At 50.3% G+C, this 144,179-nt stretch overlaps 1 protein-coding gene across 1 annotated transcript; it reads left to right on the forward strand.

The window, feature by feature from the left end:
* Nucleotides 1-56,360: 56,360 nt before the first annotated feature.
* On the forward strand, nucleotides 56,361-119,554 carry FGF16 (fibroblast growth factor 16). Its single transcript, XM_089665118.1, has 3 exons — nucleotides 56,361-57,145; nucleotides 99,558-99,661; nucleotides 114,032-119,554. Exons 1-3 carry the CDS (start codon nucleotides 56,872-56,874, stop codon nucleotides 114,275-114,277), a joined length of 624 nt encoding a protein of 207 aa, XP_089521244.1. The 5' UTR covers nucleotides 56,361-56,871; the 3' UTR covers nucleotides 114,278-119,554.
* Nucleotides 119,555-144,179: the final 24,625 nt, after the last annotated feature.

Raw genomic sequence — 144,179 nt, forward strand, 5'->3', positions numbered from 1 at the left:
ATGGGGTGATACCTGTGATGACGGTATGGGGGTGACACCTGTGATGACGGTATGGGGGTGATACGTGTGATGACGGTATGGGGGTGATACCTGTGATGACGGTATGGGGTGATACCTGTGATGACGGTATGGGGGTGATGCCTGTGATGATAGTATGGGGGTGATACCTGTGATGGTAGTATGGGGGTGATACCTGTGATGACAGTAAGGGGGTGATACCTGTGATGACAGTATGGGGGTGATACCTGTGATGGTAGTACGGGGGTGATACCTGTGATGACAGTATGGGGGTGATACCTGTGATGACAGTATGGGGGTGATACCTGTGATGACAGTATGGGGGTGATACCTGTGATGACGGTATGGGGGTGATACCTGTGATGACGGTATGGGGGTGATACCTGTTATGACGGTATGGGGGTGATACCTGTGATGATAGTATGGGGGTGATACCTGTGATGGTAGTATGGGGGTGATACCTGTGATGACGGTATGGGGGTGATACCTGTGATGACGGTATGGGAGTGATACCTGTGATGGTAGTACGGGGGTGATACCTGTGATGACGGTATGGGGGTGATGCTTGTGATGATAGTACGGGGGTGATACCTGTGATGACAGTATGGGGGTGATACCTGTGATGGTAGTACGGGGGTGATACCTGTGATGACGGTATGGGGGTGATACCTGTGATGGTAGTACGGGGGTGATACCTGTGATGACGGTATGGGGGTGATACCTGTGATGATAGTATGGGGTGATACCTGTGATGATAGTATGGGGTGACACCTGTGATGACGGTATGGGGGTGATACCTGTGATGATAGTACGGGGATGATAGCTGGATGGATTGTTCAGCGTCTGGTATATCGGAGAATGAGACCCAATGGATGGAATGTTCAGTGTCTGGTATATCGGAGAATGAGGCCCAATGGATGGAATGTTCAGCGTCTGGTATATCGGAGAATGAGACCCAATGGATGGATTGTTCAGCGTCTGGTATATCGGAGAATGAGGCCCAATGGATGGAATGTTCAGCGTCTGGTATATCGGAGAATGAGACCCAATGGATGGATTGTTCAGCGTCTGGTATATCGGAGAATGAGTCCCAATAAATGGAATGTTCAGCGTCTGGTATATTTGAGAATGAGGCCCAATGGCTGGAATGTTCAGCGTCTGGTATATCGGAGAATGAGACCCAATGGATGGAATGTTCAGCGTCTGGTATATCGGAGAATGAGTCCCAATGGATGGAATGTTCAGCGTCTGGTATATCGGAGAATGAGGCCCAATGGATGGAATGTTCAGCGTCTGGTATATCGGAGAATGAGACCCAATGGATGGAATGTTCAGCGTCTGGTATATCGGAGAATGAGGCCCAATAAATGGAATGTTCAGCGTCTGGTATATTTGAGAATGAGGCCCAATGGATGGAATGTTCAGTGTCTGGTATATCGGAGAATGAGGCCCAATGGATGGAATGTTCAGCGTCTGGTATATTTGAGAATGAGGCCCAATGGATGGAATGTTCAGCGTCTGGTATATTTGAGAATGAGGCCCAATGGATGGAATGTTCAGTGTCTGGTATATCGGAGAATGAGGCCCAATAAATGGAATGTTCAGCGTCTGGTATATCGGAGAATGAGTCCCAATGGATGAAATGTTCAGCGTCTCATATATTGGAGAATGAGGCCCAATGGATGGAGTGTTCAGCGTCTGGTATATTGGAGAATGAGGCCCAATGGATGGAATGTTCAGCGTCTGGTATATTTGAGAATGAGGCCCAATGGATGGAATGTTCAGTGTCTGGTATATCGGAGAATGAGGCCCAATGGATGGAGTGTTCAGCGTCTGGTATATTGGAGAATGAGGCCCAATGGATGGAATGTTCAGCGTCTGGTATATTTGAGAATGAGGCCCAATGGATGGAATGTTCAGTGTCTGGTATATCGGAGAATGAGGCCCAATGGATGGAATGTTCAGTGTCTGGTATATTGGAGAATGAGGCCCAATAAATGGAATGTTCAGCGTCTGGTATATCGGAGAATGAGGCCCAATGGATGGAATGTTCAGTGTCTGGTATATTGGAGAATGAGGCCCAATAAATGGAATGTTCAGCGTCTGGTATATCGGAGAATGAGGCCCAATGGATGGAGTGTTCAGCGTCTGGTATATCGGAGAATGAGGCCCAATGGATGGAATGTTCAGTGTCTGGTATATCGGAGAATGAGGCCCAATGGATGGAATGTTCAGCGTCTGGTATATCGGAGAATGAGGCCCAATGGATGGAATGTTCAGCGTCTGGTATATCGGAGAATGAGGCCCAATGGATGGAATGTTCAGCGTCTGGTATATCGGAGAATGAGGCCCAGTGGATGGAATGTTCAGTGTCTGGTATATCGGAGAATGAGGCCCAATGGATGGAATGTTCAGCGTCTGGTATATTGGAGAACAAGGCCCAATGGATGGAATGTTCAGTAGCAAACAAAAGCAGATGGATCAGAGCTTCCACCTTCTCAATCATGTGCCTCTTCAGAATCTCGGCACTCTGGCTGAAAAGGTCTCTGCAATCCTCCAAACATCAGCAGTCACAGTGAAAAGCCGATGCCAAGGTATATCTTTATTCCATATTGGGGATAACAGCCATATAGAAAACTAATGCATTTCAGGCGACTTTCTTCTCTCATCGACTTTATTTTATGTGGACTCTTGTGTGGCCATAACCCAACTTGAATACTCTAGAAATGAGGAACTAGAACCGAAATCCAGTATACGTTTGATAAATACATATTTTCTGTCTTGGAGAAGCATAACTTATACCGTCAAGGTTTGGCTCTAGGTTTGGGGTTAGGGTTTGACAGTGGCCGACTCCCCAGAAACCCCTCCCCCGGAGACTCCCACCATCCTCTAGCAATTGATATTTAAGGATTTGCATTATGTCACCTTTTATACCAGGGGTCTCCTGGTCAGGACAAATACAGTATGTCCACTTCTTCTGTCCTCCATCAGTGGATGGCCCTATATGTTCCAGAGAGGTTGTGACATCAGCACTGTTCTCTTCAGCATTGTACTGTGAGCCAAGGCTACAATGATGACACACCCCCAGGGGGTGTGTCCATAACAACCTGGGCTCACAGGATGTACCTTCAAGGACAATGGACATCCTTCAACCTGGAAGATGGCTGATACTACAGAACAGAAGAAGAAGACGACATGAAGAGGGTAGTACTTGGAAACAGGGCTGGAGGGAGGGAGGTAATTGATTTGAATACATTGGAAAAGGTGGAGATGTGTTTTAAATGCTTGGAAAGTTGCACAAAGACATTCTGAGATGATCCCCTGATGAAGTTCTGCATGTGCTCTGCAGGAACATGTGGTGATACAAAGCTTTCTCTGATTTCCCTTCCCTGGAGAACTCTACACGCCGCGTACACCTGGCTCACATCACACGCCGTTGTCCATGACTCTACACACTACTGAGGTCTTCCATGCATCCGATCCACCACAGCCTGAAGGAAACCCGTGAGGAGGAAGCATGGAGGCTGCCATTGTGGACTTCTTCATTTATGTTGTTATGAAACGTATGGGAATAGGAAGATCTCACCCTTTTCTTTCTGTAACTAGTGATTGGCAGATCTGCCCGGGTCCCAGTCGCTGGCAAGGTTGGCAAACGCCAAAAATCCACAAATTGTGAACTTTGCCGTGAACCCCATTAAAGTCAATGGGAGGCTTGAACATAATTTCTCTCCATTTTCAAGGCATGGGGGGGGGGGCACTGTCCTAGGGTGGGGGGGCACTGTCCTAGGGGACATATATTAAGGTAAAGGTAAAGTAATTGGGAGCAGAAGAACTACTGCAACCAGCATATAACATGAACCTGAAGCATACAAACTAGACTGAGCAATGAAAGACTGCTGATCACATGACCGCTGATCGCTCAGTTCATAGTCTTGTGTGAGCAGAGATCTCTCCAGGGCCTGAACCGGCTCAGTGACGTCAACCAACAGCAGGCTTTATCCCGCTGCCGGCTGAATCTGGGTCACAGAAGTGCATTCCCTGGATCCATAGAGAAGTAAAGTGTTGGCCCATCCATCCATCCATCCATCCACCCAATGTACAAACAGGTGTTATCAGCAAAGCGCCCAATAGGAGTCCTAGTGCAATTGTGCACATATACCCGGGTATATATAGTTTTTATTAGACATACCCCAGGTGGATGTTATATATTTGGGTACATATAGTTATTAATAGACATACCCCAGATGGATGTTATATACCCGGGTATGTATAGTTATTAATAGACATACCCCAGGTGGATGTTATATACCCGGGTATATATAGTTATTATTAGACATACCCCAGGTGGATGTTATATACCCGGGTATGTATAGTTATTAATAGACATACCCCAGGTGGATGTTATATACCCGGGTATATATAGTTATTATTAGACATACCCCAGGTGGATGTTATATACCCGGGTATATATAGTCATTAATAGAGATCCCTATGATGAATGCTGGAGCAAGGTCCCATTGCAGGGGCCCCTGAGGATGATGCGTTGTCTCTCTTTGGTTCGGTGACCCGCAGACAGGTTCCATCTGAAGCGGCCGATTTTCGGCTATACCCTGAGACATTCGTGAGGATGATAAAATGTATCACATGACAGGTCCACTTTATATAATCCAAATCTATATTTCACAAAGTGCTTAGTAATCAGAGCCGTGTAACTGAAGATTTGGTGGGGTGCAGGAAAAGGCAGCCCCTCCCCCCACAATATTATGGCTAATTTCAGGATCACCCCACCCTTCGCTGCTCGTTATGGGCCTCTCATCTCCATGAAATAAAGACTTCTCTGGGACTAAAAAGACTTCAGTTTCAAGAATAACTCAGCTGGAGAAATCCAATTCTTGTAAATGGCCTGAGATGGGTGAGAACTGTGGGCAGCGATCCAAGACGTCTTCTGGAGGAACATCTGCTCCGGGGTGGACTCCTCCATCTTCAGGAATACGTCTCGTTTTCAGGCCGGCTTCGTTTTCCTGCTTTCTTTTACTCCTGAGTCATGAGATAGTCCAGCGTAGGAATCTGATGTCTATAGTGTACGTAGTTTACGCTGGGCGGGGGTTGGGGGACATTGACCCCAGGACCAGGACAAATATTACATGTTGGGCTGGTAACAAATTCTGCCCATGACATATGTACCCACAAGGACAGCGCCTGGCACAGGGAAGGCCGTGATGTCATGTGACTGAATGCCGTATTACTGGTGATGATGGCATGGGATTTCTTTGAGTTTCCCTCATGTTGTCATCTTTTTGAGGTTATGGAGTCCCTTTCTATTCACCAATCATCCCTTCCTTCAGATATATAGTATATGTGAACAAGCGTCTTACCAACAACAATGTTGTCACTGGCCCTACCATGACCACCAATCACTGGTGCACTCTTAGCCCACAGGAAGCCATCCCAACCAGGAAAGACCAATTGGGAGTTGGTTGGTTCCCCAGTCCTCCCCTGTAAATCTTTGTTCCTCACAAGGTGCTGTCATTGTTTGGGCTCATCTGCTCACACAACGGTTCAGATTTGGCAACGGCAGAGAAAAGTAGAAATGTTGATCCTCATTACAAATTAGAGTCCAAGTCTCATTTTTCCTGGTTAGAGACTGAAGCCAAGACCTGACTGTTACCTGCAGGCAGCATATTTGTATGCAGAGCCTCCAAAAAGGAAGACCTTAACCTCTCTATAATACCTAGAAAAAGTCGGATGACTACCACACACATATAAAGAGTGCAACCCTGGCGACCTTCTGGGGAACAATCTCTTTAATTACATTGTTCCAATTTCATTATCTGGACCATTACAGATCCCCAACCCATCCTCCCTTCCTCCTGAGTCCCAACTCATATAATTTGGGACAGTTGGAAGGTATGATTATTGTCTATGACATGGACACCCATTATATACCAGATGAAGGTCCAGGCATGGACACTCACAATATACCCGGATGAAGGTCCAGGCATGGACACTCACAATATACCCGGATGAAGGTCCAGGCATGGACACTCACAATATACCCGGATGAAGGTCCAGGCATGGACACTCACAATATACGCGGATGAAGGTCCAGGCATGGACACTCACAATATACCCGGATGCATGACCATAGCATGGACACCCACTATATACTCAGATGAAGGCCAAGGCATGGACACCCACTATATACCCAGATGGATGTTCTTGGCATGGACACTCACTATATACTCGGTTGGATGACCATGACATGGACACTCATTATATACCCAGATGGATGTTCTTGGCGTAGACAACCACTATATACTAGGAATGATGTTCTTGGCATGGACATTCACTATATACTTGGACAGATGTCCTTGGCATGGACACTCAGTATACTGTATACTTGGATGTATGTCCTTGGCATGGACACCTACTATATACTCAGACGGATGACCTTGGCATGGACACCTACTATATACTTGGATGGATGACCGTGGCATGTACACCTACTATATACTCAGACGGATGACCTTGGCATGGACACCCACTATATACTCAGACGGATGACCTTGGCATGGACACCTACTATATACTTGGATGGATGACCGTGGCATGGACACCTACTATATACTCAGACGGATGACCTTGGCATGGACACCCACTATATACTCAGACGGAGGACCTTGGCATGGACACCCACTATATACTCAGACGGATGACCTTGGCATGGACACCCACTATATACTCAGACGGAGGACCTTGGCATGGACACCCACTATATACTCAGACGGATGACCTTGGCATGGACACCTACTATATACTCAGACGGATGACCTTGGCATGGACACCCACTATATACTTGGATGGATGACCGTGGCATGGACACCTACTACATACTCAGACGGAGGACCTTGGCATGGACACCTACTACATACTCAGACGGATGACCTTGGCATGGACACCCACTATATACTCAGACGGATGACCTTGGCGTGGACACCCGTTATATACTCAGACGGATGACCTTGGCATGGACACCCACTATATACTCAGACGGAGGACCTTGGCATGGACACCTACTACATACTCAGACGGATGACCTTGGCATGGACACCCACTATATACTCAGACGGATGACCTTGGCATGGATGCTCACTATATTCTTGGACGGATGACCTTGGCATGGACACCTACTATATACTCAGACGGATGACCTTGGCATGGACACCCACTATATACTCAGACGGATGACCTTGGCATGGACACCCACTATATACTCAGACGGATGACCTTGGCATGGACACCCACTATATACTCAGACGGATGACCTTGGCATGGATGCTCACTATATTCTTGGACGGATGACCTTGGCATGGACACCCACTATATACTCAGACGGATGACCTTGGCATGGACACCTACTATATACTCAGACGGATGACCTTGGCATGGACACCCACTATGTTCTTGGATGGATGACCTTGGCATGGACACCCACTATATACTCAGACGGATGACCTTGGCATGGACACCCACTATGTTCTTGGATGGATGACCTTGGCATGGACACCCACTATATACTCAGATGGATGACCTTGGCATGGACACCCACTATATACTCAGACGGATGACCTTGGCATGGACACCCACTATGTTCTTGGATGGATGACCTTGGCATGGACACCCACTATATACTCAGACGGATGACCTTGGCATGGACACCCACTATGTTCTTGGATGGATGACCTTGGCATGGACACCCACTATACTTGGATGGATGATGACATGGCTGCTGTACTGCAGTGCTGGTTTGTAAATTCAGGCGAAATGTGTGTCATTCTCTTCGTTTCATCACTGGAATCCCCATGTGAAGTGTGAGAGTTAATTGCTCTACATACCTTCTGACTTCTCCAGTTACACAAGGAGGACAAACAGCAGACTAAGACTTGGCTCCATTTCAAGATATTTGGGTGCAGATTGTGGCTTTGAGCGGCTGCTCACTGGAACATCCTTTCCTTGGATGAAGGATTCTTCCACCCACTGAAAATATCTTGCTGACTCAGAAGAAGTAATATGGGCTTTTCCCAGGCCACATACGCAGACAAGGCCTTGCCACAGATGACAGCCATGCTGGTTCTTGTCCAATTTATCGTTACTATGCTTCGCCGGGGTAAAAAACTCATCAAAATATTTCTTCTTTTTACTCATAACGCCAATATTCACATAAAAATGATCTCTTTTGGTTTGCTGACAAAGAAAACAAGTGTCATTTCTAGAGAATAACTGATTCTGAAGGTTTATATCAGGAATTCTCTACTTCAGTCCCTATTCATTACAGCAAAATACAGAATATATTGCACATTCTGGACACTGATTGGTCGGAGTTTACCTCAAGGGACTCAATGGAAGAACGCTGAGAGCCTGAACAGTGTTCATTCAAGGGATAGAAGGAAAGCCCACACAATACCCCACCTGATTGTCCCTGCATACGTCCTCTAATAAATCTCCATGTAGACACCTTTTTGAAGCTTCTCTTTGGGACCATAGCCTGCATGTAGGCAGGTGTAGGCTGCAGTATCCCCTCCAGCCTGAAGGTGGCACTGGAGCAGTTCTTCAGGCTGGCGGGAGCCCATAAACCTGAAGGTGGCACTGGAGCATTTCTTCAGGCTGGCGGGAGCCCATAAACCTGAAGGTGGTACTGGAGCATTTCTTCAGGAGCCCATAAACCTGAAGGTGGCACTGGAGCATTTCTTCAGGCCGGCAGGAGCCCATAAACCTGAAGGAGGCACTGGAGCATTTCTTCAGGAGCCCATAAACCTGAAGGTGGCACTGGAGCATTTCTTCAGGCCGGCGGGAGCCCATAAACCTGAAGGTGGCACTGGAGCAGTTCTTCAGTCTGGCGGGAGCCCATAAACCTGAAGGTGGCACTGGAGCATTTCTTCAGGCCGGCGGGAGCCCATAAACCTGAAGGTGGCACTGGAGCAGTTCTTCAGTCTGGCGGGAGCCCATAAACCTGAAGGTGGCACTGGAGCATTTCTTCAGGCCGGCGGGAGCCCATAAACCTGAAGGTGGCACTGGAGCAATTCTTCAGGAGCCCATAAACCTGAAGGTGGCACTGGAGCATTTCTTCAGGCCGGCAGGAGCCCATAAACCTGAAGGTGGCACTGGAGCAGTTCTTCAGGCCGGCGGGATCCCATAAACCTGAAGGTGGCACTGGAGCATTTCTTCAGGCCGGCAGGAGCCCATAAACCTGAAGGTGGCACTGGAGCAGTTCTTCAGGCTGGCAGGAGCCCATAAACCTGAAGGTGGCACTGGAGCATTTCCTCAGGCCGGCGGGAGCCCATTGAGGAATAACTGTCATCTTCAGTCATCATGAGGAGGACGGCAGTCCTATTGGATACTAAAGTCCCGTGAGATTTGGACAGCCATCTTGACAGAAGTTCCTATAAATAGTGGAATACTACTTCATCTGGTGTGCCCCCACTGTGGGGATAGGATAAGGGCGGAGGCCCCCGCTGTGGGGATAGGATAAGGGCGGAGGCCCCCACTGTGGGGATAGGATAAGGGCGGAGGCCCCCACTGTGGGGATAGGATAAGGGCGGAGGCCCCCACTGTGGGGATAGGATAAGGGCGGAGGCCCCCACTGTGGGGATAGGATAAGGGCGGAGGCCCCCACTGTGGGGATAGGATAAGGGCGGAGGCCCCCACTGTGGGGATAGGATAAGGGCGGAGGCCCCCACTGTGGGAATAAGATAGGGGCGGAGGCCCCCACTGTGGGAATAAGATAGGGGCGGAGCCCCTACTGTGGGAATAAGATAGGGGCGGAGGCGCCACTGTGGGAATAAGATAGGGGCGGAGGCCCCCACTGTGGGAATAAGATAGGGGCGGAGGCCCCCACTGTGGGAATAACATAGGGGCGGAGCCCCCACTGTGGGAATTAGATAGGGGCGGAGACCCCCACTGTGGGAATAACATAGGGGCGGAGCCCCCACTGTAGGAATTAGATAGGGGCGGAGGCCCCCACTGTGGGAATTAGATAGGGGCGGAGGCCCCCACTGTGGGAATTAGATAGGGGCGGAGCCCCCACTGTGGGAATTAGATAGGGGCGGAGACCCCACTGTGGGAATAACATAGGGGCGGAGCCCCCACTGTGGGAATAAGATAGGGGCGGAGGCCCCCACTGTGGGAATTAGATAGGGGCGGAGGCCCCACTGTGGGAATAACATAGAGGCGGAGACCCCCACTGTGGGAATTAGATAGGGGCGGAGACCACCACTGTGGGAATTAGATAGGGGCGGAGGCCCCACTGTGGGAATAACATAGGGGCGGAGCCCCCACTGTGGGAATTAGATAGGGGCGGAGACCACCACTGTGGGAATTAGATAGGGGCGGAGGCCCCACTGTGGGAATAAAATAGGGGCGGAGCCCCCACTGTGGGAATTAGATAGGGGCGGAGGCCCCCACTGTGGGAATTAGATAGGTGCGGAGCCCCCACTGTGGGAATTAGATAGGGGCGGAGACCCCACTGTGGGAATAACATAGGGGCGGGGCCCCCACTGTGGGAATTAGGGGCGGAGCCCCCACTGTGGGAATTAGATAGGGGCGGGGGCCCCCACTGTGGGAATTAGATAGGGGCGGAGGCCCCCACTGTGGGAATTAGATAGGGGCGGAGCCCCCACTGTGGGAATTAGATAGGGGCGGAGGCCCCACTGTGGGAATAACATAGGGGCGGAGCCCCCACTGTGGGAATTAGATAGCGGCGGAGCCCCCACTGTGGGAATTAGATAGGGGCGGAGGCCCCCACTGTGGGAATTAGATAGGGGCGGAGCCCCCACTGTGGGAATTAGATAGGGGCGGAGGCCCCACTGTGGGAATTAGATAGGGGTTAGATAGGGGCGGAGGCCCCCACTGTGGGAATTAGATAGGGGCGGAGCCCCCACTTTGGGAATTAGATAGGGGCGGAGGCCCCACTGTGGGAATTAGATAGGAGTTAGATAGGGGCGGAGGCCCCCACTGTGGGAATTAGATAGGAGTTAGATAGGGGCGGAGGCCCCCACATGACACTAGTACTCACCCTAATGATAACCCCGACCCTATCCCTTTCCCTCTTCACCAACCAGCCTGCAACCAATCGAATTGCCCTGTCTAGCAGTTCACGGTGAATATATGGTAAGCTGCGGAGCCTAAAACCTCCTATTAACCCCTTATGGGAACCCTAAACTTAGGATTCATGTACCCTGCAGCTGATAAACTCAAATTCAGGAGATGTTCTGCGTTTTTTCCAGAAGTCCCTGAACTCTCCTTAATGTTCTCCTGTCCATGTGCACATCGTCCTTTACAGGCAGTTGAGTTTATAGTCGTTTTTTTTAATGCACCAAACTTGCGTTCAGGAGTAGATTTTATCAGCATTTCAAGCGCTTGTAAACGTATGTAAACGCTTGTAAACGTATGTAAACGTATGTAAACGCTTGTAAACGTATGTAAACGTATGTAAACGCTTGTAAACGTATGTAAACGTATGTAAACGTATGTAAACGCTTGTAAACGCATGTAAACGCTTGTAAACGTATGTAAACGTATGTAAACGTATGTAAACGCTTGTAAACGTATGTAAACGCTTGTAAATGTATGTAAACGTATGTAAACGCAAGTGTGTTTATAAGCGTTTGTGTTTAGAAGCATTTTTTAACTGTTCCATATCCAGATGCTGTCCGGAGCCTTTTTTCATCATCAGAAATGCATGCACAGCATTCTCCATGTATTCATATGGACCCGGTACACCAGCGCAGTCAGTTCCAGGTGTTGCGTGAAAGAAACAATGGTAGAACGTGCCGCATTATGTTCATGATGGGATCCATAGTGAATACAACCAGAAAAGACAGGGAGTCTCCACACATTCTGCTCCCCCCACTTCTGCTCTCTCCGCTTCTGCTCCCTCCGCTTCTGCTCTCCCTGCTTCTGCTCTCTCCGCTTCTGCTCTCTCCGCTTCTGCTCTCTCTGCTTCTGCTCTCCCCGCTTCTGCTCTCCCTGCTTTGCTCTCCCCGCTTCTGCTCTCTCTGCTTCTGCTCCCTCCGCTTCTGCTCTCCCTGCTTCTGCTCTCTCCGCTTCTGCTCTCTCCGCTTCTGCTCTCTCTGCTTCTGCTCTCCCCGCTTCTGCTCTCCCTGCTTCTGCTCTCCCCGCTTCTGCTCTCTCTGCTTCTGCTCCCTCCGCTTCTGCTCTCTCTGCTTCTGCTCTCTCCGCTTCTGCTCTCCCCGCTTCTGCTCTCTCTGCTCCTGCTCTTCCTACTTCCGCTCTCCCCGCTTCTGCTCCCTCTGCTCCTGCTCTTCCTACTTCTGCTCTCTCTGCTTCTGCTCTCTCTGCTTCTGCTCTCTCTGCTCCTGCTCTTCCTACTTCCGCTCTCTCTGCTTCTGCTCTCTCTGCTTCTGCTCTCTCTGCTCCTGCTCTTCCTACTTCTGCTCTCTCTGCTTCTGCTCTCTCTGCTCCTGCTCTTCCTACTTCTGCTCTCTCTGCTTCTGCTCTCTCTGCTCCTGCTCTTCCTACTTCTGCTCTCTCTATTTCTCTCAATATGTCTGAAATAGTTAATTATTTACTATTTTTCAGTGCATTCTGGGCATTTGGGAGGGTCTCCTGAGGTTATAATGCTTCTGAACGCAAATGCGCATAAACACGGCTAAACGCGGTATGCAAACGCAGCTAAACTGACGTTTTTTAACCTCCGTATTCCAGCAGTCAGTTTCCATCATTCAGAAGAGTTTTCCAAACGCCCCGCCATGTACATGAGCCCTTCGTTGTACCCCGTCTAATATCCTATTGATCCCCCAACACTAATCTCTGTGCTATTGTTAATGATGGAGACTTACATCTTAGCAATGGCAAAATTGATCATTTATCAGCAAAATCCTTGACCCCCCCAATGTGTGTCATTCCATCCCCAGACCCCCCACCCCCTCCACAGTGACTCCTCCAGGTTATATAAGCCATTGTAGGTCCTGCAGAGACTCGTGATTGGTTCTGAGCTGGTTTGGTGCCTCTAGTTCCTGCGTATGGCACTTCTTGGTGAAATTGGCTGCTAACATTCTCTTTAGTGGCCCAAACTGTCACGCCCCCTGAGCTGTGCCACGTGGCCTTGGTCAAGTGATCCACAATGGATTATCATTACTGCAGAGCCAAATGTGAAGGCATTTCATTGGCTAATACATCATGTAACATAGACTTCTGCCATACTTTTTATATAAAGTCCTTGTTGTGTCTCAGTGCTGCTAATCTCCTGCAGCCTCTTTCATCCATTTCCAGTCTACATTCACTCACGTCAGTGTTGCCTTCCTGGGGAACAATGTCCGCATAGTGTATGTCAGCACAACTGCTTTTAGTTTCTGGTTGCATGTGACAGGTGACAACCCTGGAGCACAACTGGGAGATGGGGCAGAGCGTTGTCACCCTATAACAGGAAGTGTCCAAATAAAGACTTCCACGGCAGGATCTCTTGGAAGGCATTGTTTATTAAGATTTAGAGGGATTGAAAACAACTTTTGAAGTGAGATTGGTGATCCTGCCTAGACTGGAAATTAGTTGTTATACCTAAACTGGGATTTCTCTTCAGTCCCTGTCCTTGCTGATGGTTGTACATCAGCAGGGGCGGACTGACCATTTGGGAACAAGGGCCCGGGGTCAGTAGGGGGCCCCATGAGATGTCCCTGGTACCTTTCATAGGCTTTTTTGGGTGTGTTTTGAGTGTGGGCGAGGACACAGGGGCCCCATGATCCCCTATTGCCCAGGGGGCCCCATGAGTTGCCAGTCCACCCCTGGTCACTAGTACTGTTAGTATACAGCGTTTATGTATTTTGTGCGACAATTACATCAGCATTCAGTAGACATATATTCCTCAACCAGTAGATGGCAGTGTTTATAAGTTGGTAGCTGCATCTATGGTAAACTCTATTGTCTTTTCTCTGAATAAAGTTTCCTGTTTCCTGGTTGTGGTGAAGCAGAAAGACACATGTGGACTGCGCACCGTCCCTTCTGTAGTTCTATATGCAGATTTTCTAATAATTACTTTATATAATATATACATATAAGGACTGTGATAGTTCCATGACACTATACAGTACGGTCCATGGAGCTATGAACATTTGGAACCAATGATTCTGCATATTGAGTGATCTGAGCATGTGTGTCCTCAGAGGATAGCAACCCAATAGACGGGAAGAACTGGGCCTCATTTACACCGGCCTAGACATTTCTAGGCATGTAATGATTGTAAATGGTAGAATTCATGCTCTGCGATCTTCCGTACATCTAAATGAACAGAAACACTCAGAGATGCAGGAGAACCTGATCTGGGAAGCCATGAAGTTCTACATCCAGGATGTCAATATGGCCTTCGGATTGGTTAATGAAAGGATCCCTGTGCCATCTCTGCACATCCCATGCTATATATACTGTTCATAGAGGGACTCAGATCCTACAACATCTTCTCCCGGAGTCCTCCTGACCTCACACAGAAGGAAAGGATCCCTGTCCAATCTCTGGGCATCCAAAGCTATATATAACATTCATAGAGGGACTCAGATCCTACAACATCGTCTCCCGGAGTCCTCCTGACCTCACACAGAAGGAAAGGATCCCTGTCCAATCTCTGGGCATCCAAAGCTATATATAAAGTTCATAGAGGGACTCAGATCCTACATCTTCTCCCACAGTCCTCCTGACCTCACACAGAAGGAAAGGATCCCTGTGCCATCTCTGGGCATCCATTGCTATATATACTGTTCATAGAGGGACTCAGATCCTACAATGTCTTCTAGGGGAGAGACTCAGATCCTACAACGTCTTCTAGGGGAGAGACTCAGATCCTACAACGTCTTCTAGGGGAGAGACTCAGATCCTACAACGTCTTCTAGGGGAGAGACTCATATCCTACAACGTCTTCTAGGGCAGAGACTCAGATCCTACAATGTCTTCTAGGGGAGAGACTCAGATCCTACAACGTCTTCTAGGGGAGAGACTCATATCCTACAACGTCTTCTAGGGCAGAGACTCAGATCCTACAACGTCTTCTAGGGGAGAGACTCAGATCCTACAATGTCTTCTAGGGGAGAGACTCAGATCCTACAATGTCTTCTAGGGGAGAGACTCAGATCCTACAACGTCTTCTAGGGGAGAGACTCAGATCCTACAACGTCTTCTAGGGGAGAGACTCAGATCCTACAACGTCTTCTAGGGGAGAGACTCAGATCCTACAACGTCTTCTAGGGGAGAGACTCAGATCCTACAACGTTTTCTAGGGGAGAGACTCAGATCCTACAACGTCTTCTAGGGGAGAGACTCAGATCCTACGTCTTCTCCTGACTTCACACAGAAGGAATCTGAAACATAGAGTCATTGTTCTAGATATTCATTCAGAGAAATATTCAGATCGCTGATGGCTTTTAGGAGGATTTCATATTGAATATTCGGTGACCTTGGTATGTAGTCAGCTTTCTGAATCTTCCAGGAACCTTCCTGGAGATGATCTGTTCCAGGGAGAAAGTGATGTAAATGAGGGAAATTGTTACCTACAGTATCAGGGACAATCCTACAGCCTACAGGACCTCCATCTAATGAGATTCCTGTGAAAAACCAATTACGGAAGGAATCGAACATTGATGGAAATGGGTAATTGTGCGGGAATGTCTGCCTTCTCATCGGAATTCCAGTTCAGCTTTTATTTTCTCTTTGGTGAAGACTTGCAGGAAATGAGCCATTGTTCATCTCACTACCTTGTTGTAGAATAAAATGAGGAGCTTGACCTGGGTCAGGTTGGATATTTCCATCTCTCATCCCTCTTTCTAATTTCTTTTGTCTTAGTAATTCCCAATTTTATCCACCTGGTCTTCCAATTCCCTAATTGCTATGTGCAGCCGGCACCTTAATCTCCTTTGTGTGTCTCGCTCTTCCTATAGGGCCACCTGGGGGATGTGTGAAGGGGATTTGGGTGTAGCCAGGTGTGTGGTCTATGGACATAATGTGACTTCCAGAGGTAATTCATCATGAAGAGCTCACAATGGAGGGAAGCAGAGCTCTGGGAGATCAAACGACGGCTCCAGGTCTTCATTTTTCTTCTGGCCAGTGAAGCCAAACAAAAGGGAGTTTCTTTATCATAATGACTTGTCCTAAGTCTACTAATGACCCCCCACATTCTGAAGGACTTGACAAGGTTCCCCCGGTGTCTGTAATGGGAAATTGTCCTAAGTCTACTAATGACCCCCCACATTCTGAAGGACTTGACAAGGTTCCCCCGGTGTCTGTAATGGGAAATTGTCCTAAGTCTACTAATGACCCCCCACATTCTGAAGGACTTGACAAGGTTCCCCCGGTGTCCGTAATGGGAAATTGTCCTAAGTCTACTAATGACCCCCCACATTCTGAAGGACTTGACAAGGTTCCCCTGGTGTCCGTAACGGGAAATTGTCCTAAGTCTACTAATGACCCCCCACATTCTGAAGGTTCCCCTGGTGTCCGTACCTGGAAATTACTTTTGTTCATTAATTAAGATCTTCAAAAAGCTTTATTGTTTATTATAGCTGAACAGACAGATGTAAAGGACACAAATGAATGGGAGTTTATATCCATTAAGTGCACGTGGGGTCATCCACCTGGTTGTGCTGTGGGGTAAGGCTGTGCAATTCTCAGAACTGGATGGACAGAGATACACCTCCTGCATTTCGTCTGTGTGGTTAGCTGTTTGCCTGTAGATTGGCTTTAATGTATTTTCTATATTTCTATGACCCTGACATACATACGTACCCAGGGGCGGACTGACAACTCATGGGGCCCCCGGGCAATAGGGGATCATTGGGCCCCTATGTCCTCACCCACACTCAAACCACACCCAAAAAAGCCTATGAAAGGTACCATGGACATCTCATGGGGCCCCCTACTGACCCCAGGCCCTCGGGCACTGCCTTAGTTCCCCAATGGTCAGTCCGCCCCTGTACATACCTTTGTCCCAGACCCACCGCTTGCCCTATCCAGGAGGCCTGCCCTTACACCTCTTTCCCTGTTTCCCCTGGGGATGATGATGGGGTATACGAGGGCACAGAGTGCCTGTAGGCAGGGGCGGACTGACAACTCTTGGGGCCCCAGGCAATAGGGGATCATGGGGCCCCTATGTCCTCGCCCACACTCAAATCACACCCAAAAAAGCCTATGAAAGGTTCCAGGAACATCTCATGGGGCCCCCTACTGACCCCAGGCCCTCGGGCAGTGCCTGAGTTCCCCAATGGTCAGTCCACCCCTGAACATACCTTTGTCCCAGACCCACCGCTTGCCCTATCCAGGAGGCCTGCCCTTACACCTCTTTCCCTGTTTCCCCTGGGGATGATGACGGGGTATACGAGGGCACAGAGTGCCTGTAGGCAGGGGCGGAGTGACAACTCTTGGGGCCCCCGGGCAATAGGGGATCATGGGGCCCCTGTGTCCTTGCCCAAACTCAAAAAAGCCTATGAAAAAGGTACCAGGGGCATCTCATGGGGCCCCCTACTGACCCCGGGCCCTCGGGCAGTGCCCGAGTTCCCCAATGGTCAGTCCGCCCCTGTACATACCTTTGTCCCAGACCCACCGCTTGCCCTATCCAGGAGGCCTGCTCTTACACCTCTTTCCCTGTTTCCCCTGGGGATGATGACGGGGTATACGAGGGCACAGCATGCCTGTAGGAGATCTGGTTCGGAATATCTTGGAAGCAGATGCAGAGCTGGAGCAGGCCAACCGGCAGTAAGAAGATCCTGGATGTCGGATGCGTGGTTAGAGGGGCAGAGGTCGGCAACACCCGGGCAGCAGGAGTGCAAAGTCGGGAACCAGGAGCAGGGTCAGAGCCAGGCCAAGGTCAGTCTCGGGAAAGCAGGAGGAGTACCGGAACAGCAAGCAGGAAGCAAGGTCGGGTCACAAGCCGGAGTCAGCAACAGAGGTTCAGGAACAAGCAGGATGAACATGCCGGGTCGGGATACAGATGAGTTTCAGGTCACAAGCAGGAGGAGATGATGACCACTCGGCAGTTCACCTGATTCCTGTAAAATAGACCATTAGGCACCAAAGTCCATCAAACGAGCACGCTCACATACGTGACCAAGTGCACGACCCTAATGCCTGCACGCACGCGCATGTATATGCACACGTGCCCATATAGGTGCGCATAGGGTCCTAATGCTGCGCACAGTTCCATGGACTGTTCTGACCGTCACCCTGAGCATGACTTTCCTGACAGCCTGCATACCATAATAATAATCGTAATGATCTGTGATAAACTGTGATGGATTACAAGAGGACTACTGCTTGCCTACCATAATAATAATAATAATAATATTCTCCTAATATAATAATAATAATAATAATAATATTCTCCTAATATAATAATAATATTCTCCTAATATAATAATAATAATAATAATATTCTCCTAATATAATAATAATAATATTCTCCTAATATAATAATAATAATAATAATAATATTCTCCTAATATAATAATAATAATAATAATAATAATAATATTCTCCTAATATAATAATAATAATAATAATAATATTAATATTCTCCTAATATAATAATAATAATAGTATTCTCCTAATATAATAATAATAATATTCTCCTAATATATTAATAATAATATTCTCCTAATATAATAATAATAATATTCTCCTAATATAATAATAGTAATAATATTCTCCTAATATAATAATAATAATAATAATAATATTCCCCTAATATAATAATAATAATATTCCCCTAATATAATAATAATAATATTCCCCTAATATAATAATAATAATAATATTCTCCTAATATAATAATAATAATAATATTCTCCTAATATAATAATAATAATATTCTCCTAATATAATAATAATAATATTCTCCTAATATAATAATAATAATAATATTTATTCTCCTAATATAATAATAATATTCTCCTAATATAATAATAATAATAATAATATTCTCCTAATATAATAATAATAATATTCTCCTAATATAATAATAATAATAATAATATTTATTCTCCTAATATAATAATAATATTCTCCTAATATAATAATAATAATAATAATATTTATTCTCCTAATATAATAATAATATTCTCCTAATATAATAATAATAATAATAATATTCTCCTAATATAATAATAATAATATTCTCCTAATATAATAATAATAATAATAATAATATTTATTCTCCTAATATAATAATAATAATAATAATAATATTCTCCTAATATAATAATAATAATAATAATAATAATATTCTCCTAATATAATAATATTAATAATATTTATTCTCCTAATATAATAATAGTAATAATATTCTCCTAATATAATAATAATAATATTCTCCTAATATAATATTAATAATAATAATATTCTCCTAATATAATAATAATAATATTCTCTTAATATAATAATAATAATAATAATAATATTCTCCTAATATAATAATAATAATAATATTCTCTTAATATAATAATAATAATATTCTCCTAATATAATAATAATAATAATATTCTCCTAATATAATAATAATAATAATAATATTTATTCTCCTAATATAATAATAATAATAATAATATTTATTCTCCTAATATAATAATAATAATAATATTTATTCTCCTAATATAATATTAATAATAATAATATTCTCCTAATATAATAATAATAATATTAATAATAATATTGGCAATATTAATATTCTCCTAATATATTATAATAATAATAATCTCATAATAATATTACTCTCATAATAATATAATAATATTCTCCTAAAAATATAATAATAATATTATCTTAATATAATAATATTAATAATAATAATAATAATAATAATTTCATAATAATTATAATATTGACAATAATAATATTATCCTAATATATAATAATAATAATCTCATAATAATATTACTCTCATAATAATAATAATCTCATAATAATATAATAATATTCTCATAATAATAATATCTCCTAATATAATAATAATAATATTAATCTCCTAATAATAATAATAATAATAATAATAATAATCATATTCTCCTAATATATTAATAATAATCTTTGATAAACTACAATGGATTACAGGATAACCACCGATTGCCTACCATTGTAATAATATTAAGTGAGAATAATAATAAATATTTACAAAAATAAAAGTCGATAAAAAAATAACAGCCAAATATGTTAAACATCTGCAGCCTAAAACAGTGAAGATAGTATGGCCCAAATCTGTGTCAGTAGAATCCGCATGCAAAGAGATTGGTGCAAGATAGACAGGATCAGCTTGTCAGACTCCAGTAGACTTCAACAAAATGGCGGCCGTCTGCACACTGACACCGACGGCCTGTTGCATAAATGTGAATGAAATGAGTAAAAGATGCTTCAGCTCCTATTCTCCACCCGTAAGGAACTCCTCAGACACGTTTCTCCCATTTTGGGGGTTAATCGTTCATTCACATTTATGTAACAGGGTTGAGTATTTGCAGATGGCCCCCATTGGCCACCATTGTGTTGAATGTCTGTCCCATCCTGGAAATGACCACTTTTCCAAGGCCGAGATTCTGACCATTTACACACCGGCCTTTTCCAGGGCCGAGATTCTGACCACTCACACACCGGCCTTTTCCAAGGCCAAGATTCTGACCACTCACACACCGGCCAGTTCCAAGGCCGAGATTCTGACCATTTTCACACCGGCCTTTTCCAAAGCCGAGATTCTGACCACTCACACACCGGCCTTTTCCAAGTCGAGATTCTGACCATTTACACACCAGCCTTTTCCAAGGCCGAGATTCTGACCACTCACGCACCGGCCTTTTCCAAGGCTGAGATTCTGACCACTCACACACTGGCCTTTTCCAAGGCTGAGATTCTGACCACTCACGCACCGGACTTTTCCAAGGCAGAGATTTTGACCAAGGCCGAGATTCTGACCACTCACACACCGGCCTTTTCCAAGGCCTAGATTCTGACCACTCACACACTGGCCAGTTCCAAGGCCTAGATTCTGACCACTCACACACCAGCCTTTTCCAAGGCTGAGATTCTGACCACTCACACACCGGCCTTTTCCAAGGCCGAGATTCTGACCACTCACACACCGGCCAGTTCCAAGGCCAAGATTCTGACCACTCACGCACCGGCCTTTTCCGAGGCCGAGATTCTGACCACTCACGCACCGGCCTTTTCCAAGGCCGAGATTCTGACCACTCACGCACTGGCCTTTTCCGAGGCCGAGATTCTGACCACGCACGCACCGGCCATTTCCGAGGCCGAGATTCTGACCACTCATGCACCGGCCATTTCCGAGGCTGAGATTCTGACCACTCACGCACCGGCCTTTTCCGAGGCCGAGATTCTGACCACTCACGCACCGGCCTTTTCCGAGGCCGAGATTCTGACCACGCACCGGCCATTTCCGAGGCTGAGATTCTGACCACTCACGCACCGGCCATTTCCGAGGCTGAGATTCTGACCACGCACACACTGGCCGTTTCCAAGGCCGAGATTCTGACCAAGGCCGAGATTCTGACCACTCACGCACCGGCCTTTTCCGAGGCCGAGATTCTGACCACTCACGCACCGGCCATTTCCGAGGCTGAGATTCTGACCACGCACACACTGGCCGTTTCCAAGGCCGAGATTCTGACCAAGGCCGAGATTCTGACCACTCACGCACCGGCCTTTTCCGAGGCCGAGATTCTGACCACTCACGCACCGGCCTTTTCCGAGGCTGAGATTCTGACCACGCACGCACCGGCCATTTCCGAGGCCTAGATTCTGACCACTCACGCACCGGCCATTTCCGAGGCTGAGATTCTGACCACTCACGCACTGGCCTTTTCCGAGGCCGAGATTCTGACCACTCACGCACCGGCCTTTTCCGAGGCTGAGATTCTGACCACGCACGCACCGGCCATTTCCGAGGCCGAGATTCTGACCACTCATGCACCGGCCATTTCCGAGGCTGAGATTCTGACCACGCACACACTGGCCGTTTCCAAGGCCGAGATTCTGACCAAGGCTGAGATTCTGACCACTCACGCACCGGCCTTTTCCGAGGTTGAGATTCTGACCACTCACGCACCGGCCTTTTCCGAGGCTGAGATTCTGACCACGCACGCACCGGCCATTTCCGAGGCTGAGATTCTGACCACTCACGCACCGGCCATTTCCGAGGCTGAGATTCTGACCACTCACGCACCGGCCTTTTCCGAGGCCGAGATTCTGACCACTCACGCACCGGCCTTTTCCGAGGCTGAGATTCTGACCACGCACGCACCGGCCATTTCCGAGGCTGAGATTCTGACCACTCACGCACCGGCCATTTCCGAGGCTGAGATTCTGACCACTCACGCACCGGCCTTTTCCGAGGCCGAGATTCTGACCACTCACGCACCGGCCTTTTCCGAGGCTGAGATTCTGACCACGCACCGGCCATTTCCGAGGCTGAGATTCTGACCACTCACGCACCGGCCATTTCCGAGGCTGAGATTCTGACCACGCACACACTGGCCGTTTCCAAGGCCGAGATTCTGACCAAGGCCGAGATTCTGACCACTCACGCACCGGCCTTTTCCGAGGTCGAGATTCTGACCACTCATGCACCGGCCTTTTCCGAGGCTGAGATTCTGACCACGCACGCACCGGCCATTTCCGAGGCCTAGATTCTGACCACTCACGCACCGGCCATTTCCGAGGCTGAGATTCTGACCACTCACGCACCGGCCTTTTCCGAGGCCGAGATTCTGACCACTCACGCACCGGCCTTTTCCGAGGCTGAGATTCTGACCACGCACGCACCGGCCATTTCCGAGGCCGAGATTCTGACCACTCACACACCGGCCATTTCCGAGGCTGAGATTCTGACCACGCACACACTGGCCATTTCCAAGGCCGAGATTCTGACCAAGGCTGAGATTCTGACCACTCACGCACCGGCCTTTTCCGAGGCTGAGATTCTGACCACGCACGCACCGGCCATTTCCGAGGCTGAGATTCTGACCACTCACGCACCGGCCATTTCGGAGGCTGAGATTCTGACCACTCACGCACCGGCCTTTTCCGAGGCCGAGATTCTGACCACTCACGCACCGGCCTTTTCCGAGGTTGAGATTCTGACCATGCACGCACCGGCCATTTCCGAGGCTGAGATTCTGACCACTCACGCACCGGCCATTTCCGAGGCTGAGATTCTGACCACGCACACACTGGCCGTTTCCAAGGCCGAGATTCTGACCACTCACGCACCGGCCAGTTCCGAGGCCGAGATTCTGACCACTCACGCACCGGCCATTTCCAAGGCTGAGATTCTGACCAATCACACACTGGCCGTTTCCAAGGCTTTGGCTTTGTTGATCACGAACGGATGACATCTCCGATCTGCAGATTTTCAGATATTGAAGATGACATTGGAAGTGAGGTCAGGATGTTAAAGCTCCTCTGAGAATGGAGTGTTTACTTTAAGATGGAGTAAAGAGGGGGAGGGGATGAATGGCCGCCGTTGGCTCCGTGCGGATGAGTTGGATGGATGTAATTGGCGTGTTATGCGGCCGCTCCGAATCTCACATGTGCTGCTACTGGGATTTCATTGAGTGTAGTTTCACTCAGCGTTGTTTTTGGCGGCGTTCTCAGAAGAGTTTTTTCACACCTTTTGGTATCCGAGATGCCCGGTGTAGGAGGACGCGATTATGTCGACGGAGTGCTTTTAGTTGGGTTTTTGGATGCAGTACAGATGGTCCTTAATCTTTATGAAGGAGAGAAGATTTGGCAGTCTGGGCATCCATGGAAAGTGACGTTGTAAGGCCTCAGAAATCCTGCCAGTCATCCGGTGAAATCTGGAAAGGAGGACAAGCCGCAGAAATGCCGGCGTATTTTACAAGTGCTGTGCTCGGGGAAATCGGTGTGGTCACAGCAATGACGGGACAGATGTGAGAAGCAGATGGTAACAATCAAGCAGAAAGAATACAAATGGACGCACTGCCCCAAATACAAGGCTTTGTCATGGAGGATGGCGCTTTACCACGGCAAGTCCAACCAAACCCAACGTGACGCCCAATCCTCACCATGGACTTGTCTTGTACTAAATCTTCGTGTCTCGTAAATATGCAACAAATGGGAATCTATTTACACAGGAAGAGATTATTGAGCATCACCACACACTGCGCACGGTATTGAGTGGTGGCAGAAGTATTGTAGAGTATTGACTGGTGGCTTCTTATGGGGTGATTACAGAAGTATTGTAGAGTATTGACTGATGGCTGTCTATAGAGTGAGTACAGAAGTATTGTAGAGTATTGACTGATGGCTTCTTATGGGGTGAGTACAGAAGTATTGTAGAGTATTGACTGGTGGCCGTCTGTGGGGTGAGTACAGAAGTATTGTAGAGTATTGACTGATGGATGTCTATGAGGTGAGTACAGAAGTATTGTAGAGTATTGATTGATGGCTTCTTATGGGGTGAGTACAGAAGTATTGTAGAGTATTGATTGATGGCTTCTTATGGGGTGAGTACAGAAGTATTGTAGAGTATTGACTGGTGGCCGTCTATAGAGTGAGTACAGAAGTATTGTAGAGTATTGACTGATGGCTTCTTATGGGGTGAGTACAGAAGTATTGTAGAGTATTGACTGGTGGCCGTCTATGGGGTGAGTACAGAAGTATTGTAGAGTATTGACTGGTGGCCGTCTATGGGGTGAGTACAGAAGTATTGTAGAGTATTGACTGATGGCTTCTTATGGGGTGAGTACAGAAGTATTGTAGAGTATTGACTGATGGATGTCTATGGGGTGAGTACAGAAGTATTGTAGAGTATTGACTGATGGCCGTCTATGGGGTGAGTACAGAAGTATTGTAGAGTATTGACTGATGGATGTCTATGGGGTGAGTACAGAAGTATTGTAGAGTATTGACTGATGGCCGTCTATGGGGTGAGTACAGAAGTATTGTAGAGTATTGACTAGTGTCCGTCTATGGGGTGAGTACAGAAGTATTGTAGAGTATTGACTAGTGTCCGTCTATGGGGTGAGTACAGAAGTATTGTAGAGTATTGACTGGGGCCGTCTATGGGGTGAGTACAGAAGTATTGTAGAGTATTGACTGGTGGCCGTCTATGGGGTGAGTACAGAAGTATTGTAGAGTATTGACTGGTGGCCGTCTATGGGGTGAGTACAGAAGTATTGTAGAGTATTGACTGGTGGCCGTCTATGGGGTGAGTACAGAAGTATTGTAGAGTATTGACTGGTGGCCGTCTGTGGGGTGAGTACAGAAGTATTGTAGAGTATTGACTGGTGGCCGTCTGTGGGGTGAGTACAGAAGTATTGTAGAGTAACGATTGCCAAAACGCCCCAGACGTGTAGAAGGAATTGCTCCAACCAGCCCCCACATGTGTTCTGGTCTGTATTTACGTACAATAATGGCGTCCTGGAGACGCTCATTCACACAACGATGGGGGATGGGATTGCTGGCCATGGTTCTGGTCTGTATTTACGTATAATAATGGCGTCCTGGAGACGCTCATTCACACAACGATGGGGGATGGGATTGCTGGCCATGGTTCTGGTCTGTATTTACGTATAATAATGGCGTCCTGGAGACGCTCATTCACACAACGATGGGGGATGGGATTGCTGGCCATGGTTCTGCTCTGTAATGGTCACCAACACCATGAGGCTGACTTTGTCGGGTGTTCGGCCTTCTTCTGGATCGACCACTAAACATGGCGGATCTTGTTAGGATCACTATAAGCTGGCTGCAGTTTTCGCATTTTTTACCTCCGCTCGGTGAAGGACGGAATGTTTGTATCCCGCGTTCTGTGATCCTCTCACTGCTAACCCGTCCTTACATGTGGTGGCTGCATTCGTTTTCTTTCTTCTGAGTGGTGAACCTGCCAGTAAAATACTTCCTGTCCTGGGGTCGCTACACTCACTCCTCCACAGTAACTATGGAAGGAGCCATGTTGTTACCCAGAGTGGACTTCAAATATGTCTTCCTCTCTTCGCCTCCCTTACATGGGGGGGGGGATGGGAATAGTAGATTACAGAAGATAGATGCCATCATTTGTGCATCCAGTTCATCTCACAGGAAGTGAGGAGGACACTGTGTTTGAGGCAGGATCAACACATATCTTCTTGCTGAAAATGTTTTTAGCCCAAAAACAAGACTAATGTTGCCACCACATCTGAGGACTGGCAGACTGCAGTATATTATATCTCCGTTCTTGGATTTAGTTATCATAGTTCCATAGTTAGTCTGGCTGAAAAAAGACAAAAGTCCAGCCAGTTCAACCATTAAAGAGAAGTTATAATCCTACACCCACAGTGGATCCAGAGGAAGGCAAAAAACCCAGCAAAGCACGATCCAATTTGCTCCTGCTGGGAAAACTTCCTTCCTGACCCCCCGAGAGGCAATCGGATATTCCCTGGATCACCTCTCCCTATAAATGTTCTATCCAGTTATATTCTGTGTATCCAAGAAAGAATCCAGGACTTTCCTACAGCAATCCACTGAGCTGGCCACAACCAACTCTGGAGGGAGTCTATTCCACATTCTCACAGCTCTTACTGTGAAGAAACCTTTCATCTCAACCTGGAGGAAAGTCAAGGCTTGGTGCACAGACTGGCCAAGGATCCTCCTCAGAACCTCATAGGAAGATGAGCACTGGTCCCCACCACAAGGATCCTCCTCAGAGCCTCATATGAAGACGAGCAGTGGCCCCCACCACAAGGATCCTCCTCAGAGCCTCATATGAAGACGAGCAGTGGCCCCCACCACAGGGATCCTCTTCAGAGCCTCATATGAAGGCGAGCAGTGGCCCCCACCACAGGGATCCTCCTCTGAGCCTCATATGAAGGCGAGCACTGGCCCCCACCACAGGGATCCTCCTCAGAGCCTCATATGAAGACGAGCACTGGTCCCCTCCACAGGGATCCTCCTCAGAGCCTCATATGAAGACGAGCACTGGTCCCCACCACAGGGATCCTGCTCAGAACCTCATATGAAGACGAGCACTGGCCCCCACCACAGGGATCCTCCTCAGAGCGTCATATGAAGACGAGCACTGGCCCCCACCACAGGGATCCTCCTCAGAACCTCATATGAAGACGAGCACTGGCCCCCACCACAGGGATCCTGCTCAGAACCTCATAGGAAGACGAGCACTGGCTCCCACCACAGGGATCCTGCTCAGAACCTCATAGGAAGACGAGCACTGGCCCCCACCACAGGGATCCTCCTCAGAGCGTCATATGAAGACGAGCACTGGCCCCCACCACAGGGATCCTCCTCAGAACCTCATATGAAGACGAGCACTGGCCCCCACCACAGGGATCCTCCTCAGAACCTCATATGAAGACGAGCACTGGCCCCCACCACAGGGATCCTCCTCAGAACCTCATATGAAGACGAGCACTGGTCCCCACCCCAGGGATCCTCCTCAGAACCTCATATGAAGACGAGCACTGGTCCCCACCACAGGGATCCTCCTCAGAACCTCATATGAAGACAAGCACTGGCCCCCACCACAGGGATCCTCCTCAGAACCTCATATGAAGACAAGCACTGGTCCCCACCACAAGGAGCCTACACTTCACCAGTAAAGTCACTACATGGACTTTTGGTGGGCCTGCCATGTTCTTCTAGGTAAGTTTGTATGGGGGTAATAGAATCCAGGGATGTGGAGCGTAACAATGTAATCCATGTATGGTGATATTGAGTGTCAATGTGAGCAAGTCCTGGTCCTTGACTCCTCGAATCGGAAGGCCTTAGGGTTGCAGGAACCACACATCAGCCTCATGAGGGGTTCAGTGCGCCTTCAACTCATGAACCGATAGTAATCTCCCTGCCTGGTGCTTTAGGTGAGATATTTACCCTCCCGTGGGGCACATTTACCCCACAACCAAGGGGAATGCGCTAACATGTGCCATAAATGGCATCTGCAACCAATCAGACACATCCAGTCTGATGAAAGCTGATCTGTGATTGGTCAGTGTCGGATTCTGTACAATTACTCTGCAGAACAAGCTGGGAATTCCCTGCATTGTGACTAGTCGAATGTTCATAAAGCGATGACGTCTGCGGTACAAAGCTGTGTCCCCGTGGATCGGCGGATCTTTATCGGCACAGATGCCTTACGAGGTCCACGCCCTCCATTAGAAGTCCCGCTTTGCGCCACGTTCAGCACTCGTCGCGTCACGCGCATGCTTTATTTTTTATGATTGAAATTAGGTTTAGGACTCCATTAACTGCTCGCTGGGCAGATGTTCGGAGCTCCAGAGGGTCTCGTATCACCACTTTTTACATCGTTTTTGGGACTTCTTAGGTAACACTTGTTGGGCTTTGTAATGTTGGCTGAGCGTTCTACATTTAACCCCTTCACAGTTCTCCGGACAATGAGAGGAGAAAATCAAGAGAAATATATGACCCTGGCCTGCAGAAGTGCTGCTAATATGTGCCAAAGACCCCCTGACACCGTGATATTAAAGCCCCCCGACAAAGAGAAGGGACCCGTTCTCCCTCACAGCATACAGTGCATTCCTAAAGTATTCAGACCCCTTCACTTGTCCCGATGTTATTATGTTGCAGCCTGATACTACAGTTGTGTAAATACAGGTTTTTTTCATCAGTCTACACTCAGTACCCCATAATGACAAAGTGACAACAGAATTTTAGAAATGTCACATTGAAATCTCACAATGAAATCGCACATTGGCATAAGTATTCAGACCCTTTACTCAGTACTTGCTTGAAGCCCCTTTGGCAGCAATTCCAGCCTCGAGTCTTTTTTGGGGGATGATGCCAGAAGCTTTGCACCCCTGGATTGGGGTATTTTCTGCCATTCTTCTTTGCTCAGTCAGGTTGGACGGGGGCCGTTGGTGGACAGCCATTTTCAGGTCTCTCCATAGATGTTCAGTAGGGTTTAAGTCGGGGCTCTGGCTGGGCCACTCTAGGACATTCACACTCCTGTGTTGTCTTGGCTGGATGCCTAGCTGCTTAGGATGGTTGTCATGTTGGAAGGTGAACCTTCAGCCCAGTCTGAGGTCCTGAACGCGGTTTTATTCAGGATATCTCTGTATTATGCTCCATTCAGCTTTCCCTCAACCCTGAGCAGTCTTCCAGTCCCCTCCCCCACAGCATGATGCTGCCACCACCATGCTTCACTGTTAGGATGGTATTGGGCAGGTGATGAGTGATGCCTGATCTCTTCCAAACATAACATTTAGAAATGAGGCCAAACAGTTCATTCTTGGTTTCAGTAGACCAGAGAATCTTCTTCCTCACAGTCTGAGAGACCTTCAGGTCAGGGGCGGACTGACAACTCATGAGGCCCCTGGGCAATAGGGGATCATGGGGCCCCTGTGTCCTTGCCCAAACTCAAAAAAGCCTACGAAAAAGGTACCAGGGGCATCTCATGGGGCCCTCTACTGACCCCGGGCCCTCGGGCAGTGCCCGAGTTTCCAAATGGTCAGTCCGCCCCTGCTTCAGGTGCTTTTTTGCACTGAGGAGAGGCTTCCATCCAGCCCCTCACCATAAAGCCCAGATGGGTGGAGGGCTGCAGTGATGGCTGTCCTTCTCGAACTTTGTCCCGTCTCCATACAGGATCTCTCGAGCTCAGTCAGAGTGACCATTGGGTTCTTGGCCACCCCTCTTACTAAGGCCCTTCTCTCCTGATTGCTCAGTTTGGCCGGGTGAGCAGCTCTTGGGATAATCCTGGTTGTGCCAAAACTTCTTCCATTTGAGAATTATGGAGGCCACTGTGCACCTGGAAACCTTCAGTGCAGCAGGATTTTTTTGTAGCCTTCCCGAGATCTGTGCCTTGCCTGTCTCTGAGCTCTGCAGGAAGTTTTGCTCTGATACAGTATGCATTGTCAGCTATGAGGCCTTTATAGAGAGTTTGTCTTTTTGAATCATATTCAGTCAAAGTAATTTACCACAGGTGGCCTCCAATCAACGTGTAGAAACATCTCAGCTACCAACAAGAGAAACTGGAGGCATCTGAGCTAAATGTCACGTGTTGTTGCAAAGGGTCTGAATACTTATGACAATGTGAGGTTTCAGTTTTTTCTTTTTAATAAATTCACAGACATTTCTAAAACTCTGTTTTTATTATTGGGCACTGAGTGTAGATTAATGAGAAAAATGTATGGAGTATCAGTATAACAACACTGAAAAAGTGAAGGGGGTCTGAATACTTTCCGAATGCACGGTATCTTCGTATCTTTACCTCCAGCATTTCCGGAAGGGTCAGGTGAGGAGAAAGCTACTTTATATCTTTTTCATCAGATCCTCAGATGTCAGTGTGTCCCCAGATCCTCACATGTCAGCACTCGGGCCCCATGAAATGCCCCTGGTACCTTTTTTATTGGCTTTTTTGAGTGTGGGCAAGGACACAGGGGCCCCATGATCCCCTATTGCCCGGGGGCCCCATGAGTTGTCAGTCCGCCCCTGGTCCCCAGATCCTCAGATGTCAGTGTGTCCCCAGATCCTCAGATGTCAATGTGTCCCCAGATCCTCAGATGTTGGTGTGTCCCCAGATCCTCAGATGTCATTGTGTCCCCAGATCCTCAGATGTCGGTGTGTCCCCAGATCCTCAGATGTCGGTGTGTCCCCAGATCCTCAGACCTCAGTGTGTCCACAGATCCTCAGATGTCAATGTGTCCCCAGATCCTCAGATGTCGGTGTGTCCCCAGATCCTCAGATGTCAGTGTGTCCCCAGATCCTCAGATGTCGGTGTGTCCCCAGATCCTCAGATGTCGGTGTGTCCCCAGATCCTCAGATGTCAGTGTGTCCCCAGATCCTTGGACCTCAGTGTGTCCACAGATCCTCAGATGTCAATGTGTCCCCAGATCCTCAGATGTTGGTGTGTCCCCAGATCCTCAGATGTCAGTATGTCCCCAGATCCTTGGATGTTGATGTGTCCTCAGATCTTTGAATGTTGGTGTCTCCCCAGATCCTCAGATGTTGATATGTCCTCATATCTTTGAATGTTGATGTGTCCACAGATCCTCAGATGTCAGTGTGTCCCCAGATCCTCGGATGTCGGTGTGTCCCCAGATCCTCGGATGTCGGTGTGTCCCCAGATCCTCGGATGTCGGTGTGTCCCCAGATCCTCGGATGTCGGTGTGTCCCCAGATCCTCAGATGTCGGTGTGTCCCCAGATTCTTGGATGTTGGTGTGTCCCCAGATCCTCGGATGTCGGTGTAACCCCAGATCCTTGTATATCGTTGTGTCCCCAGATCCTTAGATATCGTTGTGTCCCCAGATCCTTGGATATCATTGTGTCCCCAGATCCTCGGATGTCGGTGTAACCCCAGATCCTTAGATATCGTTGTGTGCCCAGATCCTCGGATGTCGGTGTGTCCCCAGATCCTCGGATGTCGGTGTGTCTCCAGATCCTTGGATATCGTTGTGTCCCCAGATCCTCGGATGTCGGTGTGTCTCCAGATCCTTGGATATCGTTGTGTCCCCAGATCCTTGGATGTCGGTGTAACCCCAGATCCTCGGATGTCAGTGTGTCCCCAGATCCTCGGATGTCGGTGTAACCCCAGGTCCTTAGATATCTTTGTGTCCCCAGATCCTCGGATGTCGGTGTAACCCCAGATCCTCAGATGTCCCCAGATCCTCCATGGTACTGGTTAGATTTGATGGCCTCCTGTTTTAGATCTTCTATTATTGTTGGTGACATTATGGTACATTTTGTATTCTTTCACATTATGTATTTGTGATAATACAGTGGGAACCATTTCTTTCTTCTAGTTATATTATTGGGTATCAGCCCTTCCCAAGCTTTATCTCTGATGCCTCCACACACTTGCCATAATGTCGGCCCTTCTTGTACCGAGAAGACGGAAGAGGTCAGCCCAGGTCGGTCATGTCCGTGAAAGTAATTCTAGACAATTGGAATCATTGCCATATCTGAACCAATAGCCGATGAAATACATTGGATCACGTGGGAAGAAAGCTGACTCGGATTCACCTTAACTGGGAAGAATTTATGAAGGATGAGGCCTTTTCTAAGTCTGTATCGGCACTGACTATCACATTGATGTTCCTTTGTTGCAGGTCCTTCTCCTTTCATGCGAATAAATAATTACAGATTCTCTCTGCAGCGTATTGAGCGGTCCTGAGGGCCGAATGGTCAGCTGGATTAGAACCTGTTATCTAGCAAAGTTTATATTCATATAGGAACTGTTCATCTTTGGTGAGGATATTTTCATTGCCTCCATCCCCCATCATCTGCACCATAAAAGGATTGTCCTGGTGAAATATAATCTACCAATAAAATATGTTTCTGTCTGACCAGAGAAGCCGGGTATCACCAGCAGGTGGTGCTGCAAGAAAGAAGAGTGATTGCCCCTCCTTGTGGCAGTTTGGATGGGTGACACCACATAGGGATCTCCATTAATGATGGTAATGTGCAGATCCATTGTGACCAGCTCTGGGAATATAGAAAGCCTCAACACCTCACCCAACATGCCTCCCTCTGGAAACCCATATCATTTCCTAGGTGGAGATCACAACCTCCAGCCTCCCAATTATCTTCTCTCCATTTTCACACGAAGGGTACATTCACTGTTCAGCCATTTGAGTCAATGATATGCCAGATGTTGCCTTCATTACATTCCCTGTTTGATAAGCAGAGAGAGAACCTGTCCATAGGTGACATGAGGCCCCCTTGTCCTCACCTGTTGGGTTCTCAGCACGTTTACTGGGGTGGGGGCAGTAAAGCCAATATGGTGTTGATGGGTTTCCATTCTTTGCTTGATTAGGCCAATAATTCCCATTGACAAGCTAATGTGCTGCTCATTCTTCTCAGCCTTGAAGTGAGATATCCAATAAAAGTCCCTATCAGGGCCCATTCAATGGTGAGCAGCCATTTATAGCCAAGCTTTTCAGAAGACACAATGTAATGGGTGGTCCTATTTCCTGTAGAGTATGTTAATGTGCCTGGCTGCCACCTTTCTGGCCTTTTGAAGTCCCAGCTGTTGGTGTTTATTGCCTTCAATGTCAGCTCCAGGATTTCCTGATCCCCATTGTATTCTCAGAGGGGGATGGCTGACACCCTGCTATTGACTTTCAGGACCTTCATGGAGGACATTGCTCTCATACATATGGTGGTGAACACTCGATTCTTCACCCATCGATGAGAACATAATTCAGACGGTCCCTCAGACTGATGTTCTGTGCTAGAAGAACACATTTTACCAGCAGAGAAAGTCCACTGTACACATTGACACCCCCCCCCCCCCACACCTGAGCGCGCTACAACCCGTGCAGGGACTTTTCTAGTCCTTCGCCATGTATTGACACTCCATTGTAAATGAACGACTTTCCTTAACATGACGCACATCAACACGCCAAATACTGCATGCCAACACGCCAAATACTGCATGCCAACGCTCCAAACACCGCATGCCAACGCTCCAAACACCGCATGCCAACGCTCCAAATACCGCATTCCAACGCTCCAAACACCGCATGCCAACGCTCCAAACACCGCATGCCAATACGCCAAATACCACATGCCAACGCTCCAAACACCGCATGCCAACACGCCAAATACCACATGCCAACACGCCAAATACCACATGCCAACACGCCAAATACCACATGCCAACGCTCCAAACACCGCATGCCAATACGCCAAATACTGCATGCCAACGCTCCAAACACCGCATGCCAACGCTCCAAATACCGCATGCCAACGCTACAGTTACTGCAGGCCAGTCAGGAGGGTCTAATACACTCCCCACGGCTTGGACCATCAATAATCCTGATCACAGATATAGATCATAGATAATCCTGATCATAGATATAGATCATAGATAATCCTGATCATATATATAGATAATCCTGATCATAGATATAGATAATCCCGATCATAGATATAGGTCATAGATATTCCTGATCATAGATATAGATCATAGATAATCCTGATCATAGATCATAGATAATCCTGATCATAGATATAGATAATCCTGATCATAGATATAGATCATAGATAATCCTGATCATAGATATAGATAATCCTGATCATAGATATAGATAATCCTGATCATAGATATAGATCATAGATAATCCTGATCATAGATATAGGTCATAGATAATCCTGATCATAGATATAGGTCATAGATAATCCTGATCATAGATATAGATAATCCTGATCATAGATATAGATCATAGATAATCCTGATAATAGATATAGATCATAGATAATCCTGATCATAGATATAGGTCATAGATAATCCTGATCATAGATATAGATCATAGATAATCCTGATCATAGATATAGGTCATAGATAATCCTGATCATAGATATAGATCATAGATAATCCTGATCATAGATATAGATAATCCTGATCATAGATATAGGTCATAGATAATCCTGATCATAGATATAGATCATAGATAATCCTGATCATAGATCATAGATAATCCTGATCATAGATATAGATAATCCTGATCATAGATATAGATCATAGATAATCCTGATCATAGATATAGATAATCCTGATCATAGATATAGATAATCCTGATCATAGATATAGATCATAGATAATCCTGATCATAGATATAGGTCATAGATAATCCTGATCATAGATATAGGTCATAGATAATCCTGATCATAGATATAGATATTCCTGATCATAGATATAGATCATAGATAATCCTGATCATAGATATAGATAATCCTGATCATAGATATAGATCATAGATAATCCTGATAATAGATATAGATCATAGTTTATCCTGATCATAGATATAGGTCATAGATAATCCTGATCATAGATATAGATCATAGATAATCCTGATCATAGATATAGATAATCCTGATCATAGATATAGGTCATAGATAATCCTGATCATAGATATAGATCATAGATAATCCTGATCATAGATATAGATAATCCTGATCGTAGATATAGATAATCCTGATCATAGATATAGATCATAGATAATCCTGATCATAGATATAGATAATCCTGATCATAGATATAGGTCATAGATAATCCTGATAATAGGTATAGATATAGATAATCCTGATCATAGATATAGATAATCCTGATCATAGATATAGATAATCCTGATCATAGGTATAGATCATAGATAATCCTGATCATAGATATAGATCATAGATAATCCTGATCATAGATATAGATAATCCTGATCGTAGATATAGATAATCCTGATCATAGATATAGATCATAGATAATCCTGATCATAGATATAGATAATCCTGATCATAGATATAGATAATCCTGATCATAGATATAGATAATCCTGATCATAGATATAGATCATAGATAATCCTGATCATAGATATAGATCATAGATAATCCTGATCATAGATATAGATAATCCTGATCATAGATATAGATAATCCTGATCATAGATATAGATCATAGATAATCCTGATCATAGATATAGATCATAGATAATCCTGATCATAGATATAGATAATCCTGATCATAGATATAGATCATAGATAATCCTGATCATAGATATAGATCATAGATAATCCTGATCATAGGTATAGATCATAGATAATCCTGATCATAGATATAGATAATCCTGATCATAGATATAGATCATAGATAATCCTGATCATAGATATAGATAATCCTGATCATAGGTATAGATCATAGATAATCCTGATCATAGATATAGATAATCCTGATCATAGATATAGATCATAGATAATCCTGATCATAGATATAGATAATCCTGATCATAGGTATAGATCATAGATAATCCTGATCATAGATATAGATAATCCTGATCATAGATATAGATCATAGATAATCCTGATCATAGATATAGATAATCCTGATCATAGGTATAGATCATAGATAATCCTGATCATAGGTATAGATAATCCTGATCATAGGTATAGATCATAGATAATCCTGATCATAGATATAGATAATCCTGATCATAGGTATAGATCATAGATAATCCTGATCATAGGTATAGATCATAGATAATCCTGATCATAGATATAGATAATCCTGATCATAGGTATAGATCATAGATAATCCTGATCATAGATATAGATAATCCTGATCATAGATATAGATCATAGATAATCCTGATCATAGATATAGGTCATAGATAATCCTGATCATAGATATAGATAATCCTGATCATAGATATAGATAATCCTGATCATAGATATAGATAATCCTGATCATAGATATAGATAATCCTGATCATAGATATAGATAATCCTGATCATAGATATAGATAATCCTGATCATAGGTATAGATCACAGATAATCCTGATCATAGATATAGATAATCCTGATCATAGGTATAGATCATAGATAATCCTGATCATAGATATAGATAATCCTGATCATAGATATAGATAATCCTGATCATAGATATAGATCATAGATAATCCTGATCATAGATATAGGTCATAGATAATCCTGATCATAGATATAGATATTCCTGATCATAGATATAGATCATAGATAATCCTGATCATAGATATAGATAATCCTGATCATAGATATAGATCATAGATAATCCTGATAATAGATATAGATCATAGATAATCCTGATCATAGATATAGGTCATAGATAATCCTGATCATAGATATAGATCATAGATAATCCTGATCATAGATATAGATAATCCTGATCATAGATATAGGTCATAGATAATCCTGATCATAGATATAGATCATAGATAATCCTGATCGTAGATATAGATAATCCTGATAATAGATATAGATAATCCTGATCATAGGTATAGATCATAGATAATCCTGATCATAGATATAGATAATCCTGATCGTAGATATAGATAATCCTGATCATAGATATAGATCATAGATAATCCTGATCATAGATATAGATCATAGATAATCCTGATCATAGATATAGATAATCCTGATCATAGATATAGATAATCCTGATCATAGATATAGATCATAGATAATCCTGATCATAGATATAGATAATCCTGATCATAGATATAGATAATCCTGATCATAGATATAGATAATCCTGATCATAGATATAGATCATAGATAATCCTGATCATAGATATAGATCATAGATAATCCTGATCATAGATATAGATAATCCTGATCATAGATATAGATAATCCTGATCATAGATATAGATCATAGATAATCCTGATCATAGATATAGATCATAGATAATCCTGATCATAGATATAGATAATCCTGATCATAGATATAGATCATAGATAATCCTGATCATAGATATAGATCATAGATAATCCTGATCATAGGTATAGATCATAGATAATCCTGATCATAGATATAGATAATCCTGATCATAGATATAGATCATAGATAATCCTGATCATAGATATAGATAATCCTGATCATAGGTATAGATCATAGATAATCCTGATCATAGATATAGATAATCCTGATCATAGATATAGATCATAGATAATCCTGATCATAGATATAGATAATCCTGATCATAGGTATAGATCATAGATAATCCTGATCATAGATATAGATAATCCTGATCATAGATATAGATCATAGATAATCCTGATCATAGATATAGATAATCCTGATCATAGGTATAGATCATAGATAATCCTGATCATAGGTATAGATAATCCTGATCATAGGTATAGATCATAGATAATCCTGATCATAGATATAGATAATCCTGATCATAGGTATAGATCATAGATAATCCTGATCATAGATATAGATAATCCTGATCATAGATATAGATCATAGATAATCCTGATCATAGATATAGGTCATAGATAATCCTGATCATAGGTATAGATCATAGATAATCCTGATCATAGATATAGATAATCCTGATCATAGATATAGATAATCCTGATCATAGATAATCCTGATCATAGATATAGATAATCCTGATCATAGATATAGATAATCCTGATCATAGATATAGATAATCCTGATCATAGATATAGATCATAGATAATCCTGATCATAGATATAGATAATCCTGATCATAGGTATAGATCATAGATAATCCTGATCATAGATATAGATAATCCTGATCATAGGTATAGATCATAGATAATCCTGATCATAGGTATAGATCATAGATAATCCTGATCATAGATATACTGTTATTATCCCGCAGTGTAGAAGATGTATATCACACACACATACAGGAGAGATGTATCACCATCTGGGATTTCTATTATTCATCTAGAACAGAGAAGGCCGCGTTGGATTTATTTTGGGCTCCTGATAGAAGATAATGGTGGAAATGAGGAGCGGTGTGTGTTCCATTCCGGAATGTTCTCTAATATTATCCGCTGATTATCTCCGCTCCTCTCTCACGCTCTGATGTCAGTGGGATTATGGGATCTGAGGGTGGGAAGCCGCTCTCTACCAATTAGGTGATTTTCTTTGGTGAATGAAATCAGATTATATTATCTTGTTCAATCGGATCTGATGTAACACGGTGAAACGACGTCACTCACACTGCAATCGGCCAGAAGCCCAAATTTACATCACAGCAGGGGCGGACTGACCATTTGGAAACTCGGCCACTGCCCAAGGGCCCGGGGTCAGTAGGGGGCCCCATGAGATGCCCCTGGTACCTTTTTCATAGGCTTTTTTGATTTTGGGCAAGGACACAGGGGCCCTATGATTCCCTATTGGCCGGGGGCCCCATGAGTTGTCAGTCCGCCCCTGCATCACAGACTCCAGGGGAGTAAATCATTTGTAGTAACCGGTGTGCAGGATCCTTCACCGATCGCCGGATTTCATTGTCCGAGTTCCACATCCATGAATAGTGTGTATGGCCTCGTCCACACAGGAGTACTACAGCGTACACCCGCGTGAGGGCCGTGCTGACCCGCATGGGGGGTGTTCTGTACCGGCTGGCCCATTCATGGCTGCACAGACACAGACTCCGCTCCCAATGTGCCATCCAAGCAGCTGAGGGTCAATTCAGGGACCAGCATCCCACACAGCAGATATGATGGGACGGCCCGCACAGGGAGGTAGGTATTATGTAGTAGAGGGTAGTGAGAAGTAGGAGTAACAGAGTAATAATAGTAAGTAGTATTTGTACTAATAACTATTCAATTATAAAGGGCAGTTAGAAGTGATCGGTGGAACTGCCACTCCCTGTTGTATTTGGCATTATTTTATGTTTTGGAGGATGCAATGAGCAATTCACACAGCCGGAGAACAGCATGGCCTGGCTCCACGTCATCTCTTCAGGAAATATCCTGGTAAATGTTGAGGTTCAAAGCCCCCAAATATTTCACCAGCCCCATCACTGCCCTCCAATGGACCCTTCATGGAGGCATCCACCTGGTTCTGAAGGATGATGGCCCCAGATTACCAAAGGGGAACCCTGCCCGTGAGCCCCGTGTGATCATTGTGATGGCCTGGCTCCAAGTCTCCACTTCAGGAATTAACTCTGTTAAATGTTGATGTTCAAAGCCCCCCCGACATCTCACCAGCCCCATCACGGCCCCCCAATGAACCTGGGGCAGACACCTGCTTCTAATGGTGAAGGCCCCACACCACCAAACGGGAACCCCCTCAAGGACCCTTTATGGGGGCAATCACCTGGTTCTGAAAATTGAAGGCCCCACACCACCAAAGGGGAACCCCCCCCCCAATGGACCATTTATAGAGGCAATCACCTGGGTAAAGGCCCTATACCTCCTACTCCTCCACTCTTCCTTTAGGAAGGTGACTGAGGACGGATGGTAAATTGGAGCTCAGCAAAGATACGGACACAAGAAGCTGGTCATTGACTTCTTCCTTGTAAAGGAATCTTTGGTGATCCTCCAGTCACTGGATGGGATATGGTGATGCCTCCTCTATAAGAAGGAAATGGCAGCTTTCCTCATGAACAAACAATCTAGAAAATGGGATTTTCCAAATCACTTCACAGGACTCATCTACTACACAAAGGTGCGATATCCAAGCCTGGACTTGATGGTCCCCCCACCCCCACCTTGGAGGAAGGTCATTATTATGGGTGAGAAGTCACACCTCTGCCATTGTCTCATTAATTAACAAGTCTCTTAGCAGCTCTTTTCTATGAAACAAACCAATCCACATCCAGAGGAGAGAAGATCCAAAGGTAACTTTGGCATTCCAAACAGAGCACAGCAATGGTGCCGAGCGATTCCTTACCTGACCATGATCAGGATTTGTATTGCCTATAATTCCATTTACAGAGGAGGTAAGTGATCCCCATACAAAGGAGATCAATAATCACCCAACAACCTCCTGGGATCAATAATCCCCAGTGATGGGCCGGACACCCCCTCGTTTGGTTGATGGTTGAACATTCACCCCCTCCAGCTTGGATTCACCACGCGGTGGACTAGTACGGGGTGCGTCACCATGAGGTCAGGCCGTATTCCCTCCGGGTGAATGTAATGAGAACTGTCCGCATTGCCCGGCAGCCCTTCGGGTCTGGTGTGGATATTGAGAGGCACCCCCACACCAACATGTAAAAAAAAATGGCATGGGGCCCCCCCAAAATCCATACCAGACCCTTATCCTAGCATGCAGCCAGCAGGTCGGGAAGCGGGGGGATGGGTGAGCGCAATCCCCCCCCCCCGGAACCACACCAGACCACATGCCTTAAACATAGGAGGGGGTGCCTTGGGTTAGGGGGGCTCCTCCAAGCACCATGTTTCTCTATTGATGGGGACAACAGCCTCATCCCCACAACCCTGGCTGGTGCTTATGGGGGTCTGCGGGCGGGGGTCTTATTGGAATCTGGAAGCCCCTGTTAACAATGGGGCACCCAGATCCCACCCCCCCCAGATCTCGCCCCCCCATGTGAATGAGTATGAGGTATGTGGTGTGAAAGAACCGGAAACCGTCCCCAACACGTCCTCAATGGAGACCAAAGTCACCATGTTGTCCCCCGAAGCCAATCCGACGTCACGCCTGATGCCCCGCCTGAGATTGTCCCCCCCCCAGCATCTGTCTCAGATTGCCCCCCTCCCCCATTATCTGTCTCAGATTGCCCCCCCCCATTATCTGTCTCAGATTGCCCCCCCCATTATCTGTCTCAGATTGCCCCCCCCCCTATTATCTGTCTCAGATTGCCCCCCTCCCCCATTATATGTCTCAGATTGCCCCCTCCCCCATTATCTGTCTCAGATTGCCCCCCCCCAGTATCTGTCTCAGATTGCCCCCTCCCCTATTATCAGTCTCAGATTGACCCCCTCCCCCATTATATGTCTCACATTTCCCCCTCCCCCATTATCTGTCTCAGATTGCCCCCCTCCCCCATTATCTGTCTCAGATTCCCCCCCCCCATTATCTGTCTCAGATTCCCCCCCCCCATTATCTGTCTCAGATTCCCCCCCCCAGTATCTGTCTCAGATTGCTACCTCCCCCAGTATCTGTCTCAGATTGCCCCCCTCCCCCAGTATCTGTCTAAGATTGCCCCCCCCAGTATCTGTCTCAGATTGCCCCCTCCCTCATTATCTGTCTCAGATTGCCCCCCTCCCCCAGTATCTAAGATTGCCCCCCCCATTATCTGTCTCAGATTGCCCCCCTCCCCCATTATCTGTCTCAGATTTCCCCCTCCCCCATTATCTGTCTAAGATTCCCCCCCCCATTATCTGTCTAAGATTGCCCCCTCCCAGTATCTGTCTCAGATTGCCCCCCTCCCCCATTATCTGTCTCAGATTGCCCCCCTCCCCCATTATCTGTCTCAGATTTCCCCCCCCATTATCTGTCTCAGATTCCCCCCCCCCCCCATTATCTGTCTCATATTGCCCTCCCCCATTATCTGCCTCAGATTGCCCCCCCCCCCCATTATCTGTCTCAGATTCCCCCCTCCCCCATTATCTGTCTCAGATTGCCCCCCTCCCCCATTATCTGTCACAGATTGCCCCCCCCATATCTGTCTCAGATTGCCCCCCCCCATTATATGTTTCAGATTGTCCCCCTCCCCTATTACCTGTCTCAGATTGCCCCCCTCCCCCATTAACTGTCTAAGATTGCCCCCCCCCATATCTGTCTCAGATTGCCCCCCCCATTATATGTTTCAGATTGTCCCCCTCCCCCATTATCTGTCACAGATTGCCCCCCCCATATCTGTCTCAGATTGCCCCCCCCATTATATGTTTCAGATTGTCCCCCTCCCCTATTACCTGTCTCAGATTGCCCCCCTCCCCCATTAACTGTCTAAGATTGCCCCCCTCCCCCATTATATGTCTCAGATTTCCCCCCTCCCAATTATCTGTCTCAGATTGCCCCCCTCCCAATTATCTGTCTCAGATTGCCCCCCTCCCCCATTAACTGTCTCAGATTGCCCCCCCTCCCCCATTATCTGACTAAGATTGCCCCCCTCCCCCAGTACCTGTCTCAGATTGCCCTCCTCTCCAGTATCTGTCACAGAATGCCCCCCCTTCCTCAGTATCTGTCTCAGATTGCCCCCCCCATTATCTGTCTCATTTTGCCCCGCCCCAAGTATCTGTCTCAGATTGCCCCCCTCCCTCAAAATCTGTCTCAGATTACCCCCCTCCCCCAGTACCTGTCTCAGATTGCCCCCCTCCCCCATTATCTGTCTTGGATTGCCCCCCTTCCCCATTATCTGTCTCGGATTGCCCCCCTCCCCCAGGATCTATCTCAGATTGTCCCCCTCCCCCATTATCTGTCTCAGATAACTCCCCTCCCCCATTTTCTGTCTCAGATTGCCCCCCTCCCCCATTATCTGTCTCAGATTGCCTCCCATCCCCATTATCTGCCTCGGAATGCCCCCTCCCCCAGTATCTGTCTCGGATTGCCCTCCTCACCCAGTATCTGTCTCGGATTACCCCCCTCCCCCATTATCTGTCTCGGACTGCCCCCCTCCCCCAGTGTTATGATCCGCCGGTGGTGCCTCAGGCTGCCAACTGGCGGACCTACTCAGAGCGTGGGGTCTAAGCCCGGGCTGTGCTTTCACCAGGGCCCCTGATGGTGGGGATGGACTTAAAACAGTCCCGGGCCAGGTCACGACCTCCGAGCAGGCCCCCCAGCGGCCGAGGAGACCTTTGGGGACAGGTACCGGGAGAGCCAGATGTGAAGTGGCTAATGGCCCTAGCAGGGTAACAACTGATCGTGAGCCCGTGAGGCAAGCGGGGTACAGGATCGGTAGGCCAAGAGTAGTCGGGTCACACGCAGGGTCAGCAGGGGGTATCAATCCGTAGAATGGTCAGGGCAATCCGGGTCAAACGCAGGAGCAGGCAGAATAGTCAGGGTCAATCCGGGTCAATCACAGGGGCAGGCAGCGTAGTCAGGGTCAATCAGGGTCTCAGGCAGGTACAGGAACTTCAGGATCACAGGAAGACCTTGCGGCAACTTGTGACAGTGCAGGGCATCTTTAAATAGTGCGCCCTGCACTGTCATTGGCCGGCTAGGACGCGCCCCCGGCTGTCATTGGACGCCTGAGGCGCGCCCGCGGCTCCTACTGCGCATGCGCGGCGTCCTGTCAGCCGCGGCTCGCCGGGCCCTGGTGCCTGTGTCCCGGCGCGATCTGCCGCCACCGCGCATGCGCGAGGGACGGAGCCGCGATCGCGGCTCCATGGGCCGTGATCCCTGACACCCAGTATCTGTCTCAAATTGCCCCCTCCCCCAGTATCTTTCTCGGATTGCCCCCTCCCCCAGTATCTGTCTCAGATAGCTCCCCTCCCCCAGTACCTGTCTTGGATTGCCCCCCTCCCCCAGTATCTGTCTCGGATTGCCCCCTCCCCCAGTATCTGTCTCGGATTTCCCCCCTCCCCCATTATCTGTCTCGGATTGCCCCCGCCGGTATCTGTCTCGGATTGCCCCCCTCCCCCATTCTCTGTCTCGGATTGCCCCCCTCCTCCAGTATCTGTCTCAGTTTGCCCCCCCATTAACTGTCTCAGATTGCCCCCTCCCCAATTTTCTGTCTCAGATTGCCCCCTCCCCCAGTATCTGTCTCAGATTGCCCCCCTCCCCCAGTATCTGTCTCGGATTGCCCCCCTCCCCAATTATCTATCTCGAATTGACCTCCTCCTCCATTATCTGTCTCAGATTGCCCCCCTCCCCCAGTATCTGTCTCGGATTGCCCCCCTCCCCAATTATCTATCTCGAATTGACCTCCTCCCCCAGTATCTGTCTCGGATTGCCCCCCTCCCCCAGTATCTGTCTTAGTTTGCCCCCCTCCCCCAGTATCTGTCTCGGATTGCCCCCCTCCCCCAGTATCTGTCTCGGATTGCCCCCCTCCCCCAGTATCTGTCTCGGATTGCCCCCCTCCCCCAGTATCTGTCTCAGATTGCCCCCCTCCCCCAGTATCTGTCTCAGAATGCCCCCTCCCCCATTGTCTGTCTCAGATTGCCCCCCTCTCCCAGTATCTGTCTCGGATTGCCCCCCTCCCCATTACCTGTCTCAGATTGCCCCCCTCCCCCAGTATCTGTCTCAGATTGCCCCCCTCCCCCAGTATCTGTCTCAGATTGCCCCCCTCCCCCCTACCTGTCTCAAATTGCCCCCCTCCCCCATTATCTATCTCAGATTGCCCCCCTCCCCCTGTATCTGTCTCAGAATGCCCCCCTCCCCCATTATCTGTCTCAGATTGCCCCCCTCCTCCATTATCTGTCTGATTGCCCCCCTTCCCCCATTATCTGTCTCAGATTGCCCCCCTCCCCCCGTATCTGTCTCAGATTGCCCCCCTCCCCCAGTATCTGTCTCAGATTGCCCCCCTCCCCCATTGTCTGTCTCAGATTGCCCCCCTCCCCCAGTATCTGTCTCAGATTGCCCCCCTCCCCCATTGTCTGTCTCAGATTGCCCCCATCCCCCTGTATCTGTCTCAGAATGCCCCCCTCCCCCATTGTATGTCTCAGATTGCCCCCATCCCCCAGTATCTGTCTCAGATTGCCCCCCTCCCCCCGTATCTGTCTCAGATTGCCCCCCTCCCCCATTATCTGTCTCAGATTGACCCCCTCCCCAATTATGTCTCAGATTGCCCCCCTCCCCCAGTATCTGTCTCGGATTGCCAACTCCCCCATTATCTGTCTTGGATTGCCCCCCTCCCCCAGTGTCAGTCTCCGATTGTCCCCCCCCTCCCCCAGTATCTGTCTCAGATTGCCCCCCTCCCCCATTATCTGTCTCAAATTGCCCCCCTACCCCAATATCTGTCTCAGATTGCCCCCCTCCCCCAGATACTGTCTCAGATTGCCCCCTCCCTCATTATCTGTGTCAGATTGCCCCCCTCCCCCAGTATCTGTCTCAGATTGCCCCCTCCCCCATTATCTGTTTCAGATTGCCCCCCTCCCCCAGTATCTGTCTTAGATTGCCCCCCTGCCCAGTATCTGTCTCGGATTGCCCCCTCCCCCGGTATCTGTCTCGGATTGCCCCCCTCCCCCGGTATCTATCTCGGATTGCCCCCCTCCCCATTGTCTGTCTCGGATTGCCCCCTCCCCCAGCATCTGTCTCAGATTGCCCCCTCCCCCATTATCTGTCTCAGATTGCCCCCCTCCCCCATTACCTGTCTCAGATTGCCCCCCTCCCCCATTATCTGTCTCAGCTTGCCCCCCTCCCCCAGTATCTGTCTCGGATTGCCCCCCTCCCCCAGTATCTGTCTCAGATTGCCCCCCTCCCCCATTGTCTGTCTCAGATTGCCCCCCTCTCCCATTATCTGTCTCAGATTGCCCCCTTCCCCCCCTACCTGTCTCAGATTGCCCCCCTCCCCCAGCATCTGTCTCAGATTGCCCCCTCCCCCATTACCTGTCTCAGATTGCCCCCCTCCCCCAGTTTGTCTCGGATTGCCCCCTCCCTCATTATCTATCTCGGATTGCCCCCCTCCCTCAGTATCTGTCTCAGATTGCCCCCTCCCCCAGTTTCTGTCTCGGATTGCCCCCCAGTATCTGTCTCAGATTGCCCCCCTCCCCCGGTATCTGTCTCGGATTGCCCCCCTCCCTCATTATCTTTCTCGGATTGCCCCCCTCCCCCGGTATCTGTCTCGGATTGCCCCCTTCCCCCGGTATCTGTCTCGTATTGCCCCCCTCCCCCGGTATCTGTCTCGGATTACCCCCCTCCCCCATTATCTGTCTCGGATTGCCCCCTTCCCCCCGGTATCTGTCTCGGATTGCCCCCCTCCCCTGTTATCTGTCTCGGATTGGCCCCCTCCCCCGGTATCTGTCTCGGATTGCCCCCCTCCCTCATTATGTCTCTCGGATTGCCCCCCTACCCCGGTATCTGTCTCGGATTGCCCCCTTCCCCCGGTATCTGTCTCGGATTGCCCCCCTCCCCCGGTATCTGTCTTGGATTGCCCCCCTCCCCCATTGTCTGTCTCGGATTGCCCCCCTTCCCCAGTATCTGTCTCGGATTGCTCCCCCCTCTCATTATCTTTTTTGGATTGCCCCCCTCCCCCATTATCTGTCTCGGATTGCCACCCTCCCCAAATTTGTCTCGGATTGCCCCCCTCCCTCATTATCTGTCTCGGATTGCCCCCCTCCCCCAGTATCTGGCTCGGATTGCCCCCCAGTATCTGTCTCGGATTGCCCCCCTCCCCCGGTATCTGTCTCGGATTGCTCCCCTCCCCCGGTATCTGTCTCGGATTGCCCCCCTCCCCCCGTATCTGTCTCGGATTGCCCCCCTCCCTCGGTATCTGTCTCGGATTGCTCCCCTCCCCCGGTATCTGTCTCGAATTGCCCCCTCCCCCAGTATCTGTCTCGGATTGCCCCCCTCCTCAAGTATCTGTCTCGGATTGCCCCCCTCCCCCGGTATCTGTCTCGTATTGCCCCCCTCCCCCGGTATCTGTCTCGGATTACCCCCCTCCCCCATTATCTGTCTCGGATTGCCCCCTTCCCCCCGGTATCTGTCTCGGATTGCCCCCCTCCCCTGTTATCTGTCTCGGATTGGCCCCCTCCCCCGGTATCTGTCTCGGATTGCCCCCCTCCCTCATTATCTCTCTCGGATTGCCCCCCTACCCCGGTATCTGTCTCGGATTGCCCCCTTCCCCCGGTATCTGTCTCGGATTGCCCCCCTCCCCCGGTATCTGTCTTGGATTGCCCCCCTCCCCCATTGTCTGTCTCGGATTGCCCCCCTTCCCCAGTATCTGTCTCGGATTGCTCCCCCCTCTCATTATCTTTTTTGGATTGCCCCCCTCCCCCATTATCTGTCTCGGATTGCCACCCTCCCCAAATTTGTCTCGGATTGCCCCCCTCCCTCATTATCTGTCTCGGATTGCCCCCCTCCCCCAGTATCTGGCTCGGATTGCCCCCCAGTATCTGTCTCGGATTGCCCCCCTCCCCCGGTATCTGTCTCGGATTGCTCCCCTCCCCCGGTATCTGTCTCGGATTGCCCCCCTCCCCCCGTATCTGTCTCGGATTGCCCCCCTCCCTCGGTATCTGTCTCGGATTGCTCCCCTCCCCCGGTATCTGTCTCGAATTGCCCCCTCCCCCAGTATCTGTCTCGGATTGCCCCCCTCCTCAAGTATCTGTCTCGGATTGCCCCCCTCCCCCAGTATCTGTCTCGGATTGCCCCCCTCCCCCCGGTGTCTGTCTCGGATTGACCCCCTCCCCCAGTATCTGTCTCGGTTTGCCCCCCTCCCCCGGTATCTGTCTCGGATTGCCCCCCTCCCCCCGTATCTGTCTCGGATTGCCCCCCTCCCCCCGTATCTGTCTCGGATTGCCCCCCCTCCCCCCGTATCTGTCTCGGATTGCCCCCCTCCCCCGGTATCTGTCTCGGATTGCCCCCCTCCCCCGGTATCTGTCTCAGATTGCCCCCCTCCCCCGGTATCTGTCTCGGATTGCCCCCCTCCCCCGGTATCTGTCTCGGATTGCCCCCCTACCCCGTTATCTGTCTCGGATTGCCCCCCTCCCCCGTTATCTGTCTCGGATTGCCCCCCCCAGTATCTGTCTCGGATTGCCCCCCTCCCCCAGTATGTGTTTCGAATTGCCCCCCTCCCTTAGTACCTGTCTCGGATTGCCCCCCTCCCCCAGTACCTGTCTCGGATTGCCCCCCTCCCCCAGTATCTGTTTCGGATTGCCCCCCTCCCCCATTATCTGTCTCGGATTGCCCCCCTCCCCCAGTATCTGTCTCGGATTGCCCCCCTCCCCCAGTATCTGTCTCGGATTGCCCCCCTCCCCCAGTTTGTCTCGGATTGCCCCCCTCCTTCAGTATCTGTCTCAGATTGCCCCCCTCCCCCAGTTTGTCTCGGATTGCCCCCCTCCTTCAGTATCTGTCTCAGATTGCCCCCTCCCCCAGTATCTGTCTCGGATTGACCCCCAGTATCTGTCTCAGATTGCCCCCCTCCCCCAGTATCTGTCTCGGATTGCCCCCCTCCCTTATTATCTGTCTCGGATTGCCCCCCTCCCCTGGTATCTGTCTCGGATTTCCCCCCTCCCCCGGTATCTGTCTCGGATTGCCCCCTTCCCCCGGTATCTGTCTCGCATTGCCCCCCTCCCCCGGTATCTGTCTCGGATTGCCCCCCTCCCCCGGTATCTGTCTCGGATTGCCCCCTTCCCCCGGTTTCTGTCTCGGATTGCCCCCCAGTATCTGTCTCAGATTGCCCCCCTCCCCCGGTATCTGTCTCGGATTGCCCTCCTCCCTCATTATCTCTCTCGGATTGCCCCCCTCTCCCGGTATCTGTCTCGGATTGCCCCCTTCCCCCGGTATCTGTCTCGTATTGCCCCCCTCCCCCGGTATCTGTCTCGGATTACCCCCCTCCCCCATTATCTGTCTCGGATTGCCCCCTTCCCCCCCGGTATCTGTCTCGGATTGCCCACCTCCCCTGTTATCTGTCTCGGATTGGCCCCCTCCCCCGGTATCTGTCTCGGATTGCCCCCCTCCCTCATTATCTCTCTCGGATTGCCCCCCTACCCCGGTATCTGTCTCGGATTGCCCCCTTCCCCCGGTATCTGTCTCGGATTGCCCCCCTCCCCCGGTATCTGTCTTGGATTGCCCCCCTCCCCCATTGTCTGTCTCGGATTGCCCCCCTTCCCCAGTATCTGTCTCGGATTGCTCCCCCCTCTCATTATCTTTTTTGGATTGCCCCCCTCCCCCATTATCTGTCTCGGATTGCCACCCTCCCCAAATTTGTCTCGGATTGCCCCCCTCCCTCATTATCTGTCTCGGATTGCCCCCCTCCCCCAGTATCTGGCTCGGATTGCCCCCCAGTATCTGTCTCGGATTGCCCCCCCTCCCCCCGTATCTGTCTCGGATTGCCCCCCTCCCCCGGTATCTGTCTCGGATTGCCCCCCTCCCCCGGTATCTGTCTCAGATTGCCCCCCTCCCCCGGTATCTGTCTCGGATTGCCCCCCTCCCCCGGTATCTGTCTCGGATTGCCCCCCTACCCCGTTATCTGTCTCGGATTGCCCCCCTCCCCCGTTATCTGTCTCGGATTGCCCCCCCCAGTATCTGTCTCGGATTGCCCCCCTCCCCCAGTATGTGTTTCGAATTGCCCCCCTCCCTTAGTACCTGTCTCGGATTGCCCCCCTCCCCCAGTACCTGTCTCGGATTGCCCCCCTCCCCCAGTATCTGTTTCGGATTGCCCCCCTCCCCCAGTATCTGTCTCGGATTGCCCCCCTCCCCCAGTATCTGGCTCGGATTGCCCCCCAGTATCTGTCTCGGATTGCCCCCCTCCCCCGGTATCTGTCTCGGATTGCTCCCCTCCCCCGGTATCTGTCTCGGATTGCCCCCCTCCCCCCGTATCTGTCTCGGATTGCCCCCCTCCCTCGGTATCTGTCTCGGATTGCTCCCCTCCCCCGGTATCTGTCTCGAATTGCCCCCTCCCCCAGTATCTGTCTCGGATTGCCCCCCTCCTCAAATATCTGTCTCGGATTGCCCCCCTCCCCCAGTATCTGTCTCGGATTGCCCCCCTCCCCCCGGTGTCTGTCTCGGATTGCCCCCCTCCCCCAGTATCTGTCTCGGTTTGCCCCCCTCCCCCGGTATCTGTCTCGGATTGCCCCCCTCCCCCCGTATCTGTCTCGGATTGCACCCCTCCCCCCGTATCTGTCTCGGATTGCCCCCCCTCCCCCCGTATCTGTCTCGGATTGCCCCCCTCCCCCGGTATCTGTCTCGGATTGCCCCCCTCCCCCGGTATCTATCTCGGATTGCCCCCCTCCCCCGGTATCTGTCTCGGATTGCCCCCTCCCCCGGTATCTGTCTCGGATTGCCCCCCTACCCCGTTATCTGTCTCGGATTGCCCCCCTCCCCCGTTATCTGTCTCGGATTGCCCCCCCCAGTATCTGTCTCGGATTGCCCCCCTCCCCCAGTATGTGTTTCGAATTGCCCCCCTCCCTTAGTACCTGTCTCGGATTGCCCCCCTCCCCCAGTACCTGTCTCGGATTGCCCCCCTCCCCCAGTATCTGTTTCGGATTGCCCCCCTCCCCCAGTATCTGTCTCGGATTGCCACCCTCCCCCAGTATCTGTCTCGGATTGCCCCCCTCCCCCAGTATCTGTCTCGGATTGCCCCCCTCCCCCAGTTTGTCTCGGATTGCCCCCCTCCTTCAGTATCTGTCTCAGATTGCCCCCCTCCCCCAGTTTGTCTCGGATTGCCCCCCTCCTTCAGTATCTGTCTCAGATTGCCCCCTCCCCCAGTATCTGTCTCCGATTGACCCCCAGTATCTGTCTCAGATTGCCCCCCTCCCCCAGTATCTGTCTCGGATTGCCCCCCTCCCTCATTATCTGTCTCGGATTGCCCCCCTCCCCTGGTATCTGTCTCGGATTTCCCCCCTCCCCCGGTATCTGTCTCGGATTGCCCCCTTCCCCCGGTATCTGTCTCGCATTGCCCCCCTCCCCCCGTATCTGTCTCGGATTGCCCCCCTCCCCCGGTATCTGTCTCGGATTGCCCCCCTCCCGTTATCTGTCTCGGATTGGCCCCCTCCTCATTATCTGTCTCGGATTGCCCCCCTCCCCCGGTATCTGTCTCGGATATCCCCCCTCCCCCATTATCTGTCTCGGATTGCCCCCCTTCCCCAGTATCTGTCTCGGATTGCTCCCCTCCCTCATTATCTTTTTTGGATTGCCCCCCTCCCCCATTATCTATCTCGGATTGCCCCCCTCCCTCAGTATCTGTCTCGGATTGCCCCCCTCCCTCATTATCTGTCTCGGATTGCCCCCCTCCCCCAGTATCTGTCTCGGAATGCCCCCCAGTATCTGTCTCGGATTGCCCCCCTCCCCCGGTATCTGTCTCGGATTGCTCCCCTCCCCCGGTATCTGCCTCGGATTGCCCCCTCCCCCGGTATCTGTCTCGGATTGCCCCTCTCCCCCGGTATCTGTCTCGGATTGCCCCCCTCCTCCGGTATCTGTCTCGGATTGCCCCCCTCCCCCAGTATCTGTCTCGGATTGCCCCCCTCCCCCGGTATCTGTCTCGGATTGCCCCCCGGTGTCTGTCTCGGATTGCCCCCCTCCCCCGGTATCTGTCTCGGATTGCCCCCCTCCCCCGGTATCTGTCTCGGATTGCCCCCCTCCCCCCGTATCTGTCTCGGATTGCCCCCCTCCCCCAGTATCTGTCTCAGATTGCCCCCCTCCCCCAGTATCTGTCTCGGATTGCCCCCTCCTCCATTATCTGTCTCGGATTGCACCTCCCCCAGTATCTGTCTCGGATTGCCCCCCTCCCCCGGTATCTGTCTCGGATTGCCCCCCTCCTCCGGTATCTGTCTCGGATTGCCCCCCTCCCCCGGTATCTGTCTCGGATTGCCCCCCTCCCCCGGTATCTGTCTCGGATTGCCCCCCTCCCCCCGGTGTCTGTCTCGGATTGCCCCCCTCCCCCGGTATCTGTCTCGGATTGCCCCCCTCCCCCGGTATCTGTCTCGGATTGCCCCCCTCCCCCCGTATCTGTCTCGGATTGCCCCCTCCCCCCGGTATCTGTCTCGGATTGCCCCCCTCCCCCCGTATCTGTCTCGGATTGCCCCCCTCCCCCGTATCTGTCTCGGATTGCCCCCCTCCCCCGGTAACTGTCTCGGATTGCCACCCTCCCCCGGTATCTGTCTCGGATTGCCCCCCTCCCCCGGTATCTGTCTCGGATTGCCCCCTCCCCCGGTATCTGTCTCGGATTGCCCCCCTCCCCCCGTATCTGTCTCGGATTGCCCCCTCCCCCGGTATCTGTCTCGGATTGCCCCCCTCCCCCGGTATCTGTCTCGGATTGCCCCCCTCCCTCATTATCTGTCTCGGATTGCCCCCCTCCCTCATTATCTGTCTAGGATTGCCCCCCTCCCCCGGTATCTGTCTCGGATTGCCACCCTCCCCCGGTATCTGTCTCGGATTGCCCCCCTCCCCCGGTATCTGTCTCGGATTGCCCCCTCCCCCGGTATCTGTCTCGGATTGCCCCCCTCCCCCCGTATCTGTCTCGGATTGCCCCCCTCCCCCCGTATCTGTCTCGGATTGTCCCCTCCCCTGGTATCTGTCTCGGATTGCCCCCCTCCCCCGGTATCTGTCTCGGATTGCCCCCCTCCCTCATTATCTGTCTCGGATTGCCCCCCTCCCTCATTATCTGTCTCGGATTGCCCCCCTCCCCCGGTATCTGTCTCGGATTGCCCCCCTCCCCCGGTATCTGTCTCGGATTGCCCCCCTCCCCCGGTATCTGTCTCGGATTGCCCCCCTCCCCCGTATCTGTCTCGGATTGCCCCCCTCCCCGGTATCTGTCTCGGATTGCCCCCCTCCCCCGGTATCTGTCTCGGATTGCCCCCCTCCCCCGGTATCTGTCTCGGATTGCCCCCCTCCCCCGTATCTGTCTCGGATTGCCCCCCTCCTCCCGTATCTGTCTCGGATTGCCCCCCTCCCCCGGTATCTGTCTCGGATTGCCCCCCTCCCCCCGTATCTGTCTCGGATTGCCCCCCTCCCCCGGTATCTGTCTCGGATTGCCCCCCTCCCCGGTATCTGTCTCGGATTGCCCCCTCCCCCGGTATCTGTCTCGGATTGCCCCCCTCCCCCCGTATCTGTCTCGGATTGCCCCCCTCCCCCCGGTATCTGTCTCGGATTGCCCCCCTCCCCCCGTATCTGTCTCGGATTGCCCCCCTCCCCCCGTATCTGTCTCGGATTGCCCCCCTCCCCCGGTATCTGTCTCGGATTGCCACCCTCCCCCGGTATCTGTCTCGGATTGCCCCCCTCCCCCGGTATCTGTCTCGGATTGCCCCCTCCCCCGGTATCTGTCTCGGATTGCCCCCCTCCCCCCGTATCTGTCTCGGATTGCCCCCTCCCCCGGTATCTGTCTCGGATTGCCCCCCTCCCCCGGTATCTGTCTCGGATTGCCCCCCTCCCCCGGTATCTGTCTCGGATTGCCCCCCTCCCTCATTATCTGTCTCGGATTGCCCCCCTCCCTCATTATCTGTCTCGGATTGCCCCCCTGCCCCCTCCCCCGGTATCTGTCTCGGATTGCCCCCCTCCCCCCGTATCTGTCTCGGATTGCCCCCCTCCCCCCGTATCTGTCTCGGATTGCCCCCCTCCCCCGGTATCTGTCTCGGATTGCCCCCCTCCCCCCGTATCTGTCTCGGATTGCCCCCCTCCCCCCGTATCTGTCTCGGATTGCCCCCCCTCCCCCCGTATCTGTCTCGGATTGCCCCCCTCCCCCGTATCTGTCTCGGATTGCCCCCCTCCCCCGGTATCTGTCTCGGATTGCCCCCCTCCCCCGGTATCTGTCTCGGATTGCCCCCCTCCCCCGGTATCTGTCTCGGATTGCCCCCCTCCCCCCGTATCTGTCACGGATTGCCCCCTCCCCCGGTATCTGTCTCGGATTGCACCCCTCCCCTGGTATCTGTCTCGGATTGCCCCCCTCCCTCATTATCTGTCTCGGATTGCCCCCCTCCCTCATTATTTGTCTCGGATTGCCCCCCTCCCCCAGTATCTGTCTCGGATTGCCCCCCTCCCCCCGTATCTGTCTCGGATTGCCCCCCTCCCCCGGTATCTGTCTCGGATTGCACCCCTCCCCCGGTATCTGTCTCGGATTGCACCCCTCCCCCGGTATCTGTCTCGGATTGCCCCCCTCCCTCATTATCTGTCTCGGATTGCCCCACTCCCTCATTATCTGTCTCGGATTGCCCCCCTCCCCCCGTATCTGTCTCGGATTGCCCCCCTCCCCCCGTATCTGTCTCGGATTGCCCCCCTCCCCCCGTATCTGTCTCGGATTGCCCCCCTCCCCCGGTATCTGTCTCGGATTGCCCCCCTCCCCCGGTATCTGTCTCGGATTGCCCCCCTCTCCGGGTATCTGTCTCGGATTGCCCCCACCTCGGGTATCTGTCTCGGATTGCCCCCCTCCTCCGGTATCTGTCTCGGATTGCCCCCCCCCTCCGGTATCTGTCTCGGATTGCCCCCTCCCCCTGTATCTGTCTCGGATTGCCCCCCTCCCCCGGTATCTGTCTCGGATTGCCCCCCTCCCCCCCGGTATCTGTCTCGGATTGCCCCCCCTCCTATCTGTCTCGGATTGCCCCCCCCCTATCTGTCTCGGATTGCCCCCCCCCCTATCTGTCTCGGATTGCCCCCCCCCCTATCTGTCTCGGATTGCCCCCCCCATCTGTCTCGGATTGCCCCCCCCATCTGTCTCGGATTGCCCCCCTCCCCCCGTATCTGTCTCGGATTGCCCCCCTCCCCCCGTATCTGTCTCGGATTGCCCCCCTCCCCCCGTATCTGTCTCGGATTGCCCCCCCCTCATTATCTGTCTCGGATTGCCCCCCTCCCCCGGTATCTGTCTCGGATTGCCCCCCTCCCCCGGTATCTGTCTCGGATTGCCCCCCTCCCCCCGTATCTGTCTCGGATTGCCCCCCTCCCTCCGTATCTGTCTCGGATTGCCCCCCTCCCCCGGTATCTGTCTCGGATTGCCCCACTCCCCCCGTATCTGTCTCGGATTGCCCCCCTTTCCCCGTATCTGTCTCGGATTGCCCCCCCTCCCCCCGTATCTGTCTCGGATTGCCCCCCTCCCCCCGTATCTGTCTCGGATTGCCCCCCTCCCCCGTATCATGTCTCGGATTGCCCCCCTCCCCCGGTATCTGTCTCGGATTGCCCCCCTCCCCCGGTATCTGTCTCGGATTGCCCCCCTCCCCCCGTATCTGTCACGGATTGCCCCCTCCCCCGGTATCTGTCTCGGATTGCACCTCTCCCCCGGTATCTGTCTCGGATTGCCCCCCTCCCTCATTATCTGTCTCGGATTGCCCCCCTCCCCCGGTATCTGTCTCGGATTGCCCCCCTCCCCCCGTATCTGTCTCGGATTGCCCCCTCCCCCGGTATCTGTCTCGGATTGCACCCCTCCCCCGGTATCTGTCTCGGATTGCCCCCCTTCCTCATTATCTGTCTCGGATTGCCCCCCTCCCCCCGTATCTGTCTCGGATTGCCCCCCTCCCCCGGATCTGTCTTGGATTGCCCCCCTCCCCCGGTATCTGTCTCGGATTGCCCCCCTCCCCCGGTATCTGTCTCGGATTGCCCCACTCCCTCATTATCTGTCTCGGATTTCCCCCCTCCCCCCGTATCTGTCTCGGATTGCCCCCCTCCCCCCGTATCTGTCTCGGATTGCCCCCCTCCCCCCGTATCTGTCTCGGATTGCCCCCCTCCCCCCGTATCTGTCTCGGATTGCCCCCCTCCCCCGGTATCTGTCTCGGATTGCCCCCCTCCCCGGGTATCTGTCTCGGATTGCCCCCCCCTCCGGTATCTGTCTCGGATTGCCCTCCTCCTCCGGTATCTGTCTCGGATTGCCCCCCCCCCTCCGGTATCTGTCTCGGATTGCCCCCTCCCCCTGTATCTGTCTTGGATTGCCCCCCTCCCCCGGTATCTGTCTCGGATTGCCCCCCTCCCCCCCGGTATCTGTCTCGGATTGCCCCCCCCCATCTGTCTCGGATTTCCCCCCCCCTATCTGTCTCGGATTGCCCCCCCCCCTATCTGTCTCGGATTGCCCCCCCATCTGTCTCGGATTGCCCCCCCATCTGTCTCGGATTGCCCCCCCCCATCTGTCTCGGATTGCCCCCCTCCCCCTGTATCTGTCTCGGATTGCCCCCCTCCCCCCGTATCTGTCGCGGATTGCCCCCCTCCCCCCGTATCTGTCTCGGATTGCCCCCCCCCCCTATCTGTCTCGGATTGCCCCCCCCATCTGTCTCGGATTGCCCCCCCCCTATCTGTCTCGGATTGCCCCCCCCCCTATCTGTCTCGGATTGCCCCCCCCTATCTGTCTCGGATTGCCCCCCCCCCCTATCTGTCTCGGATTGCCCCCCCCCCCCTATCTGTCTCGGATTACCCCCCTCCCCCAGTATCTGTCTCGGATTGCCCCCCCCCTATCTGTCTCGGATTGCCCCCCCCCCCCCCTATCTGTCTCGGATTGCCCCCCCCATCTGTCTCGGATTGCCCCCCAGGACCTCCTGCACATCCAGGAACAGCTGCAGTCCCGGTGTCGGTGTGGGGGGGGGAGCACCTGTTGTGAACATGGGAAGGTGGTCGGAGCTCCGGCGGGTCTCATATATCTCCTCATAAACCCGGACGGATCAGTTTTCTCCCTGACAGCACCGGCACTCAGCTCCCAGTCCCCCCGGCCCGCAGGGTCATGACGTCACGACTGCCACTGACACGCTCCGCGCCAGGATCCGCTGGGCTCCGCTGCCATCGGCACATTCTTCAGCGCAGCGGGTCGGAGAGGAGCGCGCCGCCGCCAAGGGGGTCATCATGAGGTGTGGCTTGTATTTAAATGTGCAGAATGTGGAGGGAGTGTTATGTATATAAAGTGCCGATTCCATCGCTTCCCCAGACAGACCCAGCTATGAACAGCAGGAGGAGACCCATGAAGAGGCCCCAGCTCGTACTCCTCCATGAGAACAAGGTCACTGGTGGACAGGACTGCACACAGGGACTGCTGGAGCCCATTGGACCTCACTTGTTGATGGACATCCAACTTCTTCTCTAATTGTTCCAAGTCTTCCCCAAGTCCTGGTCACCTTGGCAGACGGCTGCTATGGCTGAAGTTGGTGGCTTCTTGGCATCTCTGGATCTAGACTTGCATGGCTTCTCTTCATCGTATGGGAATGTGGCTTTAGCTGACTCACCTGGATTTCTGAATGAGAGGCTGGGGCAGATAGAAGGGAGGCTGCAGAGAGGATCCCCCACCGACTTCGCCCACCTGAAAGGTATCCTGCGGAGGAGGCAGCTCTACTGTAGGACGGGCTTCCACCTGGAGATCTTCCCCAATGGGACTGTGCATGGCACCAGGCAGGACCACAGTAGATTCGGTAAGGCTGCATGACTTGCCTTTCTCAAATCTGGTTCCTCACATACCTTCCCTTTAGGTGGCTCCTCGCTTTCGTCCCCATACCTAGTTCTTTAAATCCCTTCCCCATACCTGGATCCTCGCATCCCTTCCCCGTACCTGGATCTTCTCATCCCTTCCACGTACCTGGCTCCTCGCATCCCTTCCCCATACCTGGATCTTCTCATCCCTTCCACGTACCTGGCTCCTCGCATCCCTTCCACGTACCTGGCTCCTCGCATCCCTTCCCTGTACCGGGCTCCTCGCATCCCTTCCCCATACCTGGATCTTCTCATCCCTTCCCCATACCTGGATCTTCTCATCCCTTCCCTGTACCTGGATCTTCTCATCCTTTCCCCGTACCTGGATCTTCTCATCCCTTCCCCATACCTGGATCTTCTCATCCCTTCCCCATACCTGGATCTTCTCATCCCTTCCCCGTACCGGGCTCCTCACACCCCTTCCCCATACCTGGATCTTCACATCCCTTCCCTGTACCTGGATCTTCTCATCCTTTACCCGTACCTGGCTCCTGGCATCCCTTCTCCATACCTGGATCTTCTCATCCCTTCCCCGTATCTGGATCTTCTCATCCCTTCCCCGTATCTGGATCTTCTCATCCCTTCCCCGTACCTGGCTCCTCACATCCCTTCCCGTACCTGGCTCCTCACACCCCTTCCCCATACTGGACTCGCTACATCCCTTCCCCATACCTGGCTCCTCACATCCCTTCCCCATACCTGGCTCCTCACACCCCTTCCCCGTACCTGGCTCCTCACCTCCCTTCCCCGTACCTGGCTCCTCACATCCCTTCCCCATACTGGACTCACTGCATCCCTTTCCCATACCTGGCTCCTCTCACCCCTTCCCCATACCTGGCTCCTCACACCCCTTCCCCATACTGGACTCACTGCATCCCTTCCATATACCTGGCTCCTCGCATTCCTTCCCCGTACCTGGCTCCTCTCATCCCTTCCATATACCTGGCTCATTGCATCCCTTCCCCATACCATGCTTGTTACATCCCTTCCCCCTACTTGGTACCTCACATTCCTGCTTTGCACTTGTCTTCTAAAATTCCCTCCCCAAATCTGGCTCCTCACATCCCTTCCGCATACCTGGTTCCTCACATCCCTTCCCTGTGCCTGGCTCCTCGCATCCCTTCGCCATACCTGGCTCCTCTTGTCCTTTCCCCGACTCCTCTCGTCCCTTCCCCGTACCTTGCTCCTCACATCCCTTTCCCATACCTGGATCTTCTCATCCCTTCTTTATACCTGACTCCTCGCATCCCTTCCCCGTACTGGACTCACTGCATCCCTTCCATATACCTGGCTCCTCTCACCCTTTCCCCGTACCTGGCTCCTCTCGTCCCTTCCCCATACCTGGCTCCTCTCACCCTTTCCCCATACCTGGCTCCTCTCACCCTTTCCCCATACCTGGCTCCTCTCACCCTTTCCCGTACCTGGCTCCTCTCGTCCCTTCCCCGTACCTGGCACCTCTCGCCCTTTCCCCGTACCTTACTCCTCACGCCCTTTCCCCGTACCTTGCTCCTCTCGCCCTTTCCCTGTACCTGGCTCCTTTCAGCCTTTCCCCGTACCTGGCTCCTTTCAGCCTTTCCCCGTACCTGGCTCCTCACAGCCCTTCCCCGTACGTGGCTCCTCTCAGCCCTTCCCCATACCTGGCTCCTCTCAGCCCTTCCCCGTACCTGGCTCCTCTCAGCCCTTCCCCGTACCTGGCTCCTCACACCCCTTCCCCGTACCTGGCTCCTCACACCCCTTCCCCATTGCTGGCTCCTCTCACCCCTTCCCCATACCTTGCTCCTCACACCCCTTCCCCATACCTGGCTCCTCTCACCCCTTCCCCATACCTGGCTCCTCTCACCCCTTCCCCATACCTGGCTCCTCACACCCCTTTCCCCATACCTGGCTCCTCACACCCCTTCCCCATACCTGGCTCCTCACACCCCTTCCCCATACCTGGCTCCTCACACCCCTTCCCCATACCTGGCTCCTCTCGCCCCTTCCCCGTACCTGGCTCCTCACACCCCTTCCCCGTACCTGGCTCCTCACACCCCTTCCCCGTACCTGGCTCCTCACATCCCTTCCCCGTACCTGGCTCCTCACATCCCTTCCCCGTACCTGGCTCCTCACACCCCTTCCCCGTACCTGGCTCCTCACACCCCTTCCCCGTACCTGGCTCCTCACACCCCTTCCCCGTACCTGGCTCCTCACACCCCTTCCCCGTACCTGGCTCCTCACACCCCTTCCCCATACCTGGCTCCTCACACCCCTTCCCCATACCTGGCTCCTCACACCCCTTCCCCATACCTGGCTCCTCTCGCCCCTTCCCCATACCTGGCTCCTCACACCCCTTCCCCATACCTGGCTCCTCTCGCCCCTTCCCCATACCTGGCTCCTCACACCCCTTCCCCATACCTGGCTCCTCACACCCCGTACCTGGCTCCTCACATCCCTTCCCCATACCTGGCTCCTCACACCCCTTCCCCATACCTGGCTCCTCACACCCCTTCCCCATACCTGGCTCCTCACACCCCTTCCCCATACCTGGCTCCTCTCGCCCCTTCCCCATACCTGGCTCCTCACACCCCTTCCCCATACCTGGCTCCTCACACCCCTTCCCCGTACCTGGCTCCTCACACCCCATACCTGGCTCCTCACACCCCTTCCCCGTACCTGGCTCCTCACATCCCTTCCCCGTACCTGGCTCCTCACACTCCTTCCCCATACCTGGCTCCTCACACCCCTTCCCCATACCTGGCTCCTCACACCCCTTCCCCATACCTGGCTCCTCACACCCCTTCCCCATACCTGGCTCCTCACACCCCTTCCCCATACCTGGCTCCTCACATCCCTTCCCCATACCTGGCTCCTCACACCCCTTCCCCATACCTGGCTCCTCACACCCCTTCCCCATACCTGGCTCCTCACACCCCTTCCCCATACCTGGCTCCTCACATCCCTTCCCCATACCTGGCTCCTCACACCCCTTCCCCATACCTGGCTCCTCACACCCCTTCCCCATACCTGGCTCCTCACACCCATGAATTGATGCTTGTCACAATCTGGTAGTTAGTTGGTAATTTGATGCCGGTGATTACACATCCAATTTCCTGCAGTGTGTTTGTTCTTTGGATGACAGCTTTTGGTTCCCAGAATCAGTGGCGGCTCTTAAATGTCAGGCAACGTACTTACATTGTTCTGGGATTTCCAGATTTTCTATAGAGCTGACATAAAATGGGAGATTAGCTGGAGGTTGGGTAAAGTCGTCTTGCTATAATGATGGGTCTTCTCAGTAATTAGAGCGAGGCTGCTATATAATGGTGACATTGTGCTTCTACCCAAGGAGCTGAAGGTGGCCACACACCAGCCAATGTGGTCATTCCATCGACCAAGGTGCAAAATCCCCCTGAACCAAAGGGTGATTCGCTTGCTTCCAATTGCTCATACCTAGATCAGTCACAAATCACGGCATGTATGGTCACCTCAACAACTACCAAGTTGGAGACACTTGGAGAATGGGCCAATCATACATTCTGAATCATTTTACTTTACGCCGTCCATATCTTTACCGGTCATGAATTTCAGTGTTGTTCCAGTTTATGGGCCTTATGGAGGTTCCCCTAATATTTGTGTCTTATGGAGGTTCTCCTAATATTTATGTGCCTTATGGAGGTTCCCCTAATATTTGTGCCTTATGGAGGTTTTCCTAATATTTGTGTCTTATGGAGGTTCTCCTAATATTTGTGTCTTATGGAGGTTCCCCTAATATTTGTGTCTTATGGAGGTTCCCCTAATATTTGTGTCTTATGGAGGTTCCCCTAATATTTGTGTCTTATGGAGGTTCCCCTAATATTTATGTGCCTTATGGAGGTTCTCCTAATATTTATGTGCCTTATGGAGGTTTTCCTAATATTTGTGTCTTATGGAGGTTCTCCTAATATTTGTGTCTTATGGAGGTTCCCCTAATATTTGTGTCTTATGGAGGTTCCCCTAATATTTGTGTCTTATGGAGGTTCCCCTAATATTTGTGTCTTATGGAGGTTCCCCTAATATTTATGTGCCTTATGGAGGTTCTCCTAATATTTATGTGCCTTGTGGAGGTTTTCCTAATATTTGTGTCTTATGGAGGTTCCCCTAATATTTATGTGCCTTATGGAGGTCCTTTTCTTAACTATGTGCTTCATGGAGGTCTTCTTATTACGTATGTGTCTTATGGAGGTTCCCCTAATATGTATGTACCTTGTGGAGGTTCTCCTAATATTTGTGTCTTATGGAGGTTCCTCTAATATTTGTGTGCTTTATAGAGGTTCTCCTAATATTTGTGTCTTATGGAGGTTCCCCTAATATTTATGTGCCTTATGGAGGTTCCCCTAATATTTATGTGCCTTGTGGAGGTTCTCCTAAAATTTGTGTCTTATGGAGGTTCCCCTAATATTTATGTGCCTTATGGAGGTCCTTTTCTTAACCATGTGCTTCATGGAGGTTCTCCTAATGTATGTGCTTTATGGGGGTTCCCCTAATATTTATGTGCCTTGTGGAGGTTCTCCTAATATTTGTGTCTTATGGAGGTTCCCCTAATATTTATGTGCTTCATGGAGTTTCCCCTAATATGTATGTGCCTTATGGAGGTTCCCCTAATATGTATGTGCCTTGTGGAGGTTCTCCTAATATTTGTGCCTTATGGAGGTTCCCCTAATATTTATGTGCCTTGTGGAGGTTCTCCTAATATTTGTGTCTTATGGAGGTTCCCCTAATATTTATGTGCCTTGTGGAGGTTCTTCTAATATTTGTGTCTTATGGAGGTTCCCCTAATATTTATGTGCCTTGTGGAGATTCTCCTAATATTTGTGCCTTATGGAGGTTCCCCTAATATTTATGTGCCTTATGGAGGTTCCCCTAATATTTATGTGCCTTGTGGAGGTTCTCCTAATATTTATGTGCTTCATGGCGATTCCACTAATATTTATGTGCCTTGCGGAGGTTCTCCTAATATTTATGTGCCTTGTGGAGGCTCTCCTAATATTTATGAGCCTTATGGAGGCTCTCCTAATATCTGTGTCTTATGAAGGTTCTCCTAATATTTGTGCGTTATGGAGGTTCTCCTAATAATTGTGCGTTATGGAGGTTCTCCTAATATTTGTGTTTTATGGAGGTTCTCCTAATATTTGTGTTTTATGGAGGTTCCCCTAATATTTATGTGCCTTGTGGAGGTTCTCCTAATATTTGTGTCTTATGGAGGTTCCCCTAATATTTATGTGCCTTGTGGAGGTTCTTCTAATATTTGTGTCTTATGGAGGTTCCCCTAATATTTATGTGCCTTGTGGAGATTCTCCTAATATTTGTGCCTTATGGAGGTTCCCCTAATATTTATGTGCCTTGTGGAGGTTCTCCTAATATTTATGTGCTTCATGGCGATTCCACTAATATTTATGTGCCTTGCGGAGGTTCTCCTAATATTTATGTGCCTTGTGGAGGCTCTCCTAATATTTATGAGCCTTATGGAGGCTCTCCTAATATCTGTGTCTTATGAAGGTTCTCCTAATATTTGTGCGTTATGGAGGTTCTCCTAATAATTGTGCGTTATGGAGGTTCTCCTAATAATTGTGCCTTATGGAGGTTCTCCTAATATTTGTGTTTTATGGAGGTTCCCCTAATATTTATGTGCCCTATATTCTCTTCTCCTTGTCTGTGTCCTATGGAGGTTCTCTTCTCCTTGTCTGTGTCCTATGGAGGTTCTCCTATCCTTGTCTGTGTCCTATGGAGGTTCTCCTCTCCTTGTCTGTGTCCTATGGAGGTTCTCCTCTCCTTGTCTGTGTCCTATGGAGGTTCTCTTCTCCTTGTCTGTGTCCTATGGAGGTTCTCTTCTCCTTGTCTGTGTCCTATGGAGGTTCTCTTCTCCTTGTCTGTGTCCTATGGAGGTTCTCTTCTCCTTGTCTGTGTCCTATGGAGGTTCTCTTCTCCTTTTCTGTGTCCTATGGAGGTTCTCCTATCCTTGTCTGTGTCCTATGGAGGTTCTCTTCTCCTTGTCTGTGTCCTATGGAGGTTCTTATCTCCTTGTCTGTGTCCTATGGAGGTTCTCTTCTCCTTGTCTGTGTCCTATGGAGGTTCTCTTCTCCTTGTCTGTGTCCTATGGAGGTTCTCTTCTCCTTGCCTGTGTCCTATGGAGGTTCTCTTCTCCTTGCCTGTGTCCTATGGAGGTTTTCTTCTCCTTGCCTGTGTCCTATGGAGGTTCTCTTCTCCTTTTTTGTGTCCTATGGAGGTTCTCTTCTCCTTGTCTGTGTCCTATGGAGGTTCTCTTCTCCTTTTCTGTGTCCTATGGAGGTTCTCCTATCCTTGTCTGTGTCCTATGGAGGTTCTCTCCTTGTCTGTGTCCTATGGAGGTTCTCTTCTCCTTGTCTGTGTCCTATGGAGGTTCTCTTCTCCTTGCCTGTGTCCTATGGAGGTTTTCTTCTCCTTGCCTGTGTCCTATGGAGGTTCTCTTCTCCTTTTCTGTGTCCTATGGAGGTTCTCCTATCCTTGTCTGTGTCGTATGGAGGTTCTCTTCTCCTTGTCTGTGTCCTATGGAGGTTCTCTTCTCCTTGTCTGTGTCCTATGGAGGTTCTCTTCTCCTTGTCTGTGTCCTATGGAGGTTCTCTTCTCCTTTTCTGTGTCCTATGGAGGTTCTCTTCTCCTTTTCTGTGTCCTATGGAGGTTATCTTCTCCTTGTCTGTGTCCTATGGAGGTTCTCTTCTTGCCTGTGTCCTATGGAGGTTCTCTTCTCCTTGTCTGTGTCCTATGGAGGTTCTCTTCTCCTTGTCTGTGTCCTATGGAGGTTCTCTTCTCCTTGTCTGTGTCCTATGGAGGTTCTCTTCTCCTTGTCTGTGTCCTATGGAGGTTCTCTTCTCCTTGTCTGTGTCCTATGGAGGTTGTGTGAATGACCCTGATTGTGTCTGATATGATGACCTGACGATATGCAAAGTGCGAGCTCCTGCAGCAGCCAATCTTATGTTTTATGACTTTCCAGAGGTCGGAAGAGTGACCCCGGGGTGATTGCGAGGCGTTCCTCGCCTGCACATTCATGGATGGGGTATTGCCACGGCAGGAGAAGAGTAGTGATATTGCGGGGGTTGGGTTACAATGGTTTTCATCTCATTTCTGGCATTCTCCTGGAAATTTGTGATTCTTTCCTTTTTATGTTTTGTAGTCACCTGATATCGGTCAGTTGGAATAAATGAGCACCAGGAGGCTTAGAGGGAAAATGGCCCTCCATGGGGGCCATATAATCGGGGTGATGATAGAAGGAGGGTCTTCACACCTGGGAAATCACAAGAGATCATCGGCTTGCTGTGTCTCCGGTGGGGAGATCCATCTTCTATTTGTCCTGGTCACCATTGTCACCAGGAAATCCTACATTTCACCAGAACAGGAATAGAGGGGGGATCTTCCACTGGGGACACCTGATGAGAACTGTTTAAGGGTTGGTTAACTCTTGCAGTCAGGAGGCAGTAAAAGCAGGCGGTTGAGTGTCCCCCTCCCCTCACTTAGGCAGCCAGATGGAGTTGTACAGGTGCTGTGGCAAATATTGCCCCCCACCTACACCCTTGTGTTCTGTGGGAAGTACCACCCCTGAATGCAACCCATTCAGGTGAATGGGGCCACACCACAAATGCCCTTCAACCACATGCAATGAGCAAGGCTGGGGCACGGTGGTTCAACATTTACCAAAGTAAAAAAAGGCAACAGGTTTTCTCTTCACCGCCTGACATCTCCTCACCCCCTGACCTGAAGTCTCCTCACCCCCTGACGTCTCCTCACCGCCTGACGTCTCTTCACCACCTGACGTCTCCTCACCCCCTGACGTCTCCTCACCGCCTGACATCTCCTTACCGCCTGACGTCTCCTCACCGTCTGACGTCTCTTCACCCCCTGACGTCTCCTCGCCGCCTGACGTCTCCTCACCCCCTGACGTCTCCTCACCGCCTGACGTCTCCTCACCGCCTGACATCTGCTCACCCCCTGACGTCTCCTCACCGCCTGACGTCTCCTCACTCCCTGACGTCTCCTCACCCCCTGACCTGAAGTCTCCTCACCCCCTGACGTCTCCTCACCGCCTGACGTCTCTTCACCACCTGACGTCTCCTCACCCCCTGACGTCTCCTCACTGCCTGACGTCTCCTCACCGTCTGACGTCTCTTCACCCCCTGACGTCTCTTCACCCCCTGACGTCTCCTCGCCGCCTGACGTCTCCTCACCCCCTGACGTCTCCTCACCACCTGACGTCTCCTCACTGCCTGACATCTGCTCACCCCCTGACGTCTCCTCACTCCCTGACGTCTCCTCACCCCCTGACCTGACGTCTCCTCACCCCCTGACGTCTCCTCACCGCCTGACGTCTCTTCACCACCTGACGTCTCCTCACCCCCTGATGTCTCCTCATCCCCTGACGTCTCCTCACCCCCTGACGTCTCCTCACCCCCTGACGTCTCCTCACCCCCTGATGTCTCCTCACCCCCTGACCTGAAGTCTCCTCACCCCCTGACCTGAAGTCTCCTCACCCCCTGACGTCTCCTCACTTCTCCTGACGTCTCCTGACATCTCCTCACTGCCTCACGTCGCCTCACCCCCCAACGTCTTCTGACGTCTCCTCACCCTCCGACGTCTTCTGACGTCTCCTCACCCTCCTGACGTCTTCTGACGTCTCCTCACCCCCTGACATCTCCTCACTTCTCCTGACGTCTCCTGACATCTCCTCACCCCCTGACGTCTCCTCACCCCCTGATGTCTTCTGATGTCTCCTCACCCCCTGACGTCTCCTCACTTCTCCTGACGTCTCCTGACATCTCCTTACCGCCTCACGTCTCCTCACCATCCTGACGTCTTCTGACGTCTCCTCACCCCCTGACGTCTTCTGACGTCTCCTCACCCCCCTGACGTCTTCTGACGTCTCCTCACCCCCTGACGTCTTCTGACATCTCCTCACCCCCCTGACGTCTTCTGATGTCTCCTCACCCCCTGACGTCTCCTGACATCTCCTCACCCCCCTGACGTCTTCTGACATCTCCTCACCCCCCTGACGTCTTCTGATGTCTCCTCACCCCCTGACGTCTCCTGACATCTCCTCACCCCCCTGACGTCTTCTGACATCTCCTCACCCCCCTGACGTCTTCTGATGTCTCCTCACCCCCTGACGTCTCCTGACATCTCCTCACCCCCCTGACGTCTTCTGACATCTCCTCACCCCCCTGACGTCTTCTGATGTCTCCTCACCCCCTGACGTCTCCTGACATCTCCTCACCCCCCTGACGTCTCCTCACCCCCCTGACGTCTTCTGACGTCTCCTCACCCCCTGACGTCTCCTGACATCTCCTCACCCCCCTGACGTCTTCTGACATCTCCTCACCCCCCTGACGTCTTCTGATGTCTCCTCACCCCCTGACGTCTCCTGACATCTCCTCACCCCCCTGACGTCTCCTCACCGCCTGTCCAACATCTCTAGAAAGAGGTCGACTGCCAGACACAGATGATGCAATACACCTGATGGGATCACCAACCCTTTCCTATTCGTCCATCACTAGAAAATCGATTCATATGGAATGCACGGATCAAGGAGTGACAGGAGAGATAGATATGGAAAGGATAATATTCTAGACTCTGGAATCAACTTGGCGTTGGTCATGCTGGGGTCAGTGGGCGGGGTGACCTCTCTCATGCCCCCGCAGTGGGAGTCCCACCCAGGAGGAAACAGGTGTCCTTCCCGTGGGGTTCTGGTTCTGGAGGGGTTAACCCCTTCCCTGCCATCCTGCATACCAGCACTCCATGCCACATCCAGAACTCGTTGGTATAAATCATCGCTCCTCTCCACTTCCCGCTCGGGTAGAACTGAAATCCTAAACAAATGCGCTCATTTTCAAGAAATGTCAACTTTTTTTTCCGACTTCCTTTTTTTTTTTTCCTGCAGGTGCACAAAAAAACATTTTTGAGGAATGTCTGGGATTAGTCAATGTATCCCAAGTCCTGCCCTCCCCGAATTCCTGTTCCAGGATCTCCGTCCAGCATATGTGCCCTGTGCATGTATCTAGAAGGATCCAGACATCCATGCAGTGGATGACATGTGAGCTCCAATATGTTGGAGGCCCCAAATGGATGACATTTTGTTTCCATAAAATCCTGTTTTCACCTTTTTGTTATCCTTTGTCCCATCTCAGAGCTGCTGATCTCCTGCATCCTCTTTGCAGACACTTCCTGTCTCCATACACTCCAGTGATGGCTGTTGTCACAGTGACAACACAGGAGAACAATTGGGAGACAGGGACTGAGAGTTGTCACACTATAAGAGGAAGTGCCTGAACAAGGACCCCCATGGCAGGATCACTTAATGAAAGCTGCAGATTTCTAACGACTGAAAATGACTTTGGAATGACACCAACCTGTGGGAGCTTCTATGATGGTCTGAGGTGGGGGTCTCCAAACATTCTAGACAAGGGGCCAGTTTACTGTTCTTCAAACTTTAGGGGGGCCAGACTGTGGCCAGTGGGAGAAGAAAATGTCCCATCATTGGTATCAGTGGGAGAAGAAAATGTCCCATCATTGGTATCAGTGGGAGGAATAGTCCCCCATCATTGGTGTCAGTGGGAGGAATAGTGTCCCATCATTGGTGTCAGTGGGAGGAATAGTGCCCCATCATTGGTGTCAGTGGGAGGAATAGTGTCCCATTATTGGTGTCAGTGGGAGGAATAGTGCCCCATCATTGGTGTCAGTGGGAGGAATAGTGCCCCATCATTGGTGTCAGTGGGAGGAATAGTGTCCCATCATTGGTGTCAGTGGGAGGAATAGTGCCCCATCATTGGTGTCAGTGGGAGGAATAGTGTCCCATTATTGGTGTCAGTGGGAGGAATAGTGCCCCATCATTGGTGTCAGTGGAAGGAATAGTGCCCCATCATTGGTGTCAGTGGGAGGAATAGTGTCCCATCATTGGTGTCAGTGGGAGGAATAGTGCCCCATCATTGGTGTCAGTGGGAGGAATAGTGCCCCATCATTGGTGTCAGTGGGAGGAATAGTGCACCATCATTGGTGTCAGTGGGAGGAATAGTGCCCCATCATTGGTGTCAGTGGGAGGAATAGTGCCCCATCATTGGTATCAGTGGGAGGAATAGTGCTCCATCGTTGGTGTCAGTGGGAGGAATAGTGCCCCATCATTGGTGTCAGTGGGAGGAATAGCGCCCCATCATTGGTGTCAGTGGGAGAAATAGTGCCCCATCATTGGTGTCAGTGGGAGGAATAGTGCCCCATCATTGGTATCAGTGGGAGGAATAGTGTCCCATCATTGGTGTCAGTGGGAGGAATAGTGTACCATCATTGGTGTCAGTGGGAGGAATAGTGCCCCATCATTGGTGTCAGTGGGAGGAATAGTGTCCCATCATTGGTGTCAGTGGGAGGAATAGTGCCCCATCATTGGTGTCAGTGGGGGGAATAGTGCCCCATCATTGGTGTCAGTGGGGGGAATAGTGCCCCATCATTGGTATCAGTGGGAGGAATAGTGCCCCATCATTGGTGTCAGTGGGAGGAATAGTGCCCCATCATTGGTGTCAGTGGGAGGAATAGTGCCCCATCATTGGTGTCAGTGGGAGGAATAGTGCCCCATCATTGGTGTCAGTGGGGGGAATAGTGCCCCATCATTGGTATCAGTGGGAGGAATAGTGCCCCATCATTGGTGTCAGTGGGAGGAATAGTGCCCCATCATTGGTGTCAGTGGGAGGAATAGCGCCCCATCATTGGTATCAGGGGGAGGAATAGTGCCCCATCATTGGTGTCAATGGGAGGAATAGTGCCCCATCATTGGTGTCAGTGGGAGGACTAGTGCCCCGTCATTGGTGTCAGAGGGAGGAATAGTGCCCCATCATTGGTATCAGTGGGAGGAATAGTGTCCCGTCATTGGTGTCAGTGGGGTAATAGTGCCCCATCATTGGTGTCAGTGGGAGGAATAGTGCCCCATCATTGGTATCAGTGGGAGGAATAGTGCCCCATCATTGGTGTCAGTGGGAGGAATAGTGCCCCATCATTGGTGTCAGTGGGGGGAATAGTGCCCCATCATTGGTGTCAGTGGGGGGAATAGTGCCCCATCATTGGTATCAGTGGGAGGAATAGTGCCCCATCATTGGTGTCAGTGGGAGGAATAGTGCCCCATCATTGGTGTCAGTGGGAGGAATAGTGCCCCATCATTGGTATCAGTGGGAGGAATAGAGCCCCATCATTGGTGTCAATGGGAGGAATAGTGCCCCATCATTGGTGTCAGTGGGAGGACTAGTGCCCCATCATTGGTGTCAGTGGGAGGAATAGTGTCCCGTCATTGGTGTCAGAGGGAGGAATAGTGTCCCGTCATTGGTGTCAGTGGGGTAATAGTGCCCCATCATTGGTGTCAGTGGGAGGAATAGTGCCCCATCATTGGTATCAGTGGGAGGAATAGTGCCCCATCATTGGTGTCAGTGGGAGGAATAGTGTCCCGTCATTGGTGTCAGTGGGGTAATAGTGCCCCATCATTGGTGTCAGTGGGGTAATAGTGCCCCATCATTGGTGTCAGTGGGAGGAATAGTGCCCCATCATTGGTGTCAATGGGAGGAATAGTGCCCCATCATTGGTGTCAGTGGGAGGACTAGTGCCCCATCATTGGTGTCAGAGGGAGGAATAGTGCCCCGTCATTGGTATCAGTGGGAGGAATAGTGTCCTGTCATTGGTGTCAGTGGGGGAATAGTGCCTCATCATTGGTGTCAGTGGGAGGAATAGTGCCCCATCATTGGTGTCAGTGGGAGGAATAGTGCCCCATCATTGGTGTCAGTGGGAGGAATAGTGCCCCATCATTGGTGTCAGTGGGAGGAATAGTGTCCCATCATTGGTATCAGTGGGAGGAATAGTGCCCCATAATTGGTATCAGTGGGAGGAATAGTGCCCCATCATTGGTGTCAGTGGGAGGAATAGTGCCCCATCATTGGTGTCAGTGGGAGGAATAGTGTCCCATCATTGGTGTCAGTGGGAGGAATAGTGCCCCATCATTGGTGTCAGTAGGAGGAATAGTGCCCATCATTGGTGTCAGTGGGAGGAATAGTGTCCCATCATTGGTATCAGTGGGAGGAATAGTGCCCCATCATTGGTGTCAGTGGGAGGAATAGTGCCCCATCATTGGTGTCAGTGGGAGGAATAGTGTCCCATCATTGGTGTCAGTGGGAGGAATAGTGCCCCATCATTGGTGTCAGTAGGAGGAATAGTGCCCATCATTGGTGTCAGTGGGGGGAATATTGTCCTATAGGTGGTGTCAGCTAGAGGACTAGTGCCCTATTGTTGGTGTCAGTGGGAGGAATAGTGTCCCATCATTGGTGTCAGTAGGAGGAATAGTGTCCCATCATTGGTGTCAGTAGGAGGACTAGTGCCCTATTGTTGGTGTCAGTGGCAGAAACTTTTCTCCAGTGTTGCTGACAGTAGGGGAAATAATGCCCTTAGGACTGTACAACAGCAAGCAAAGGACCACATCCGGCCGCCAGGCCACAGTTTGGAGACCACTGATCTAAGGGATCGGGTTGGATCTTCTTTGTAATATGACATGGTGCGGGTGTCATGTCAGTGGTGTCACTAGGTGCTGTATTCTATGGAATTATCACTTCGTTCCCCCATGGAAGTCCTTGGCATCCTCTGTGCTGTATGAATACACGAGTGTGACTGCCATCGTCTCCCTGCGCTCTACAAAGAGACATCCAACGCTGATTTACAAAGAGAACATTAGACCAGGAACTTGGGACCTTAGACTATGAATTATGGGACTATGAGGCTGTGAGTCTACGGGATGGTGGGACTATGGGATCATGGACTATGGGTGATGGAATTACGAGATGGTGGGACTATGGGATCATGGACTATGGGTGATGGAATTACGAGATGGTGGGACTATGGGATCATGGACTATGGGGGATGGAACTACGAGACGGTGGGACTATGGGTGGGACTATGGGTGGGACTAGGGGTAATGGAACTATGAGACGGTGGGACTATGGGTGATGGAACTACGAGACGGTGGGACTATGGGATCATGGACTATGGGTGATGGAACTACGAGATGGTGGGACTATGGGTGGGACTATGGGGGATGGAACTACGAGACGGTGGGACTATGGGATCATGGACTATGGGTGATGGAACTACGAGATGGTGGGACTATGGGATCATGGACTATGGGTGATGGAATTACGAGATGGTGGGACTATGGGATCATGGACTATGGGTGATGGAATTACGAGATGGTGGGACTATGGGATCATGGACTATGGGGGATGGAACTACGAGACGGTGGGACTATGGGTGGGACTATGGGTGGGACTAGGGGTAATGGAACTATGAGACGGTGGGACTATGGGTGATGGAACTACGAGACGGTGGGACTATGGGATCATGGACTATGGGTGATGGAACTACGAGATGGTGGGACTATGGGTGGGACTATGGGGGATGGAACTACGAGACGGTGGGACTATGGGATCATGGACTATGGGTGATGGAACTACGAGATGGTGGGACTATGGGATCATGGACTATGGGTGATGGAACTACGAGATGGTGGGACTATGGGATCATGGACTATGGGTGATGGAACTACGAGATGGTGGGACTATGGGATCATGGACTATGAGTGATGGAACTACGAGATGGTGGGACTATGGGATCATGGACTGTGGGTGATGGAACTACGAGATTGTGGGACTATGGGATCATGGACTATGGGTGATGGAACTAGGAGACGGTGGGACTATGGGTGGGACTAGGGGTAATGGAACTATGAGATGGTGGGACTATGGGTGGGACTAGGGGTAATGGAACTATGAGACGGTGGGACTATGGGATCATGGACTGTGGGTGATGGAACTACGAGATGGTGGGACTATGGGATCATGGACTATGGGTGATGGAACTAGGAGACGGTGGGACTATGGGTGGGACTAGGGGTAATGGAACTATGAGACGGTGGGACTATGGGTGATGGAACTACGAGACGGTGGGACTATGGGTGATGGAACTACGAGACGGTGGGACTATGGGTGGTAGTATGGGTGGGACTATGGGTGATGGAACTAGGAGACGGTGGGACTATGGGTGGGACTATGGGAAGAAGGGACTGTGGTGTGTGGGATGTGTGGGGCGTGTGGTATGGTGGGTGTACCTCGCTCAGTGACACCAATGGACAGAGGTGACACCGGGAATGTTTGGTGACCTGCGGGATTCATTGTTTCCATCTCCTAATACTGTGACTGGGAATCCTCATTACTGGTTATTGGAAACATTCATTTATATGAGATCCCCCCATAATAATCAGGTCTGTACCCCCGCTGTGCCCATTATGAGGGGTTCCCACCATCCCTGTGCCCATTATGAGGGATTCCCACCATCCCTGTGCCCATTATGAGGGGTTCCCACCATCCCTGTGCTGTGCCCATTATGAGGGGCTCCCACCATCCCTGTGCCCATTATGAGGGGTTCCCACCATCCCTGTGCCCATTATGAGGGGCTCCCACCATCCCTGTGCCCATTATGAGGGGTTCCCACCATCCCTGTGCCCATTATGAGGGGTTCCCACCATCCCTGTGCCCATTATGGGGGGCTCCCACCATCCCTGTGTCCATTATGAGGGGTTCCCACCATCCCTGTGCTGTGCCCATTATGAGGGGTTCCCACCATCCCTGTGCTGTGCCCATTATGAGGGGCTCCCACCATCCCTGTGCCCATTATGAGGGGTTCCCACCATCCCTGTGCTGTGCCCATTATGAGGGGCTCCCACCATCCCTGTGCCCATTATGGGGGGCTCCCACCATCCCTGTGCCCATTATGGGGGGCTCCCACCATCCCTGTGCCCATTATGAGGGGCTCCCACCATCCCTGTGCCCATTATGAGGGGCTCCCACCATCCCTGTGCCCATTATGAGGGGTTCCCACCATCCCTGTGCCCATTATGAGGGGTTCCCACCATCCCTGTGCTGTGCCTATTATGAGGGGTTCCCACCATCCCTGTGCCCATTATGAGGGGCTCCCACCATCCCTGTGCCCATTATGAGGGGTTCCCACCATCAATGTGCCCATTATGAGGGGTTCCCACCATCCCTGTGCCCATTATGAGGGGTTCCCACCATCCCTGTGCTGTGCCCATTATGAGGGGTTCCCACCATCCCTGTGCTGTGCCCATTATGAGGGGTTCCCACCATCCCTGTGCCCATTATGAGGGGCTCCCATCATCCCTGTGCCCATTATGAAGGGTTCCCACCATCCCTGTGCCCATTATGAGGGGTTCCCACCATCCCCGTGCCCATTATGAGGGGTTCCCACCATCCCTGTGCTGTGCCCATTATGAGGGGCTCCCACCATCCCTGTGCCCATTATGAGGGCCTCCCACCATCCCTGTGCCCATTATGAGGGGTTCCCACCATCCCTATGCCCAATATGAGGGGTTCCCACCATCCCTGTGCCCATTATGAGGGGTTCCCACCATCCCTGTGCTGTGCCCATTATGAGGGGTTCCCACCATCCCTGTGCCCATTATGAGGGGCTCCCACCATCCCTGTGCCCATTATGAGGGGCTCCCACCATCCCTGTGCCCATTATGAGGGGTTCCCACCATCCCTGTGCTGTGCCCATTATGAGGGGTTCCCACCATCCCTGTGCTGTGCCCATTATGAGGGGCTCCCACCATCCCTGTGCTGTGCCCATTATGAGGGGCTCCCACCATCCCTGTGCCCATTATGAGGGGCTCCCACCATCCCTGTGCCCATTATGAGGGGTTCCCACCATCGCTGTGCCCATTATGAGGGGTTCCCACCATCCCTGTGCTGTGCCTATTATGAGGGGTTCCCACCATCCCTGTGCCCATAATGAGGGGTTCCCACCATCCCTGTGTCCATTATGAGGGGTTCCCACCATCCCTGTGCTGTGCCCATTATGAGGGGTTCCCACCATCCCTGTGCTGTGCCCATTATGAGGGGTTCCCACCATCCCTGTGCTGTGCCCATTATGAGGGGTTCCCACCATCCCTGTGCCCATTATGAGGGGCTCCCATCATCCCTGTGCCCATTATGAAGGGTTCCCACCATCCCTGTGCCCATTATGAGGGGTTCCCACCATCCCCGTGCCCATTATGAGGGGTTCCCACCATCCCTGTGCTGTGCCCATTATGAGGGGCTCCCACCATCCCTGTGCCCATTATGAGGGCCTCCCACCATCCCTGTGCCCATTATGAGGGGTTCCCACCATCCCTATGCCCAATATGAGGGGTTCCCACCATCCCTGTGCCCATTATGAGGGGTTCCCACCATCCCTGTGCTGTGCCCATTATGAGGGGTTCCCACCATCCCTGTGCCCATTATGAGGGGCTCCCACCATCCCTGTGCCCATTATGAGGGGCTCCCACCATCCCTGTGCCCATTATGAGGGGTTCCCACCATCCCTGTGCTGTGCCCATTATGAGGGGTTCCCACCATCCCTGTGCTGTGCCCATTATGAGGGGCTCCCACCATCCCTGTGCTGTGCCCATTATGAGGGGCTCCCACCATCCCTGTGCCCATTATGAGGGGCTCCCACCATCCCTGTGCCCATTATGAGGGGTTCCCACCATCGCTGTGCCCATTATGAGGGGTTCCCACCATCCCTGTGCTGTGCCTATTATGAGGGGTTCCCACCATCCCTGTGCCCATAATGAGGGGTTCCCACCATCCCTGTGTCCATTATGAGGGGTTCCCACCATCCCTGTGCTGTGCCCATTATGAGGGGTTCCCACCATCCCTGGGCCCATAATGAGGGGCTCCCACCATCCCTGTGCCCATTATGAGGGGTTCCCACCATCCCTGTGCTGTGCCCATTATGAGGGGTTCCCACCATCGCTGTGCCCATTATGAGGGGTTCCCACCATCCCTGTGCTGTGCCCATTATGAGGGGTTCCCACCATCCCTGTGCCCATTATGAGGGGTTCCCACCATCCCTGTGCTGTGCCCATTATGAGGGGTTCCCACCATCCCTGTGTCCATTATGAGGGGTTCCCACCATCCCTGTGCCCATTATGAAGCACACTGCAGAGCTGGGAGGATTGTTCTGCCCGGAGTCCAGCAATGGATTTAGTCATTGTGGGGGGAGAGGTGAGAAATCATTTACTTTAATCTGTGTGCTTCACCCGGGGGGCACCTATTCCTGTGGGGGGGCCTGTTCTCGGGGGGTACTTATTGCTGTTAGGGGGCCTGTTCCCGGGGGGCTCTTATTGCTGTGGGGGTCTGTTCCCAGGGGGTACTTATTGCTGTGGGGGTCTGTTCCCGGGGGGTACTTATTGCTGTGGGGGTCTGTTCCCGGGGGGTACTTATTGCAGTTGGGGGGCCTGTTCCCGGGGGGTACTTATTGCAGTTGGGGGGCCTGTTCCCGGGGGGTACTTATTGCAGTTGGGGGGCCTGTTCCCGGGGGGTACTTATTGCTGTTAGGGGGCCTGTTCCCGGGGGGTACTTACTGCTGTGGGGGTCTGTTCCCGGGGGGTACTTATTGCAGTTGGGGGGCCTGTTCCCGGGGGGTACTTATTGCTGTTGGGGGGCCTGTTCCCGGGGGGTACTTATTGCTGTTGGGGGGCCTGTTCCCGGGGGGTACTTATTGCTGTGGGGGTCTGTTCCCGGGGGGTACTTATTGCTGTGGGGGTCTGTTCCCGGGGGGTACTTATTGCAGTTGGGGGGCCTGTTCCCGGGGGGTACTTATTGCTGTTGGGGGGCCTGTTCCCGGGGGGTACTTATTGCTGTGGGGGGGTCTGTTCCTGGGGGGTACTTATTGCTGTGGGGGGGCCTGTTCCCAGGGGTACTTATTGCTGTGGGGGGGCCTGTTTCCGGGGGGTACTTATTGCTGTGGGGGGGCCTGTTCCCGGGGGGTACTTATTGCTGTGACTGGGGGCTGTACGTAGGAGTGGCTGGTTGTCTCCCTGAACTCCCTGACACCGAGGACCTACCCCTAAAGAGTGCATTCTGCAGTTCCTCGCTCTCCGGAAGAGATGCCCACCAGCCTGACTACACAGACCATTCATGGAGATGGTGGAGATGGTGGTGGAGATGATGATGGTGGAGATTATGGTGGTGGAGATGGAGATTATGGTGGTGGAGATGATGGTGGTGGAGATTATGGTGGTGGTGGAGATGATGATGGTTGTGGGGATGGTGGTGGTGGAGATGGTGGTGGCAGAGATGGTGGTGGTGGAGATGATGGTGGTGGAGATTATGGTGGTGGTGGTGGAGATTATGGTGGTGGTGGTGGAGATTATGGTGGTGGTGGTGGTGGTGGTGGAGATGATGATGGTGGTGGGGATGGTGGTGGTGGAGATGGTGGTGGCAGAGATGGTGGTGGTGGAGATGGTGGTGGTGGAGATTATGGTGGTGGTGGAGATGGTGATGGTGGAGATGATGATGGTGGTGGAGATGGTGGTGGAGATGATGATGGTGGAGATTATGGTGATGGTGGTGGAGATTATGGTGGTGGAGATGATGGTGGTGGAGATTATGGTGGTGGTGGTGGTGGAGATGATGATGGTTGTGGGGATGGTGGTGGTGGAGATGGTGGTGGCAGAGACGGTGGTGGTGGAGATGATGGTGGTGGAGATTATGGTGATGGTGGAGATGGTGATGGTGGAGATGATGATGGTGGTGGAGATGGTGGTGGAGATGATGATGGTGGAGATTATGGTGATGGTGGTGGAGATTATGGTGGTGGAGATGATGGTGGTGGAGATTATGGTGGTGATGGTGGTGGAGATTATGGTGGTGGTGGTGGTGGAGATGATGATGGTTGTGGGGATGGTGGTGGTGGAGATGGTGGTGGCAGAGATGGTGGTGGTGGAGATGATGGTGGTGGAGATTATGGTGATGGTGGTGGAGATTATGGTGGTGGTGGTGGAGATTATGGTGGTGGTGGTGGTGGAGATGATGATGGTGGTGGGGATGGTGGTGGCGGAGATGGTGGTGGCAGAGATGGTGGTGGTGGAGATGGTGGTGGTGGAGATTATGGTGGTGGTGGAGATGGTGATGGTGGAGATGATGATGGTGGTGGAGATTATGGTGGTGGTGGAGATTATGGTGGTGGTGGAGATTATGGTGGTGGTGGAGATTATGGTGGTGGTGGAGATTATGGTGGTGGCGGAGATGGTGGTGGTGGCGGAGATGGTGGTGGAGATGATGGTGGTGGAGATAGTAGTGGTGGTGGAGATGGTAGTGGTGGTGGAGGAGATGGTGGTGGAGATGATGATGGTGGTGGTGGTGGAGGAGATGGTGGTGGTGGAGATGATGATGGTGGTGGTGGTGGCGGAGATAGTGGTGGAGATGGTAGTGGTGGTGACGGAGATGGTGATGATGGTGGAGATGTGGCGGAGATGGTGGTGGTGGAGATAGTAGTGGTGGCGGAGATGGTGGTGGAGATGATGGTGGTGGAGATAGTAGTGATTGCGGAGATGGTAGTGGTGGAGATGATGATGGTGGTGGTGGAGATAGTGGTGGAGATGGTAGTGCTTGTGACGGAGATGGTGGTGATGGAGATGGTGGTGGAGATGGTGATGGTGGTGGAGATGGTAGTGGTAATGGAGATGGTGGTGGAGATGGTAGTGGAGGTGGAGATGGTAGTGGAGATGGTGGTGGAGATGGTGATGGAGCTGATGATGGTAGTGGAGATGGAGATGGTGGTGGAGATGGTGATGAAGATGGTGGTGGTGGTGGAGATGGTAATGGAGATGGTGGTGGAGATGATGGTGGTGATAGAGATGATGGTGGTGGTGGTGGAGATGGTAGTGCTGGTGACGGAGATGGTGGTGGAGATGGTGGTGGAGATAAAGATGGTGATGGTGGTGGAGATGGTAGTGGTGGTGGAGATGGTGATGGAGATGGTGATGGTGGTGGAGATGGTGATGGAGCTGATGATGGTAGTGGAGATGGAGATGGTGGTGGAGATGGTGATGAAGATGGAGATGGTGGTGGTGGTGGAGATGGTAGTGGAGATAATGGTGGTGGTAGAGATGATGGTGGTGGTGGTGGAGATGGTGGTGGAGATGGTGATGGAGATGGTGGTGGAGATGGTGATGGAGATGGTAGTGGAGGTGGTGATGGAGATGGTGATGGAGATGATGATGGTAGTGGAGATGGTGGTGGAGATGGTGATGAACATGGAGATGATGGTGGTGGTGGAGATGGTGATGGTGATGGTGGTGGAGATGGTGATGGAGATGGTAGTGGTGGTGACGGAGATGGTGGTGGAGATGATGGTGGTGGTAGAGATGATGATGGTGATGGTGGTGGAGGTGGTGATGGTGGTAGAGATGATGGTGATGGTGGTGGAGATGGTGGTAGTGGTGGAGATGGTGATGGAGATGGTGGAGGTGGTGATGGTGGTGGAGATGGTGGTAGTGGTGGAGATGGTGATGGAGATGGTGGAGGTGGTGATGGTGGTGGAGATGATGGTGGTGGTAGAGATGATGGTGGAGATGGTGATGGAGATGGTGGAGGTGGTGATGGTGGTGGAGATGATGGTGGTGGTAGAGATGATGGTGGAGATGGTGATGGAGATGGTGATGGTGGTGGAGGAGTCATGGCGGAGGAGACAAGAAATCGATCCTCTGATCACCGGCTTACTGTTGGACTTTTTATGACCCTCGGGGACTGTTGTGGTGTATTGATCTCCGTTGTGTTGTCATGTGATCACTGTGGTATAGTCAGCTGATCATGTTGGGAATGTTCCTTCATGCGCCTCTATTGACCTGAATGGTGAAGTATCATTGGTCAGCCGGGTGTTTACTATATCATTTATAAAGGCGTCATTCGGGGTTTATATTTTATTGTTTTTACCTTTGGTATGTATTTTACACCCGAGGGGGGAGGGGGGGGAGCTTTGATACTCCTTACACTGATACTGTGTTGATAGCCCTGGAGGGCGGCTCTGTCGGGTGTTTGTTCGGTTTGGGGTATATGCCGGGTTAGAGCGCAGCACTTCCCTGGTTATGGAGGAATGTCTCCGTCTGTCTATGCAGCCCGTCAGTCCAGATACAGATCCAACATCACATTCTGACCACTGACCCCCTCCCGATATATATACAGACCCCTCCCCCTATATATATATGTATATACTGTACACCCCTCCCCCTCTATATATATATATACAGACCCCTCCCCCTATATATATATACAGACCCCTCCCCCTATATATATATATATATATATATATATATACAGACCCCTCCCCCTATATATATTTGTATACAGACCCCTCCCCCTATATACAATGTATATACTGTACACCCCTCCCCCTCTATATATATATACAGACCCCTCCCCCTATATACAATGTATATACTGTACACCCCTCCCCCTCTATACGCACCGATCAGCCGGAACATTCCAACCACTGACAGGTGAAGAACATTGATTACCTCCTTACAAGGACATCTGGAAGTGGGCGGGATATAATAGGTCAGTGAAGTGGGCGGGATATAATAGGTCAGGGAAGTGGGCGGGATATATTAGGTCAGGGAAGTGGGCGGGATATATTAGGTCAGTGAAGTGGGCGGGATATAATAGGTCAGGGAAGTGGGCGGGATATATTAGGTCAGGGAAGTGGGCGGGATATATTAGGTCAGTGAAGTGGGCGGGGTATATTAGGTCAGGGAAGTGGGCGGGGTATATTAGGTCAGGGAAGTGGGCGGGGTATATTAGGTCAGGGAAGTGGGCGGGATATATTAGGCCAGGGAAGTGGGCGGGATATATTAGGTCAGTGAAGTGGGCGGGATATAATAGGTCAGTGAAGTGGGCGGGATATAATAGGTCAGGGAAGTGGGCGGGATATATTAGGTCAGTGAAGTGGGCGGGGTATATCAGGTCAGTGAAATGGGCGGGATATATGAGGCAGGAAGTGAACATGTTTTCCCTGAAGTTGCTGGCAGTTGGCTGTGTATGGGGCGGTGTAGCTGCAGAGCGGTCAGGGTGTCCATGCTGACTCGTGTCCTCAGCCAGAACCGCCTACAATGGGCACGTGAGATCAGAACTGGGGATGGGGGGGATGGGAGGGGGGCAGGGTCAAAGTCCTCACATGACAGGTCCACAGTAATGGCAGTTAGTAATGAGGTTCCGGTCACACCGCAGAGGTGTCCGGGTGAGTGCCCGTTCTGTGGTGCGTTTCATGCATTGTGATTGGAGGAGCCCAATCAGTCCAATGGGCTGCAGCGGCGTCAGTCTACAAATCACACGGAAACACGCTTGCAGCACATGGGGGCGCCGTTATGAATGAGGTGTCACGTGACTGCACTGGTGTGAAGGAAGCCTGCGATTGGATACACTGACAGGCAGGAGAATCGCCAGAGTCTTCACATCCCTTCACACCGGTGACAACGCACAGGAAATGGTGAGCCATTGACTGGCACTGGACCATGGGTAGTGAATAGGGACAGGCTAGGTGAATGAATACATGGACATAGGGGAATAGGGACAGGCTAGGTGAATGAATACATGGACATAGGGGAATAGGGACAGGCTAGGTGAATGAATACATGGACATAGGGGAATAGGGACAGGCTAGGTGAATGAATACATGGACATAGGGGAATAGGGACAGGCTAGGTGAATGAATACATGGACGTAGGGGAATAGGGACAGGCTAGGTGAATGAATACATGGACGTAGGGGAATAGGGACAGGCTAGGTGAATGAATACATGGACGTAGGGGAATAGGGACAAGCTAGGTGAATGAATACATGGACGTAGGGGAATAGGGACAGGCTAGGTGAATGAATACATGGACGTAGGGGAACAGGGACAGGCTAGGTGAATGAATACATGGACATAGGGGAATAGGGACAAGCTAGGTGAATGAATACATGGACGTAGGGGAACAGGGACAGGCTAGGTGAATGAATACATGGACATAGGGGAATAGGGACAAGCTAGGTGAATAAATACATGGACATAGGGGAATAGGGACAAGCTAGGTGAATGAATACATGGACATAGGGGAATAGGGACAAGCTAGGTGAATGAATACATGGACATAGGGGAATAGGGACAGGCTAGGTGAATGAATACATGGACATAGGGGAATAGGGACAGGCTAGGTGAATGAATACATGGACATAGGGGAATAGGGACAGGCTAGGTGAATGAATACATGGACATAGGGGAATAGGGACAGGCTAGGTGAATGAATACATGGACATAGGGGAATAGGGACAGGCTAGGTGAATGAATACATGGACATAGGGGAATAGGACAAGCTAGGTGAATGAATACATGGACATAGGGGAATAGGGACAAGCTAGGTGAATGAATACATGGACATAGGAGAATAGGGACAAGCTAAGTGAATGAATACATGGACATAGGGGAATAGGGACAAGCTAGTGGAATGAATACGTGGACATAGGGGAATAAGGACAGGCTAGGTGAATGAATAGATGGACATAGGGGAATAGGGACAGGCTAGGTGAATTAATACATGGACGTAGGGGAATAGGGACAAACTAGATGAATGAATACATGGACGTAGGGGAAAAGGGACAGGCTAGGTGAATGAATACATGGACATAGGGGATAAGGACAAGCTAGGTGAATGAATACATGGACATAGGAGAATAGGGACAAGCTAGGTGAATGAATACATGGACATAGGGGAATAGGGACAAGCTAGGTGAATTAATACATGGACATAGGGGAATAGGGACAAGCTAGTGGAATGAATACATGGACATAGGGGAATAAGGACAGGCTAGGTGAATGAATAGATGGACATAGGGGAATAGGGACAGGCTAGGTGAATGAATACATGGACGTAGGGGAATAGGGACAAGCTAGGTGAATGAATACATGGACGTAGGGAAATAGGGACAAACTAGATGAATGAATACATGGACATAGGGGAATAGGGACAAGCTAGGTGAATGAATACATGGACATAGGGAAATAGGGACAAACTAGATGAATGAATACATGGACATAGGGGAATAGGGACAAGCTAGGTGAATGAATACATGGACGTAGGGGAATAGGGACAGGCTAGGTGAATGAATACATGGACGTAGGGGAACAGGGACAGGCTAGGTGAATGAATACATGGACATAGGGGAATAGGGACAAGCTAGGTGAATAAATACATGGACATAGGGGAATAGGGACAAGCTAGGTGAATGAATACATGGACATAGGGGAATAGGGACAAGCTAGGTGAATGAATACATGGACATAGGGGAATAGGGACAGGCTAGGTGAATGAATACATGGACATAGGGGAATAGGGACAGGCTAGGTGAATGAATACATGGACATAGGGGAATAGGGACAGGCTAGGTGAATGAATACATGGACATAGGGGAATAGGGACAGGCTAGGTGAATGAATACATGGACATAGGGGAATAGGGACAGGCTAGGTGAATGAATACATGGACATAGGGGAATAGGACAAGCTAGGTGAATGAATACATGGACATAGGGGAATAGGGACAAGCTAGGTGAATGAATACATGGACATAGGAGAATAGGGACAAGCTAAGTGAATGAATACATGGACATAGGGGAATAGGGACAAGCTAGTGGAATGAATACGTGGACATAGGGGAATAAGGACAGGCTAGGTGAATGAATAGATGGACATAGGGGAATAGGGACAGGCTAGGTGAATTAATACATGGACGTAGGGGAATAGGGACAAACTAGATGAATGAATACATGGACGTAGGGGAATAGGGACAGGCTAGGTGAATGAATACATGGACATAGGGGATAAGGACAAGCTAGGTGAATGAATACATGGACATAGGAGAATAGGGACAAGCTAGGTGAATGAATACATGGACATAGGGGAATAGGGACAAGCTAGGTGAATTAATACATGGACATAGGGGAATAGGGACAAGCTAGTGGAATGAATACATGGACATAGGGGAATAAGGACAGGCTACGTGAATGAATAGATGGACATAGGGGAATAGGGACAGGCTAGGTGAATGAATACATGGACGTAGGGGAATAGGGACAAGCTAGGTGAATGAATACATGGACGTAGGGAAATAGGGACAAACTAGATGAATGAATACATGGACATAGGGGAATAGGGACAAGCTAGGTGAATGAATACATGGACATAGGGAAATAGGGACATGTTTGGTGAATGAATACATGGACATAGGGGAATAAGGACAGGCTAGGTGAATGAATACATGGACATAGGAGAATAGGGACATGCTAGGTGAATGAATACATGGACATAGGGGAATAGGGACACATAGGGGTTATTTACTAAAGTGGGAGAGGGCAAACTTTGGTTCCGCTCTGCAGAGAAACCAATCAGCTTCCAAGTTTTAATGCTAAAGCTTCACTGAACAAGCTGAAGTTGGAAGCTGATTGGCTGCCATGCACAGCTGCCCCAGGTTTTGCACACTCTAGCTTTACTAAGTCATACAGAAAGGCTAGGTGAATGAATACATGGACATAGGGGAATAGGGACAGGCTAGGTGAATGAATACATGGACATAGGGGAATAGGGACATTCTAGGTGAATGAATACAGCAATGGGGGTCTCCTAGAGAATAAAGTGACAATGGCTCCGCAATGGGGGTCTCCTAGAGGATAAAGTGACAATGGCTCTGCAATGGGGGTCTCCTAGAGGATAAAGTGACAATGGCTCCGCAATGGGGGTCTCCTAGAGGATAAAGTGACAATGGCTCTGCAATGGGGGTCTCCTAGAGGATAAAGTGACAATGGCTCTGCAATGGGGGTCTCCTAGAGGATAAAGTGACAGTGGCTCTGCAATGGGGGTCTCCTGGAGGATAAAGTGACAGTGGTTCTGCAATGGGGGTCTCCTGGAGGATAAAGTGACAGTGGCTCTGCAATGGGAGTCTCCTGGAGGATAACGTGACAGTGGCTCTGCAATGGGGGTCTCCTAGAGGATAAAGTGACAGTGGCTCTGCAATGGGGGTCTCCTGGAGGATAAAGTGACAGTGGCTCTGCAATGGGGGTCTCCTAGAGGATAAAGTGACAGTGGCTCTGCAATGGGGGTCTCCTGGAGGATAAAGTGACAGTGGCTCTGCAATGGGGGTCTCCTAGAGGATAAAGTGACAGTGGCTCTGCAATGGGGGTCTCCTGGAGGATAAAGTGACAGTGGCTCTGCAATGGGGGTCTCCTGGAGGATAAAGTGACAATGGCTCTGCAATGGGGGTCTCCTGGAGGATAACGTGACAATGGTTCTGCAATGGGGGTCTCCTAGAGGATAAAGTGACAGTGGCTCTGCAATGGGGGTCTCCTAGAGGATAACGTGACAATGGTTCTGCAATGGGGGTCTCCTGGAGGATAAAGTGACAATGGCTCTGCAATGGGGGTCTCCTAGAGGATAAAGTGACAGTGGCTCTGCAATGGGGGTCTCCTGGAGGATAAAGTGACAATGGCTCTGCAATGGGGGTCTCCTAGAGGATAAAGTGACAGTGGCTCGGCAATGGGGGTCTCCTAGAGGATAAAGTGACAGTGGCTCTGCAATGGGGGTCTCCTGGAGGATAAAGTGACAATGGCTCTGCAATGGGGGTCTCCTGGAGGATAAAGTGACAATGGCTCTGCAATGGGGGTCTCCTGGAGGATAAAGTGACAATGGCTCTGCAATGGGGGTCTCCTGGAGGATAAAGTGACAATGGCTCTGCAATGGGGGTCTCCTGGAGGATAAAGTGACAGTGGCTCCGCAATGGGGGTCTCCTAGAGGATAAAGTGACAATGGCTTTGCAATGGGGGTCTCCTAGAGGATAAAGTGACAGTGGCTCTGCAATGGGGGTCTCCTAGTGGATAAAGTGACAGTGGCTCTGCAATGGGGGTCTCCTAGAGGATAAAGTGACAATGGCTCTGCAATGGGGGTCTCCTAGAGGATAAAGTGACAGTGGCTCCGCAATGGGGGTCTCCTAGAGGATAAAGTGACAGTGGCTCTGCAATGGGGGTCTCCTGGAGGATAAAGTGACAATGGCTCTGCAATGGGGGTCTCCTAGAGGATAAAGTGACAGTGGCTCTGCAATGGGGGGTCTCCTAGAGGATAAAGTGACAATGGCTCTGCAATGGGGGTCTCCTGGAGGATAAAGTGACAATGGCTCTGCAGTGGTGGTTTCCTAGAGGATAAAGTGACAGTGGCTCTGCAATGGGGGTCTCCTAGAGGATAAAGTGACAATGGCTCTGCAATGGGGGTCTCCTAGAGGATAAAGTGACAGTGGCTCTGCAATGGGGGTCTCCTAGAGGATAAAGTGACAGTGGCTCTGCAATGGGGGTCTCCTAGAGGATAAAGTGACAATGGCTCTGCAATGGGGGTCTCCTAGAGGATAAAGTGACAATGGTTCTGCAATGGGGGTCTCCTAGAGGATAAAGTGACAATGGCTCTGCAATGGGGGTCTCCTAGAGGATAAAGTGACAGTGGCTCTGCAATGGGGGTCTCCTAGAGGATAAAGTGACAATGGCTCTGCAATGGGGGTCTCCTGGAGGATAAAGTGACAATGGCTCTGCAATGGGGGTCTCCTAGAGGATAAAGTGACAGTGGCTCTGTAATGGGGGTCTCCTAGAGGATAAAGTGACAGTGGCTCTGCAATGGTGGTTTCCTAGAGGATAAAGTGACAATGGCTCTGCAATGGGGGTCTCCTAGAGGATAAAGTGACAGTGGCTCTGTAATGGGGGTCTCCTAGAGGATAAAGTGACAATGGCTCTGCAATGGGGGTCTCCTAGAGGATAAAGTGACAGTGGCTCTGCAATGGGGGTCTCCTAGAGGATAAAGTGACAATGCCTCTGCAATGGGGGTCTCCTGGAGGATAAAGTGACAATGGCTCTGCAATGGGGGTCTCCTGGAGGATAAAGTGACAATGGCTCTGCAGTGGGGGTCTCCTAGAGGATAAAGTGACAATGGCTCTGCAGTGGGGGTCTCCTAGAGGATAGAGTGACAATGGCTCTGCAATGGGGGTCTCCTAGAGGATAGAGTGACAATGGCTCTGCAATGGGGGTCTCCTACAGGATAAAGTGACAATAGCTCTGCAATGGGGGTCTCCTAGAGGATAGAGTGACAATGGCTCCGCAATGGGGGTCTCCTAGAGGATAGAGTGACAGTGGCTCCGCAATGGGGGTCTCCTGGAGGATAAAGTGACAGTGGCTCCGCAGTGGGGGTCTCCTAGAGGATAAAGTGACAGTGGCTCCGCAGTGGGGGTCTCCTAGAGGATAAAGTGACAGTGGCTCCGCAGTGGGGGTCTCCTAGAGGATAAAGTGACAGTGGCTCTGCAGTGGGGGTCTCCTAGAGGATAAAGTGACAGTGGCTCTGCAATGGGGGTCTCCTAGAGGATAAAGTGACAGTGGCTCTGCAGTGGGGGTCTCCTAGAGGATAAAGTGACAGTGGTTCTGCGATGGGGGTCTCCTAGAGGATAAGGTGACAGTGGCTCTGCAATGGGGGTCTCCTAGAGGATAAGGTGACAGTGGCTCTGCGATGGGGGTCTCCTAGAGGATAAGGTGACAGTGGCTCTGCAGTGGGGGTCTCCTAGAGGATAAGGTGACAGTGGCTCTGCAATGGGGGTCTCCTAGAGGATAAGGTGACAGTGGCTCTGCGATGGGGGTCTCCTAGAGGATAAAGTGACAGTGGCTCTGCAATGGGGGTCTCCTTGAGGATAACGTGACAATGGCTCTGCAATGGGGGTCTCCTAGAGGATAAAGTGACAGTGGCTCTGCAGTGGGGGTCTCCTAGAGGATAAAGTGACAGTGGCTCTGCAATGGGGGTCTCCTAGAGGATAAAGTGACAGTGGCTCTGCAGTGGGGGTCTCCTAGAGGATAAAGTGACAGTGGCTCTGCAATGGGGGTCTCCTAGAGGATAGAGTGACAGTGGCTCTGCAATGGGGGTCTCCTAGAGGATATAGTGACAGTGGCTCTGCAATGGGGGTCTCCTAGAGGATAAAGTGACAGTGGCTCTGCAATGGGGGTTTCCTAGAGGATAAAGTGACAATGGCTCTGCAATGGGGGTCTCCTAGAGGATAAAGTGACAGTGGCTCTGCAGTGGGGGTCTCCTAGAGGATAAAGTGACAGTGGCTCTGCAGTGGGGGTCTCCTAGAGGATAAAGTGACAGTGGCTCTGCAGTGGGGGTCTCCTAGAGGATAAAGTGACAGTGGCTCTGCAGTGGGGGTCTCCTAGAGGATAAAGTGACAGTGGCTCTGCAGTGGGGGTCTCCTAGAGGATAAAGTGACAGTGGCTCTGCAATGGGGGTCTCCTAGAGGATAGAGTGACAATGGCTCTGCAATGGGGGTCTCCTGGAGAATAAAATGACAGTGGCTCTGCAATGGGGGTCTCCTTGAGGATAAAGTGACAATGGCTCTGCAATGGGGGTCTCCTGGAGAATAAAGTGACAGTGGCTCTGCAATGGGGGTCTCCTTGAGGATAAAGTGACAATGGCTCTGCAATGGGGGTCTCCTGGAGAATAAAGTGACAGTGGCTCTGCAATGGGGGTCTCCTAGAGGATAACGTGACAATGGCTCTGCAGTGGGGGTCTCCTAGAGGATAAAGTGACAATGGCTCTGCAGTGGGGGTCTCCTAGAGGATAAAGTGACAGTGGCTCTGCAGTGGGGGTCTCCTTGAGGATAACGTGACAATGGCTCTGCAATGGGGGTCTCCTAGAGGATAAAGTGACAGTGGCTCTGCGATGGGGGTCTCCTAGAGGATAAGGTGACAGTGGCTCTGCGATGGGGGTCTCCTAGAGGATAAAGTGACAGTGGCTCTGCAATGGGGGTCTCCTTGAGGATAGAGTGACAATGGCTCCGCAATGGGGGTCTCCTGGAGGATAAAGTGACAGTGGCTCTGCAATGGGGGTCTCCTTGAGGATAAAGTGACAATGGCTCTGCAGTGGGGGTCTCCTAGAGGATAAAGTGACAATGGCTCTGCAATGGGGGTCTCCTGGAGAATAAAGTGACAGTGGCTCTGCAATGGGGGTCTCCTTGAGGATAAAGTGACAATGGCTCTGCAGTGGGGGTCTCCTGGAGCATAAAGTGACAGTGGCTCTGCAATGGGGGTCTCCTAGAGGATAAAGTGACAGTGGCTCTGCAATGGGGGTCTCCTAGAGGATAACGTGACAATGGCTCTGCAATGGGGGTCTCCTAGAGGATAAAGTGACAGTGGCTCTGCAATGGGGGTCTCCTGGAGAATAAAGTGACAGTGGCTCTGCAATGGGGGTCTCCTGGAGGATAAAGTGACCTCTGCTCTTGGTTGACAGTCCCGCAGATATCACGGGGAACTACTGCCCAGGAAGTATGTATCTGCAGAGGGGTCAGGGAGGTGGAGGAGGTTGTAAAAGGATAGAAGTTCATTTATCCTATAAAAGTTTCCATCTGGAATCCACACATTGCAGTAAGTTGGATGGAAACTTCAGAATAGGATGGAACAATCTAGAAAGGTGTGAAGGTGAAGCAGAGCAAAGTGGAAGCACCCCATGGAGGGCGGAGCCTGGCCACATGATGAATTGACTAGTAAGTTCTGTGAGATTGGACTAGACAGTTCACCTCGGGGGGCCATGTCACCTCAGGGGCCAGTTTGCCTGGAGGGCCAGTTGTCTGAGCTCCACCTGTTCTTTGTCTGGATCTCTCCAGCTTGGAACATGGACTGTTCCCCGAGTGTTTCATTGCCCATTATCCATGTGACTGAACATGTCTAGACGGCCAATATGAGACTTTCTGGGATTGTGCGTTACTCTGTTCCCCAAGGCAGCGTAAATGATTGTTTGTAACAGCATTGTACGTATTAGAAATGTGAAATGTGTGTCTGTACATCGTGCGCAGCACCAGCCTGGAGTACTATGGGCACACTGCGCTCATTTATTGTTAACTCTTCACACAGCTGAAGAATGTCAATCTGCTTGTTCAACTGGCTGAGACAATGTGCTAAGCTGGGGCACTGACTGCTAGACCCTGGCACCTAGGGCATGTGCCCCAGGTCTCCTACTGAGTGCCCTAGGTCCTAACCCTAACCCCAGGTCTCCTATTGAGTGCCCTAAGTCCTAACCCTAACCCCAGGTCTCCTACTGAGTGCCCTAGGTCCTAACCCAAACCCCAGGTCTCCTACTGAGTGCCCCAGGTCCTAACTCCAGGTCTCCTACTGAGCTCCCCAGGTCCTAACTTCAGGTCTCCTACTGAGTGCCCCAGGTCCTAACCCTAACCCTAGGTCTCCTACTGAGTGCCCCAGGTCCTAACCCTAACCCCAGGTCTCCTACTGAGTGCCCTAGGTCCTAACCCTAACCCCAGGTCTCCTACTGAGTGCCCCAGGTCCTAACCCTAGGTCTCCTACTGAGTGCCCCAGGTCCTAACCCTAACCCCAGGTCTCCTACTGAGTGCCCCAGGTCCTAACCCTAACCCTAGGTCTCCTACTGAGTGCCCCTGGTCCTAACCCTAACCCCAGGTCTCCTACTGAGTGCCCTAGCTCCTAACCCTAACCCCAGGTCTCCTACTGAGCTCCCCAGGTCCTAACCCCAGGTCTCCTACCTTAGTGCCCTAGGTCCTAACCCTAACCCCAGGTCTCCTACTGAGTGCCCCAGGTCCTAACCCTAACCCCAGATCTCCTACTGAGTGCCCTAGGTCCTAACCCTAACCCCAGGTCTCCTACTGAGTGCCCTAGGTCCTAACCCTAACCCCAGGTCTCCTACTGAGTGCCCCATGTCCTAACCCTAACCCTAGGTCTCCTACTGAGTGCCCCAGGTCCTAACCCTAACCCCAGGTCTCCTACTGAGTGCCCTAGGTCCTAACCCCAGATCTCCTACTGAGTGCCCCAGGTCCTAACCCAAACCCCAGGTCTCCTACTGAGTGCCCCAGGTCCTAACCCTAACGCCAGGTCTCCTACTGAATGCCCCAGGTCCTAACCCTAACCCCAGGTCTCCTACTGAGTGCCCCAGGTCCTAACCCTAACCCCAGGTCTCCTACTGAGTGCCCTAGGTCCTAACCCTAACCCCAGGTCTCCTACTGAGTGCCTCAGGTCCTAACCCAAACCCCAGGTCTCCTACTGTGTGCCCCAGGTCCTAACCCTAACCCCAGGTCTCCTACTGAGTGCCCCAGGTCCTAAACCTAATCCTAGGTCTCCTACTGAGTGCCCCAGGGCCTAACCCAAACCCCAGGTCTCCTACTGAGTGCCCCAGGTCCTAACCCCAAGACTCCTACTTGAGCGCCCCAGGTCCTAACCCTAATCCTAAGTCTCCTACTGAATGCTGCAGGTCTTAACCCTAACACCAGGTCTCTTACTGAGTGCCTCAGGTCCTAACCCTAACCCCAGGTCTCCTACTGAGTGCCCCAGGTCCTAACCCTAATCCTAGGTCTCCTACTGAGTGCCCCAGGTCCTAACATCAAGACTCCTACTGAGTGCCCCAGGTCCTAACCCTAATCCTAGGTCTCCTACTGAGTGCCCCAGGTCCTAACCCTAGGTCTCCTGCTGAGTGCCTTAAGTCCTAACCCTAATCTCAAGTCTCCTACTGAATGCCTCCTAAACCCTAACCCCAGGTCTCCTACTGAGTGCCACAGGTCCTAACCCTAACCCCAGGTCTCCTACTGAGTGCCCTAGGTCCTAACCCTAACCCCAGGTCTCCTACTGAGTGCCCCAGGTCCTAAACCTAATCCTAAGTCTCCTACTGAATGCTGCAGGTCTTAACCCTAACACCAGGTCTCCTACTGCATGCCCAAGGTCCTAAACCCAACACCAGGTCTCTTACTGAGTGCCTCAGGTCCTAACCCTAACCCCAGGTCTCCTACTGAGTGCCCCAGGTCCTAACCCTAATCCTAGGTCTCCTACTGAGTGCCCCAGGTCCTAACCCCAAGACTCCTACTGAGTGCCCCAGGTCCTAACCCTAATCCTAGGTCTCCTACTGAGTGCCCCAGGTCCTAACCCTAGGTCTCCTGCTGAGTGCCTTAAGTCCTAACCCTAATCTCAAGTCTCCTACTGAATGCCTCCTAAACCCTAACCCCAGGTCTCCTACTGAGTGCCACAGGTCCTAACCCTAACCCCAGGTCTCCTACTGAGTGCCCTAGGTCCTAACCCTAACCCCAGGTCTCCTACTGAGTGCCTCAGGTCCTATCCCTAACCCTAGGTCTCCTACTGAGTGCCCTAGGTCCTAACCTTAACCCCAGGTCTCTTACTGAGTGCCCCAGGTCATAACCACAAGACTCCTCCTACTGAGTGCCCTAGGTCCTAACCCTAACCCTAGGTCTCCTACTGAGTGCCCTAGGTCCTAACCTTAACCCCAGGTCTCTAACTGAGTGCCCCAGGTCCTAACCCTAATCCTAAGTCTCCTACTGAGTGCCCCAGGTTCTAACCCTAACCCCAGGTCTCCTACTGAGTGCCCCAGGTCCTAACCCTAACCCCAGGTCTCCTACTGAGTGCCCCAGGTCCTAACCCTAACCCCAGGTCTCCTACTCAGTGCTCCAGGTCCTAACCCTAACACCAGGTCTCCTACTGAGTGCCCCAGGTCCTAACCCTAACCCCAGGTCTCCTACTCAGTGCTCCAGGTCCTAACCCTAACCTCAGGTCTCCTACGGAGTGCCCCAGGTCCTAACCCTAACCCTAGGTCTCCTACTGAGTGCCCTAGGTCATAACCCCAGGTCTCCTACTGAGTGCCCTAGGTCCTAACCTTAACCCTAGGTCTCCTACTGAGTGCCCTAGGTCCTAACCTTAACCCCAGGTCTCTTACTGAGTGCCCCAGGTCATAACCACAAGACTCCTCCTACTGAGTGCCCCAGGTCCTAACCCTAACCCTAGGTCTCCTACTGAGTGCCCCAGGTCCTAACCCTAATCCTAAGTCTCCTACTGAGTGCCCCAGGTCATAACCACAAGACTCCTCCTACTGAGTGCCCCAGGTCCTAACCCTAACCCTAGGTCTCCTACTGAGTGCCCTAGGTCCTAACCCCAGGTCTCCTACTGAGTGCCCTAGGTCCTAACCCCAGGTCTCCTACTGAGTGCCCCAGGTTCTAACCCTAACCCCAGGTCTCCTACTGAGTGCCCCAGGTCCTAACCCTAACCCCAGGTCTCCTACTGAGTGCCCCAGGTCCTAACCCTAACCCCAGGTCTCCTACTGAGTGCCCCAGGTCCTAACCCTAACCCCAGGTCTCCTACTGAGTGCCCCAGGTCCTAACCCTAACCCCAGGTCTCCTACTGAGTGCCCCAGGTCCTAACCCTAACCCCAGGTCTCCTACTGAGTGCCCCAGGTCCTAACCCTAACCCCAGGTCTCCTACTGAGTTCTGGCAGAGTGGTTTGAAACTGTCAAAAGGAAGGGGTAAGCTGTGGTGGTTGGGGGGGGGGGAGTCAGAGTGTCTTGTAATTTTCATTCCACAAAAACATTTATTATAAATACACTGTAATAACTCCAGTTGCCCTTTTGATGGTTTGGTGGCCTATTATCAGCTCTGTTTCGGAATGATTGAAAGTGTGAAATGAGGTGAAAACTGGACAGAAATAATGAAATCTTCTTCTGTTGGGTTCAGATTTACAAGGGAGAGTCTTCCAGGTGAGGATTAGATGGCAGGGAAAGTCCAAAGTTTTAATGACAGCAGATTTGTGTGGTTATTCCTGTTCAGTACCAAGGGCCACAATCAGGACTTCACATGATGTCTGCCAGGGACCAACCTCCAGGGCTTCTCGGTGCACCAATGTAGTGACCTCTGTCCATGTGGCTTCTTATCAGCCATTTCCAATGTAGTCCATGGATAAGATTGTCACCCATGGAGTTCAATGTATGATCACTCCACGTGATCCATGGAGTTCAATGTACGACCCCCCCACGTGATCCATGGAGTTCAATGTACAACCCCTCCTCGTGATCCATGGAGTTCAATGTACAATCCCTCCTCGTGATCCATGGAGTTCAATGTACAATCCCTCCTTGTGATCCAGGGAGTTCAATGTACAATCCCTCCTTGTGATCCAGGGAGTTCAATGCACGATCCTTCGTTGTGATCCAGGGAGTTCAATGTACGACCCCTCCACGAGATCCATGGAGTTCAATGTACGACCCCTCCATGTGATCCATGGAGTTCAATGTACGATCCCTCCACGTGATCCATGGAGTTCAATGTACTATCCCTCCTCGTGATCTATGGAGTTCAATGTACAATCCCTCCTCGTGATCCATGGAGTTCAATGTACAATCCCTCCTTGTGATCCATGAAGTTCAATGTACAATCCCTCCTCGTGATCCATGGAGTTCAATGTACAACCCCTCCACGTGATCCATGGAGTTCAATGTACAATCCCTCCATGTGATCCATGGAGTTCAATGTATAATCCCTCCTTGTGATCCATGAAGTTCGGTGTATGATCCCTCCACGTGCTCCGTGGAATCCAATGTATGACCCCTCCATGTGATCCAGGAAATTCAATGCGCTATCCCTACATGTAATCCATGGAGTTCAGTCTACGATCCCTCTACGTGATCCCCTCATTGTGATCCATGGAGTTCAATGCATGATCCCTCCATGTGATCGATGGAGTTCAATGCACGATCCTTCGTTGTGATCCAGAGAGTTCAATGCATGATCCCTCCATGTGATCCATGGAGTTCAATGCACGATCCTTCGTTGTGATCCAGGGAGTTCAATGCATGATCCCTCCATGTGATCCCTGGAGTTCAATGCACGATCCTTCGTTGTGATCCAGGGAGTTCAATGCATGATCCCTCCATGTGATCCATGGAGTTCAATGCACGATCCTTCGTTGTAATCCAGAGAGTTCAATGCACGATCCCTCCATGTGATCCATGGAGTTCAATGCACGATCCTTCGTTGTGATCCAGGGAGTTCAATGCATGATCCCTCCATGTGATCCATGGAGTTCAATGCACGATCCTTCGTTGTAATCCAGAGAGTTCAATGCACGATCCCTCCATGTGATCCAGGGAGTTCAATGCACGATCCTTCGTTGTGATCCAGGGAGTTCAATGCACGATCCCTCCATGTGATCCATGGAGTTCAATGCACGATCCTTCGTTGTGATCCAGGGAGTTCAATGCATGATCCCTCCATATGATCCAGGGAGTTCAATGCACAATCCTTCGTTCTGATCCATGGAGTTCAATGCATGATCCTTCGTTGTGATTCAGGGAGTTCAATGCACAATCCTTCGTTGTGATCCAGAGAGTTCAATGAACGATCCTTCGTTGTGATCCAGGGAGTTCAATGCACGATCCTTCGTTGTGATCCAGAGAGTTCAATGCACGATCCTTCGTTGTGATCCAGGGAGTTCAATGCACGATCCTTCGTTGTGATCCAGGGAGTTCAATGCACGATCCCTCCATGTGATCCAGGGAGTTCAATGCACGATCCTTCGTTGTGATCCAGGGAGTTCAATGCACGATCCCTCCATGTGTTCCAGGGAGTTCAATGCACGATCCTTCGTTGTGATTCAGGGAGTTCAATGCACGATCCTTCGTTGTGATACAGGGAGTTCAATGCACGATCCTTCGTTGTGATCCAGGGAGTTCAATGCATGATCCTTTGTTGTGATCCAGGGAGTTCAATGCACGATCCTTCATTGTGATCCAGGGAGTTCAATGCACGTCCCCTCCATGTGATCCAGGGAGTTCAATGCACGACCCCTCCATGTGATCCAGGGAGTTCAATGCACGATCCCTCCATGTGATCCAGGGAGTTCAATGCACGACCCCTCCATGTGATCCAGGGAGTTCAATGCACGATCCCTCCATGTGATCCAGGGAGTTCAATGCACGATCCTTCGTTGTGATCCAGGGAGTTCAATGCATGATCCCTCCATGTGATCCATGGAGTTCAATGCACGATCCTTCGTTGTAATCCAGAGAGTTCAATGCACGATCCCTCCATGTGATCCAGGGAGTTCAATGCACGATCCTTCGTTGTGATCCAGGGAGTTCAATGCACGATCCCTCCATGTGATCCATGGAGTTCAATGCACGATCCTTTGTTGTGATCCAGGGAGTTCAATGCATGATCCCTCCATATGATCCAGGGAGTTCAATGCACAATCCTTCGTTCTGATCCATGGAGTTCAATGCATGATCCTTCGTTGTGATTCAGGGAGTTCAATGCACAATCCTTTGTTGTGATCCATTGAGTTCAATGCACAATCCTTCGTTGTGATCCAGAGAGTTCAATGAACGATCCTTCGTTGTGATCCAGGGAGTTCAATGCACGATCCTTCGTTGTGATCCAGGGAGTTCAATGCACGATCCTTCGTTGTGATCCAGGGAGTTCAATGCATGATCCTTCGTTGTGATCCAGGGAGTTCAATGCACGATCCTTTGTTGTGATCCAGGGAGTTCAATGCACGATCCTTCGTTGTGATCCAGGGAGTTCAATGCACGATCCTTCGTTGTGATCCAGGGAGTTCAATGCTCGATCCTTCGTTGTGATCCAGGGAGTTCAATGCATGATCCTTCGTTGTGATCCAGGGAGTTCAATGCTCAATCCCTCCATGTGATCCAGGGAGTTCAATGCACGATCCTTCGTTGTGATTCAGGGAGTTCAATGCATGATCCTTCGTTGTGATCCAGGGAGTTCAATGCACGACCCCTCCATGTGATCCAGGGAGTTCAATGCACGATCCTTCGTTGTGATCCAGGGAGTTCAATGCACGACCCCTCCATGTGATCCAGGGAGTTCAATGCACGACCCCTCAATGTGATCCAGGGAGTTCAATGCATGATCCTTTGTTGTGATCCAGGGAGTTCAATGCATGATCCTTTGTTGTGATCCAGGGAGTTCAATGCTCGATCCTTCCATGTTTTTCCAGGTCATGAATTCAGATTGGGTACAAAGGGACTGCCTGTGAAAAGCATCTGGCATCATATTTTTGGGCCTGGAAGTGGGAAGATCCGAAATGAAGAGCAGACTTGTCCCCTTTGATGAATGTCTGGTACATCCTGGATGAAATGAGGCCCCACAGACAGTAACCTTCCCTCCAGACTACAGAACAGAAGTCAGTGACCAGTTGGGGAAGTCATGATGGCGGCTTCTATTTAGTGGGAACGGTGGGAGCAGGAATTGGAGGAGGAGGAATTGGAGGAGGAGGAATTGGAGGAGCAGGAATTGTAGGAGGAGGAATTGTAGGAGCAGGAATTGGAGGAGCAGGAATTGTAGGAGGAGGAATTGGAGGAGCAGGAATTGGAGGAGCAGGAATTGGAGGAGGAGGAATTGTAGGAGCAGGAATTGTAGGAGGAGGAATTGGAGGAGCAGGAATTGGAGGAGGAGGAATTGGAGGAGGAGGAATTGGAGGAGGAGGAATTGGAGGAGCAGGAATTGTAGGAGGAGGAATTGGAGGAGCAGGAATTGGAGGAGCAGGAATTGGAGGAGGAGGAATTGGAGGAGCAGGAATTGTAGGAGGAGGAATTGGAGGAGCAGGAATTGGAGGAGGAGGAATTGTAGGAGGAGGAATTGGAGGAGCAGGAATTGGAGGAGCAGGAATTGGAGGAGCAGGAATTGTAGGAGGAGGAATTGTAGGAGGAGGAATTGGAGGAGGAGGAATTGGAGGAGGAGGAATTGGAGGAGGAGGAATTGGAGGAGCAGGAATTGGAGGAGCAGGAATTGGAGGAGCAGGAATTGGAGGAGGAGGAATTGTAGGAGCAGGAATTGGAGGAGCAGGAATTGGAGGAGCAGGAATTGGAGGAGGAGGAATTGTAGGAGCAGGAATTGGAGGAGCAGGAATTGTAGGAGGAGGAATTGGAGGAGCAGGAATTGGAGGAGGAGGAATTGTAGGAGCAGGAATTGGAGGAGCAGGAATTGGAGGAGGAGGAATTGTAGGAGCAGGAATTGTAGGAGGAGGAATTGGAGGAGCAGGAATTGGAGGAGCAGGAATTGTTGTGCCTGTGTCGGGGAAGGAATGTCAGATCCCCGCTGTTCTCCAGTCATGCTCTTTAATTAGTACAAAGTACTTACTGGAGGGCACATGTGCAGCCGGCCGTGTTCTCAGTAATTAGAGGACATCAACCTTGGGGCACATGTGCACACTCAGCCAGGAGTCGCCCGTTCACCCGTCCTCCTCACCCCATCCTCCCCGTCTGGATGATTTTATGTTCCTTTCACATAAAACTCCTAAAAGAAAAAACAAAATGTCTCATTATAGACTTTTCCCATAATCCCCCGGGATGTTGCATGGAGCGCATACACCAATCTTGGTGATCAAGGCCCAGAAGTGAGATGTGGAGGGAATGGTATCAGCCAATGTATCACAAATATGTCACAGTGTAGACACTTATCTTACCAGAGTAACTGGAGGAAACCACATACAAACTCCATGCAGATAGAGTCCTGGGTGGGATTTGAACTGAGAGCCCCAGTGCTGACCAATGAGCCGCCCCTTTTAAAAGCCTACAGCTGATTCCTGCTGAGGAAGACGCATGCGATGTTGATTTCTTTGTCTTCATTGGACGCTTGTTTCCTTTAAGGAACCCATGGCGGTTTAAGGACAGAGATTTGCTGCCTGCCCTTCCCCCAACTCGCTCTCAGTAATAGAATTGCCAAACTTTGGATGCTTTATGGACCTGAACTGATCTGTCGTATGCAATCCATCTATATGTTAGGTAAGAGGAATTGGAATTTTCCTCTTCATATCATTCTCAGATCTTCACCAGAGGCAAGCGAGATATCCATCTTCTGTTTACCAATCACAAACCAGATTCCTGGCACAGAACATGATTCTCCGCAGGCTCTGTACTCTGCAAACCTGCCTAGATTTACATATATTACCTGCTCCCCCCTCCCCCTCATCAACATCCTAATCAAATGATTACATAAAACCTTTTCATTCTCTTTACACACCTTATTTTACACCTTGTGGGCCTCTGTGCTTCTCTATGCAATGCAGGTGGGTCATGGCAGGTGGGAGGGGCCAGCAGGGTGCTGTACATGGCTTCCTGAAAACATTACAGCACCCTACCTCAGTAATCTTCTCAAGAGTCCCCAGTCCTGGTGCAAGCAGTGGGAGGAGTTATGCATATATCAAAATGCCTTAATGGGTGGGTGTCAGACCTCTCCCGTCTGCAGAGAATGGTCAGATGTTCCCATGTTCCCTGTACGGAGGCCTCTCCCATCTGCAGAGAAGGATGGTCAGATGTCCCCATGTTCCCTGTACGGAGGCCTCTCCCATCTGCAGAGAAGGATGGTCAGATGTCCCAATGTTCCCCATAGGGGGACGTCTCACATCTACAGAGAAGGATGGTCAGATGTCCCCATGTTCCCTGTACGGAGGCCTCTTCCATCTACAGAGGATGGTCAGATGTCCCAGTGTTCCCCATGGGGAGACGTCTCCCATCTGCAGAGAAGGATGGTCAGATGTCCCAGTGTTCCCCATAGGAGAGGTCTCCCATCTGCAGAGAGGGATGGTCAGATGTCCCAGTGTTCCCCATAGGAGAGGTCTCCCATCTGCAGAGAGGGATGGTCAGATGTCCCAGTGTTCCCCATAGGGAGATGTCTCCCATCTGCAGAGAAGGATGGTCAGATGTCCCAGTGTTCCCCATAGGAGAGGTCTCCCATCTGCAGAGAAGGATGGTCAGATGTCCCAGTGTTCCCCATAGGAGAGGTCTCCCATCTGCAGAGAGGGATGGTCAGATGTCGCAATGTTCCCTGTAGGGAGACCTCTTCTCATTACAGAGAGGGATGGTCAGATGTCCCAGTGTTCCCCATAGGGAGAGGTCTCCCATCTGCAGAGAAGAATGGTCAGATGTCCCAGTGTTCCCCATAGGGAGACGTCTCCCATCTGCAGAGAGGGATGGTCAGATGTCCCAGTGTTCCCCATGGGGAGACGTCTCCCATCTGCAGAGAGGGATGGTCAGATGTCCCAGTGTTCCCCATGGGGAGACGTCTCCCATCTGCAGAGAGGGATGGTCAGATGTCCCAGTGTTCCCCATGGGGAGACGTCTCGCATCTGCAGAGAAGAATGGTCAGATGTCCCAGTGTTCCCCATGGGGAGACGTCTCGCATCTGCAGAGAAGAATGGTCAGATGTCCCAGTGTTCCCCATGGGGAGACGTCTCCCATCTGCAGAGAAGAATGGTCAGATGTCCCAGTGTTCCCCATGGGGAGACGTCTCCCATCTGCAGAGAAGAATGGTCAGATGTCCCAGTGTTCCCCATGGGGAGACGTCTCACACACACATAGAGACTGCTGCAGCATCTCAGGCCCTGAAGAAGGAGTTCTCTAACCCTGAGACATGGTGGATAAAATCTGAATAAAACCGATTGTCAGAACTTGACTGACTCCCCTATCTGTCTGTATGTGACCCCCTGGAGATTGAAGGTCATTGACCTGATGAAAAAGTCATAACTGTCACTGATGAATTATGAACGTTTTGCAGCTTTCTCTGTGTTTTCTGTCTGTCGGCTCATTGTATCAATTTCATCGTCTTTTAGGAATTTTGGAATTCATTAGCCTGGCAGTCGGTCTGGTCAGTATCCGTGGTGTGGACTCTGGTCTCTACCTGGGAATGAACGAGAGAGGCGAGCTGTATGGGTCGGTAAGTTTGATTTTTTTTCTTCCTGATTTCCTAGAAGTGTCGTGATAAAGTCAGATAAAAGGTGGAAATAGTGTTGGTGCCGGACTGCCGGGCCGTCTATGAATGCTCCAGAAGTCTCTCCAGCTGTAGTGTCCTCCCTATTCCAGACCTTTCCATAGTCTCAGCCATGGGACATAATCTGATCTCATTGGAAGTAGCTGAAAATAACCGTCACTTTCCTGGAAAGAAGGATCCTCGTGTTGGGGAATGAAACCCTCTGTGTGTGTCCTGTCATCGGAGAAAACATGGGGCACAACATTTACTAAGATGTCAGTCCTATCCAGACCTGAGTATGGAAGGGTTAAATCCTCATCAGGATTGGTTGTTGCCATCTGTGTCCCATTGAGAAGAATGACCTCCATTTCCTGCCACAGAGACACAGAAAGTCAAAGGAAATCTCTCCAAAGTCAGTGTCCCCATTGGAAGATTTCCCCTCCGTTCCTGTTGTGGTGTCAACTCTAAAATGTTGGGTTCTTCCATCACTGAGAGTTCTGATGACACCAGGACACATAGAGGGCAAATCTCCCCAGTGGGGGCACAGCAATAAAAACAACTTCCTGCCTCTACGATGAGAAGACAATGGGGGAGATTTACTAAAACTGGAGAGTTCAGAATCTGGAGCCGCTGTGCATGGCAGCCAATCAGCTTCTACCTTCAGCTTGTTCCATGAAGCTTTGGCAACTGGGGTGGACTGACCATTTGGAACAGTCCCGGGTAAGGAGCTAGTCAGGTTTCCCACCAGAGTGCTCCTTTCCCCATAACTGGCTCAGGGGGTGTAGGATCACTCACTCCTTCTGCCTTCAGGCCTTCTGCTGGGCTGGCTCCTTTCCTGGCTCCACAGGTGGTCCTCGCTCTGGGGGCCAGTGAGACTGAGCCATCCTCCTGTCCAAGTCCCAGCCTGTAGGTAGGCCCTTTCCCACTGGGCCCCCATCCAGACTCCTGAATCTCAGCCCTCCTCACATCTTCCACTCAGACTCTCCCTGCTAAGGGCTGCTCTGGTCCCATGCCAAGTCTCCTGCTTGGGGATTGGCCAGAGTCCCTTGAGTATGCAGAACAGCCTCTCCTCACCCCCGTCCACTGCTTCTAGAATCTTCTCCAAAGTTCTAGATCAGGGGGAGGTATCAAAGAACTAATCTGCAGAGCCTCTCAGCCCTGAACCAAATCTGACCCTGCTGACTAGTGATGGCCTCAATGTCTGAGCTGACTTGAACACCGGCCGTTTGTGTGTTCGGCGAATGGTAAGGGCAGGGGCGGACTGACCATTTGGAAACTCGGGCACTGCCCGAGGGCCATGGGTCAGTAGGGGGCCCCGTGAGATACCCCTGGTACCTTTTTCATAGGCTTTTTTGAATTTGGGCAAGTGCACAGGGGCCCCATGATCCCCTATTGCCCGGGGGCCCCAAGAGCTATCAGTCCGCCCCTGTTTGGCAATAAATCCTGGAAGCTGATTGGCTCACACAACTGCACCAGATTCTGCACTCTCCAGTTTTAGTAAATCCCCCCCCCCCCCCCAGTTTAACAATCAGAGATCTGTACGTCTCATTCCCGGGATTGGCAGTCGGCACACACACACAGACATGGTTGTCCCGGCCGTGCTCCCTTAAAGTGGAACTCCAGACTGCAGCCATTGGACATGAAGGTAACGCCGTGTCCCGGGTCTCGGGATCTCCGCAGCCACACCCAGATTTGACTTTCTGTGTTGACTTGAGATCATCACATTCTTTCATTTCAATAAATCCTGATCACTTTCCCTGATAAACCGCAGTAATTAGGTTACATATGGAGGCCCCACCCCCCGCCTGGGGGCCTGAAAATGTGTGTTTGACGGCATCTGGAAATTGGGTGATAGGAGCCGCGCTCTGCAGCTGGTAAATCGAAACTCGGGATGAAGTTAACCCCTTAATGTCCCAGAAATAGAAGAGCAATCAGAGAGACGTCCTCCGAGTCACACCTAGAGCACTCCGTAATCAGCACTCAGTAATAATTAGAGGGGAGCGCAGGGGACCTCCAAACTCATCTCAGACAAACTCACACTCTCTTTTTTTTTTTTGCTCCAATGATCTGCGTGCTGGGTCATTCTTCATTTACAGAGCTGCAGGGAAGGAATGACCCAACCTGCAGCTGATTGGAGGAAAAAAAGTACATGAGTTTGGTTGGAGATGAGGTTGGAGGACTTCTGAGCCCGGTCAGACACGCCCCCTCCCTGCAATACAGGACAGTCTTGATGTGGGGTGTGGCTGTTACTCAACTCTGCTGGCACAGAGCACTGCAGTGTGGTTAGTGTGATAAGAAGGCCAATGGGGGGGAGGGAGTGGGGGGGGGGGGCGGTTGGCCTAGGTGGGTACAAAGTCATCTTTCATTGACTTTACAATGTGCAGTATAATAATTCCTGTGTTACCGCAGGAATAGGGACTCCCCAAAAAATCATCACAGTCTATCCCAACCCCCGCTCTGTCCTTACAGACAATGACTGCCTGAAGATGGGGCCTACTCCTCTGCAGTCTGTCCATGAATGGTGTCATTCTGAATCCCTATGAGATTCTACTGGTTGGGATTCCAGGATATTCTACTGGTTGGGATTCCAGGAGATTCTACATATAGGTTGGGATTCCATGAGATTCTACTGGCTGGGATTCCATGAGATTCTATGTATAGGTTGGATTCCATGAGATTCTATAGGTCGGGATTACATGGGATTCTACGTATAGGTGGGGTTTCCCTGAGATTCTATAGCTTGGGTTTCCATGAGATTCCATCGTTGCGGATTCCATGAGATTCTGTAGGTCGGGATTCCACGTGATTCTATGTATAGGTTGGGATTCCAAGAGATTCTATAGGTCGGGATTACATGGGATTCCATGTATAGGTTGAGATTCTATAGGTCGGGATTCCATGGGATTCTACTTATAGGTTTGGATTCCATGTGATTCTACGTATAGGTTGGGATTCAATGAGATTCTATAGGTTGGGATTCCATGGGATTCTACGTATAGGTTGGGATTCCATGAGATTTTGTAGGTTGGGATTCCATAAGATTCCATCGTTGTGGATTACATGAGACTCTATAGTTTGGGATTTCATGGGATTCTATGTATAGGTTGGGATTCCTTGAGATTTTGTAGGTTGGGATTCCATAAGATTCCATCGTTGAGGATTACATGAGACTCTATAGTTTGGGATTATCATGGGATTCTATGTATAGGTTGGGATTCCATTAGATTCTGTAGGTTGGGATTCCATGAGATTCCATCGTTGAGGATTACATGAGATTCTATGTATAGGTTGGGATTCCATGAGATTCCATCGTTGAGGATTACATGAGATTCTATAGGTTGGGACTCCATGGTATTCTATGTATAGGTTGGGACTCCATGAGATTCTATAGGTCGGGATTCCATGGGATTCTACGTATCGGTTGGGATTCCATCATTGAGGACTCCATGAGATTCTGTAGGTTGGGATTCCATGAGATTTCATCGCTGAGGATTACGTGAGATTCTATAGGTCGGGATTTCATGGGATTCTATGTATAGGTTGGGATTCCTTGAGATTTTGTAGGTTGGGATTCCATGAGATTCCATCGTTGAGGATTACATGAGACTCTATAATTTGGGATTACATGGGATTCTATGTATAGGTTGGGATTCCATGAGATTCTGTAGGTTGGGATGCCATGAGATTCCATCGTTGAGGATTACATGAGATTCTATGTATAGGTTGGGATTCCATGGGATTCCATCGTTGAGGATTACATGAGATTCTGTAGGTCGGGATTCCATGGGATTCTACATATCGGTTGGGATTCCATCGTTGAGGATTACATGAGATTCTATAGGTCGGGATTCCATGGGATTCTACGTATAGGTTGGGACTCCATGAGATTCTATAGGTTGGGATTCCATCGTTGAGGATTACATGAGATTCTATAGGTTGGGATTCCATGGGATTCTACGTATAGGTTGGGACTCCATGAGATTCTATAGGTTGGGATTCCATGGGATTCTACGTATAGGTTGGGACTCCATGAGATTCTATAGGTTGGGATTCCATGGCATTCTACGTATAGGTTGGGACTCCATGAGATTCTATAGGTTGGGATTCTACGTATCGGTTGGGATTCCATCGTTGAGGATTCCATGAGATTCTATAGGTTGGGACTCCATGAGATTCTATCGGTTGGGATTCCATCATTGAGGACTCCATGAGATTCTATTGGTTGGGATTCCATGGTTGAGGATACCATGGACGCTGTATTGAATCTTCCCCTCGTTAATGTGGTTCCACCCGGCAATGAAGGGGTGACCCCGCGGAGTCGTACACGTTTGTGCCCCGGAGCAGCGTAAGGTGTTGAGCAGAATTCCTCCTCCTCATTCGTTGTTCCTTCCCCGACACCTCCTGCCAACCCCGTCATTAGATTTCCCTTCCATAGAGGAAAACAATGTGCCGTCTCAGCCGCTCTGCGATATTCCGTCTGGACTCCACTTTGCAGGATTTCTCTTTTTTCGGCGTCTCGCTCGGCCGTACATATGGTAGTCATTTCATGATTAAAAATGTGTTTCTAGAATGGCCTGCCCTCTTCCCTCGGCGGGTTTGAGCGGGCCCTGCGATGTGTCACTTGAAGCCAGCTTCTTTTATGTCAAAGCTGTAAAATTCATGCTGAAAACACAGATTGTCTGTGCCAAGGCATACGGGAACAATCTTCGAGAAATCTGTGTACAGGTGGAGATTTTCCTATTAAAATGATCAAAGACACAATTAGCAACGCTCAAAGAAAAACATTCTGGATCCAAAGGAAAAAGTCAAGGTTTTCTACTCAGCTGGGAGGACGCCGCCGAGATCCCAGATGGTTAACCTTCGCTGTGCCAGCACATTCACTGACAGGCGGCATCCCCTCCAGGGGGGTTCAACCCCAATTAATCCTTTTGTCTCCCATGGAACTCCTTTCCCTATAGTGTGCGGGAAGATGTGGGGCATGTCTGGCTACCATTGGATTTACTTCAGATTTGGGGCTCAACCATAGGTAATACAAAGGTTTAAAGGAACCCCAAATGCTAAACAATGGAAAATCCTTTGTAAAAGGGTAATAAATACCTGCATTACAGGGTCAAAAGTATGTGAACCCCTGGCCTTCACACCCTGTAGGGCCAAAAGCATGTACCACCCCCCCCTTCCCCTCCTCCACATGATGGAGCTCAGGTGTCCCCAGTGATGGTTCCTGGTAATCCTCCATCATACAAAGACATTGGAGACAATTGTGCTCTTCCAGCCTTGTGGTAACAGTTTGGTGAAGACCCTTTTCTGTCCCCCATGACTGTCCCCCCGTGTACAAAGCCAGCTCCATAAAGACATGGATGACCAGTTTGGTGAAGACCCTTTTCTGTCCCCCCATGACTGTCCCCCGTGTACAAAGCCAGCTCCATAAAGACATGGATGACCAGTTTGGTGAAGACCCTTTTCTGTCCCCCATGACTGTTCCCCGTGTACAAAGCCAGCTCCATAAAGACATGGATGACCAGTTTGGTGAAGACCCTTTTCTGTCCCCCCATGACTGTCCCCCGTGTAGAAAGCCGGCTCCATAAAGACATGGATGACCAGTTTGGTGAAGACCCTTTTCTGTCCCCCATGACTGTTCCCCGTGTACAAAGCCAGATCCATAAAGACATGGATGACCAGTTTGGTGAAGACCCTTTTCTGTCCCCCCATGACTGTTCCCCGTGTACAAAGCCAGCTCCATAAAGACATGGATGACCAGTTTGGTGAAGACCCTTTTCTGTCCCCCATGACTGTCCCCTGTGTACAAAGACAGCTCCATAAAGACATGGATGACCAGTTTGGTGAAGACCCTTTTCTGTCCCACCATGACTGTCCCCTGTATACAAAACCAGTTCCATAAAGACATGGAGGGCCAGTTTGGTGAAGACCCTTTTTTTCTTCCCCCATGACCATCCCCCATGTAGAAAACCAGCTCCATAAAGACATGGATGACCAGTTTGGTGAAGACCCTTTTCTGTCCCCCATGACTGTCCCCCGTGTACAAAGCCAGCTCCATAAAGACATGGAGGACCAGTTTGGTGAAGACCCTTTTCTGTCCCCCCATGACTGTCCCCCGTGTACAAAACCAGCTCCATAAAGACATGGAGGACCAGTTTGGTGAAGACCCTTTTCTGTCCCCCCATGACTGTCCCCCCATGTACAAAACCAGCTCCATAAAGACATGGAGGACCAGTTTGGTGAAGACCCTTTTCTGTCCCCCCATGACTGTCCCCCGTGTACAAAACCAGCTCCATAAAGACATGGAGGACCAGTTTGGTGAAGACCCTTTTCTGTCCCCCCATGACTGTCCCCCCATGTACAAAACCAGCTCCATAAAGACATGGAGGACCAGTTTGGTGAAGACCCTTCTCTGTCCCCCCATGACCGTCCCCCGTGTACAAAACCAGCTCCATAAAGACATGGAGGACCAGTTTGGTGTGGAGGAACTCCAGTGTCCTGTACAGAGCCCCGACCTCAACCCTATTGAACACCTTTTGGGATGAACTGGAAAATCTGTTGGAAACCCTTCCAGAAGAGTGGAGGTTAAGGTTTCAGAATTTGATGTCCAACGAGCTCTTGCAGGTGTTTTGGGCGAGGAATTTGCGTGTCCTGTACAGAGCCCTGACCTCAACCCTACTGAACACATTTAGGATGAATTGGAATGCCGATGGTCAGCTAGGTCTTCTCATCCAACATCAGTACCTGACCTCACAAATGGGCACAAATTCCTACAGACACCCTCCAAAATGAATGGAGGGTTTTACAACCGCAAAGGGGGGAAGGGGGCAACTCCTTTTTAATGGCCATGCAAGGAGGGGGCAACTCCATATTACTGGCCATGGGGGAGGGGCAACTCCATTATATTGGCCATGGGGGGAGGGGGCAACTCCATATTACTGGCCATGGGGGAGGGGGCAACTCCATTATATTGGCCATGGGGGGAGGGGAGCAACTTCATATTAATGGCCATGGGGGAGGGGGCAACTCCATTATATTGGCCATGGGGGGAGGGGGCAACTCCATATTACTGGCCATGGGGGAGGGGGCAACTCCATTATATTGGCCATGGGGGGAGGGGAGCAACGTCATATTAATGGCCATGGTTTTGGAATGGAATGTCCAATAAGTTTCTATAGGTGTGACAGTCAGGGTCCACAATCTTTTGACCATACAGTGTACCTATCCCACTCCCAGTTACTCCAGGTTTTACCCCTTTGCAGAGCTACAGGACTTAAGAATCCTCATTATCGGCTACTTCTGGATGTGTTGGATGCCTGCGTCTGCTCTGGGTGTTGTGGTTGGGTTGATTGGTCGATACACCGATATTCTGCCACGTTGTGTTGAGGTTCCACCAAATGGTTGATGGCCACCAGTTCACCCCACCCACACTGAACTGTAGGGCCTTGTCTATCCATATGTCCTACCAAAAGCTGAAGTTGATTGGTGGCCATAGGGAATGGAAGTCCAATGAGAAGATGTTGATATTTGATGCTCTGACATTTTTACAGCATGTCCCCATTGACTAGCTTCTCATTGCACCACATCGGGGTTCATTCATTCTGGGGAGCAGAAAACTGAAGTGGTTGACCATAAATGACCAAACATTTTTTTTTTTCATTTTTGGATAGTTGAAAGTTTGAATGTTTGGAAGTAGAGTGATCCCTTTCAGAATTGTTTATCACATGTGCCCCAATGGAGAGATTTCCCTTCACTTCCTGTCCCAAAGCCAAACAGGAAGTGAGAGGAATCCCTGTAAATTAAGGTAATTTATTAGGGACCCCCCAGTTGTCAGAACTAGTGTCCCCGTTGGAAGATTTCCCCTCTCTTACTTTTATGGGAATAACCTAAAATTTGGGATTTTCTTTCACTTTCAATGATAATGGTAAACAGACAGACAGCAGTAAAAACCTGGCGGGGGTCTAATCCCTCTCCGCTCCATCTAAAACTAAAAAAAATGTTTTGCCTTTTAGTTCTACTTTAAATTTGTCCTTAATATAAATGGAGACACCTGATTGGTTGTTTTAGGCAACTACTAGAATTCTGTGCTTTTTTTCCCCTCCAGTTGTCATGTATCAGATGTCAGTCCATGGCCCCTGAGGAGCCGAGGACACGGAAAGAGTTGGATTTAGCTGATCAGCTGATTTATTGACTGATCTTTAATGATGAATTAATCATGGATGTATTTAAGTGTCATGTGAGAGTCATGGAGGCCGCCATTGCTGAACCTGTGTGTGTAGCGGGTCTGGTCCCCATTCTGAGCTCCCGTAATAGGGAAATCTTTGTGCCGTGCCAATGGTCCGTGAGATCCTCGCCACACCAGCAATAAACAAGTGTGAGCACACCTCCGATACCCTAACCCCAGATTACCAGGGAACCGGTCCAACTTCCAGGGTCACTTCCAACCATGTATCCGGGAACCGGTCCAACTTGCAGGGTCACTCCCAACCATGTATCCGGGAACCGGTCCAACTTGCAGGGTCACTCCCAACCATGTATCCAGGAACCGGTCCAAATTCCAGGGTCACTCCCAACCATATATCCGGGAACCAGTCCAAATTCCAGGGTCACTTCTAACCACATACCAGGGAACCGGTCCAAATTCCAGGGTCACATCCAACCACCTACTAGAGAACCGGTCCAACTTGCAGGGTCATTTCCAACCACGTATCCGGGAACCGGTCCAACTTGCAGGGTCATTTCCAACCACGTATCCGGGAACCGGTCCAACTTGCAGGGTCACTCCCAATTATGTATCCGGGAACCAGTCCAAATTCCAGGGTCATTTCCAACCACGTATCCGGGAACCGGTCCAACTTGCAGGGTCACTCCCAATTATGTATCAGGGAACCGGTCCACATTCCAGGGTCACTTCCAACCATGTACCAGGGAACTGGTACAAATTCTAGGGTCACTTCCAACCACGTATCCGGGAACCGGTCCAACTTCCAGGGTCACTCCCAACCATGTATCCGGGAACTGGTCCAACTTGCAGGGTCACTCCCAACCATGTATTCGGGAACCGGTCCAACTTGCAGGGTCACTCCCAACCACATATCTGGAAACCGGTCCAACTTGCAGGGTCACTCCCAGCCATGTATCCGGGAACCGGTCCAAATTCCAGGGTCACTTCCAACCATGTATCCGGGAACCGGTCCAACTTGCAGGGTCACTTCCAACCATGTATCCGGGAACCGGTCCAACTTGCAGGGTCACTCCCAACCATGTATCCGGGAACCGGTCCAACTTGCAGGGTCACTCCCAACCATATATCCAGGAACCGGTCCAAATTCCAGGGTCACTCCCAACCATATATCCGGGAACCAGTCCAAATTCCAGGGTCACTTCTAACCACATACCAGGGAACCGGTCCAAATTCCAGGGTCACATCCAACCACCTACTAGAGAACCGGTCCAACTTGCAGGGTCATTTCCAACCACGTATCCGGGAACCGGTCCAACTTGCAGGGTCATTTCCAACCACGTATCCGGGAACCGGTCCAACTTGCAGGGTCACTCCCAATTATGTATCCGGGAACCGGTCCACATTCCAGGGTCACTTCCAACCATGTACCAGGGAACTGGTACAAATTCTAGGGTCACTTCCAACCACGTATCCGGGAACCGGTCCAACTTCCAGGGTCACTCCCAACCATGTATCCGGGAACTGGTCCAACTTGCAGGGTCACTCCCAACCATGTATCCGGGAACCGGTCCAACTTGCAGGGTCACTCCCAACCACATATCTGGAAACCGGTCCAACTTGCAGGGTCACTCCCAGCCATGTATCCGGGAACCGGTCCAAATTCCAGGGTCACTTCCAACCACATATCTGGAAACCGGTCCAACTTGCAGGGTCACTCCCAACCATGTATCTGGGAACCGGTCCAAATTCCAGGGTAACTTCCCATAGTGACCAGAGGTCATTGATGTCTGGAGGAAATTCTGGAGTCACCCTATTTTTCCCTGTAGCTCTGAGTGACCTGACAGTTGGGCAGATGGGGCACAACATTCCTAGTTCTCTGCTGCACTGGTCATAATGAAGGTTGAAAATCACACAGATTAGGAGAACTGTCTTATCATGTGTGAGGTGTCCGCTCCTCCCGTAACTGAATGTCTGTCCGCTCCTCCCGTATCTGAATGTCTGTCCGCTCCTCCCGTATCTGAATGTCTGTCCGCTCCTCCCGTATCTGAATGTCTGTCCGCTCCTCCCGTATCTGAATGTCTGTCCGCTCCTCCCGTATCTGAATGTCTGTCCGCTCCTCCCGTATCTCAATGTCTGTCCGCTCCTCCCGTATCTCAATGTCTGTCCGCTCCTCCCGTATCTGAATGTCTGTCCGCTCCTCCCGTATCTGAATGTCTGTCCGCTCCTCCCGTATCTGAATGTCTGTCCGCTCCTCCCGTATCTGAATATCTGTCCGCTCCTCCCGTATCTGAATGTCTGTCCGCTCCTCCCGTATCTGGATGTCTGTCCGCTCCTCCCGTATCTGAATGTCTGTCCGCTCCTCCCGTATCTGAATGTCTGTCCGCTCCTCCCGTATCTGAATGTCTGTCCGCTCCTCCCGTATCTGAATGTCTGTCCGCTCCTCCCGTATCTGAATGTCTGTCCGCTCCTCCCGTATCTGGATGTCTGTCCGCTCCTCCCGTATCTGGATGTCTGTCCGCTCCTCCCGTATCTGAATCTCTGTCCGCTCCTCCCGTATCTGGATGTCTGTCCGCTCCTCCCGTATCTGGATGTCTGTCCGCTCCTCCCGTATCTGAATGTCTGTCCGCTCCTCCCGTATCTGAATGTCTGTCCGCTCCTCCCGTATCTGAATGTCTGTCCGCTCCTCCCGTATCTGAATGTCTGTCCGCTCCTCCCGTATCTGAATGTCTGTCCGCTCCTCCCGTATCTGAATGTCTGTCCGCTCCTCCCATATCTGAATGTCTGTCCGCTCCTCCTGTGAATCTCCAGTACCGTATTGATGGGACACCGAGTTCGATGTCAGTGTCCTGTACTCCGCTCCTCCCGTATCTGAATGTCTGTCTGCTCCTCCCGTATCTGAATGTCTGTCCGCTCCTCCCGTATCTGAATGTCTGTCCGCTCCTCCCGTATCTGAATGTCTGTCCGCTCCTCCCGTATCTGAATGTCTGTCCGCTCCTCCTGTGAATCTCCAGTACCGTATTGATGGGACTCCGAGTTCGATGTCAGTGTCCTTTACTCCGCTCCTCCCGTATCTCAATGTCTGTCCGCTCCTCCCATATCTGAATGTCTGTCCGCTCCTCCCATATCTGAATGTCTGTCCGCTCCTCCCGTATCTCAATGTCTCTCCGCTCCTCCCGTATCTGAATGTCTGTCCGCTCCTCCTGTGAATCTCCAGTACCGTATTGATGGGACTCCGAGTTCGATGTCAGTGTCCTGTACTCCGCTCCTCCCGTATCTCAATGTCTCTCCGCTCCTCCCATATCTGAATGTCTGTCCGCTCCTCCCGTATCTCAATGTCTGTCCGCTCCTCCCATATCTGAATGTCTGTCCGCTCCTCCCGTATCTGAATGTCTGTCCGCTCCTCCCGTATCTGAATGTCTGTCCGCTCCTCCCGTATCTGAATGTCTGTCCGCTCCTCCCGTATCTCAATGTCTGTCCGCTCCTCCCGTATCTGAATGTCTGTCCGCTCCTCCCGTATCTGAATGTCTGTCCGCTCCTCCCGTATCTCAATGTCTGTCCGCTCCTCCCATATCTGAATGTCTGTCCGCTCCTCCCATATCTGAATGTCTGTCCGCTCCTCCCGTATCTCAATGTCTCTCCGCTCCTCCCGTATCTGAATGTCTGTCCGCTCCTCCTGTGAATCTCCAGTACCGTATTGATGGGACTCCGAGTTCGATGTCAGTGTCCTGTACTCCGCTCCTCCCGTATCTCAATGTCTCTCCGCTCCTCCCATATCTGAATGTCTGTCCGCTCCTCCCGTATCTGAATGTCTGTCCGCTCCTCCCGTATCTCAATGTCTGTCCGCTCCTCCCATATCTGAATGTCTGTCCGCTCCTCCTGTGAATCTCCAGTACCGTATTGATGGGACACCGAGTTCGATGTCAGTGTCCTGTACTCCGCTCCTCCCGTATCTGAATGTCTGTCTGCTCCTCCCGTATCTGAATGTCTGTCCGCTCCTCCCGTATCTGAATGTCTGTCCGCTCCTCCCGTATCTGAATGTCTGTCCGCTCCTCCCGTATCTGAATGTCTGTCCGCTCCTCCTGTGAATCTCCAGTACCGTATTGATGGGACTCCGAGTTCGATGTCAGTGTCCTTTACTCCGCTCCTCCCGTATCTCAATGTCTCTCCGCTCCTCCCATATCTGAATGTCTGTCCGCTCCTCCCGTATCTCAATGTCTGTCCGCTCCTCCCATATCTGAATGTCTGTCCGCTCCTCCCATATCTGAATGTCTGTCCGCTCCTCCCGTATCTCAATGTCTCTCCGCTCCTCCCATATCTCAATGTCTCTCCGCTCCTCCCGTATCTGAATGTCTGTCCGCTCCTCCTGTGAATCTCCAGTACCGTATTGATGGGACACCGAGTTCGATGTCAGTGTCCTGTACTCCGCTCCTCCCGTATCTCAATGTCTGTCCGCTCCTCCCGTATCTCAATGTCTCTCCGCTCCTCCCGTATCTGAATGTCTGTCCGCTCCTCCCGTATCTCAATGTCTGTCCGCTCCTCCCGTATCTCAATGTCTGTCCGCTCCTCCTGTGAATCTCCAGTACCGTATTGATGGGACTCCGAGTTCGATGTCAGTGTCCTGTACTCCGCTCCTCCCATATCTGGATGTCTGTCCGCTCCTCCCGTATCTGAATGTCTGTCCGCTCCTCCCGTATCTGAATGTCTGTCCGCTCCTCCCGTATCTGAATGTCTGTCCGCTCCTCCCGTATCTGAATGTCTGTCCGCTCCTCCCGTATCTGAATGTCTGTCCGCTCCTCCCGTATCTGAATGTCTGTCCGCTCCTCCCGTATCTGAATGTCTGTCCGCTCCTCCTGTGAATCTCCAGTACCGTATTGATGGGACTCCGAGTTCGATGTCAGTGTCCTGTACTCCGCTCCTCTAGAGGGTGGCAGCCATGTGTTCCTTCAGCTACAGATATTCACTGGGAGACTCAGCGGGCTGGACGTGCCACCAACAATCCAAGGAGAACCCATTCTTATATCCAGACATGTCCTGGAGTGAAGGGTAAAGTTCAGCGCAATTCTTTATGTACAAAATATAAAAACAAACAAATGGATCAACAGATAAGAAGAAAGTCCTCCAAAGCCTTAGAAAGTATCCCGAGGACAGTCAGGACACACCAGCCTGGAGGTGGACGGTAACTGCTTTCTGGCACTTCATGGTCTCTGAGATCCCTCAAGGTGGTTCTACCTGACTGTCCTCGGGATACTTTCTAAGGCTTTGGAGGACTTCCTTGTTACCTGTTGATCCATTTATATATTTATGTAATGTTTAGCACTGAACTTCTCCTAAATATCGTGATATTTGTTGCCTGCAGATCGTGTCGGCTGTGTTTGTAATCTTTGTGCCCAAGCGCAGGCGGATACATCAATTACATGTCCTGGTGTTACCGAAATGTCACCACACACAGCCAGGCACATACAGTCAGAACATACATGCACACATGACTTTTTCCTGCCTGTGGATGCTAGTCTCAGCATACCTTGTCAGTCCATCCATGGTGATGTTGTGGAGTATGTGTGGCTGCCATCCGATGGCCCATTTCATCTGGGGGGGTCATGCCTGATGCTGGCTGCACACAATGTCGCTTAATTTCTTCATTGGGTCCACCATACACCAGACTGAAGGTGAGGGCAGATGTCCAAGTGGAGGTGTCTATGCTTCTAGGAGTCCTCCAGGTACTCAGATTATATCTCTGGACAACATCCAGTGTCCCTCCTGGTGGCTGAAGGAGGCCATCTCCAGATACAAGTGCTGGGCTGGATTTACTAAACCATTGACTTTACAAGGGAATTTCCAGAGTTCAGTGAATGAGGTGAACTTTCACTTTGCACATGACTTTGGATGACAGTAGCAGCTCCTTCTCGTTCACTAAGTTGTGGGAACTTTGTCCTGTAAAGGGAAGACCAGTCTCCATGTGTCCCTCACTGTGGACTTTGCATTGATATTTCTCATTCCATGTAGCAGAGGTTTGTCTTTTTCTGGGTTAGAACATGACAAGGTTGGACTTTTTCCTGATTGCTCACTCTCGTACTCTGGACTTTTTCCTGATTGCTCACTCTCGTACTCAGAACCTAACTTCACCTGTTTTTTTTTTTTTATCTTCTATTTCACAGAAGAAGCTAAACAGAGAGTGCGTCTTCCGGGAACAGTTTGAAGAAAACTGGTACAACACCTACGCATCCACCTTGTACAAACACGTGGACTCAGAAAGACAGTTCTATGTGGCCTTAAATAAAGATGGTTCCCCGAGAGATGGATACAGGACTAAAAGACACCAGAAGTTCACACATTTCCTCCCAAGACCCGTGGACCCCTCCAAAATACCGGTCATGTACAGAGATCTCTTCCATTATAGGTGATGACTCCTGGACTGTAGTCCACAATGTACATAACTAGGACTCAGTGACTAGAGAGCTGGTGACAATACTACTTGCCTGAAATCACATTCCTTCTGAAATGCCCAAGGTTTGTGATGTAGATGAGTGGGAGAGGGCCTTCAGAATATAGACCACTTTTTATATTAAGAAGACACTTACTTTTGTAAATAATAATAAGACAATAGGTACTTTGTACCATTCTCGACCATCAAATGTATACCACTGGTTGCCTGTCTCTGGAACCCAATATTAATAACCATTCCTGACATTGGTTGAGTTAAAGCCTCCAGTACAGCAGAAGTACGGAGTTTGCTGCTCCTTCTGTTTCTGGTGACTTTAAGCTGAGAGTAATGGTACTGTGCTTGAATGTACGAGAGCATTATCAAAGGGGACAACAAATTCCGCCTTTTAGTTTAAAGCAGAACATGAAAAAGGGAGATTCTGTTTGGAGTCTTACAAAAAAGTGAGAGAATATATATACACTGTATGGCTATAGGTTTGTGGACACCCGGACCATCAGACATGTATGAGTTTGTTGGATATCCCATTCCAAAATCATGGCCATCAAAATGGATCACAACCCCCCCCCCCCCCCCCGTCATGGCCATTATAATGGAGCCCCCATTACATGGACATCAATTTGAAGTTCCCCCTTCCATGGCCGTTAATATTGAGTTCCCCTCTCCCCATGGCCATTAGTATAGAGTTGACCCTACCCAGAGTTGACTTCCCCATCACACCTATATGAACTTGTTGACATCAAATTCCAAAACCTTAACCTCCCCTCTTCAGGGAAGGCTTTCCACAAGATTACCATGATTTTGGAGGGTCTCTGTGGGAATTAAGGCCCATTATGTGAGGTCAGGTGCTGATGTTGGATGAGAAGACCTGACTATCAGGGTTTCAATTCATCCCAAAGGTGTTCAGTAAGGAGAGGTCAAGGCTCTGTAAAGGACACTGGAGTTCCTCTATACCAGACTGGTCATCCATGTCTTTATGGAGCCGGCTTTGTACACAGGGGACAGTCATGGGGGACAGAAAAGGGTCTTCACCAAACTGGTCATCCATGTCTTTAGGCAGCTGGCTTTGTACACAGGAGACAGTCATGGGGGGCAGAAAAGGGTCTTCACCAAACTGGTCCTCCATGTCTTTATGGAGCTGGCTTTGTCCACGGGGAACAGTCATGGGGGGACAGAAAAGGGTCTTCACCAAACTGGTCATCCATGTCTTTATGGAGCTGGCTTTCTCCACGTGGAACAGTCATGGGAGGACATAAAAGGGTCTTCACAAAACTGGTCCTCCATGTCTTTATGGAGCTGGCTTTGTCCACGTGGAACAGTCATGGGGGGACAGAAAAGGGTCTTCACCAAACTGGTCATCCATGTCTTTATGGAGCTGGCTTTGTACACGGGGGACAGTCATGGGGGGACAGAAAAGGGTCTTCACCAATCTGGTCCTCCATGTCTTTATGGAGCTGGCTTTGTACATGGGGGACAGTCATGGGGGGGACAGAAAAGGGTCTTCACCAAACTGGTCATCCATGTCTTTATGGAGCTGGCTTTGTACACGGGGGACAGTCATGGGGGGACAGAAAAGGGTCTTCACCAATCTGGTCCTCCATGTCTTTATGGAGCTGGCTTTGTACATGGGGGACAGTCATGGGGGGGACAGAAAAGGGTCTTCACCAAACTGGTCATCCATGTCTTTATGGAGCTGGCTTTGTACACGGGGGACAGTCATGGGGGGACAGAAAAGGGTCTTCACCAAACTGTTACCACAAGGCTGGAAGAGCACAATTGTCTACATTCTGTGGCACTAACAGCGATTTTTGCACCTCCTAACTGTGGGTATAACTATACACTTGCCCTAAAAATGGAGTGGGATGTTCACACTTTTGGCCATATAGTGTATATGTTTCTTTGAAAAAAGCATCTAATTATCTGCTTGGCCTTTTTATAAATTTGTTTAGTCTAAAACCAAGTTGTGCTAGAAATCCACATTTAAAATTCTCAACGAATGTGAGCTATCACTGAATCTGTTCACGAGCATTAACACAACGACTAGAAGCTGTGGGAGCAATTAGTTGCGGTCTGATCAACAAAACTCATGACAACATTCTTACCACTTCAGGTTTTGTAATGGCTGTCCTCAGCTTCAGGAAAGATCTTCAACAAACACACATTAAATGAAACTGCTGATATCCAGGGCAATGTAGATATCAGGATCTGCTCAATGGTGGCTAGCCTAGTGATGGCCTGCAGACGGGAATCTGGGAACAAATCATACAAGGAAACAGATGATTTGGGTATGACCATTGGAGAGTTCACTCTAAACAAGAAATGAGTCAAAATGCCAAAAATTATTTAATTGCAACATTCCCAGATTTGCTTTTCCTGAATTTTTGTGGAAATTGGGCTCACATTTTGGCTGCTAAGGTGAAATATGTTTGAAAAAAGGAAAGTTCCTCAATAGTGAATATTATGATCCCTGCTAAGGAAATGGCCATTTTTTTCTTTGCAAATGAATCGGTGAAGGGAGCTTCTTGAACCCTCAGGATCCATTTGAAACCAATTGAACTTTGAGAAATACACACCTTAGTTTCTTCTTCTTATTGACTCCAGTACTGAATTTTGGGGGAAGGCTCTCAGGGGTTTATTTACTAAAGCTGGAGAGTGCAAAATCTGGCTCATTTCTGCACAGAACCCAATCAGCTTCTAACTTCAGCTTGTTCAAAAAAGCTTTGGCAATAAAACCTGGAAGCTGATTGGTTCCTATGAAGAAGTGAGCCTGATTTTGCACTCTCCAGCTTTAGCAAGTAAACCCCACACTGTCCCTCATCCCTACTGCAGACTAGGTTGTGCTTTCTCTTAGTGATAGAAGGTGTAATGGAACCGACCCAGTCTGCGCTTGGGTACTTCCGTTAGACTACCGCTTCCACCACCGACACCACCGCTGACACCACCGCTGACCATACAAGACTAGACGACACCAGTCTGTCCGAACACCGATCACTGACACCACCGCTGACCATACAGGACTAGACGACACCAGTCTGTCCGAACACCGACCACAGACACCACCGCTGACCATGCAAGACCAGACGACACCAATCTGTCCGAACACCGATCGCTGACACCACCGCTGACCATACAGGACTAGACGACACCAGTCTGTCCGAACACCTACCACAGACACCACCGCCGACCATACAAGACTAGATGACACCAATCTGTCCGAACACCGACCACTGACACCACCGCTGACCATACAAGACTAGACGACACCAGTCTGTCCGAACACCGATCACTGACACCACCGCTGACCATACAGGACTAGACGACACCAGTCTGTCCGAACACCGACCACTGACACCACCGCTGACCATACAAGACCAGACGACACCAATCTGTCCGAACACCGACCACAGACACCAACGCTGACCATACAAGACTAGACGACACCAATCTGTCCGAACACCGACCACTGACACCACCGCCGACCATACAAGACTAGACGACACCAATCTGTCCGAACACCGACCACTGACACCACCGCTGACCATACAAGACTAGACGACACCAATCTGTCCGAACACCGACCACCGACACCACCGCTGACCATACAAAACTAGACGACACCAGTCTGTCCGAACACCGACCACTGACACCACCGCTGACCATACAAGACTAGACGACACCAATCTGTCCGAACACCGACCACTGACACCACCGCTGACCATACAAGACTAGATGACACCAATCTGTCCGAACACCGACCACTGACACCACCGCTGACCATACAAGACTAGATGACACCAATCTGTCCGAACACCGACCACTGACACCACCGCTGACCATACAAGACTAGACGACACCAATCTTGAAGTAAACCAGGAAGTAGATTAGTTTATTTTAACACAGATACAAGATATATACATTCAGGGGAACAACCCCCCCTCCCTGCGTAATGATACAGGGCGGGGCAATCTACATTTAGTAACAAGAGACACACCAGCAGACAGTCCCATCAGGAGAGAGGGCTACTGGAGGACCCCCCACCATGCCAATACACATAAACACATAGTTTGCTCCCAAGCAAGACACACAATAAAACAATTGGATGCATTAAACAATACACAACAATGGGATGGCATTAAACAATACACAACCCCCACCCCAGTATTAGGACAGATCACCCTGTACCCCTAACAGGCACAGGGTGACTTACACATAAGAGGGATATGGGGAGCTGAGACAGGGGTCTCCCCACCTCTCCAAAGTGAGTTGTGTTCCATGGGCCCCCCACCCAAAGTGAGCTGTGTTCCATGGGCCCCCCACCCAAAGTGAGCTGTGTTCCATGGGCCCCCCACCCAAAGTGAGCTGTGTTCCATGGGCCCCCCACCCAAATTGAACTGTGTTCTTTGGGCCCCCCACCCAAAGTGAGCTGTGTTCCATGGGCCCCCCACCCAAAGTCACTCCCGTCACAGAAGGTTACACCGTATCTCCACCATCAGTTTTCCTCAGACTCCATCAATCAGTTCTCAGCGAGGAGTCATGGTGCTCGGGTCGTTGGCTCCAGTTTGCAGCCATAACCACATTGGCCTTTGTACATGAATTCATTTTCGCATAATAGGCTATAAACGTATTTCACTTTCTGTTCTGTGGAATCTTGATCTACATTGCCCTAAATCCCATCAGATAGACTGATATATATGTGAGCAGGTGGGTTTGTTCTAAAATACAACCCGCTCTTCTTTTACACACCTTTCTTAACAAAGGCACTTCCTTCCACGCCGATGTTCAGATGTTCAAGATTTGTCCATGTGTCCTATGGGAACGTATCTGTCTCTACTACTCTGTAACTACCTAGGATGGATGATTAGACACAACCATTGCTGTCCTATCACAGAGGATTTCAAACACTACAAAGCGGAAGAGTTTGCATCCCACCAGTGGAAGACCCATGAACTACGTCGGAGCGCGCTCTTCTGCCGAACTAACCCCTGAACTCACAATGCTCCTGTTTTCGAGGAACGTTGTAAAGATGCAAGCATAGATACTGTGCATAAGGATGAAAACTATTTATGAAATGTATATTATATTTATTTTATATATTTATTTATTTCAAATAATTTTATTTTTAATGAGAGATGCCTATTGACCAGATTTTTCATCAGGGGGAGAAAAAGGTCCTACTGACACATTAAATCATTTGGAGTCTTTAAAAGCTTATCGGCAATAAAATTGTCTTTATATTGTAGTTTGTTATGGTTCTGATGCTTGTGATGATGGACAATTGCTAAAAACAGAAGATACTTTCATTGCAGGGATATCAAAAACAAACAACAGTTCCCAACTCACTTACCAGCCGACCTGCAACAAAACCGAAATGTCCTGTCTAACCGTTCACACTAAAAACGAGGGGTTTAGTTTGCACACATTTGCACATACAGTGCGGAACAGAAGGATTTGAACCCCCTGCGATTCTGCAGGTTCTCCCACGTCTCCATCATGGAGGGTCTGACATTCACATTGCAGGGGATTCCCACTCTGAGGACAGAATTCAGGAGATCACATTGTATGATTTGTAAAGAATGTATATGTCTCGCACGGCTGAACAGAAGTATTTGAACCCCTGAGAAGATCCGTGTTAATATTTGGTACAGAAGCCTTTGTCTGCAATTACAGAGGTCAGACGTTTCCTGTAGTCCTTGGCCAGGTTTGCACTGCAACAGGGATTTTGGCCGACTCCTCCACACCGATCTCCTCTAGATCTGTCAGGTTTCGGGGCTGTCGCTGAGCAACACGGAGTTTCAGCTCCCTCCAAAGATGTTCTATTGGATTTAGGTGTGGCGACTGGCTAGGCCACTCCAGAACCTCGATATGCTTCTTACGGAGCCACTCCTTGGTTCTCCTGGCTGTGTGCTTCGGGTCGTTGTCATGTTGGAAGACCCAGCTACGACCCATCTTCAATGCTCTGACTGAGGGAAGGAGGTTGTTGCTGAAAATCTCACAATAAATGGCCCCATTCATCCTCTCCTTTATACAGTGCAGTCGTCCTGTCCCCTTCGCAGAAAAGCACCCCCAAAGCATGATGTTACCACCCCCATGCTTCACAGTAGGGATGGTGTTCTTGGGATGCAACTCATCCTTCTTTTTCCTCCAAACACGACGAGTGAAGTTTAGACCAAAAAGTTCTACTTTGGTCTCATCTGACCACATGACTTTCTCCCATGCCTCCTCTGGATCATCCAGATGGTCATTGGCAAACTTCAGACGGGCCTGGACATGTGATGACTGGAGCAGGGGAACCTTCAGACGGGCCTGGACATGTGATGACTTGAGCAGGGGAACCTTCAGACGGGCCTGGACATGTGATGACTGGAGCAGGGGAACCTTCAGACGGGCCTGGACATGTGATGACTGGAGCAGGGGAACCTTCAGACGGGCCTGGACATGTGATGACTGGAGCAGGGGAACCTTCCGTGCAATGCATGATTGGAAACCATGACGGCGTAGTGTTCTATACCGACAGTGACCTTTGAAACGGTGGTCCCAGCTCTCTTCATGTCATTGACCAGCTCCTCCCTTGTAGTTCTGGGCTGATTCCTCACCTTTCTTCTCATCAGTGATACCCCACGAGGTGACATCTTGCATGGAGCCCCAGTCTGAGGGAGACTGACAGTCGTCTTCAACCTCTTCCATTTTCTAACAATTGCTCCAACAGTTGATCTATTTTCACCAAGCTGCTTGGCAATTGCCCCGTAGCCCTTTCCAGCCTTGTGGAGGTCCACCATTTTGTCTCTGGTGTCTTTTGACAGCTCTTTGGTCTTGCCCATGGTAGTAGTTGGCGTCTGACTGACTGTGGGGTGGACAGGTGTCTTTAAAGAGCTCAGACAGGTGCTACTAAGTTAGATGAATGAGTGGAGTAGAGGGGGACTTTGTAAAGGCGCAGTAACAGGTCTTTGAGAGCCAGAATTCTTGCTGTTTCTCAGGTGTTCAAATACTTCTGTTCAGCCGTGCGAGACAAATACATTCTTTACAAATCATACAATGTGATCTCCTGAATTTTCTTTTTTTAAATTCTGTCTCTCAGAGTGGGAATGCACCTACAATGTGAATTTCAGACCCCTCCGTGATTTCTAAGTGGGAGAACTTTCAAAATCGCAGGGGGTTCAAATACTTCTGTTCCTCACTGTATATGTGTAAGACATAGTGGCCATGTCAAGGCACCCCAGTGTACTGCGGTCCGAACCCTAGGATTTGGGAGTCTGTCAAGCTGGAGAACATACAACAATGGATAGATTAAGGGCAGGTTTTCCTGGAGGGAGCTCACTCCTCCTTAAAGATATGAGGATGCAATGGACATCCACCAAGAGCACGATGGCGGCTGAAGGTATCCAGTCATCCCCCATCATTGCAGGGAGCAGCATTGGATTTCCGGCTATGGTTTGACCTCCAAATATAGACAAGATTATAACTGAATCCCTTATAATTGAATCAATGATGTAAAAACGCCTGGACGGCTCGAAGTTGGGGGATTGCTGGATCCGGTAGGAGAACTGAATGGAAGTCTCTCTCGGTGTGAGATCTTTTCTGAGGCAGCTTTCCAGAAAACAGGCCATGACTCGGCTATTTCCTCACTATAGATATTGGCGTATAGAAGGGAGTGCCAGGCTGTCTCCAGATCTGTATCCATCGCTCACTCCATAAAGTTTCTCTACCGTTTAGGTGACATTTTTATTTCGAGTTGGCTACAGGATCCAGTTTTTTACCAATAATTATATAAATACGGGTTGCGTCACAATATTCTATAAACTATCATCCATTCCTTATACTTGTATTTATTTGCATAGATTTCTTTATGATGGTTTGAGATAGTCAGAGGGCCTCTATATCATTTTGATATCTGATGAAGGCCTCTTGGAATGCCCCAAAAAAACGTTTTTTTCTTGAATGTGGCAAAAAATGTAGAACATTATTCTAGACACAAATGATGTGTTGGGTGCTTTCCTCATATACCTTCAGCTATACGGGTGGAATCTTTCCTCATATACCTTCAGCTATACGGGTGGAATCTTTCCTCATATACCTTCAGCTATACGGGTGGAATCTTTCCTCATATACCTTCAGCTATACGGGTGGAATCTTTCCTCATATACCTTCAGCTATCTTTCCTCATATACCTTCAGCTATACGGGTGGAATCTTTCCTCATATACCTTCAGCTATCTTTCCTCATATACCTTCAGCTATACGGGTGGAATCCTGGATTGAATGTCATCACAGCCGATGGCTTTTCCTGAAGGCAAACCCTTTAATCATAAATCCACTTAACATTTTTTACCAGGAATTTGCGCACTGAAATACGCACCAGTACGTTGATCATCTTAGCTACATTGGGAAAAAGACCATGACTGGTCATGGTGGTTCCAGTTTTGGTGGTGGACAGATGTCCTATTGCCCGTTTTGCATGACACATGTGCATCTATGGCCTGCATTACACAAAAAAAAAAATATATTTACTGTATATCAGGAGACTGGTAGGCAACTTACCAAGTGATATAAGTGAGGGAGCGGAGAGGAGAGGTTGAAAGGAAGAACTTGGACCAAGCCAGGCTTTGTTGGAGTGACCTATGGTACAGTAAGTACATCCACATCTCCTCCAAGGCAGTTGCCTGGGACAGCTGTGACGTTTTATTGTCTTTGGAATTTAGATGTTGGTTGGCTGGACGAGAACATTGTATGAGAAATGTTGAATTCCTGTAGATGATGGCCCGCTAACATGAAGCAATTTTCTTTAACAATTGTAAGCGCCATCCATGAAGGCTTATGTTCCCTAGATATGGCTAGAATAGGCAGGACCGGGTCCTGGTGACAAACACTAAAGACGTGGAGCACTAGACGAAGATATCTGTAAGGAACAAATAGGAACGATAGACCTAAATGAAGGGAAGTGTCAATTCACTAAACTATACCACACAAAGTGGAAGTCTGGGCTGGGAAAAGGTGACATATAGGATTCAGTCTATCGGTGGCATTAACACAGTATTCTTTGTTCTTCTGTGCCACGCACCCCACAATAACATCATTTTATCACCACTTGTCCTGCCAGTAGATCCACTATTGCTGTCCAAGCTGTCCAGAGCTAACGGAATCCTTGTCCCAGCATATGCCAATCAACCAGCAGGCAATGAATACAGGACAACCTCTATCTTGCAGAATTAAGATCTGGAAGACTCCATCATGCCTAGAGGTACAATGAGGGGGCAGCTGAGGCTCTATCCTATCTAAAGGTACAAAGAGGGGGCAGATGAGGCTCTATCATGCCTAGAGGTACAATGAGGGGACAGCAGAGGCTCCATCCTATATAAAGGTACAAAGAGGGGGCAGATGAGGCTCTATCATGCCTAGAGGTACAATGAGGGGGCAGCTGAGGCTCTATCCTATCTAAAGGTACAAAGAGGGGGCAGATGAGGCTCTATCATGCCTAGAGGTACAATGAGGGGACAGCAGAGGCTCCATCCTATATAAAGGTACAAAGAGGGGGCAGATGAGGCTCTATCATGCCTAGAGGTACAATGAGGGGGCAGCTGAGGCTCCATCCTATCTAAAGGTACAAAGAGGGGGCAGATGAGGCTCTATCATGCCTAGAGGTACAATGAGGAGGCAGCTGAGGCTCCATCCTATCTAAAGGTACAAAGAGGGGGCAGATGAGGCTCTATCATGCCTAGAGGTACAATGAGGGGACAGCAGAGGCTCCATCCTATCTAAAGGTACAAAGAGGGGGCAGATGAGGCTCTATCATGCCTAGAGGTACAATGAGGGGGCAGCTGAGGCTCTATCCTATCTAAAGGTACAAAGAGGGGGCAGATGAGGCTCTATCATGCCTAGAGGTACAATGAGGGGGCAGCTGAAGCTCCACCCTACCTAGAGGTGCAATGTGGGGGCATCCAAAGCTCAACCCTGCCTAGAGGTGCAATGTGGGGGCATCCGAAGCTCCACCCTGCCTAGAAGTGTAATGTGGGGGAATCCGAAGCTCCATCCTGCCTAGATGTAGAATGAGGGGACAGTTGAGGTTCCATCTTGCCTAGGGGTTCAACGAGGGGACAGCCAAATGTCCATCTTGCCTAGAGGTACAATAAGGGGGCAGCCGAAGCTCCATTGTGCATAGAGGTACAATGAGGGGGCAGTCTAAAGGTACAAAGAGGGAGAAGACAAGGCTCTATCATGCCTAGAGGTGCAATGTGGGGGCAAACAGGGCTCTATCATGCCTAGAGGTACAAAGAGGGGGCAGCTGAGGCTTCACCCTGCCTAGAGGTGCAACGTGGGGGCATCCGGAGGTCCATCTTGCCTAAATATACAATGAGGGGGCAGCTGAGGCTCCATCTTGCCTAAAGGTTCAATGAGGAGACAGCCAAAGTTCCATCTTGCCTAGAGGTACAATATGGGAGCAGCCCAGGCTCCATCCTGCCTAGTGGTCCAGAGGCTTTTTTTATTTTGAAAAGTTGGTGTAAAGGAAAACTTTTAATGTTGGAGAACAGCTGTGGCTTTAAAGTATATGTCCATCCAAAGTAAAACCTGCAGATATCTCCTTAAGAAATCGTGTTTTATGCTTGTGTGTTGCTGGTGGAAACTTCTTCTCACTTCCTGTCGGCAAAACTTTGTCAGTCAAACAAGAAGTGAGGGGGAATCTCTGTCAAGGAGCCCCAGACAGCAATAAAAAGCAGACAGGGGTTCTAATAAATGTGTCACGTGAAGAATCATGCTTTATGTGAATTGTTACAGAAATCAAACCCTTTTCTAGGTTTTGGATGGAGTTTGGAAGGGTTAGAGCATCTGTCAGGTTTTTATTGCTTTTGTAAAAATCCATCTAGCACCAGACCCATATGTTTCCTTCTTTAGTCGGAAGTTTATGACCCACGGTGACATCGCCGACAACCATTTACTAAAGACACCAGAATTCAGCCAATACACCTCACAATGTTATTGAAGTCAAATTGCAGAAGTGATGTACAAGAAGCTGTCAATAACAAATACCAGCACAATATCAGGCCACAGAGGATCCCTATGTCAAGGTGACTGACACTGATTGTAAAGCTCCATTATTACATGAGCCTGAGTGTACACCCGGTCTACACACCCAGTCTACACTCCATCTACACCCAGTCTACACACCCGGTCTACACACCCGGTCTACACTCCATCTACACCCAATCTACACACCCGGTCTACACTCCATCTACACCCAGTCTACACACCCGGTCTACACTCCATCTACACCCAATCTACACATCCGGTCTACACTCCATCTACACCCAATCTACACACCCGGTCTACACTCCATCTACACCCAATCTACACACCCGGTCTACACTCCATCTACACCCAGTCTACACACCCGGTCTACACTCCATCTACACCCAGTCTACACTCCATCTACACCCAGTCTACACACCCAGTCTACACTCCATCTACACCCAGTCTACACACCCGGTCTACACTCCATCTACACCCAGTCTACACCCAGTCTACACTCCATCTACACCCAGTCTACACACCCAGTCTACACTCCATCTACACCCAGTCTACACACCCGGTCTACACACCCGGTCTACACTCCATCTACACCCAGTCTACACACCCGGTCTACACTCCATCTACACCCAGTCTACACACCCGGTCTACACTCCATCTACACCCAGTCTACACACCCGGTCTACACTCCATCTACACCCAGTCTACACTCCATCTACACCCAGTCTACACACCCAGTCTACACTCCATCTACACCCAGTCTACACACCCAGTCTACACTCCATCTACACTCCATCTACACCCAATCTACACACCCGGACTACACACCCGGTCTACACTCCATCTACACCCAATCTACACACCCGGTCTACACTCCATCTACACCCAGTCTACACACCCAGTCTACACTCCATCTACACCCAATCTACACACCCGGTCTACACACCCAGTCTACACTCCATCTACACCCAATCTACACACCCGGTCTACACTCCATCTACACCCAGTCTACACACCCAGTCTACACTCCATCTACACCCAGTCTACACACCCAGTCTACACTCCATCTACACCCAATCTACACACCCGGTCTACACACCCGGTCTACACTCCATCTACACCCGGTCTACACTCCATCTACACCCAATCTACACACCCGGTCTACACTCCATCTACACCCAGTCTACACACCCAGTCTACACTCCATCTACACCCAGTCTACACACCCGGTCTACACTCCATCTACACCCAATCTACACACCCGGTCTACACTCCATCTACACCCAGTCTACACACCCAGTCTACACTCCATCTACACCCAGTCTACACACCCAGTCTACACTCCATCTACACCCAATCTACACACCCGGTCTACACTCCATCTACACCCAGTCTACACACCCGGTCTACACCCAGTCTACACACCCGGTCTACACACCCGGTCTACACTCCATCAACACCCAGTCTACACACCCGGTCTACACTCCAATTACACCCGGTCTACACTCCATCTACACCCAGTCTACACACCCGGTCTACACTGCATCAACACCCAGTCTACACACCCGGTCTACACTCCAATTACTCCCGGTCTACACACCCGGTCTACACTCCATCTACACCCAGTCTACACACCCGGTCTACACCCAGTCTACACACCCGGTCTACACCCAGTCTACACACCCGGTCTACACTCCATCTACACCCAATCTACACACCCGGTCTACACTCCATCTACACCCAGTCTACACTCCATCTACACCCAGTCTACACACCCGGTCTACACTCCATCTACACCCAATCTACACACCCGGTCTACACTCCATCTACACCCAGTCTACACACCCGGTCTACACTCCATCTACACCCAATCTACACACCTGGTCTACACTCCATCTACACCCAGTCTGCACACCCGGTCTACACTCCATCTACACCCAATCTACACACCCGGTCTACACTCCATCTACACCCAGTCTGCACACCCAGTCTACACTCCATCTACACCCAGTCTACACACCCGGTCTACACTCCATCTACACCCAGTCTACACACCCGGTCTACACTCCATCTACACCCGGTCTACACTCCATCAACACCCAGTTTACACACCTGGTCTACACTCCAATTACACCCGGTCTACACACCCGGTCTACACTCCATCAACACCCAGTCTACACACCCGGTCTACACTCCAATTACACCCGGTCTACACTCCATCTACACCCAGTCTACACACCCGGTCTACACTCCAATTACACCCGGTCTACACTGCATCAACACCCAGTCTACACACCCGGTCTACACTCCAATTACTCCCGGTCTACACACCCGGTCTACACTCCATCTACACCCAGTCTACACACCCGGTCTACATTCCAATTACACCCAGTCTACACACCCGGTCTACACTCCATCTACACCCAGTCTACACACCCGGTCTACACTCCATCTACATCCAGTCTACACACCCGGTCTACACTCCATCTACACCCAGTCTACACGCCCGGTCTACACTCCAATTACACACAGTCTACACACCAGGTCTACACTCCATCTACACCCAGTCTACACACCCGATCTACACTCCATCTACACCCAGTCTACACTCCAATTACACCCAGTCTACAATCCATTCACACTCAGTCTACACTCCATCCACACCCGGTCTACAGTCCATCCAAACCCGGTCTACAGTCCATCCAAACCCAGTCTACACTCCAATTACACCCAATCTACAGTCCATTCACACTCAGTCTACACTCCATCCACACCCGGTCTACACTCCAATTACACCCGGTCTACAGTCCATCCACACCCGGTCTACACTCCATCTACAGCCAGGCTACACTGCATCCACACCCGGTCTACACTCCAATTACACCCAGTCTACAGTCCATCCACACCCGGTCTACACTCCAATTACACCCGGTCTACAGTCCATCCACACCCGGTCTACACTCCATCAACAGCCAGGCTACAGTGCATCCACACCCAGTCTACACTCCATCCACACCTGGTCTACACTCCAATTACACCCGGTCTACAGTCCATCCACACCCGGTCTACACTCCATCTACAGCCAGGCTACACTGCATCCACACCAAGTCTACACTCCATCTACAGCCAGGCTACACTGCATCCACACCCAGTCTACACTCCATCCACACCCTAGTGTAGACCGGGTGTGTAGACTGGGTGTAGATGGAGTGTAGATCGGGTGTGTAGACTGGGTGTAATTGGAGTGTAGACCGGGTGTGTAGACTGGGTGTAGATGGAGTGTAGACCGGGTGTAATTGGAGTGTAGACCGGGTGTGTAGACTGGGTGTAGACCGGGTGTGTAGACTGGGTGTAATTGGAGTGTAGACTGGGTGTAATTGGAGTGTAGACCGGGTGTAATTGGAGTGTAGACCGGGTGTGTAGACTGGGTGTAATTGGAGTGTAGACTGGGTGTAATTGGAGTGTAGACTGGGTGTAATTGGAGTGTAGACCGGGTGTGTAGACTGGGTGTAATTGGAGTGTAGACCGGGTGTGTAGACTGGGTGTAATTGGAGTGTAGACCGGGTGTGTAGACTGGGTGTAGATGGAGTGTAGACCGGGTGTGTAGACCGGGTGTAGATGGAGTGTAGACCGGGTGTGTAGACTGGGTGTAGATGGAGTGTAGACCGGGTGTGTAGACTGGGTGTAGATGGAGTGTAGACCGGGTGTGTAGATTGGGTGTAGATGGAGTGTAGACCGGGTGTGTAGACTGGGTGTAGATGGAGTGTAGACTGGGTGTGTAGACTGGGTGTAGATGGAGTGTAGACTGGGTGTAGATGGAGTGTAGACCGGGTGTGTAGACTGGGCGTAGTTGGAGTGTAGACTGGGTGTGTAGACCGGGTGTAATTGGAGTGTAGACCGGGTGTGCAGACTGGGTGTAGATGGAGTGTAGACTGGGTGTAATTGGAGTGTAGACCGGGTGTGTAGACTGGGTGTAGATGGAGTGTAGACCGGGTGTAATTGGAGTGTAGACTGGGTGTAATTGGAGTGTAGACAGGGTGTGTAGACTGGGTGTAGATGGAGTGTAGACTGGGTGTGTAGACTGGGTGTAGATGGAGTGTAGACTGGGTGTAGATGGAGTGTAGACCGGGTGTGTAGACTGGGCGTAGATGGAGTGTAGACTGGGTGTGTAGACTGTGTGTAATTGGAGTGTAGACCGGGTGTGCAGACTGGGTGTAGATGGAGTGTAGACTGGGTGTAATTGGAGTGTAGACCGGGTGTGTAGACTGGGTGTAGATGGAGTGTAGACTGGGTGTAATTGGAGTGTAGACCGGGTGTGTAGACTGGGTGTAGATGGAGTGTAGACCGGGTGTGTAGACTGGGTGTAGATGGAGTGTAGACCGGGTGTGTAGACCGGGTGTAGATGGAGTGTAGACCGGGTGTGTAGACCGGGTGTAATTGGAGTGTAGACCGGGTGTGTAGACTGGGTGTAGATGGAGTGTAGACTGGGTGTAATTGGAGTGTAGACCGGGTGTGTAGACTGGGTGTAGATGGAGTGTAGACTGGGTGTAATTGGAGTGTAGACCGGGTGTGTAGACTGGGTGTAGATGGAGTGTAGACCGGGTGTGTAGACTGGGTGTAGATGGAGTGTAGACCGGGTGTGTAGACCGGGTGTAGATGGAGTGTAGACCGGGTGTGTAGACCGGGTGTAATTGGAGTGTAGACCGGGTGTGTAGACTGGGTGTAGATGGAGTGTAGACTGGGTGTAATTGGAGTGTAGACCGGGTGTGTAGACTGGGTGTAGATGGAGTGTAGACCGGGTGTAATTGGAGTGTAGACCGGGTGTGTAGACTGGGTGTAGCCAGTTTAAAGTAGCATTAGCATGTCGGCGATTGAGGTGGCACTAATTTGGATGCTATAAATGCGAAGGCTTTGTGTCCAGTCAGTTGTTTGGAAGTGGTCGGTATGGAAAGGGTAAATGATGAGAGGCATCTGAAAGGGGATCCCCTGAAAGGGAGGCAGCTGCATTTAATCACCCTTCACAGCTATTAGCGGGAGCGAGGTTTGTCTTCAGAGGGCCTGGCCAGCCGCCACAATCTGTGTCTCCCACCAGCTGTGCCACCCTTAACCCCTGGGATGCCGTGTCGCATGTACTCTGGCCTGAGGCACAATTCAGAACCTTCAATGTGACTCACGCGTGGTGAAAAGGGTGAGATCTCCGAGAGGTAAGAACATGTCGAAGTTTGCCATCTCTGCAGAAATCAAAGATCTAATCTCTTTATTTTTTGTTGTTTGACCATCACCATGGTGACTGAATACTAGAAAGGTGATTTATGTCGCTGACCCGATTTCTCTTTAATGTCTGTCAGCGAGAAACTGCTGAGCCATTACCGGCGTTTACCAAATGGAAGTGAAGTATGGAGCCATTACCTACAATGCAGATCAGGTCTGGAAATCAGCTAGACTTGTATGTTTCATTGGTCCATGTCCAGCTTTATGGTATCTCCAGTATACAGGCCCCCCTCGAGTATATGGGCCCCCCACAATCCTTGCCAAGCATTACTTACCCTCTTCCGGCTCCAGTGCTGCCTCCACCTCCTTTTTCAAACTGAATGACACCCAATATCATTTAACTTCTTCCTATAAGCTCAGGGTGTCATGGACCCACCCCCTGGTGAAAGTGGCCAAGGACAGCAGCACATAGGTGGCACCATTCAGGACTGATCCCAGAATTATGTGCTGCTGCAACACGAGGATGGCTGGGAAAGGAAAGTATAAAAGTGTATCAAGAGAATTAAAAACAATATTGCTCGGGGGAGTCTGGCTTTATAGCCCAAACCCAGAGATCCGTAATGTGAACTCTGCTCACTTCCTGTCCGGGTAACAGAGTCAGCGAGGACAGGAAGTGAGTGGAGGCTCCGTAATGTGAATTCTGCTCACTTCCTGTCCGGGTAACAGAGTCAGCGAGGACAGGAAGTGAGCGGAGGCTCCGTAATGTGAATTCTGCTCACTTCCTGTCCGGGTAACAGTGCCAGAGAGAACAAGAAGTGAGCGGGGGCTCCGTAATGTGATTTCTGCTCACTTCCTGTCCGGGTAATGGAGTCAGAGGGGACAGGAATTGCACGGGGTCCGTAATGTGATTTCTGCTCACATCCTTTCCAGGTAACAGAGTCATAAAGAACAGGAAGTGTGCGGGGGCTCCATAATGTGATTTCTGCTCACTTCCTGTCCGGGTAACAGAGGCAGAGAGGACAGGAAGTGCACAGCGGCTCCGTAATGTGATTTCTGCTCACTTCCTGTGCAGGTAACAGAGTCAGAGAGGACAGGAAGTGCGCGGGGGCTCCGTAATGTGATTTCTGTTCACTTCCTGTCCGGGTAACAGAGTCAAAGGGGACAGGAAGTGCGCAGGGGTCCGTAATGTGATTTCTGCTCACTTCCTGTCTTGATAACAGAGTCAAAGGGGACAGGAAGTGCGCAGGGGTCTGTAATGCAATTTCTGCTCACTTCACATTCGGGTTACAGAGTCATAGAGAACAGGAAGTGTGTGGGGGCTCCGTAATGTGATTTTTGCTCACTTCCTGTCCGTTTTACAGAGTCAGAGAGGACAGGAATTGCACGGGGGCTCCGTAATGCGATTTCTGCTCACTTCCTGCCCCGGGTAACAGAGTTAGAAGGGACAGGAAGAGTGCGGGGGCCCCATAATGTGAATTCTGCTCACTTCCTGTCCAGATAAACAAAAGAGATATCTACTTCTACAGGGTCATACATCCATCTGTCTGCTTCTACGGGGTCCTAGATTCGTCTGTCTGCACCTACAGGATCCTAAATCAATCCCTTAGCTCAACAGGATCCTAGATCCATCCATCTGTCTGCTCCTACAGGATCCTGAATCCATCTGTTCCTACAGGATCCTGAATCTGTCTGCTCCAACAGGAGCAAAGATCCATCCCTTTGCTTCTACAGTGTCATAGATCCGTCTGTCTGCTCCTCCCAGGTACTAGATCCATCTGTCTGCTCTTACAGGATCCTAGATCCGTCTGTCTGCTCCTCCAAGGTCCTAGATCCATCTGTCTGCTCCTACAGGATCCTAGATCCGTCTGTCTGCTCCTCCAAGGTCCTAGATCCATCTGTCTGCTCCTACAGGATCCTAGATCCGTCTGTCTGCTCCTCCAAGGTCCTAGATCCATCTGTCTGCTCCTGCAGGATCCTAGATCCATCTGTCTGCTCCTACAGTATCCTAGATCCATCTGTCTGCTCCTACAGGATCCTAGATCCATCTGTCTGCTCCTACAGGATCCTAGATCCATCTGTCTGCTCCTACAGGATCCTAGATCCATCTGTCTGCTCCTACAGTATCCTAGATCCATCTGTCTGCTCCTACAGGATCCTAGATCCATCTGTCTGCTCCTATAGGATCCTAGATCCATCTGTCTGCTCCTATAGGATCCTAGATCCATCTGTCTTCTCCTATAGTATCCTAGATCCATCTGTCTGCTCTTACAGGGTCCTGGGTCCATCTGTCTGCTCCTACAGGATCATTGGTCCATCTGTCTGCTCCTACAGGGTCCTAGATCCATCTGTCTGCTCCTACAGGGTCCTAGATCCATCTGTCTGCTCCTACAGGGTCCTAGATCCATCTGTCTGCTCCTACAGGATCCTGGGTCCGTCTGTCTGCTCTTACAGGGTTCTGGGTCCATCTGTCTGCTCCTACAGGATCCTAGATCCATCTGTCTGCTCCTACAGTATCCTAGATCCATCTGTCTGCTCCTACAGGATCCTAGATCCATCTGTCTGCTCCTATAGGATCCTAGATCCATCTGTCTTCTCCTATAGTATCCTAGATCCATCTGTCTGCTCTTACAGGGTCCTGGGTCCATCTGTCTGCTCCTACAGGATCATTGGTCCATCTGTCTGCTCCTACAGGATCATTGGTCCATCTGTCTGCTCCTACAGGGTCCTAGATCCATCTGTCTGCTCCTACAGGGTCCTAGATCCATCTGTCTGCTCCTACAGGGTCCTAGATCCATCTGTCTGCTCCTACAGGGTCCTAGATCCATCTGTCTGCTCCTACAGGATCCTGGGTCCGTCTGTCTGCTCTTACAGGGTTCTGGGTCCATCTGTCTGCTCCTACAGGGTCCTAGATCCATCTGTCTGCTCCTACAGGATCCTGGGTCCATCTGTCTGCTCCTACAGGGTCCTATATCCATCTATCTGCTCTTACAGGGTCCTGGGTCCATCTGTCTGCTCCTACAGAATCCTGGGTCCGTCTGTCTGCTCTTACAGGGTTCTGGGTCCATCTGTCTGCTCCTACAGGGTCCTAGATCCATCTGCCTGCTCCTAAAGGGTCCTAGATCCATCTGTCTGCTCCTACAGGGTCCTAGATCCATCTGCCTGCTCCTAAAGGGTCCTAGATCCATCTGTCTGCTCCTACAGGGTCCTGGGTCCATCTGTCTGCTCCTACAGGATCCTGGGTCCGTCTGTCTGCTCTTACAGGGTCCTAGATCCATCTATCTGCTCCTACAGGGTCCTGGGTCCGTCTGTCTGCTCTTACAGGGTCCTGGGTCCGTCTGTCTGCTCCTACAGGGTCCTGGGTCCGTCTGTTCTAGCCTTGGATTACTCTGTGTAGATTTTGGATCTCATTTGATCCCAGCTTCTCTGTGTGTATCCTGATCCTTGGCCTGGAACCTGTTAGTGCTCACTTACCTGTGGGGACTTAGGTTTGTTTCTATCTGACCATTGGTCTGTCACTGTCTGCTCTGCCGATCTGTCTGAGGCTTGTACTGCTCTAGTTCCTGTTCGTAGACTGTGGCCCCCCAATGGCACATTGTCCGCTCTGATCTATGGGGCAGAAATATTCAGGGCCATGAGCCAGCGGCCTACAAGCAGCATGGATTCGTAGACAGGACCTGTGCTGACTTGGTGGAAGACGTAGCTGAAGTGTAGGATGAGGTTTTGCACAAATACTAATAAAGATGAGAATCTCCAATAAGAACAGACAGTTCACCGTTCTCCTCCGATTCCTCCTGAGATGGTTGTGGCTCGGCTGTGGATCCGAGGCCGGAATGGAGGATTTCCAACTTGGATTTAAAGGGCCCCAATGTCCTCTACAGGCCCGTGACAGGATTCCAGCTCCCAATGAGAAGCCTCGCCTGTCACAGGACTGACATTGTCCTCCACCTCATCTCCCCAATTAGAGGATTTGTCAACGCTGAAGTGAGATAAGCGGAACGGTTATTAGAGGCCCTGCGATTCCACCGAACAAACCCTTCATTATCCGGGCTGAGGATGAGCGTTCTCATAAAGGAGGCTAACATTTTCCCAGGATCCCCTCTGATTAACCCCCTCTGTGCCGAGTAACATCTTCTCACAGCTCAGGGAACCTCCTCCATCTTCAAATAAATCGGATCAGTTCTTTGCCTCCTCAGACCAGAAACATGTCAGGAAATGTATGGATTGTACCGATCTACTGGACCAAAGGTCTGCTGACATCCCCAATACATACTCCGGGGGAAGGGTGGGAAAATGGTCATTAGAAAACCATTTTTTTATAAATATTTCTACATACATTGCCAAAAGTATTGGGCTACCTGCCTTTCCACACATATGACCTCTAATGGCCCCCCAGTCTTAGTCCGTAGGGTTCAATATTGAGTTGGCCCCGCCCTTCCCACGCACATGACCTTTAATGGCCCCCCAGTCTTAGTCCGTAGGGTTCAATATTGAGTTGGCCCCGCCCTTCCCACACACATGACCTTTAATGGCCCCCCAGTCTTAGTCCGTAGGGTTCAATATTGAGTTGGCCCCGCACTTCCCACGCACATGACCTTTAATGGCCCCCCAGTCTTAGTCCGTAGGGTTCAATATTGAGTTGGCCCCGCCCTTCCCACGCACATGACCTTTAATGGCCCCGTCTTAGTCCGTAGGGTTCAATATTGAGTTGGCCCCGCACTTCCCACGTACATGACCTTTAATGGCCCCCCAGTCTTAGTCCGTAGGGTTCAATATTGAGTTGGCCCCGCCCTTCCCACGCACATGACCTTTAATGGCCCCCCAGTCTTAGTCCGTAGGGTTCAATATTGAGTTGGCCCCGCCCTTCCCACACACATGACCTTTAATGGCCCCCCAGTCTTAGTCCGTAGGGTTCAATATTGAGTTGGCCCCGCACTTCCCACGCACATGACCTTTAATGGCCCCCCAGTCTTAGTCCGTAGGGTTCAATATTGAGTTGGCCCCGCCCTTCCCACGCACATGACCTTTAATGGCCCCGTCTTAGTCCGTAGGGTTCAATATTGAGTTGGCCCCGCACTTCCCACGTACATGACCTTTAATGGCCCCCCAGTCTTAGTCCGTAGGGTTCAATATTGAGTTGGCCCCGCCCTTCCCACGCACATGACCTTTAATGGCCCCCCAGTCTTAGTCCGTAGGGTTCAGTATTGAGTTGGCCCCGCCCTCTCCACGCACATGACCTTTAATGGTCCCCCAGTCTTAGTCCGTAGGGTTCAATATTGAGTTGGCCCCGCCCTTCCCACACACATGACCTTTAATGGCCCCCCAGTCTTAGTCCGTAGGGTTCAATATTGAGTTGGCCCCGCCCCTTTCCACACACATGACCTCTAATGGCCCCCCCAGTCTTAGTCCGTAGGGTTCAATATTGGGTTGGCCCCGCCCTTTCCACACACATGACCTTTAATGGCCCCCCCAGTCTTAGTCCGTAGGGTTCAATATTGAGTTGGCCCCGTCCTTTGCAGCTATAGCGGCTTCAACTCTTCTGGGAAGGCCGTCCACAAGGTTTAGGAGGGTGTCTATGGGAAGGTTGGACCATTCTTCCAGAAGCACATTTGTCAGGTCAGGCACTGATGTCGGGGGAGGGGCACTGATGTCGGGGGAGGGGCACTGATGTCGGGGGAGGAGGCCTGGCTCGCAGTCTCCGCTCTAATTCATCCCAAAGGTGTTCTATGGGGTTGAGGTCAGGACTCTGTGCAGGACAGTCAAGTTCCTCCACCCCAAACTGGCTCCTCCATGTCTTTCTGGACCTTGCTTTGTGCACTGGGAACAGGAAGGGGCCATCCCCAAACTCCTCCCACAAAGTTGGGAGCATGAAATTGTCCAACATGTCGCCTTAAGAGTTCCCTTCACTGGAACTAGGGGGCGAAGTCCAACCCCTGAAAAACAACCCCCCCCCCCCACCAAACTTTCACTTGGCACAATGCAGTCAGGCAAGTACCATTCTCCTGGCAACCGCCAAACCCAGACACGTCCATCAAATTGCCAGACAAGAGGGGTGTGATTGGTCACCCCAGAGAACACGTCTCTACTGCTCTAGAGTCCAGTGGCAGCGTGCTTTACACCATGGCATCTGACGCTTTGCATTGCACTTGGTGATGGAAGGCTTGGATGCAGCTGCTCGGCCATGGAAACCCATTCCATGAAGCTCTCTATGCACTGTTGTTGGGCTCATCTGAAGGTCACACCAAGTTTGGAGGTCTTTAGCCATTGACTCTGCAGACAGTTGGCGACTTCTGCGCACTGTGCGCTTCAGCATGTGCTGACCCCGCCCTGTCATGTGACGTGGCCTACCACTTGGTGGCTGAGTGGCTGTTGTTCCCAGTTGCTTCCACTTTGTTATAATCCCACTAACAGTTGAGCGTGGAATATTTAGTAGCCAGGAAATGTCACGGATGGACTTATTGCCCAGGTGGCCACCTATCACGGGACCACGCTTGGAGTCACTGAGCTCCTGAGAGCGAACCATTCTTTCACCAATGTTTGTAGAAGCCGTCTGCATGCCTGGGGGCTTGATTGTATACACCTGTGTCCATGGAGGGGATTGGAACACCTGAATCACATGATATGGAGGGGATTGGAACACCCGAATCACATGATATGGAGGGGATTGGAACACCCGAATCACATGATATGGAGGGGATTGGAACACCCGAATCACATGATATGGAGGGGATTGGAACACCCGAATCACATGATATGGAGGGGATTGGAACACCTGAATCACATGATATGGAGGGGATTGGAACACCTGAATCACGATTGGGAGGGGATTGGAACACCTGAATCACGATTGGGAGCGTGGGGCCAATACTTTGGGCAATATAGTGTGTGTGTGTGTATATATATATATATATATATATATACACATACAAAGTGCCTTGAAAAAGTATTAATTCCCCCCTGAAATGTCCCCCATGTTGTCATGTTACAATGTATTCCCCTCCCCCCTGAAATGTCCCCCATGTTGTCATGTTACAATGTATTCCCCTCCCCCCTGAAATGTCCCCCATGTTGTCATGTTACAATGTATTCCCCTCCCCCCTGAAATGTCCCCCATGTTGTCATGTTACAATGTATTCCCCTCCCCCCTGAAATGTCCCCCATGTTGTCATGTTACAATGTATTCCCCTCCCCCCTGAAATGTCCCCATGTTGTCATGTTATAATGTATTCCCCTCCCCCCTGAAATTCCCCCATGTTGTCATGTTATAATGTATTCCCCTCCCCCCTGAAATGTCCCCCATGTTGTCATGTTACAATGTATTCCCCTCCCCCCTGAAATGCCCCCCATGTTGTCATGTTATAATGTATTCCCCTCCCCCCTGAAATGCCCCCCATGTAGTCATGTTACAATATATTTCCCCCCGAATTGTCCCCCATGTTGTCATGTTACAATGTATCCCCCCCCCATGTTGTCATGTTACAATATATTTCCCCCCCGAATTGTCCCCCATGTTGTCATGTTACAATGTATTTATCGGGATTGGATGTGATTGGCCGACACAAAGTGGCACATAATTGTGAAGTGGAAGGAAAATGAGAAATGGTTTCCAAAATTTGTGACCAATAAATCTGTGAGAAGTGTGGCGGCATTTGTATTCGTCCCCCCGGAGTCAATACTTTGTAGGACCCCCTTTGGCTGCTTTCCAGCTGCAAGTCTTTTTGGGGATGTCTCTTTGCACATCTAGAGAGGGACATTTCTGCCCGTTCTTCTTTGCAGAATTCCTCAAGCCGTCAGATTGGATGGAGGGCGTCTGGGAACAGCAATTTTCAGGTCTGGCCACAGATTCTCCATTGGATTTGGGTCTGGACTGTGACTGGGCCATTCTAACCCATGAAGATGCTTTGATGGGAACCATTCCATTGTAGGTCTGGCTGGATGTTTCGGGTCGTTGTCCTGCTGGAAGGGGAACCTCCTCTCGGGTCTCAAGTCTTCTGCAGACTCTAACAGGTTTTCTTCTAAGATTGCCCTGTATTTGGCTCCATCCATCTTCCCATCAACTCTGACCAGCTTCCCTGACCCTGCTGAAGAAAAGCATCCCCACCACATGATGCTGTCACCACCATGTTTCACGGTGGGGATGGTGTGTTCAGAGTGATGTGCAGTGTTAGTTTTCCCCCACACATAGCGTTTTCCTTTTAGGCCGTAAAGTCCCATGTTGGTCTCCTCTGACCAGAGCCCCTTCTTCCACATGTTTGCTGTGTCCCCCACATGGCTTCTCACAAACTGCAATCGGGACTTCTTATGGCTTTCCTCCAACAATGGCTTCTTCTTGTCACTCTTCCATAAAGGGCAGATTTGTGGAGTGACGACTAATAGTTGTCCTGAGGACAGATTCCCCCCCTGAGCTGTGATCTCTGCAGCTCCTTCAGAGTTCCCATGGGGCTCTTGGCTGCTCCTCTGATGAATGCTCTCCTTGCCGGCCGGTCAGTTTAGGTGGACGGCCATGTCTTGGTAGGTTGGCAGTTGTGCCGTACTCCTCCCATTTCTGGATGATGGATTGAACAGTGCTCTGTCATATTGTATTATAGTGGGGGTGTCATTGTACAATACGGGGGTATTTCGGGATGCCATAGTGTATTACAGTGGGGGGTCATTGTACAATATGGGGGTATGTTGGGGTGTCATTGTATTACAGTGGGGGTCATTGTACAGTACAGGGGTATGTTGGGGTGTCGTATCATAGTGGGGGGGTCATTGTACAATACGGGGGTATTTCAGGATGTCATATTGTATTACAGTGGGGGGGTCATTGTACAATACGGGGGTATGTCAGGATGTCATATTGTATCATAGTGGGGGGGTCATTGTACAATACGGGGGTATTTCAGGATGTCATATTGTATCATAGTGGGGGGGTCATTGTACAATACGGGGGTATGTCAGGGTGTCATTGTATTCTAGTGGGGGGTCATTGTACAATATGGGGATATGTCAGGGGGTCATTGTATTATAGTGGGGGGGTCGTACAATATGGGGGTATGTCAGGGTGTAATTGTATTACAGTGGGGGGGGTCATTGTACAATACGGGGGTATGTCGGGGTGTCATATTGTATTACAGTGCGGGGGGTGTCATTGTACAATATAGGGATGTTAGGGTGTCATTGTACAATACGGGGGGTATGTTGGGGTGTCATTGTATTATAGTGGGGGCATCATTGTACAATAGGGGGGTATGTCAGGGTGTCATATTGTATTATAGTGGGGGGTCATTGTACAATACGGGGGGTATGTCAGGGTGTCATATTGTATTATAGTGGGGGGTCATTGTACAATACGGGGGTATTTCGGGATGTCATATTGTATTACAGTGGGGGGGGGGTCGTACAATACGGGGGTATGTCGGGGTGTCATTGTACAATACGGGGGTATGTCCTGAGTGGGGGGGGTCATTGTACAATACGGGGATATGTCGGGGTGTCACACTGTAGTGGGGGGTCATTGTACATATGGGGATATGTCAGGGGGTCATTGTATTATAGTGGGGGGGGTCGTACAATATGGGGGTATGTCGGGGTGTCATTGTATTCTAGTGGGGGGGTCATTGTACAATATGGGGATATGTCAGGGGGTCATTGTATTATAGTGGGGGGGGTCGTACAATATGGGGGTATGTCAGGGTGTAATTGTATTACAGTGGGGGGTCATTGTACAATACAGGGATTTGTCAGGGTGTCATTGTATTACAGTGGGGGGGTCATTGTACAATACAGGGGTGTCATTGTACTACAGTGGGGGGGTCATAATACAATACGGGGGTATGTTGAGATGTCATGCTGTATTATAGTGGGGGCGTCATTGTACAATAGGGGGGTATGTCAGGATGTCACATTGTATTACAGTGGGAGGGGGGCGTCATTGTACAATAGGGGGGTATGTCAGGATGTCATATTGTATTACAGTGGGAGGGGGGGGGTCATTGTACAATACGGGGGTATGTCAGGGTGTCATATTGTATTACAGTGGGGGGGTCATTGTACAATACGGGGGGTATGTTGGGGTGTCATTGTATTATAGTGGGGCGTCATTGTACAATAGGGGGGTATGTCAGGATGTCATATTGTATTACAGTGGGAGGGGGGGTCGTACAATATGGGGGTATGTCGGGGTGTCATACTGTATTATAGTGGGGGGGTCGTACAATACGGGGGTATGTCAGGGTGTCATATTGTATTACAGTGGGGGGGTCATTGTACAATACGGGGGTATGTCAGGGTGTCATATTGTATTACAGTGGGGGGGTCATTGTACAATACGGGGGTATGTCAGGGTGTCATATTGTATTACAGTGGGGGGGTCATTGTACAATACGGGGGTATGTCAGGGTGTCATATTGTATTACAGTGGGGGGGGTCATTGTACAATACGGGGGTATGTCAGGGTGTCATATTGTATTACAGTGGGGGGGGTCATTGTACAATACGGGGGTATGTCAGGATGTCATATTGTATTACAGTGGGAGGGGGGGGGTCATTGTACAATACGGGGGTATGTCAGGATGTCATATTGTATTATAGTGGGGGGGGGGGTCATTGTACAATACGGGGGTATGTCAGGATGTCATATTGTATTACAGTGGGAGGGGGGGGGTCATTGTACAATACGGGGGTATGTCGGGGTGTCATTGTATTATAGTGGGGGCGTCATTGTACAATAGGGGGGTATGTCAGGGTGTCATATTGTATTACAGTGGGGGGGGTCATTGTACAATAGGGGGGTATGTCAGGGTGTCATATTGTATTACAGTGGGGGGGTCATTGTACAATACGGGGTATGTCAGGGTGTCGTATTATAGTGGGGGGGGTGTCATTGTACAATACGGGGGTATGTCGGGGTGTCATATTGTATTACAGTGGGGGGGGTCATTGTACAATACGGGGATATGTTGGGGTGTCACACTGTATTACAGTGGGGGGGTCATTGTACAATACGGGGGTATGTCGGGGTGTCATATTGTATTATAGTGGGGGGGTCGTACAATATGGGGATATGTCGGGGTGTCACACTGTATTACAGTGGGGGGGTCATTGTACAATACGGGGGTATGTCGGGGTGTCACACTCTATAATCCATGCACAATAGAAGATCTCCAATCCATGGGCAGAGGTTCAGAACTTGTGTTGTGAATTGGTGGGTTGGACAGGGAAGAGTTAAACATTTGGGAAAAGTTGATAAGAAAGGAAGGAAATCGGAGCGTTGGCAGGAAAGTCACAGACGGGGAACAGCTGCTGGGCGCTGCGCGGGGCATTTCCGGGGCACGCGGGTCCAGACTGGTCCATGAAGAGTGATGGGACTCCGGAAAGTCGGATTCACACATTTCCAGCTGCTTGCTCCATACAAATCACTGTGGGAACATTCAGTCATGTCGGGAGATTTCCAATATTTACCGGACCCAGATTGCCTTTATTTCTGCAGCTGTTATTAAAGTGGTTGGAAAACGGATCTGAATGAAGTGGAGCGACTTCAACAACGAGCGGCATCTTGAAGGCCAACACCACCAGAACTTGGTCATGGATGGCTGGATCCTCTGACATGGACTTTCTTTCATCTGAGGTCTCCAGGATGGGAAGTCATCCTCCTTGGAGGGTGTCTGCTAGGACAGTGTTTCTCAACTCCAGTCCTCATAGACCCCCAACAGGTCATGTTTTCAGGATTTCCATTATTTTTCACAGGTGATTTGATCAGTTTCACTACCTTAGTAATTACCACAGCGGTTTCATCTGAGGGAAATCCTGAAAACATGACCTGTTGGGGGTCCATGAGGACTGGAATTGAGGAACACTGTGCTAGGAGTAGAGGGTGGAAAAGTTTGAACCTCTGGTGGGTCTTTATTGGGGGTAGGTCGGAGGCTGTAGGTCAATCTTTGAGTCCACTTCAGACACAAATGGCCTGAGGGAGGCAAGTTATAGAAGTTTCTAGATTCTTAGCTCTCATCTTTAGGATTTGTGTCCTCAGGATGTCCTTGTCTTTTGAGCATTACAAAGAACAATTTGGACTTTAGATGCAAACACACACCCCCCCCCCCCGAGAAAACATTTTATACAAAAACAATTTATGATATACAATTAAAAGACATCCTTAGCGCATATCATAAATACAATAGAAGACTCCACCCCAAGGGGGGATGGGGGGGTGTGATCACAGGATTTGCCCTTTTCTGAACACGATAGCTCAATGTTTGAATTGGCCTGTCCTGACAGCCGGGCTCTTTTACGTTTGATCTCATTCTCCTCTTTCTTCCCCCTTGAGTGTCTCCTCTTCCTCACCTTGGAACCTGGTGGCAAACCATCCCGTACCCTCCAAACCAAACCCATACTCTCCATCCCATACCCTCCAAACCAAACCCATACTCTCCAAACCATACCAAACCCATACTCTCCATACCATACCCTCCAAACCATACCAAACCCATACTCTCCATACCATACCCTCCAAACCAAACCCATACTCTCCATACCATACCCTCCAAACCAAACCCATACTCTCCATCCCATACCAATACCCTCCAAACCATACCAAACCCATACCAATACCCTCCAAACCATACCAAACCCATACTCTCCATCCCATACCAATACCCTCCAAACCATACCAAACCCATACTCTCCATACCATACCAATACCCTCCAAACCAAACCCATACTCTCCATACCATACCCTCCAAACCAAACCCATACTCTCCATACCATACCCTCCAAACCAAACCCATACTCTCCATACCATACCCTCCAAACCAAACCCATACTCTCCATACCATACCATAACCCTCCAGTCTATACATCGTGTTACACAATTATCCTTTGCCATGCCATGGTAGACCTGGACACAAAACTCAACAGGAACAGTGTGGATCCGGCCTTGGGGTTCACAGATCCTATGAGAGCTTTAGGGTCCATTTACACCCATCAATCCCGGAGCACCCTGGCACCTTTCATTTTAAATGGCATCCCAACGCACAACCGATGTTCATGCGTCTACTCTGCAATTAAACTGGCTTTTGTTCTGCCCATTCCGGTGTGTTGGGCCCATTCATTGGAATGAATAACATAGAATACAACATAATGCACGTTAGGACAACACCCCAGAATGGCAATGCGTGACAGATCTGTAATCGAGTACCAGGAAACGGTTCTGCACCCAAGTTGGTGCATTTAACCCCTTTTGATACTACATGCCCCAGAAACTGGACTGTGGGCACCTGACTGGTACCAGGCGTGATACGGATATCTGGACAAAGGCTGGGAGGTCCTATCAATGGAGACCGACAATAAAACATGAAAAATGGAAAGAATTCATAAATGGCTTTCCAAGGTTGCCCCCCCTCCCCCCCTTGTTACATTTGTTCCTCAACTAAAGGAAAAAAAAATATTGTTCCGTTACACTGACATGAGATCTACAGCCGGCCGAAACAATGCCGTTTATTTTGTCTGCAGTTCTAGTCTAAACTTCAGCAGCTGTTGGACCCCATTGTCAACAGAGCCGCATTGTACCGCCAGCCCAGCCTCTGCAGACTCCATCGAATCATCCGATACGTATATGGAGAAAAGATCGCTGCGATCGGAATGTAAAGACTTGTGAAAAAT

Source organism: Staurois parvus, unplaced genomic scaffold (assembly GCF_062004578.1).
Source record: "Staurois parvus isolate SC_StPar_1 unplaced genomic scaffold, SC_StPar_1.0 ptg002138l, whole genome shotgun sequence".
Taxonomy (NCBI): Eukaryota; Metazoa; Chordata; class Amphibia; order Anura; family Ranidae; genus Staurois; species Staurois parvus.

Coding starts and splice junctions, on each gene's coding strand:
- FGF16 (XM_089665118.1), top strand. CDS start 56,872: ATGGCTGAAGTTGGTGGCTTCTTGGCATCTCTGGATCTAGACTTGCAT. Junction 57,146..99,557: donor GCAGGACCACAGTAGATTCG/GTAAGGCTGCAT, acceptor ATCGTCTTTTAG/GAATTTTGGAATTCATTAGC. Junction 99,662..114,031: donor GAGGCGAGCTGTATGGGTCG/GTAAGTTTGATT, acceptor TCTATTTCACAG/AAGAAGCTAAACAGAGAGTG.